Below are 144,179 nucleotides of genomic sequence, written 5' to 3' on the forward strand. Positions count from 1 at the left end.
ACAATAAACACAACACAACAGTTTTGCAACACTGCTCCGGAGTCAGCAGTGGTATCACGCTGCTTGCTACTCTTGGAATTGTTTACTGAATGATTACTTCAGTAATTTCACCATGTCAATTTTTTTGACTGCATCCGTGTCCAATTCGGTAGCCTGCCCTATGACAGAACATTCCAAGTGCAATCAAGGTATTAATATTTTCGTAGTTTTGTGCGGAAAACGCAAGAATACTGTATACTTTAGCATTTTTTGCAGCCCAGTAAACATGTATAATTAGTAATAGAATAAAAGTGAAATGAAAATGAGGAGGAAGGGCGGGATGAAATGAGTGCAAGAAAAGAAGGAGTAGAGGATGTAAACAATGGACACAAAGAAAAGGAAAACGGTAATGGAAAGGTCGGTGAGACAATAGAAACAATGACGGAATAGAAAAAAAAAAGATGGAATGCAAGAAATTGAAGGAAGAGACAAACAGAGCCAAGGAAGACAGTAGGAGGGCAGGGTGTAATAAATAAGGTAGGAAGGAAAAAATAGAGATCTCTATGTACAAAAACAGAACTGTGAGAGAGAGGACACGGAAGTAATGAGGGGGACAACAGATAAGAATGACTACAACGCTCATTAAAGAAGAGAAGAGCTCCATTAACCAGCAAAGTGTCCAACTGTTTGTGCGCACAGACTTTGGTGGCTGTATTTCGTAAGAATAATGACAGCACATAAAGCATCTCTATATCATTACCCCCCCCCCTCCCCCCCACCCCCCCCCACACACACACGCACACACACACTCATCCCAGACTGCAGTGGCTTCTAATTACATATTGATACAGCAAAAAAACTCTCAGAACGCCAATTATAAACAAATAGAACTCAGATATAACAGGAAGATAGAAACAGGGTAGACAGCCTGACATACACCCACACCACAACAAAAATGAAATGATAATGCCTTAAATTTACTGAGCGGAATTGCAACTGAATTATCGATATGGCTTTGCATCTTGATGAGAAACCATAAAGCAGATCATTAATGATTCAAGAGCAAAGATGCTTAGCCATACTGTACAGTATTGCATATGATGAAGAACTGAACCATTGTAATGAACCAAATGTCTGATTTATTGACTTGTATTAATTGTCAAAATCGTATTTGTGAAGCAAAAACAAGAATCAACCATTTTAAGGTCAAACTTTATGAAATGCGTTTACTTGTACAACCAAATGTTCTCACACAGGTATGCAATTTAATAAAGCACTAACCTTGTACATCCAGAAACTTCTCACATAAATGTCTCCTTCTATGCATGTTACCATTAACTAGATCAGGAGTATATGGCTTGCAGACAGTTCTGAGCTGACATTGTTGAACACGATTAACAAGTAATAAATAATTATGTGATTATAATCCCCCCGTCAGACCGGGTGATCACAGAGCAAATTGTAAAAGCGCCCCCCTCCCCCGTCAGACCGGCTGATCACAGAGCAAATTGCAAAGAGCGCACCCCCAGCCCCCGTCGGACCTGCTGAGCGCAGTGCAGATTACGAAGTTTCATTCCTTTTCAGAAATAAACAACACAACAGACAAAGATAGACTGCCATTATTTATTCACCATCAGACGAATAATTTCCATGGCAACTTCTTCTTGTGATATTGATCATTTCAAGAGTAAGCATGTTGGAAAGAGAGGTATTCTGGTGGCTGATGGCTGACAGAAGCCTCTCCATTCACATACACTTGTGTGTGTGTGTGTGTGTGTCTCTCTCTCTCTCTCTCTCTCTCTCTCTACAAAAACAAGGAGGTATCACCAATGACCCATGTACAATGATATTCTTTCATCTCTCAGCAGGTGATTTATTCTTGTAATATTTCAACAACAAAGGGGAGAGTAAAAACTAACGATTGTAAGGAGTGAAAAGTAGAATAAAATGTATTTCTTAACAAGTTATCAAATATGACAATGTCAAAATTCTAGGGTGAGAATAATTTGTGCGAGAAATGTCGCCTTTATGGTAAATGCAATGAAATGTAACCTGGAGAAGTTAACGCGAAGATACACAATTGACTACGTCCACTTTTCAAAATAAACTGGTAACACATTTTTACCTTGAAAGGGTTGGATGTCTGGGGCTGTGAAATATTAATTACACACTAAAACAAAATCGAGTACATTTACTGTACCATAGAGAATTTCAAAGTCTCATCTTGAAATGTCTTGTCTGATTTTAGAGTGGCTATGAAATTAGCTCCATTTAAAGCACAGGAGGGGCATCTTGCACATCAAAAGGATGTTCTTCCTGCGGCAGCTGAAGAAGTTCAGCCTGCCAAAGACAATGATGGTGCACTTCTACTCTGCCATCATTGAATCCATCCTCACCTCCTCCATCACCGTCTGGTTCGCTGCAGCCACTGCCAAGGACAAGGGCAGGCTGCGTATCCGCACAGCGTATCATACGCTGTGCGGAGAAGGTGATCGGCTGCAATTTGCCGTCCCTGCAGCACCTGCACACCTCTCCGATCCTGAGGTGGGCAGGCAAGATTGTGGCCGACCCCTCCAACCCTGGACACAAACTGTTTGCAACCCTCCCCTCTGGCAGGAGGCTGAGGTCCATCAGGACCAAAACCTCACGTTACAAATCCAGTTTCTTCCCCTCTGCAGTGGGCCTCATTAACAAGGCCGGGTCTGCCACTGACCACATCATTTCCCTAGCAACCTGCACATTTAATCTTATTCAATTTAGTTAATTTATTTAATTTTGTGTGTTTTTCTAATCTATTTGCATAGTTGTTGTCTTGCTGTCTTGTTGTCTTATGTCTTATATCACACCAATAACCCCATTTGGCTTTCTCACACAGTTGATCATACTGTATATGTTACCTAACAAGTCAGAAATACGCTCTGCCACTGTGTTGGCTGAAAGGCTGATGTTGCTAAACTGACCCCTCTTATCCGGAGAGACTATACTTGCAGCTTGTAACATGCACATTTTGATGAATTTGCCGTCTTTGAATGGCTTTCCCGCCTTAGCGATCATCTCACTCACCACGTAGCTAGCTTCGACTGCGCATCACTCTCTTTGCTTGCTTTCGTGAAAAAACCTTGTTGCCTCAGCAGACATGTTTTAAGAGTGGCGACCCGGTCCTTTCACTCATCTCCCTGGTATTTTGCATACTCCTCAGCATGTCTTGTTGAGTAATGACGTTTGATGTTGTATTCCTTGAGCACCACAACTTTCTCTGCGCATATAAGACACCTCGGGGTGCTCCTGTGCTCAACAAAAAATATTCCGTCTTGTGCTTGTCGCCAACCTTTCTCTTCACTGCAGGTTTTGAGAAAGACATGAGTGGGACTGGGGGACAAGAGCCTGAGCTTTGGTAGCCCGTAAGTGATAAAAAATACTATGAAACGCCCAGGGCATCGTCTCGCGCAACGGCTCGGCAAAAAGGGGTGTGTGAGAAAAACGCGCCGGCTGCACCGACACAAAACTTTGATGTCAAGTCGGGGGCCACAAAATATCGTCCCGTGGGCCGCAATTGGCCGTGAGTTTGAGACCCATGCCTTAGAGGTTATGTGTTCACTGGAAAAATCCAGGGTTGGGTTTCTTCCTCTCCCTTACTGCATGGTTGGGCTGGGAGAGTTCTGGGTTCACTGGATTGGAACATCAAGGGCAAATACTTGTGTCTCCTTTCTGCTTTGAGCTGAGTGGCAGAGAACATGCATTTTGGGGTTTCAAGGCTTTATACTGCAAATGACCTCACAGCCAAGGGCCAAATTTTTGGCCAATGTCGCGGCTGCTGAGTCTATGACATCTTCACATCAAGCTGTGAAGAGGGGATTGGTCCACTACAACTCTGAGGATTGTAGTTTTTTTAGCCTGTTTTGTGATTAGGGATTCCATGCCTTATCAGAGTCAGCCATGTGGGGACAGGCTTCAAAAATGTGTTGTAGGCCTCACATATTTACAAGCCTCAAAAATGTGTATGCCCCAATAGAAGTCAGAGTTGCCATGTCAGTCATTGTGACTAACTATGGGGAAATAGTATTTCATTGCCCCTCAAATATCAGACATCAAACCATTTCAAGGCAAAAATGTGTCCAGTACCAGTTTATTTAAAAAAAAAAAAATTTACGCAGACACTTATGTATGTATGTGTATCCGCACACTAACCTCGGCAAGTTACATTTCTTTTTTTCCCCCGCTATTTGTTTTTATTGTAATGTTTTATTTCAATGCATTTGAAATGCATTTATTATTCAAAAGGAAAATCCCAGACAATTCCTCCGCTACTTACTTGGGTGTTGACCAAAGAAGATGAAAAGCTTGGCTTTTAAAGATCCAATAATAATATTTTCCGCATGAACAATGATTTCAACAGATGATTTAGGCAAAATCTTCTCAAAGTGTTTCCACACAGCATATAGAAATTACTTCCTGTGATTCAACTTTCACAAGTTCAAACAGGACTGTTAATTATTATGTTAGACTGACTGTAGCAAACCACATGGGGCATTCTGTCATACAATTCAATGATTTCAAAAAAAGGGAGGTGAGGAAACCAAGAAATGAATCAAAATTGTTGTTTTACAACCAGTGATGACTAAATGCAGTAAAGGATGGTAAGAAAAAAGGGAAATGTAAAATATAACATAGCTGACAAAGCAAGAAATGGAACCAAAAGATCAGAGAGAAGGAAGAGTTCATAAATAACAAAAATAATGAAATGGATGAAAGACGCGTGGAGATGAAAGACAAAAATAAGATTGAGGAAGACATAAAAGCTGTTTAGGTCTTGTGGAGGAGAATCGTGTATGAGTAAAGGGGTGTTAGTCTAATGGAGTAAAAATAAGGGATGAGATGAATGCGATGGAGTAAGACAGGAAGTGAGTCAAGAGCTAAGTCAGCTGGGAGATACTGTAAATCCCTGTAAATAATTCAGTAATTTTATTTTATTACTCATCTCCACCAGCGAGTGATGAACCTGCTACAGCACTCAGTACACTTTTATGCATTCACCGCCCCCATCCCCACCCCACCTTTCCTGTGTCTTGTTATGTGTATGTTTTTAGGTCTGTGTCATATTTTCTGCTGCTTTTTTACTCATCTCACCTTCAACCCCACAAAGGTCCTAGACCTATATCTTGGTGGACTTTGTTACCAACCTTTCTACCTCTGAAGCTAACACTGTGATTCTGGTGATATACACAAAATACATATTTTTCTAAATCCTGATACTTTGTCCCTTTCACAGCTCTCGAGGAGGCAGATGTTCCATTTCTCCACATTTTGAATCCATCTGGTCTCCCGGAGGACATCAGATCAGACTGTGGGCCTTCTTTTGCAAGCTGGGTCTGGATCTGGATCTGTAGACATATGCTGTCAATTTTGTGAAAGGAAGATCAACTAAGACATGGCTCAGTGAAAGTAAGAAATCAGAGCAAAAACAAAGATCCAAACATAACACAAATACAAAGGGCCCTATTCAGGGTGGTGACTTAAGCACTCTCACTTTTGCACCCACTTAAGTAAAAATCTCTTTTACACCAGGGGTGCCCACACTTTTTATAAAAGATCCAATAATAATATTTTGGATGGATTCAAATAATAATATTTTTCAGCTTGGGAGCTACTTTTAAAATGACCGCGATTTTCGTTTCGCAGCCCTGTGTGCCGCCGAGTGTGCTGCAGCCCCCGCAAGTGCATTATGCAACTTAAGTAATGGCAACCTAGCCTGTTCAAAGCTGACATTTAAAAGCTGATAATGTTTCATCACAAATACATTTCACGTTATTTCGGCAATTTCTTTTGATAAAATATGGCAGTTAAGTTTTGGTATTTAATCCCTATTACGCATATGCACCCTAGATACACTAACAGTCCAAACATTAATTGTTCAAATACAAACACAAAAGGTCCAAACACCAACACAAGGGAGTCAAAAGGAGCCAATAAATGAATGTGGTGCAGAGAGACTGTTCAGAATTATTTGAGGCCCGCAGGTATTTTCATATCCAAAAAAAGATCGATATTTGTTTCCGTTCTCATGCTGATTGTACCATGTGACTCCAGATAAATAACCATAATTACAAAACGCCCCAAGATTGACTCTCAATAAAATTCTTTTTTCTTTGGCAGATTTGGATATTGCTCCTTCGGGGTTCTCAAATGACTTTGTGGTAAAGTGTGTGTGTGTGTGTTCAATAATGTGTTGAGGGCATTAACATTTCAATAAACTATGGGCATAGGATGAGTGTGAGGGAAACCTTATGAGTGTATAGATCCCTGCAGTGTGTGTGTGTGTGTGTGTGTGTGTGTGTGTGTGTGTGTGTGTGTGTGTGTGTGTGTGTATGTGCATGTGCGTGCGTGTGTGCGCGTGTGCATCTGTGTAGCCACAGGCTGCCATGCTGTGAACAACAGGCCACAGTAATTGAATCTTCATCTGGGCCCCACAGTCTACCATTAAAGAGTGCTCACACACAAACACACAAAAGTGAAGAGCAGAGAAGGATGTTAAGTGCTTAGAGGTGAGTTGTGTCTTTCATCATTAAGAGCTGGTAGTTCACTGAATGTGGAAGAAATATAACACAACATGACGAAGACAGTGAAGTTGTGATGCCTGTCTTAATATAAATAGCTAATAAAATATGTGGAATAAGAAGGAGGTAAATGTGTGAAATAAAAGCACATGAATTGTGGCTCTGTTTAAACACACACAGCAGTCAGTTAATCAGTCAGTAATTCCCTAAGTATCTAAAATAAAAACATAATCAATACACCTTAAAACATCATCCACACAGCGTGGTGGCCATGTTTACAACATCAGTAGTTTTGTTTGATCAGGCAGTGTAGTCAGGATTGTGCTGCTGGTTCATTATTCTAATACTTCCCGATCTGTAAGCAAGACAATTGCTGTTTCGTTCATGGAAGTGTCCACCTCATCCCACCCACCACCAGACCAATGTATCTTTCCCATATTCAAATTCTGAACCTTTATGATATAAGCACATTATACAGCCAGAGAATGTCAATGTTTACGCCTGCCCTCGACCTCGTCTCTCGCCACCAGCCCTCGGACAAGGAATGGACCCAGCGGATTTGTTTCTCCTCCCAGCCGTCCTCACCTCTACCTGGTCGCCCCAGCCGGTCCCCACTTTATGACTGCAGTCCATCGGCGAAGGATGTGTAGCTAACCCGGAGCCGTTCTGGGGTGATGTCAGGATAATTGGGAGGGATTGGGAGAGGTCGCTGGCAGCCCAGTTTTGGGTAGGTTGGCCGGGAGCTGCCTCCTGAATGTCCAGCAGTGGAGCCGTCTCCTGGATATCTGGCAGGGGAACAAGCGCATGTCGGGAGTTTTACTCGCTAGCCTGGGGCTTCTCTTGGGACAATGAGGCGCTTCTGATGATATTTGTTAATGACTTGATGAGCGTAAACAAAGAGAATAGGCGTTCTGGGCTTGAGTGTGAACCCCAAACTCATGGGTCTGGGGGCATGGGCCGGAGAGGTGATCAGTACAGTCACGGGATGGAGAGAGAAAATCAGCTAATGTGCCCCATCCTCTTACCATACTCGCACTATCACTGACCAAGAGTGGACAGTCTATCTAAGCCCTGAACTAAACCTGGGTTGGCTCATCACTCTCTCTGCAAACTGGAGAATGTATTCGTTCAGCAATATGGGAAAATTGAAGATGTTGGAGGTAGAGAGGGGGAACCAAGCACTCCTAGTTTGTTGGAAGAGGTGTGTGTGTGGAACAAAATGGCAACAGTTTGAAACAATATGATGACAACAACAACAGTTTTTAGTCTTTGAAATAATTTGATGACATCACTTCATTCAACATTATAGTCTCTCCACATAGGGAAATTATTTTGAAATCCTGCGATGTGTCAGATCCCATCAGGTCAAAAGAGGATGCCACACTGTGAATTCTAAATATGGCATATCTCGTGGGCCCTGGCATCATGCATGTGGGTGACTGAATGTACCGCAGCGTCTCGGCATGAGATGGAGACGAGTCTTGCCCAATCTTTGGTGTCCACTCAATGCTTGGATGAGCAGGATCCTCTGTGTCCTCTCCCATTTCAGAGGTTGGGTCAGAGGCATTCACAGTAGTGGAGGACTCCATCGAGTATTCTGTGTCAGACTCCCCCTCGAAGCTTGTGTCTTCCGATGAGTCCTGCGGCTCGATGGCAGATAAAGCCATGATCATTCCTCAAGCCTCTTCTTCACTGAAATGTCTCTTCACATCACACACGCACACGCACACACACACACACACACCCACACACACACTCTCAATCTATTTATCTGTTTCTCTCAAACATATTAATTTCGAATTTGTTCATATTTCATGTTCTGTTGTGTTCTCTTTTGTTGATGTTTACCAAAGTTGTTGCAGTTTGCACAATATATGTTCATATTAATGAATCAGATGTTGACACACACATACACACACACACACACACACACACACACACACACACACACACACACACACACGCACACACACACGTACACACACACACACACACACACACAAAAAACTCTTGGGGTCCCCTGGTAGTCACAGGGCTCCATAATATAACTGCCAAAAATACATGAATTTCTTGCATCAGCCTACAATGGGAAAATGGTTGAATCTGTTGGAATACACTAAAAATGTCAAATATCACCCCTTTTCTTCATAATGAAATGCTGACATTAGAGAATGCATGATTTTATAAAGTAATGGCAGAGCAATTAGAAAATGTGGTTTCAATGGAAGTTAATGGGGCATTTTAGGCCACGAAGGTGTCCAGAGGGAGTATCTGACACTACCAAAAAAAAACTAATGCAATCAAATCAATTTTGTTACTAATCTTTGACACATCCAAGACTCTAATCACCACCAAAGCCCCACCCCCTCACTATTTATTTCATGGAAATTAATGACCCTTTTGTGTTTTTTTTGTCATAAATGATGAAATCCTTGAAGTAGTTCAACAGGCATTTAAAGGGTTAAAATTCTGAAAATTATTGAATGTTTGGTAGTTTTGAGCAACTAAAAAGTTGTAAAAGAGATTTATGAGCAAAAGTGGAAAAAAATATTGATGTATGATGATTTTATAGCCGTTTTTATGTGCATGGCTATTACTGCCATGAAGGTGTCCAGAGAGTATAAAAGACAAAAACGAAGAAAAACACAATGGATTTCAAAAATGTAACTTAAAAGAAGAGCTCTTGCAAAAATTCATGCCAAAAGCTGTAACACAGCAAAGGTTATCCCCAAATCAAAAAGCAAAAATGCCCGAGGACCACAAGGGTTAAAATGCAGCATATATCATATCAGCCTAAATCTCCACACAGCGCTGAAGAGTAAAGAATGTCAGCTGCTAATTGAACTACTATTGATTTGCTGAGTTAGTCCATGTTCAATTTCACTGTGTGGAATGATCACTTGTGCTGTGTTGTCTTGCTTCTCCCTGCTGTTTTTCTTACAAGCAACGCTGGGAAATCTCTCGCCATAGGATCCATAGACTAATCTTATGTCCAGAATCAGGGTCAGTTTTCTTCTTTTTTTTTTTTAGTAAGTTAACAGTAAACATTTTACATGACATTGCACAGACAATTATAGGATATTTTGGAGATCATTTTTTATACAGAAAGAGGGGAAAAAGAGAGAGGGATAGAGAGAAAGAAGGAAGGTTGTTTTATTATTACTATTGTTGTTGTTAAACTTTATACGTAGACCCTGAGGTAAAATTTTTCAGGGTCAGTTTTTAAACAAGTGTGTAGGTTTGTTAATTTTTTATTTGATTTTAAGATTGGTTACATATTTAAACTATTCCAAATAATGGCAATAAACGGAATAGTTTAAACACCTTGTAAACACCATAGAACAGGGGTCTCCAACCTTTTTGTCTCTGAGAGCTACTTTGACAAAATAAAAGTGTCCAAGGGCTACTCATGTTTTACATTATTCGTAACATTTATCCACATGGCTGATTCTCCACCCAAACCAGCTGAATAAACGTCTTTTATGTGAACATTTACCAAATGTTGATATCCAACAGTCAACACTCACATTTGTATCAAAAATGCACTTCAATTCAGCAACATTCAGTGTCAAGCTCACACTAAGAAATTCCCATCATATAAATCTCATAATAAACAAAACAATGTTATTACTTATTTTACCAATACTACACCGTTCGTATTTCACATTTGTCTGTCCACATATCACTGTCACAACTTCCCTTCACATTCCCTGTAATTCGGGGAATTCCCTGTAGTTCCCCTATCATCTCTACTTCACATGCATTCAGTCTGTTCTGATTTACGATCATTTACGATCATTTCGGCAGACGCTTTTATCCAAAGCGACTTACATTACATTACCACCCTTCGCAGAGGGGGAGCAATTGAGGGTTCGGTGCCTTGCTCAGGGGCACCTTGGCAGTGAAGCACATTCTCTGTCTTACAGTTTGGAGTGTCTTCCTGTTTAGGAGAGCATACACTGGATTGAGAGCCTGGGTGGAACCTGTTTTTACAGCTGTCACTCATCTTTTTGCACACTGAAGACCAAGACCATCCTATCATTCTGTCTTGTTTTAAGTTGCAGAAAAAATAAAAACGGCTCTTGGACGGGAGCCGGCTCCCATCGTCCACCTAAAAGACTCCCCACTAGGTCGCAGGTGGTAAATTTCAGTTTGAGGTTGTTTGAGGGTGACAATGCAAGAAGACAATTCAGAGAAAGAGTTTAGAGAACTAAGCAACATTGTTTGTACGTCCGTGGGAACGCTGTAGCGCAATAAAAGTTTTTTTACACCCAAAAGTACACTTGTGAGTGGTGTGACACTTGCATACTGTATATTGTACTGTGTGTGTGTGTTTCTCTGTTTGTCTTAGTGTGAGTATGTCTATATCTGTGTTCATGTTTTGCACAGGTGTGCATGCATGTGTGTGTACATGAGAGTGAGAGACAGTGAAATATGAGTGCGAGGTGTTTTCATTTAGGTGGTAGAGTGATGCAGAATCACAGAGTTCTTTTATTTATCCTAGACATTAATCCTACAAAACAATTCAACTAAGAGCCTCTCCGTCTTCCTCTCAATCTCTTCACACTCATTTTCTTCCTCCTCCTCTTTTCCTCTCTGTATTTCAATTTGCAAGGCCAGCAAAAAAGGCTGAGGGATGACGTTTATGTCCCAAGGTGCTTTCTTCCACTGTCTTATTACCATAAGAAACAGAGGAAAGGTGAAGTAGGCAGCAGTTAATGTCAACAGTAGTGCTGCTTAATTTACATCGTGTCTGTGAAGGGCTGAGCAAACTTATATTATTATATATGTTACATCAAATAATTTAAAATACAGAGGAAAATACTGTTGTTGGTACATGAAACAGAAACAGAAAATAGCATGATACATGTAACTCAGTTCAGCAGTGTTAAGTATATAAACTGTGTAAGTGTATGCAGATAGGTACATTATTCATCCTCTTCAATGAAATTGTGTGTGTGTGTGTGTGTGTGTGTGTGTGTGTGTGTGTGTGTGTGTGTGTTATGTCTGCGTGTGTGGGTTGATACAGTAAATTTACAAATTCACTCACAAACAACACAGACGTTCACCACAAGCAGTGACTCTCAACATTAAGCACCCAGCATTGGTGTCAGGTCCACATTGCAAATGGGGGGGCGGCAGTAGCTCAGTCCATAGGGATTCAGCTTGGGAACCAGAGGGTCGCCGGTTTGAGTCCCGTACAATGGCTGCCCTGCACCCCCTCTGTAATGCATGTGTTTGTGTGTGTGATATGAGGGGGTGCAAGATAAATTTAAATTGCATCCGATTTGCCTTGAATGGCATGCAAAATGACGAGTAATAAAGTAAAACCTAAATCTTAAAAATCAAATGGCAAACTACCCTGTGCCTGTCCTGTACAAAACAAAATATACTATAAGATTTCCTCTTAGCTTTCTACATACCAAAGCCTGAAAATTACAACTACAATCACACAAGTCATGTTTTAAGCACAATTGGGTGTGCCTCTGTGACTGCTCATTTGTTCATAAAACCTTACTTCATGAGAGTATTCATAGGTACTGTTCATCTTTTCATCTCATAACGTTGCGAAAATCTTATGTCATCACTACAGTACAATCATTCCAGCTGTGGGCACTGTGCCAGTGTTGACTTGAGCATCAAATGGTTAATTCTCTAGAATAGTTACAGAAAGGAGCACAAGGTGTCACTCCCTCAACCTGTAAGTCTGTGTGGGAGTTTCCCACCATGTTTTCCATGACTGACACTGTGTCCCAGTGCCCACATGTCACAGGTTTGGTTTGGTTTTGCACTTTGTACCCTTTGCACGACTTATGCACTTTGTACTGTTTGTGCTTTGTACCCCTTATTGTGTGTTGTTACTGTTATCTTGCATGCAGTCTTTCACGTAATTTTTGCACTAGAAGCAATTCTTCATTTCATTCTCCACTGTACTGTAACTGTTACACAGTATTTTCTCTCGCGATAATAAACTTTTTATCTTATCTAATCCCATATATACAGTATATGAAGACCAGCCAACACAATTCGTGTGCGACATCGCTCTGTCTGAACGAGTACTCTAGCCTTAGTTAAAATAATAACATGCTAAGTAGAATCTAAATTGTCACCATTTAACCTAATAGTTAATGTCTTTGTCTTATAGAGTCAGATAAACGAGTGTTGAACTGTAAATCATCTCTTGAAGGCTAGAGTGGAATCAGTCTGTCTTCGCTGTAAAACTAGTCATTGGGCCAGGGACGGCCCTGAAAAGTGGCTTGAGGATGAAGAAAAGACAAAAGCTGTGCAAATATGAAATAATGCTGCAGGTTGGGCGGGTGGCGAGATACAGAAATACAGAGGAGGGAAAGGAAAAAAAGAAAAACTGAAGGTTTCAGCATGAGCAGAGATTGTCTTCATTAATCAACCTCTGTTGACTCAACTTATTGATATTCACTCAAAACACCTATAAAGAAAATTATATGTGCTTTGCAAACAGCAGCACATCTACTATCCGTCCGAGTGTGTCTTTGTGAAAGTCTTTGTAGAGTAATTCAATTTCTATTCACAAACTGCTTGTATTCATGCACACACATTTTGTGTTTAGGTATTGTCCATTTTTTTCTCTGTCTGGGTTTGTCTGTGTGAAAGCATGCGTGCGCATGTGTGTGTGTGTGTGTGTGTGTGTGTGTGTGTGTGTGTGTGTGTGTGTGTGTGTGTGTGTGTGTGTGTGTCTGTGTCGTAATGTGATACTTCTCGGTCGTTTAGCTTGTTGACACTTTGGGGTCAAAGCATGGCAGGGTGAATGGTGTTGGCTGACAGTGTGGAACCTCTTCATTATCCCACCAAAATGTTCTCTTTGCTCCCGGCTCAACCACACTAACCACACACACATCCTACTACCATCAGCCCCCTCCATCATTCTTCTCCTACCTATCAAAATAGATAGAAAATAAGGACCAATAAAACGTTTTTTATAGTAGTTATAGGACGTCCTTTTCTTCATCAAGATCTTCACATCACATACATCGATTTAACCAATTTTTGGTAAAGCAAAACCTCTGCAGTATCTAGTACATGCAGCATAAACGACAAAATAAACAGTGGGTGACCTCCGATATAAATGAAGTGGATAGATGCCTACCACACTTTATAGTTAAACACCCATGGACAATACACAGAGATATCATCATCAGCAGACATGGTGACTTATTAGCGCATGAAAAGAGATATTAGATATAATAAAGTATAAAGGAAGCAAAACCATAGGATGCATAGGCAAACCAACCCTGCACTTGCAGGCTGCCATATTGCAGCCAAGTGACATCAAAGTGAAAGGGAACTACTGCCCAGCTTCTCTTTATGTGTGGGCTCTAGGGATTTGTCATTCTGGGCCTGTGACATCAACATTCCTAATGGGAAATGAAGGTGATATGCATGTAGACTTGATGCATAAGGAGACAAAGAAAGTGACTTGTTGTGTTCTGTACCAAAATGATAATAGTGTAGCCACATTGTCACCGTTGTTACATGGGTCCATGTCTGTAACACATTGCCATATGCAGATTATTTTTATACATACAAGGGAAATAAAAGGAAAGACAGAGAAAAAGGAGAGGACTACAACCATAAAGAGAACCAGGCTGTGTAATGTTCATGTGAATAGAGCATACTTGTGCCAAAACCTCTCAAAAGTTTCCAAAATGTGCATTTTGCTATTTGAACAAAAAGCAACATTTTTCCCCGGGTACTGTCAGGTGCTGATCGAGATCGCTATGTTTTGTTATGTGTTTCTACTCTCCCCTGTTTTCCTCTCCGTTTTCTCCCTACCTGTGTTGTCATTCCTGTCTGGGAGTGGTCACCTGACTCCTGTGTCCGTCATCTCACTCCACACACCTGAAGCTCATCAGCCATCCAGGATTCATCAGCTGCAAGTATTTAAACCCCGGATCATCCCACCAGTCTTCGCCAGATAGTTCTGAATGCTAAATCACTCTGTACGAGACTCCTGGAGGTTCTCTATATGTGCTTGCACCTTCTTTGGATCATCAGTTTTTGTCATTGTGCTGTGTTTCTTCCTGGACTTTTGTAGACTCAATCTCCATGCTTCCACCCACCACGCCGGCTTCTCGTTCTCATCCATAATAACTTTTGTTCCTTATTTCTGATCACAACTTCTGGTGTGGTGTCCGCATCTAGTGATGGCAAAATGAGGCTTCATGAACCAATGAGGCTTTCCAGCCCAAAGGTTCACCAAAAGGTTCATTACCCTCATTGAATCGTTCTCACTAGTGACACCTGCTGTGCAAAGACTAAATTAACCCTGAGCCAGAGTATCCTGGAATGTCTATGTATAAAATAAACTATTTTTGCCACTGTGTCTCAATGAATATAAAAGTGTGTGGCCGAAGTGTTACGATGTTGAACACTCAAAATCAATGTAGACTGACACTGAATGCAAGAGTGCTTATGGAACTGGGAGTGCAAGAGTGCTTATGGAACTGGGAGTGAAGGACAAACTGCAACAGAGCAGTATGGAAAAAGGACAGAAATGATTGATTTTTGTTCAAAAAAATAAGCTTTTTAACTGTGTTGGGTTTTAGGCGATTACGTTTCTTGGACACAATCTCCCCAGCCTTGGAGAATACCCTCTCACATGGCACTGAGGAGGCCGGAGTGCATAAAAATGCCAGTGCCAGCTGATACAAATGGGGATATTGGTGCTTTTGTTTGTTCCAGTAGATGAGCGGATCCTCATGCCTTGCCAGGTTTTCTTCACTCAAGTAACGGTCTACTTCAATTGTTGCGTCAGCTGTTGCACTTGAGCTCTGCCTGCTCTGTCCCACAGTGGTATCCAGCAGATGCCAAAGGTCACCTATGAGTGTACAAGGGAAAAAAAAAATCTATCAATGATTGATATTACAACAAACAATCAATTACAACAATAAACTACATTGAAGAAAGACTTACTATTGTCTGAAGATTGGTCTGATTGTGCAGTCTCTGGTAGCTGAATGGGGGTTGAAGAGGGAGAACTTCTAATAATCTCAGCACAATTCCCTTTCAGCCTGATTATTGCGTCATCCAGTTTTGTGGAGCTCAAGAATCCCAGTTTCTTAAATCTGGGGTCCAGGAGAGTGGGCATGGTCATAATTGTTATTGCCTCTGCTTTCAATGATCGGTCTATGACCCGGCGTACCAGATTGGCACCAAGTTGCCTTGCCATGTTCGCCATTAGGCTGTCCGTCTTGGTCTGGGTAGTGTGACTTAGCATCTTCAGCATCGGTATCACCTTAGATGCACTCACCCATTTCTCCCCGGAAAGCTCTACGGTAGCCTGCTGAAATGGACCGAGAACCTGAATCGCCTCTTTGATGGTGGCATACTCCATAGATGTTGGCGGGGTTATTTCGGTCCTTAGAGAGGCCATAGCTGCTCCAACTGGCTCTCGAAGGTCATACAGGCGCTCCAGCATGCTGTATGTGCTATTCCACCTCGTGTCCACCTCTATTATCATTTTCAGAACAGGTCTCCCCATCTGCCGCTGTACTTGGGTCAACGTTGGGCCAAGCTGGTCCTCTCCATCGATGAAATGACAGGTCACTGCAAGATATGCTTCCATGTTGATGGACGTCCACATGTCTGATAACGCACAACCTACCTCTCACCAACACCAAACGCCAACTCAAAACCCACGAGAAGTGCTGCGAGGCTCGAACCCTCTTTATGCGGTAGTGACACTCAAAATGAACCAATGACGTGTCCCACAGAATCCGAGGCCTCGTTTGTCATCAGTCACGTTGAGTTTTACGGTGACGACACAAGCCTCGAACCGGGGCTTCATCTGGCACGCCCCTTTTTGCTCGACACAAGCCTCGAAGCCTCGCTTCAAATGTCACATCACTATCCGCGTCTGTGGGTCCGCCTCTTCGAACCAAGGATCGCTAGATCCATAACACGAACCCAGAGACAAACTGACTACGCCTAATAAGGTTTGTACCTGTCTTCTGGGTGGGACTGGCCAGTCCAAGAAAGCAGAGTTTTGGTCGGGGCCAGGTCTTACGCCATGTTTATTCTCCATGAGAACTCCATGTAATATACACAGTCGCCCATAAAGTTGGAATGATTTTTTATTCCAACTTAATGGGTGAGTGTATATTACATAAGGTGGACTACAATCGGAGCACTCAGAAGTAGGGACTCCGGTTTGCTGGGTACTCTGCCTCCATATCCAATGCTGGGCGTGACATCCCACACAGGATTGAGGTTTCTCACAGCTGCCATCGCGTTCTGGGAAAAAACATAGACACCAGTCACAAAAAACACAGTCCTAACGTTTAGGCTCAATCTGGTCATCAGGTAATGCACCAGTAACGCTAACTCTGGGAATTGCTCTCCTCGCCTCGGCTGCGTCTTTTGGTCTTCCTCTCCTCCCTGCACGCCATGTTCGTCCAATCGATGAGTTACTCTGGTTCCTTTCAGCACTTTATACTTCCCATGTTCCGCCTCGACAGTCACTTCATAGACATTAATATTCCCATTAAGTACTTGGAAGATTCTTTCTGTGTTGAGAAAACTCATAATACAACCACAATCAAGACATTCAACTCAACACAAATTCACACAATGCATATAAATATATACACCAAATAGTAGTAGTATCTCCAAAAGTAGAATGGGAGGCAGCGCCTTCAGTTATTAGGCTCCTCTCTTGTAGAGCCATCTTCCTGATTCGATCTGGGGGGCAGACACCCTCTCTACGTTGAGTATAGAGGGTGAGAGTGAGCTTTAAACTTTCCTTTTTGATAAAGCTTATAGTTCGGGCCAACCAGGCTTGCCTTGGACAAGCACCCTCTTAAGTCATATTTACACTAGTACCATTGTTGTTGTGTGTCTATCTCTCCCATCTCTATCCTTTTCTATCATTCTCTCTCTCTCTCTCTTAACCCAACTGGTCACCGCCCACCTAGTGCCCAGGTAATGCCTGAGGTTTCTTTCTCTTAAATAGGAGTTTCTCTTTGCCGCTGTTGCCAAGTGCTTGCTCATGGGGGAATGTTGGATTTCTTTAAACGCTCTGTTTGTTAAGTGCCTCGAGATAACGTTTGATGTAATTTTGCACTATATGAATAAAGTTGAATTGAATTGAATTATAGTAAACAATATATTCACTGTTCCCTAAGTAATTATACGTCTACTACAACACTTGTTTCTTTTAGTACATGCCTGTACCCTGTGTTCTCAATTTTTTTCATGTAGTGTCTAATGAATGCTCGGTAGTGTATGTAAATTTACTGGCTGTGTGTGTGATCTGAAAGCAGAGTCTGTTTTTAAGAACAAATGATTTGAGGTAACTGTTTGATTTTGCCAGTCAGGGATTTTGTGAGTGTAGCAGTGAAGATATATGTTCTGAGAAAATGTATGAAGGTTACAAGAAATGTGTGTTGTAATACTTAACACCTCAATCCTGAGGTCAAGTCAGAGGTGAGATGAGGTAAACAATCAAACATTTTAATGACGGAAAGGAAATGTGCTTGTATACCACGAAAATTCCAACTGAAAAAAGACCCTAGCGTCTCCCCTTGTAAAGAGGTGTTTGTGGATTCAGCCAGGCCTCACACAAGAGCAAATGGAGATTACACTGATAAGGACATCTACAGCCTGAAAAACATTACATTGAAAATCAGAGTAGAGTTAGGTTAATGAGGATGGAGAGGTAACAGTTGTTGCTGTCTTTTTTCTTTTTTGGTGATGTCAAGGTAACTTCTTTGAATTTGAATCGGGAAAAAGGATGAAATGAAAACATCCCTTTTACGTGAGCTGATGTGACAAAATTACTTCCTGTTGTTAGTGCAGGAGAGACAGTAGCTGAACAAATGAATCAGACTGGAGGTTGGAGTAGGTTGGTGAAGTTACTCTGGGCTCTCTGACCCCCACCAGTCAAAGAGTTGCTCTTCTACTCCACAGAATCAAACTGTAACGGATATAGATCCAGAAGATGTTCATAATACAGCTGTACAGTGAATTTTCTCCGACAAATTGGAATAAAAATGTGGATTATATATTGACACTGAGTTATCCAAGGATTGCTGGGCCTCCATCTCAAAGTGTAGTTCTTGGAGTGCCCCCTGGTGGTGTAAAGTAGGAACTAATCAAAACAAGGACCTTTTGTTACTATAGCAAATTGTTCTCAAATAAATTGTTGAGTGTGGTACTTGGTTTACTGTTTGCCAAATGCAGGCGCTTGACAGCACTACACATACACAGACATAGACAGTGGCTGCAATGAGTCCAGGAAGTGTTGCATTGGATGTTTTTAGTCCTGGAAATATTTATAATGACAAATGACATAATACAATTAAATCTGATGTCTCTCCCTCTGTGAGGGATGGGTTTGTAGCATAGCCACTTAGGGGCAGATGAATCTGATAGTAATCGGTGCTATCTGATAGTCCCCAGAGAGGGAAGTGGGGGGGGGGAGTCTGTGATAAGGTGCAGGGTAGCCTGTTGTGACGCTGTTACACATACTTACCATCCATCTACACATACACACAAATTACATTGACAAAGTGTGTGTGTGTGTGTGTGTGTGTGTGTGTGTGTGTGTGTGTTTATGTGTGTTTGTGTGTATGTGTGCACGCGCACCTGTGTGTTTGTGAAGAGGGGAGCATGCAAAACTACATTAAGCTAATTACCCTCTTTCTTGGTCCCCTGTGTTTTCTCATTAGAACTTTCTGCCAGAGGGGACCACGGAGAGAGAGAAAGAGAGAGAGAGAGAGAGAGAGAGAGAGAGAGAGATAGAGAGAGAGAGAGAGAGAGAGAGAGAGAGAGAGAGAGAGAGAGAGAGAGAGAGAGAGAGAGAGAGAGAGAGAGAGATCTTCCCCGTCAGAAGGCTTAATGTATCACTGTCAGTTTGGGTTTAAAATGCAACCTGGGGAAATAATCAGTCTATTTGAAGGCTTGTGAGTACACAGAGTATAATCCCTGATATGAGAAAAACAAAAATATCCAGTCTATTGTTTGGGTTTCACAAAGTATATTACTATAGTAGAATGTATCATTTACTTTCTATTGTTGGTGTTGGATTTCCTTGAAGTATTCTCTGTAGTTAAATACATCATTACATCTCTATTAAATATTACAAGCCTTGCTTATCGCCTAATTTTACATCAGTGAAGAATGACTAAAATAAGTGCATTTCTTTAATAGGATAATTTACACTCCTTAATTTAACATTTTCTAAACAGCAAAAGCATTCTCACAACTATGGCAATGGTTACAATTTAGGGGAAATTGTTTCTAATCTGCATTTGATGCAGGTGTAAAGGATGCAGACAGTGTGGTAAGTCCTACTCTGAATAAATTCAAATAAGTTCAGACTTTGTCAATGGCAGACTAGTCATCACTATTTTAGGGTGAGGACTGTTCTAACAGACTGTACTTAATGCTGGAGTAACATGGTGACATCATCATCACCGCTTCGGCATAGGAGAGGCTATTGTCCCTTTATTTACATGCTACAGATGGCTACTCTTGTTAGGATCTGTGCGTGATCGCGCTCTGTTTTTGTATTGGTTGGTTTTCATGATTGTGTTTGTTCCTGGCTGGGCGCGGCTACCTCATCCCTGTTCCCGCCATCTGATTCCACACAGCTGATCACCATTTCACTGCTCATCAGTGGTGATATTTAGGTTCCAGGTCAGCCCGCCAAGTATTGCCGGAGAGTACTCATTACACTCATTATGCAACACTTTGTATACTTCTTACTACTATTCAGTTTTGTGCATGCTGCGCTGTTTTTGTTTAAGTGAGTGGACCTTTTGTTTTTCCTGTACTCCGGGATTCTGTTGTTGGGATTCACTCACTCTCGCTTTGTCAAGCGTTCCATGTTCAGCGTCTCCAGCTGCAGCGCCTAGCCTCCGTGTTGCCAGCTTCTACCTGGTTTGTGTGTTTGTTTATTAAATTCTGTTATGCCCCTGATTCCATGTTCTGGTGTCTGTGTTTCATATAACTGGGTCCGACATTAAAATAACTGCTCTTTGTACTTACATGCTATAGATGTCTGCTCTGTATACTGTATCTGAAGCAGTGCCACATGAAACTGCCGAATCACAAAACAAACACCCAATCCAATAAAAAAACTGAACGAAAAAAAGGTCTAAATTATAACCATCAAACCATTAAATTTGTGATAAAAATAGCACAGTCATATAAAACAAAAAAAAGATCAAATATTACATGCACAACCCACACAACACAAAACTGTCAGAAAAGTATCACTTTGCATAAAATGCACCTCTGGCATACGGTTATTATAGTTAAGTAAGAGTGAACTAAAACATTTTTAAAGAAGCATTTCATCAATTATAATTAAACTAAACTAAAAGCATATGTTAGACGCAAAATAAACGAAATTCAGTTATAATACAGCTTTCTGCAATGCTCACTTCAGTCTTTGGTATTCAGGGGTCTCAATAATGGCTGCTGAACATGATAACGACTAGTCATTCAGGTAATGTGTCACAGCTAATAAGCCTACTGTGTCTTCCTGTTTCCTGCTTCCTTGCAGTGCAGACGCTTTGCTGCTTGCTCTCCCCTCTGTTTGCTTTTTCTGCTGATATTCTTGCTTTCCTTTCATGAGAAACTACAAGCAGTGACTCCTGGATACTTATAAATCACCAATTTCAACTTCTTATGGGACGTAAACCTCTTTTTAACACAGATGGACTTTGCCTGAACAAGTCAGGAGTAAAATTGTTCACCTCTAACCTATCTTACCTCCTGCGTCACCCATCTGTTCCCTTTGCCAAGGACGAGAGACAGGAGGAACCTAAACAGGACGATAACATAAAACAGCGAAGCAGAAACCCTGAAGGACAGCCACCTCAGCCCCCACCCAACGAGAGCTCTGATTATGGGAGATACCAGAACCAAGAGCTGGAGCCTCCAGAGTGCACAAAAAAGGAGGTGGAACTGCTGTAAATAATCTCTATTGACTTTGACTGTGTAGTTATTGTTGGTGATTTTAACATCCATGTCGACAACCCCCAGGACAGATGGACCAAAGAACTGTGCTGTTGTGACCCCCACTAATGTGTGATCACAGCAGTGTGAATTGTTTTTGTATGCTTGAAGATGTATATTTTCGTGTAGCATGTGTAAGACAACATTTAATTTTTGTTTCATTGTTTGCTTTGTGTAAATTTCTTGCTGAAGCCAGCAGAGGGCGCTTCGCGCTAGTTGAGCAACTGTTTGCGTCACAGCAGTACACACTTTCTGAATTTTTTCATTCTAAATGATTTAACACAATTCCAAGGTTTACATCCTTGATTATTTTCACTGCAAATAATGAAACACACCGGTCTGTTAATTGTCCCTCGAGTCAAAACAAACCATCTAGAAGCAGCTGGAATTAACTGAAGAACTGAGACTTCCAATACTAACGTTTAAATCCAGACTAAAAATGTTCACGTTCACCCGTGCTTTCTGCTTAACTACAAACCTTGCACTTTGACTTTTGCTAAGCTGTAAACATTGCACTTTGATAAAATACATTGTGATTTAATTCTTTGATTCTCTAATTTAAATGATAATTTCTTGTTATTCATATATTTTTAATTGTACTGTTGTTTTATGCTTTATTTTGTGTGGAAATGATTTTTAACATGTTTTTTATGTGCATCACATTGAGTCTCCCTCTTCTATGAAATGTGAAATCATTCCTTCCATTTTTCTTGATTGATATGTATAGCCTTTACTACATACATTTTATACACTTTGCCACAAAGGGACATCAGTGCAGTGTGACGAAGCTGAATGATGATGATTTTAATATTTACTATCATTTTGTGTCCGTGTGTTTGGGGGGAATGCTCATGCCTGTGTGTGCCTGTATGAGTGTGTGACTGTCACTTTTATTTCTGAGGGGATGAGCTATGCGTATGACCTATAACCTATGGCAATGCCTGAGAGATAATAATATTCTTTTCTTTCTCTCTGGTAGGTGTCATTGGGCAGAAATGGTGAGATCCTAAGTCAAACGCTGGGGGAAGTGTAGAGGTTCATTGGCGGGGCAGCACTTTAGTTGATTGGTTATGGTACCATGGGATGGGGAAGCACTAAAGCATGACATCATACTGTCCTGGAAGAAGGTTAGAGGAATCGTAGACTGAGCTGAAGTTCAAAGGGTCATTTGAAGTCAGTAACTAAGTTAAAATTAATGATAACGTTTTCAGAGTGTACATAACACATCTTGTTGAGGAGATGTACAGTATATGGCATAATCTAAGGCTCTTACATGTCTGAATAAATTGTTTATAATTGCATTTTCAAGATCTGTTTCTTGGAGTAAGCATTCAATATCTTCTGCTTTCAATATATGACATTTAAAAAAACAACTACTTTTTTTTATTGCCTTAATCCCAATTTAATCAAAGTTTAATGAGCTGATATGCACACACGCATGCATATAAAATATGAAATAGCTCTAAAAGCAAACATGTAGTTCAATCATGCATTCAGCAAAGAACAATGATTGATATTTTTTTAGCATTACTGGAGTCACACCCAGGAAAAAAATAAGCCAATCTAAGCCCCATAATGATGTGACTCCTCACATGTGCTGACATCTGGACATCTTTGGACGAGTCTCAAAAGCTGGAAAGGGAAGATGCATCTAGACAAAATTTTCTTTCTAAAGTAGAAAGGGATTTGTTTTGGTTGCCTGTGAATTTGATACATGAACTTAAGTATGTAGTCAAAATCATCCCAGCGTACTAAATATCCCTCAGAAGAGTAGAGGCATCAAATGAACAATCAAAGGATACACCATGTGTCACACCAGCTTCCTCGGGATCTTGTGGTCATACAGGGGCCAGAAAGGATGAATGCAATCTATTTCAGTTTACCAGTCCACGTGAAGTCCACCAAGGGAGACAAGATACTACAAAAATCCTTTTTGAAGCATTGCAGTTCAGCTACCTTCTGTTCAGAGTATCTCATACTCAAGTTAAATAATACTGGAAGAAGAACCAACTTCCTGTTGTGCAATATGGGATAGAATGGGTTGTTTCAACTAATGCCTTGAAAGGTTTGGAGGTGTCTGGTCTCAACAGTAACATCTTTTACAGTCTCACAGAAGTACTAACACAAAGGAAAATGCCTGTGACCACCAACAACATTGTCAAACAGGAAGAGCTGGCAAAGATCCCTTGCATCAAGGCCGATGTTGACTTGTTGATTGATCCCAATGCCCCCAAGGTACAGCTGTGGAAACGGCCCTTACTCTGTAAAAACTGTAAAAACTGAAGGAGATAACAGTAGTCCTAACACAGGGCTCCCTGTTGCTACTGTCAGTACGATCTCTGTATGTAACCTGGAAGAACTGCTGATCAACCAATACAATCATGACTTCAATGAAATGAATACAGTAGTAAGGCATTGCATCACAAGATAATTTCTTGGAAGCTGAAGTTGACATCATTTTGTCATAGTCAACAACAAAGATTCAAGGGAGAATTTGCTGCACTATCAGCTGGAAAATCTGTAGCAAGGGCCAGTATCATCTACAAACTTGCTTGGAGGATGGAGTCCTGAGAGTTGGAGACTGAGTAAGGCAGCCATGCCGGAAGAAAGATAGCATCCACTTATTCTGTCACCAACAACTGGGTCACAGTGGAAGAAATCCTACACTGTCAAAACTGTGCAAGTTTTGGATCACAGATGCCAATTCAGCTGTTGGAAAAATTACATCATAGTGTTGCTTGTGCAGGCAATAGTGGAAAGCTACTGTAGGTGAACAAAAAGAAGAGCATGTAAATCGTTGTGTTCAATGGATGGATCTGACGTGCTACAAATAAATATCTGTGACACAAAGGTGACGCATCACTAATGCAAGTACAGCAGTCCCTCAGAGACTTGTGGGTTTCTTGTTTAACAAAGTCACATTATTTATCTTTAACCAAAAATGTACTCATGAGGTGTCGTAGTGTCTCAAGGCGCTAGTGTGAAGGAATCTTCATGGCCTAACTGCTGTGTCCACTTAATAAAGACAATAGCCAACATTGGCTATCTTTCTGACAATAGCTTCAAAGCTATAACTGTGTTGCTGTGTTTACTCAAATTCCCTGCACACTTTACGTAATGACCTTACGTCAGTTCAGTTAACAGGTTGTTGCTACATGTTTTTGAGCTGTTCTGTTGACTACTTGATAAAGGCTAAAAAGGCTGGCTTTTTATTATGAAAAAATAAAATAAAAATAGTATGTGTCTATATATAGATATGAAGGACAATCCACTATGGAATTAATAATTATGAAAATATTTCCTTTGACTGAAGAGTATGCTCAACTTTGGAGAGAATCTCACACAGATGTAGCAGAAATAAAGCAATACTTCCGTATTTGCACTAGTTGTCACTCTGTCACATTGACTCTTTTGCACTCTGCTTTAAAGAAATGTACACTGACAAATCATCCCTAATAATCTGGTTGAGAGAGGGCTCAGTTAGAAATCTCTGTGGCAAGATTTCTGGCCATCAGGCAGTTTGAGAACTCAGAGAACTATTTTATTCTTTCCCAGGGAGATCACACACAAATTATCACACATTATGAATGCAGCACAATATATATTAAAAAGATAATAAGAATACCTGCTCTAAAATTATCCGTTTACATGTTTTACATGATGTAAAACATGACACATTCCAATTCACACAGTCATACAGTAAGACACAGCAAGTAACACACTCATCAACAATTGCTGTGCGCATGTATATATAAGATAACATCTTTATTCATATTCTTTTTACAATATTAAAAAAAGACAAGTCAGCATCTTATTAAAATCTCTCACAGAGACGCAATCCAGCAAAACATGGGGAGGCCCACATTGATACAAAAATACATTTAATGAATGGCATGAAATAAAAACAAATACACATTCACAGAAAGTCATATTCTGCATGGACAACACAAGGCAACACAAACACAGATGTATGTACAATGCAATACACACTGTTAAGAAGATTATTATAGGACAACAGTAGTCAGTTATATCACCTGTATCATTCCACATAATCCATGAAGAGCATACAACACTAAAAATACTGTTACATTTTTATTGACATCTTTTTTTTAAACATCTCCCCACCTTATTATCCCAAGTCATTTTAACAGGAATTGCAATCTACACATGGAACACAGACAGTGACAGACCCCCACAAAAAATACATTAGTTAAAGGTAATAGCATAAGATCACAATGCAGGGAGCCTCAAGATAACAAGAACACATGTATAATGATGCAAAGTCCCATCAGATGTCAGTGTCTGGATAATGTATCAACAATTGAGATTATATTTTAAAGCAAGGGGCCAATGAGTGCAGAATATTCACCCATTTATTTCTGATACAATGCATAGTGCAGCTAACTCAGTGTTTTCAATTGTGTAAATCAGAAAACAGGTGAATGAAATGTTTAGTCACTAGAATAACACATGGAGATACTAATTGATATTGATATATTGATATTTTTACACATTTTCTCATAACGCATAACTGTTGGTGAAACAAATTAAAAACTTTGGCTCTCAGTTTGAGAGCTGATTGTAATAGCTGCTCAGGCTAAGCACTGACCCAACTATTTCATATAACACATTCACATTTTAACATGCTGCATTCAGCAAGACAACTTCTTACCAAAACAAACCTTTCCCTGCTCTGTAGCTTGTATCTTTGTACCATTTTAAATGGCCGGACACATGTTTTTTTTACTGCTGCCAACACTGCAGTTGCTCACAAACATGAACATCTCTTCCCAATGAAACAATATAATCTATTTCACACTTATTATAAGGAGGCAATACTTTGAAATTCAAAATGTACAATATTTACAGAAATATAACAGCACTGATAGTCATAATACACACAGATTAAAATACATCTAGTTCACATTGACATCACTGTCTGCAGTGGTTTTTATTGTTTATGAGGATCCAGCCCCTTTCATTTTAAAGTGAATCTTACAAATTTAAATTTTGGGGGGAACATTATGTCCAAACTACGCCACTGATGTTGTTTTTGTAAGTTGGAGCATTTTTGACGATATTTTCAAATCATATATATTAGACTTTGCAAAATCGCAGGAGAACACACAGAAACAATAAACAGCAACTACATGCAGATTACTACATGAAGATTTCCAGGAATGTTTATCCTGTATGAAATGTGCTTAATGTGGTTATTAATGAGTTTAGATTTGAAATAAGCGGCCAGACTGTCCACGGTCCACAATACTGTTCACAATTCAACCCTTGCACCTTTGTGTTGTGTGCATGATCTGTATAAGACAATGATGGACGTCATCTGTAACTGAGAAGTTCCTAATTAACCCCATCCATTTTACCAAAGTGGGACCACACTGCTTAAGAAAAGTCAGACAAATGAAACACATCAGGATGACTGTTTCATGTCAATCACAGCAAAAATGTTTTGACTCAGATCCCTGCTGAGCTGCTTCAGTAGCTCCAACGTGTCCTATCTGAATAGAGTTCTTATACACAAAGCTGCCTGAGAATAGACAAACTGATGAAAGATGACATTCACTTCAAGAGTCGAAATCAAGTGAAACTTGAGCTCTGCCACTTCAACCGCAGTCTTTGCCTTAAAACATGACTTCTTCACAGCTTCCGTAATCACTCTCAACCATGCTAGAGCCGTCATAGTGGTTGCGTGCAGTGGTTTGGCTTTGAGTCTGTGAGGGTTTAGGAGGTGGCGGTGAGGCTGATCTGGTCTGCTCAGCATAGGATGGCATAGCCACGCTCATCCGCATGTTAAGTCTCTTGTAGCCGCCCGAGACATTGTCAAGACTGCGTGTGTGCTGGGTGGGGTAGTAGCTGATGGCTGTGTACTCGTTGGGGCACTGCGGGGTGGGAAGAGGAAGGCCATCAGGTCCCAGGAAGTCGTCAAGGTTCTGATTGCTGTAGCATGGTGGCAGGGGAGCACGGCGGTCAGCGAGACGATCCAGCGGGAAAGGGAATCCACCAAATCGAGAGTTTCTCCTCGAGTCCAGAGTGGTGGAGGTGGAGTAGGTGTCGTCCACAATGTCAAACTGTGGAAATTCTTGAACTGTTGTTCGGCCATAATAGTCTGGGTCTGCTGGGTAGACTGAAAAGAGATGCGATAGAGAAAAACATTTTCAATACAGGCATGGTCCAGGATTTGCACAAGGTTTATACTACAACACATGCTACAGAAACTGCATCAAGACAGCTGGGCTTGTTTAGTCTTGAAGCTTTTGTTCTGCTCTGAATCAATGGTAGGTAGTAATCTGGCAATTTCCTAGCAGTGAGAACACAAATAAGCAAGTCCTCCAGAGAAGGGCTGTTTACCTACACCTAAAAGAAAAATAACAGTTGTGGGATGTGTACATTTTTGACCAAAATGGCTGATGATTTGAAATAGGAAATAAAGCAGCCATCTATATCAATGCGGAAAAACATGGTAGTGAGAGACCGGTGGTCAAAAAAAGAGACAATAAGAGAGAGAGACAGAGAGAAGAAAAATGGAAGCAATATACTTTGTACATATAAACGTAGGATTTAATGAATGCAGAGAGAAAGAGAGATGGGTAGACAGCATGACAGATGAAGAGATGAAATAATGAGAAGAAAATACAAAGAGAAGTAGACTTGCACAGCAAGTATGAAAGGGGTTGACGCACCCCAATGCAATCTGCAAACCATGTCATATTGGCATGTGGTCAGTTGGAAGTGAAAGGTGTTTTAGATAAAAAGGAGAATATTTTCTTGCATGTTCTTACTTACTTCTCTTGCTGATTTACAAAACTTATTGCTATATCATTGACAGTTCTAAATCAAATTTCAGATTCTGTACTAATGAAAATCTAATGATCTATTTTTGCGTGTGTGTGTGACAGGATTGACATGTACCAGTATGTTTCAGTCTATATAAGCAGCTTATCCTTGCACCTAAATTTGTGTTATCTACTCTAACTCTGCCTGAATTAAGCTTTCAGTAGAATACTTGCACTAAAAAAAATGTGATAGCAAATCACTCAGTCACAATCAATCAATCTCAAATCCACAAATCCTGACAGCTTTAACCTTCTGGAGTCCACAATCCGTTGGTGGGTTTGAAATATATTTCACTATTTGTCATAGCCAAGAGCTGAAAAATAGCAATTATTGACAGATTTTCAATTTCTTGTGGTCCTTAAACTAATCATGTGCGCTGAACGCTAAAAATAACCAAATCTATGCTTAAAATAGTGATATCTCATCAAAATGCCTTTATTCAAGATAGTTAGCATGACTTGTACTTGAGGGGCCTGGTCCTTGTGATTGGTAGGCTTGACTATGACAAGAGGAGTGCGTCATTAATTTTACAACAAGTGACGCAGCAGTTCAAAGCCTGGGTCAGAAGAACTTGATTATGTACAGTATATCCTAATCGTGGCCTTTCTATTGACTAATTGCACCGTTTCAAATCGCTTGAAAAACGATTAATTGTTCAGCACTAGTCTGCACAGAGCTGCATTAAAATATTACATGAAAATTCTTAATTCTAAATCTCTCACACAAACAATAAGAGCCAGAAGACAAAGAATATTGTTTTTACAGAAGAAAGCACGACAGCAAGCATGACCAACAGAGAGACACTTAGATGAAAGAGAGACAGTAGGAGTTAAGGAAAGTCTTACAACAACTGCCAAAAGTGAATAGAACAAAATACTGAAAAAAAGAGAAACCGATGTTAAGAAAAAAGAAAAGGAATGAAAGTAGAGCAATAAAAGAAAATACAGAATAAGAGAGACAGACAGAGATGAGAGAAAAACAATGAGAGAGGAAGCAATCAGAATAGGAAACTGACAATGCTGTGACAAATAAAACAGTCAATATAACATAAGACATGCAAGAGGTTTGACAGGACCATATACTGTACATGCACACTTTAAAGCCCATACATACACACCTTCATAGTCCATGTCCCACTGGTTCTTCCTGATGGAGTCATTGTCGGAGCTGGACGGAGGCCTGACAGGGAGATTGGGGGCAACACTGCATACAACAGGCCCCTGTGTCTTTTGAGGGGAAAGCCTGCATCCTGAGGAGATGATCTGGCTGCTAGGGCGCAGTGACCGGAATGGTGTGTGGTCCAGATCATTAGTGGGTCTGACCAAAGAGCTCATTTCAATGGGATTCCTGTCCAGGGTGTCGGCCTTCATGCTCTTGGCCAGACTGGGCGGGAAGTATCTGTGGGTGTTGATGAAGTTATCTTGATGTGAGCTCAAAGGAAAGTTTGAAATACATTCTGCCTTTTATTTCATGTACTTATATGCAACTTTGAGCTATAAGGAGTACATCCAGTACTGGGTTTTGGTCAAACTTTTTCAAAATAGTTCAAAATATATATGATCTCGCTTAAAAATATATATACATATATTGAAGGTTAAGTTGACTTTGACGTTCCCTGAAATAAAGAGATGACTAGACTGTTCACTGACTAAAGGCAATTTTATGTGCTGACACATTTGAGATGTCTTCATCGAATGTGAACTGATGATACAAATGCGTGTTTTTTGTTTAAATTAAAATTTTTACATCTGTGTTTTTGCTAAATCAAGACTACTGAGCAATCTTTAATGTGAATGTTGGTCTCCTGAGGAAAAGAAAATGTATTGTATGGGATGCTGACTGCCAGAATTTTTGGAATAAATATAACAGAAAAGTAAACACACACACACACACACACACACACACACAATCTTACCCATTCGAGTCCTGGACACAGACAGGTTTGTTTTTTTTCTTCTGAATGTAAAGTTTCCTGGCGCAAACGAACATGGCGACTAAGATGAGTAAGCCAAGCACGCTGGCACAGATCTCCATGATTTCCACATAGGTAATCACTGTAGATACCTATGATACACAAAGATGAAAGTGAAAAAAACACATTAATGTACAGTTTTCTATCAGTGTAAATACTGACAAGGATTTGCATTTTCATTTTCCTTTGTTATGACTGACCAGAGAAAGAGGGTCGCAATGGATGGCGCCATCAGCAAATGTACAGTCTAAGCCTCCAGAACACGGATTGGGCGAACAACCGTCAATCAGATTGTGGCACCTATTAGAAGGAAAATACAGTGGGCTCAGCTCATGCTTGCTGCTTTTATCTGGATGAGTGTGGATGAATCTTGCTTTACATTGAAACAATTGTTTATACACCAGAAGCCTTACACATAAGACCATTCCTCCATGTGAGATTTGAACTGTCGACACCAATGTGTGTCTGACCAGTTGACCGCTAACCAGTGCTGGCCCATTAGCCTCATAATGGTGGCAGGTGAATCCACATGTAATGTTGACATTCTGAAGCTCAGGACTTCAGGATGTGGTTCTCTTCCTGGATGCATTTCTATTAACATTGTCCTGACATTAACTACAGTATTTTTGTGAAAAATAATATTATTAATTTGATACCAATGCAATGTCACCATATGATGAAAATATTGTATGGCCTGGCCCTAGACTGAATACACAAGCTGATTAAATTGGCACTATAATTACAGCAACTTGCATTGAGCTTTAGTTTGTCCTATACCCATATCACACAACTATCACAGGGCAGACACCCTCTCTACGTTCAAGAGTAGGCTTAAAACTTTCCTTTTTGATAAAGCTATAGTTAGTAGTTAGCGGGCCAGGCTTGCCTTGGACCAGCCCCTAGTTATGCTGCTATAGGCCTAGACTGCTGGGGACTTCCCATGATGCACTTAGCTCCTCTCTCCTCCTCCCCTCTCTATCTGTTCATATCCATGTCATTGCATTACCACTTCATTCCACTAACTCTACTTCTTTCCAGGAGTCTTCAGTGGTCTTTCTCGCTCAACCCAACCGGTCAAGGCAGATGGCCGGCCACTTGGAGCTCGCTTCTGCCTGAGGTTTCTTCCTGTTAAAACTATGACTATGAATACGGTCCACTTCCTCTTTGTTTCATGGAAGATCATCGTTCATTTATTAGATAACTACTAACTTTTGAGCTGTCACTGTCTGCGTTTCAGTCACAGCATTTGCAGCAAGCCACATCTCCAACTCAGATAACTTTATGAATAAGAGCAAGCATTGTGTGTGTGTGTATGTGTATGTGTGTGTGTGTGTGTGTGTGTGTGTGTGTGTGTCTGTGTGTGTGTGTGTGTGCGCGTATGTGTGTTTACCGTGCTCCAGTGTCCTCCTGCGAGCAGTTGCATATATATCCTTGAGCCTTGGGCAAACACACACCACCGTCGGTGCATGGCAGGGAGGCACATGGATTGTCTGTCAGCTCGCAGTGTGGGCCGTGGAAATGTCCTGTGCATCTGCAGCGTGACTCTGCAGAGCACAAAAATGATTCTTTTACTATTATAAGTAAAAAATTAGATCAGAAACAAGAGTGATCAAAGTCACAATGCAATGGGTTTCTTCTGCATTCTTCTGCATTATTATTAAGAATAATTACCCTCAAAAACAACTAACAGTAATAGCTTATTGTCTGGTTGTTCTTTCATCTTCCTGCAGATAACTGCCAGTGCTTCAATAGTAGAAAAGTTTTGGAATATTAGAAAAATGCAAGGTACATGGATTATGTACCTTGAATTGAGATGGTTCGATCAACCTGGAGGTGCAAAATAGCGGTGGATCAAGCGAATTCCAACATTCCAAACGTAGCGCTTGCTGCGGTCAAAAAACCTTTTGGCTGCATGCCTTGCAACTTGTCTAATTAGCGACGCAATTAGACTGCCTTAATTAGCTTTACTAGGTCAGGTGCTGCAGTCACCTGTCAAAGTGGGTCGTGGCCAACGCAATTTCGCACCTCCACATTGCTTTACAGTACACAAAGCAAATCCAAATAACAACAAAATATTATTCAATTAAATTATGATAAATGCAAAACCCTGATTCATTTTATCCTAATATTTCATAACTGTAAATAATAACAATAAGCATAACCCATTCTGGCACCAACACCTCCCTTCATCCACTTACAGAGGCTCATCCACAGAATGCCCTGTGTTAAAGAGTAACAACTACCTGTGTGGCTTCTCTACCATACAAGTTTGAGTGATTTGTGTGATTTGGCCCTTTTAGTTCATTTTAGTGCACTAACCTGCCCTGGGATCCTCCATGCAGACTCCTCCATTCTGACAGGGGTTTTTGTCACATGGTCCTGCCCTGCTGCAGCACTGATACTCCCCAAACACAGTCCTGCTCCCAGACCCTGTCCAATCTGCCATGTCACCCACTCTGATTGGCTGCCCACTGAATTCCAGGTCCTCCAAGCAGCCAATAAATTTACGTGAGTGTCTTTGAGCCTCCAGGGTGGAATCCGTAAGTAAAGAAGCAAAGAGCAAAGCACTATGGGAGCGCATCATCCTGCAGGGCTCCGTCAGGATAGTAGAGGCCGGGTGATGCTGGTCCAGGGTCAGCCTAATTGTGGTGGAGTTGACCTCAAGGAGAGCATGGTGCCAGCGGCCATCTGACACAGAGTCAGATCTCACCAGCAAGGAGCCAGGTGGGGCGCTGCCGCAGCTGTACATGAAATGCAACTCACCATTGGACAGCTGAGGAGGGAAAATGAAGGTCAATCTGAGAGAATAATTAATTGTCACACTTTCCTTGCGTTAGTCAGTATTGCTGCATATATCTTCATCTAAATTTCTTGCATCCAAATCCACCCTTATGGAACATTGGAAAAATGTTCCAAGTATGATTGAAAAGTGCCGATGAGAGTAGAACCTTTATTGGAGGCCCTTAAGGCATTTCTATTCCATGTGAGGCCTTCTTTTAAACAAGAATTGTTAAAGGTACTATATGGCACGTTGGTTGGGAATAAGTTAAATACATACACTAAGTATGTGAAGGATGCTTTGTGTTCTTGTTGGGTTACTTTTGTACTTTTCAAATGTATGGACTGAATTTAAAAACAAAATGTCTTTCATAGGATGTGATGATTTGATTGTTCTGTCTCAGCTGGCCATATTGTTTTAGCTGGTATTGTAGCATCAATTTTCAAACAGGAACACAGACCTCTATTAATGTTAGCATTGAATGTGAATGGGATGGGAGTTTATTTCAGAAAGATAAATGGACAGTACGCTTGAGCAGGGTATTTGTGAGAGGGAATCAGCAGTGCACACTGTTGTATTTGAACTCTTTCAAGTCAAACATACAAATCTTTCTCTTCATTTCCATGAATAAATGACATACCTGTAGGGTTCCCCAGTCAGTACTGTTGGTGGCCATTATGAGGCCTTCTTCCTGGAAAGTCTTGAACCTCAGTGACAGTTGGAAAACCTGACTGTCCTCGTCCATCCAATGAAAGTACTTCAGGTAGCCTTTGCTGTCAAACCTCAATGCTGATTCTAAAAACAACAGTGAGGGTCAATAAAGGGTCTTCTATATCTGACATACATTATATTGTAAAACCTAGATAATGATATGAGAATTTCTGTATAACAATTTACAAATGAAAAGGTCAGTGAAATGTGACATGAAGAGATTTTATATGCTAACTTCTCCTATCTTCAAGATTTAAAATAAATAACAAATGCAAGGTAGTTCATGAATTGTGCTTGTGTCTCTGTTTTGAAACCAGGCTGGATTGGTGGAGAAGGAAATGAGAATTTAACAACAAAATAACCAAAAAGCTACCAAAGAGAAGACCAATGGTCACCACTTGAGAAATATTGTATATTTGAGACCAAAGGAACCTTTCACACAATCGGGGTATTCGCAGCATTTGGTGTTGATTAGCCAAAACCCGGTTTTGGTACCAGAACTGTAGTCATCATCATAGAATCATTTAGCTCCAGTTATAGGGTAGTTACTCTCTGATGGCTAGGTGGTTCTCTCCACACAGGAGACCTCTGATTCTGATCAGCTGTCCGCATATGTCAAGAAAGGGATATATTGAGGTGATGAGGCAGCTTGAGTGGCATATTGGCAACGATGAAGATTACATCAGCATTTGTGACATTCATGAAACTTTCCTTATAATCTATGGAAAATAAATGTATCAAAGCTTGAGGAGACCTGCATTGGGAGTATGTTAATACCACCACAGTATGAAACCCGGCAGCATCACCGACTTCGGATGCCGTGACATTTAAAGCGGAATATGCAATGAAAAATATGAATTTTGATATCATAGGACAAACTACAAACTTTTTCTATAGTTTCAGCCATGATATACCATTGATATACCTCTTCTGACTTCCGCTTTTAAGATACATCAGTATTTTTGTGCAAGTTATTCCTCAATGAATCTCAAACAACAGTCTCTTAAGTTACTCAAGACCAAATAGGTAGACTATAGAAAACAAGGTGGCGATAGCATGTTTAGAAGACATTCCAGAAGGAAAGACAAGATAATAAAGCGTAATATGCTTCAGGGCGCCAACCTGGCTATATTCAACCCTCACATCAGTAATCCTCTCAGGAATGCCCCCACAAATCAGTGAAAATTATCTGATTAAGGAAGAGACAGCAGAGCAGTGCCTCCAGGTTGTAATCAAAGCTAACAAGTGGCCTGTTTCACAAGACACATTTTGACATGGGCATTAACTCTTTTAATTTGCTTGGTTGTAGCTTGACTATGCTGTATTGTGTCTAGAAGCAAAGACACAAGATTGACTGATAATTTCTTCATTTGTAATTAGCTGGTATAAATGCCAAGGATGGTAAATTACATGCCTTGGTCCTCCACCCTAACAATGAAGCACACTCTCAACTTCACAACATGATGTTAAGCTTGCTGGAAAAGGGTTTCTTCCTGGTTCACACACTCACATCAACATCCTCAAATGCATTCATGCATTTTGCCTCAACTAACACACACATAAACTTACCATTACAGGGGCAGACACTCTCCCAGATATGTTGTGGGGTGATATATCCTGCTCTGGCTGTGGTGAAATGGCTGAGTCTCTCCCCTGTTAGTCGGACTGCATTCCTGCAGCCTCGCGGTGGACATCCAGAACCCAAACACCCATTATGGCTCACCCTGAGGATGCTCAAGCCAAGAGAGTCCTCAATGTCTGATAGAATCCCTTGAATAAAAAGTCAAAGTAAAAAGAAAATCTTTTAGACTTATCTTACATTGCACATTTCCTTTATATCATGCAGACCTAATATTACGGTCTGGAGTCTGCTATCCTTGGTTGGACACTGGAAGACAGATGAATGAATGACTAAATATTTGTCTTAATGTATCACCTGCAAGTCTGCTGATTGGGAGCGACTGGACAAGCCCACTATGAGGCTTCCAGATGAGTAAAGCCTCCAGGACCTGGGCACTGGGTAGCTGCTGCAGGCTGGCCAGGTGAAGCTCTTGCCTGGGTAAACCCAGGGCAAGTCCCAGGTTGCGCTGAAGGCCTCTCCAATGATCGCCAAGAAACTCCTCTGGTGACATCCCAACCAGCTGCAATGTCAGGCCTGAGTCCAGTGCCCTTTGGTTAGCCTCCCACATGTGAACTTTGACCCCAGTCCAGATGCTAAATTTCCCATCTGTCACACTGATGTTGAGCGAGTAGGACCCTGCCACCAGGTTTTCGTCTGCCCAGATCTTTCCATCAGCTAGGTCAACAGAAAAGAACCCACCTGCAGGGCTTTCAGAAATTAGCCTGTAGGTCAGGATGTCCTGGACATCCTGGTCAGTTGCGTGCAGCTTGCCAATAACTCGGTTGGCAAATAGTCCACCATTAGTCGTGATGAAGACCTCTAAAGGCACTACAGATGGAGGATACTTGCTCTGCTCAGTGACGTTGATATTGACAACACAGATGGATGAGAGGGGAGGGTGGCCACTGTCTGTCACCTGATGTACAGAAATAACAGTTAGAACAGAACACAAACTGGATCATTTATGGTTAATACTAATATCAAATGATTTGGCGAGTCACAATTCACATCCATTACTATTGCTATAGTCAAGCTTGGGTCAGGCCTGAAGTTCCTAACCTACTTGGAACCTGTAACCCAAGCGCTATCTGACTCCTGCCTAACCTGACGTGTTTACATTTCTTGTTGCATTTTTTACAGCTATTTCTTCTCCATGTGTTCACTTTGGGTCATTTGTCCAAACTGGTAGATCAGTACAATAGTGAAAAGTGTCACCTGTATCTTGAGCTGATGATAAGGTTTGACTCTCTTCCTCAGTGGAGAAGAGAGTGACAGCAGGCCGCCCTGGTCAACGTGGAAACGGCGGTCCTCATTGCCACTCACAATGTGGAAGGAAAATGGGGGGCCATTTTTGGGTGTGTCTTTGTCTATCACCACAAGCTGCAGGATGCTACTACCCACTGATTCACCCTCCTGCAAGACAAAATGGTTTTCATCCATCAACGTACTTATTTGTCTCGAGGACACGATGAAACTGATCAAATACAAAACTCCTCTATTGTTGTTGAAGTGATTCAGTTACAACTGTGGGGAAACATTGCCATAGGGGAAAAGATGTAGAGATAAAAAAGCAGGAAGCCTTGTAGAAAAAACAATGAAGCGTATGTACAGTAGAAATAGGGACACAACAGAGTTGTGAAGACAGGAAAGGGAGGAAGGAGAAAGGAGCACAACAGAACAATGAGGAATTTAGAGAAAGGATTAAGGAAGCAAACTAGCAAACCAGAACAGAACAATTTTTCAAGCATGTGCCTTAAAAAACATGACCTAGAACATTCTGTTAGAACTCATTGTGCACAGCTGTGACTTTAGTGCAGGAACTTCTTTCTCTTCAATCAGTTCTCTGCAATAATCTCTAATTATCTGTTACATCTGTCTACACCATAATTCCAAAGGTCTACTTTTACCTTTTTTGAAAATGTGAATGCAGGACCTTTACTTATAATGGAGTATTGTTCTGCTGTGGTGCTGAAGTGTCCTCCACCCCTACATAGCCGCCATGTTGTAGTCGGTGAGTTTCTCATACCTGCAACAGCAGACTGTGGGTGACCTGGGAGAAGACAGGTGGGTTGTCGTTGGTGTCGGTGACGGTGATGGCGACAAGGATAGCTGATGAGAGTGGAGAATCGCCTTCATCTGCAGCCTGTACTGTCAGAGAGTAATGAGGGACCTGTACAGGATGCAGAAAGGGTGGCTGAATAACTTAATACTGAACAGAATAACCTCTCATTTGGTTGTTTTTAAAAATGTTATCATTGTAGCTTTAGTGATTGAGAAACACCGGTCACGGATTCAGATTAAAATAATTAAAAGCTATCCTTAACCCTGTTTTATAATTCCTTGAACACACACAAATACACTGACCTCCTCCCGATCCAATGCAGTGCGGACAGTGATGTCTCCATTACGAGGGTGGATAGAAAACTGCTGCAGAGAGTCTCCACTCACTATGGTGTAACGCAGGAAACTGTTAACCAGACTGTCCTGATCAGTGGCTGTTACCTAAAAGAAAGAAAGAAAGAAAGAAAGAAAGAAAGAAAGAAAGAAAGAAAGAAAGAAAGAAAGAAAGAAAGAAAAATTAAAGAAGAAACAAGGGCAGAGGGGAGGTAATGCTATTACTTTGTTCTTTCTGCAGCTAGCCTGACACATGATGCCTGGTGTGTTGTCAAGAATGTGTGTGCACATGCAGTATGATTGACTGATACTGTAAGGAGAGTAGATTTTAGAAATGTATATTTTAATTCTGATCAGTAGGCTACTTAGTTGCTTAAAATTCATCATCTTCATCTCAATGCATGGGATTGTTGATAATGTATCGACATGCAGCTTGTTTTCAAGTCAGAGAGAGTCACGCACACCCGTGTGAACATGCGTGTGTGTATGTGTGTGACTGATCTCTACCTGCATCACCAGGCTTCCAGGCGTCAGATCCTCTGATATCTCTGTGGTGTAGTCACTTCGTCCAAACACTGGTGCATTATCATTCACATCCGTCACGTTGATGATTACCATGGTTATGTCACTGGGGGATGACTTGCCACGGCTTCCTTCCACAGATAGGTAGTACTCTCGGCAAAGTTCAAAGTCCAGTGGCGTGGTGAGTATCAAAAGGCCTGAAAACCACACGGTAAGAAAACAGAATGTAGGTCATATATTCCCACACAGTAAAGGGAAAAAGTGCCACTGAAGGGAAAATAGAAGCACGCTAGAATAGATCACACAAACACCTGAACAATAATGCATTTTACACAAATCCACATGCATTTAAGTTTAGCAAGAATTTAAGTTTAGAAACAAAAAAGCTGTTGGAGAAATTGTTAACACAACGTTTATCAATGATCCAGCACTGTGTGGCTGAAACTGTTGGACGGAATCCTACAGAAATAAGCATCTAACATACCCTGAAAACTAGAGCACCCCCAACTTTCAACAAGTTACAAGTAAATTAATTGCATAGTTCACACGGAGATCATTTTCAAGATGATCAAGAGGATTTTATTTATCCATTTGCATTCTTTAAAGTTCTTCTGGCTGACCTGGATCCTGCTTTTCCATCAATGATCTGCTGTCCACTTGTACCTAGATTTGCTACAAACACTATGCACACATTTTTACTATACATTTTCCCTCCAAAGCAGATCCACTACTGGACCTACAAGAGGAGAAGTGTTTAACCTGTACAAAAATGTAAATTGGGCTCCTCAAATTGTCAGACAGGTCTTTAATACCACTTAATTGCCAAAACTAATCCTGAGATGCTCAACAGTCCTGCCCAGACTATTTTAGACTATACTTTTGATTTTGTTTTCGTTTTGCAGGCATATCACAAGACACAATTAAAGCTGTATCAAATGACTTTCATAAGTGAAACAACCTCTGAAATTAGTTTTTAGACACATCCTTGTATTTCAACCAGGGATTATCTGTGGTTTAGATTAGATAGAAGCTCTCAGTCAAATCTACAGCTCCAGCACACACACAAAAAGCCTCTCGCACAACACAAAGGGGTTTTATGGAGGTGCTTTTTCAGTTTCAGGGCATGTGTGTTCATATGCTCATGTGCAGCCCTGTTGGTCTTTGTTGTAGGATGAAGCAATACGGCAAATTTAAAGTTTCTAAATGAAGGTGCTGTTGAAATTTTGTGAATAAGGAGTGTTATTGCTTTCTCAAATATAAGCAGTGACAAATACCAGGCTGGTAGATACATTGAATATCCATTAAGTCTGAACTCTGAATACAGAATACACAAAAGACACAGAAAGGCAAATCACTGATAAAAAGCTACAGTATTCTAACCTGTTCTTGGTTCCAAATAAAAACGTCTGTCTTCATTGCCGGAGACAATTCTATAGGTGATGAGCTCCGGCCCTTCACTGTATCTGGTGAGGGAGGTGAGACTCAGCACTTCCGACCCCACCGGCAAGGATTCTGAGAGCTGGGAAGTATACTCTGAGCTCAGGAAGACGGGCTGGTAGTCGTCCAGTGAAACCACATTCACTGTCACTGTAGCCACTGAGTAGAGTTGATGGGGCAGGCCACGATCTGTAGCCTTGACCTTGAGCTCAAATTTGGGTGGGGTGTCAGGGGTCAGGGGTTGTTCAAGTCGCAAGATCCCTGAAAACTCATCCAGGGAGAAGAAACTTCTATCTATCCCTCTAGCCAAGAGGGAGTACTTCACCTCAGCGTTGATGCCTGGGGAGATGGAGATGAAAAACCCTTGATTAACCACAGAATTTTACTTTTGACAAAACTGTATAATATGACATATCATATAGACTCTATATGATGTGTTTGTGACTTGTCATGATTTGCCTTGTGATTGGTTAAAGTTGCTTATTCACCTGCCACTTCCTGTCTGAGAGGTGATTGCACTTGTGACTAAACTGTGAAATCAATGGTAATTATACATACATACTGTATAGTTTGGTGTAATTTGAATGGTCTCAGTTCCACAATGCCAACCATTAACCAAGAGGTAGGTATGGAAACACTGTCTTGCCATCTCTTCCTGACATTAAACTTTGTCATTTGAAGACACAAATCCCTGCGGGACAATAATTACATTTCTCATGGGTCAGATGTTCATTAGATGCCTCTGGCTTTTCTGATTGGTCAAATTTGATGTAGGTATTTAAGGAGGAGCTGCAAAAAGTGTCCTTAATGCATGACCCACACACACACACACACACACGTATCTGTGTTTGTGTATATCAGCGACTCTTGCAGAATCCCTGTAGCCAGACACTTACCAGGTATGTTGTTCTGTTTTTTATTCTGTTCGATGTCTAATGTAAAGTTGATTTGCTTACTAAATTCATTGTTAATTCTTTAAATATGTTTTGTTTCAGTTTTATTTAACACTACCAGAGGGGTTACACATTTATCTATCATACATTCTCTGGTGCACACTAGACTGACCTCTGAGACGGCAGTTACATGGTATTTTCAAGCACTGAACTAAACGTAAACTGTTCTGGGATCTATCTATGGAGCTCATGCTACAATACTGCTGATATGACACCAAGTATGCCTTGTTTGAATGAGTAATTCAACCTGAGTCTGAGACAGTGGCCTGATCAATACTTAAGCTACAAGCTAGCTACAAAACACTGAGCATAACAGTCCAATTATTAATCATTAATGATTATGTGTGTGTCATACAAACATCTGTCATTATACCCAACAATTCAAGTAGTGGATGAATCAAACCACACGCTGATGATTTCGGATTAAAAAAAAGTTTAAACTTTGTCCAGATGGTGGCAGTAGAGGAAAGCTACAATCCATTTTTTTTACACACATATACTGGTAAAAGCACGCACACACACAGGTGAAACCGACATGGATCACTACGTGTGATCATACTTGTTTGAATGCGATTGATCTGATTGTCGCGTGTGTGCTTGATAATACTTGTATATGTGTACATGCATACTCGTTTGATATCAAAAGTATGTGAGAGAACAATTCAAAATGTGAGGAAGTGCTTTTAACCAATGTGAATGTTCGTCAGCGAGCGTGTCTGGTCTATTTTTTTGGCGAGCCGAGAAAGAAAGTGTCAGACACAGTCAGACACAGGAGCAGCATAGAGTCAAAATATGTCAATTGTATATTATTGAAGCTAAAGCCCAAACTACACAACACTGGTGACAAACACTCCTTTTCTATACTGTGGCCATTCATTCAGCGTTTACATGGAGAAATCACAATACTATCACTATCACCAAAGCCGCCCAGTGACACAATTAGCTTTCAGACACACAGATATAAGCTCATACACAGACTATTTGTACAATGACATCTCATTCACACAGGTACATGCTCTCACCTACACAGATATTACCACCTCACATTCAGACAAGTATAACCGTATACATATACAGGTGTAACCATGCACATGCACCACTATCACCTCGCATTCACACAAGTAGGATTGCACATGGTGATACGTGTGTGTTCTCATTTGTGTGTGAGAGATGTGTATATAGGTCTGTTTGTGTGGTTTCACTAGTGCATTTCTGACTTGCTCGTTCATAGAATTCATACATGTGACAACACAATGTCAAGTGGTAAACCTGTTTAAATTTCTGTCCAATCAAACTCACAATCATCCCACCCCCTTCTGTCACGAAATGATTACAAGCCAATCCGTTTGCCAACAAATGACGCTGCTGTCAAGTTTGTTTACGTCGGTGGCACCGTGAGGCGATGTAAACCGGCTAGTAAGCGCACGCCTGATTTGACAATGACCACGGAAAATAACCCCACCAAAAGGAACAAAATATAGTATTTTCATGAGGAATGAAGGTGTGTGTGCGTCTCATTTGCAGTGCGAGCGCGTCTGTTGAGCACACAGCAACTTTTCACAGGACTTTCCGGCTGCTAGCAGGCTACGAATAGAGACGAGAAAGGAGCTCCATAAGAGTGAATTTACAAGGATTACACTCCAGCAGACACCACACACTCTGTCTCATCTCACTAACATCAGGAAAGACTGAATGCATGTGATTTACAGATAATATGGGAACTACAGGGAATTCTTAGAGTTACAGGGAATGTGAAGGGAAATTGTGACAGTGATATGTGGACAGACATAATGGTGAAATATGAAAGGTATAGTATTAGTAAAATAGTAAAATCAGTAATAACATTGTTTTGTTTTCTGTGAGATTGAAATGATGTGAATTTATTAGTGTGAGCTTGATACACTGAAAATGTTTACAGAAAAAAACTCTGAATTTAAGAGCTTTTTGATACAAATTGTCAGTGTTGAGTGTTGGATATCAACATTTTGTAAATGTTCACATAAAAGACGCTTATTCAGCTGTTTTCTCTCGTGGACAATTTACTTTTGTCAAATTAACTCTCAGAGGAAAAAAGGTTGGAGACCCCTGCACTAGTGCGTGTGTTAATGTAACATTTAGTCCTAAACAGCGCTTCATAAAATTGGTCCATCTGTACATTTATCCATGTGAAACACAGTTTGACTCACTGCAGTGTAAAAAATGCTCATCAAAATGGCCACCTCTTGTTTCTGATGTCTATTGGTTCTTCTCTCTTGATTAGTTTTCAGTTTTGGCACATTAACTTCAGAAAAAAAGAAAATGAGGTAGGTAAGGTAATTTGTGAGAAAGAAGAGGACAGGCTGCTGCACATTTTAAGGAGTGGCATTCTGTACCTGTTTCCCTATCACACGGTGGTGTGTGTGTGAATTTGTGTGTGTATATGTCTATATGTGTGTTTATGGAGTTTTACATTGACGTTTCCTTTCTGTCTGCTGATGTTATTCTAGTGTGTATGTGAGTAAATTAGTATATCTGTGTGTTCATGTGTATGTGTGTACCTTTTAAGTGAGACATCAACCATCCGACACACACCTACATTGTAAGTTTTGAAACACAAACTGGTTTCAGTGGAGGAACTTGTTTCTTTTTTCATCTGACTTTACTGTTCCAACACCTTGACCAACCATTTATCAAAGGCAACAAATGATTCAAAAACGACAACACCAACTTCGCTTCTGCCTGAATAGCTAAAACAAGGAGCAGAACTTTAAGAAAGGTCTGGTCAAATACAACGCTATGAATACAGACAGATGACAAATGTCTGTGTGTATGGGTGAGATATAATACAGTGAAAAACAAGGTTAAGACCTTTCATAGTTGTAAGTAACTCAAACTATACTTTCGACCTGAAAACAACCAATATATTATATATGCTCCTGAAACACACAATAAGCACATTGAAATTGACATAAATACACTTTGGTTGGGTAAAAAACATATACAGTTCATGTGTGATTGAAAATTGATTACTTTGTAATCAAAGTGAGAAACACTCACGTGGATTGTATTTTCTCAACTGGTGGACTCTCACACTCAGCAAAGTGTCATAAATTTGGCAAATAGAAGGGATACTGTTGATTCCACAAAAGTATGTGATTTTTCACATACCACTCTCCCAGACAAGATAGATCGATTAAGATTAAGATAGTTTATTCTTGTCATGTTGCATGCAATTCACGGCAATCACATGCAATTGATATTATACATATCACAAACACCAACACATGCACTACAGGGGGGGTGCCTTGCTCAGGGGCACCTTGGCAGTGCCCTGGAGGCAAACTGGCCTCCCAAGCTGAATCCCTATGGACTGAGCTACTGCCGCCCTCTGCCCCCTAACAACAGCAGGAAGTGTCCTGACTAGGGTGCATGTGTGAAATTAAAAAATGTAACTTTGTATATACACTAAAGCAAATTAAATCCCTGCAGTGCGGGGATTCAATAAGGAATCACACATACATTGGGAATGACAAGGCAGAAGAGTATCGAGTGGGTGTTCATGTAGTCAAAACTCTGCTGTGACAGGCTCAGTCATTAGCCTTTCATTATGTCTAAGATCAGTTATACAACACACCGCATGCAGACACACACAACACCAATGCCGATAGGATCATTGTGCATGTTATGACCTGACCTCTCTGGATTGCATTTGATTCATGTGAATTGTTGAGACGGCGTTCATCTGATCTACAGTGGACTGCAACAGCAGTTAAAGCTTAACATTTTCTTTTGTGATTATAAAGCCAAATGTCTTCCTAATTTACCCAGTGTCCAAATTAATATTTGCCTTGATGCAATGTTCACTCACACTTGAAACTAGCTTCATTTGTATCCTGCACACACATTTACAGTTTTGAGGCATTCGCATTTCTATTCAAATTCATCTTTTGTAATTGAAACTACTTACTTAGTTTAACAATCACCAAATTAACCAAATTTCCTAAAAAAAATCTATTCTCATAGTACCACCAAGACTGAAACTAACAAATGGTTTGATTTGATAAACCACGAAAACTATGAAATGATTCGCAAATTGATGGTCAGTTAATTTTGTTGGACAACTACTTGTTATTAAAGCACCAATCTCAACCATCTTAATAATAGCGAGGATTGGTGTGGGCTTTTTAGCATTAATAATCATTGTGATTTTCAGCAACAACGGTAGTCACAGTGTCTTACCTGTGTCGGGGTCTTTGGCGTAGAGGACAGCAATGGGAGTGCGGACGGTTGTGTTATCAAACACAGTGACCTCATAGTGGCTGGAGGAGAAGTGAGGCGGGTTGTCATTCATGTCCTGGACTATCAGCAAGATGTCTGTGTGGCAGGAATGTCCACCACCATCGGTTGCTTTGGCTACAAGGTTATATTCGATCTCCCTCTCCCGGTCCAACGTGCCCAGAGGGAACAGCTCGCCTGGGAAAGAATAACAGATGTATAAAGCCACAGCTACATTCGACCACTAGCTAATTGTAATATTTCATGTCATGGTGCAATAAAACCTATTTATTGTAAAATGAACAATTTTACACTATAGGGTTAAGACAATAACAGCATCTTTCAGATCATGTGATACAAAATACATTTTCTACAATCAAGAATCGTTCAAATTCCCAATTTTTCTAAACCTTTTCCATCTTATTTCTACCAATCATTTACAAAAATGATTTCCTCAAAAATATTCTAAAACTGTGAATATTCTTGAAAATTTACAACAATTACTACCCTCAAACCAAATGTTCAAAAAAACCTATTTAGTATGTAAATTCAGTGTTGTGGGCATCTTCAATATGGATCAATATGCATAACTGTAAAATATATCCAAACTGTTTTACAGGTGAATCAGTGTCATCTTAGCTACACATTGGTGGTAGCCACATGTTTCTAGCCATATTTGTTAATAGGCAATGGCCTAAATATGACTCTTATCCGAACAGTTTGTATACATTAAGATTTCTGTTGTTAGCGAAAAGTCTATTAACTCTTCCTTGGCCTAAGTTTCACCAGTCTGTAAAATTTCTTTGAACTCTTTTAGAGATGAGTGAGAAAAACACATTGGTCAAAGCAAAAGATTTCTGGTGGAAGTAATAGCTCTGTCAGCACAGACAGGAGCTCTCAGGTGCAGACACCATCATACCTGTCCTCGGGTCAAGACGGAACTTGTCTGCATTAGGACCATGGAGGGTGTAGGAGATCTGGCCGTTAGCCCCAACATCTGGATCTGAAGCTGTAACTTTCAAGACAAACATGCTGGAGGGCGAGTTCTCCATCACAACCTCTGTGTACACCAGCTAGAACGACAGGATAATAACAATAGTCAAGGATCCATTTACAGTGTACTTTCCTCAGCTAGAGGGAGGTAAACATGAAAGAGACAGTCAATTACAAAGAGGCAACCAGCTGAAATTTCTCACAAGTTTACTGCCTTCTCTCTTTGGAAAACATCCTGAGCTTCCTGCATCAGTACAGCAGAGAGATGAACTGTATGTAATGCTCACAAATCTGAGGGACTTTCCTCAAGTATTTTTTGAGACTATTTTTGAGACTATTCCTATATTGCACTTTTTACTATACTACATTTATCTGATGATTGCATTTTGTAGTTAAAAAGTTAGACATTAATTGCCACAAATATCTTCTTCCTCCTTTTCATCTGTCATTCTTACCTTTATCCTTTCTTCATAAATTTTGTATTTCTGTCCTGGCTTATTTACTTTCTTTCCTTATTTTTTTCCTTCTTTTCTTTCCTTCTTTTCTTTCCTTCTTCCTTCCATTTCCTAATTTCTCTCCTCCCGAACGTGAAAGCATGACAATCCACACAAACCAGAGATGCAAGGCTTCTTAAAAGATCGCAAATATGATCGTTCTTTCTATTCTGGTTCAATTTTTCAATTCTTTTTTTCTTCTATACCTCCTACTTGACAGTGGACCTAAAACTTCGACAATGCCCCAAACTTGACTCTTCTTCATTATAACTTTTTACATACAAATGCAGAACATTTCCTTTGTTGTTTGATTTGATCCAGTATTGTTACTTAAGGATTGGAGGCTTTCTTCCAAATACATAAAAAAAGTTGATCACTATCCCCATGGGGAGGAAAAAATACCTGTCTATCTCTATCGTTCTATAATCTGTAACAAAAATATAGAACACAGGGTGTATTACATTATCTTTACACACCTGTTCACACAGTGGACTGTTATCGTTCATGTCCAGCACGTCGACTTCCACAGTAGTTGGAGCCTCAAACCTTCCATCTGTAGCTATGACCTTAAGTGTGTATCTGTCTTTGGTTTCTCGGTCAAGCGTTTCCTTCAGGATCAGACCCCACTCGCCCTCGTCTTTCTGAATTATTGCAAACTGGCCAAGCGGGTCTCCATCTGCAGGGGTGAAGGATAGGTGAATAAAACTGGGTGTCTAAAATAGATTTTCAATAGAAATATCAAATAGTAGACTTTGACTACACATGTCAACATACCTGTGATGTAACATGTCACAAGACGGTGTTCCAGTGAAATGTCAGCATCTGTGGTTGTCATGGAGATGATGATATCACCGAGCAGGCTGTTTTCCACCACCGAGCCACGGTAGACCTCCTCAGAGAAAAGTGGTGGGTTGTCATTCTCATCTGTCACCGTCACTTCCACTAGGACGGTGGATGACAGCTTTACGTCACTTCCGTGGTCAATGGCAACCACGTTGAACCTGTAAACTCGGGTCACCTCGCAGTCTGTCGCCCTAATGGTGGTAATCCAGCCGCTCTCACCATCAATGGAGAAAACTTTGCTGATGTCATTCACAATCCCATCAAGTAGAGGCTCCAAGCTGTAGGTCACAAGACCATTGTTTTCTGTGTCTTGGTCACTTGCAGTCACCTGGAAGTCACAATATGAAAATAATAATTAATAAAACTACAAAATCAATTTAAGTCATCCAATTTAATCCCCCCTGCTAATTACTCCCAATCTCAAATGCATTATCAACATGAACAAAAGAAACATAAAAGTTTCCCCTGTATCTCACCTGAATAACAGTGGTTCCAGCTGGCATGTTCTCAAACAGGAACGCCCTGTATGGGTTTGCATCAAACACTGGCTGGTTATCATTCACGTCCTGGACCTGGATGCTGACTGACACCAGTGACGCAATATCTGTCCCATTGTGGTTCCCTTGAGCTATCACGTCTATCTGGTACCACTTTGTCTTTTCATGGTCCATGGTCTTCTGCAGCTGCAAAGTTCCACTTTCTTTGTCCAAGCTGAAAACTTTGTGTTTATTACTTTCAACTGTGTTACCGTTGACCAGGCTGTATATGAGAGGTGTGTCAGATTCGGCCCTCACTGTGCCGATTTCTGTCCCTACGGGAATGTCCTCGGCTGCTGAGAAAGTGTAGAGAGGCTCTGAGAACTTTGGAAGAGGAACGTCAGCGGGGAGTACTTTGACCTGAACAGGAACTGTAGAGTTATAGAAGGGAAGGCCACCATCCCGAGCCTTCACTTTAAAGTTGAATATCTTGTTCTCCATGCCAATGAGACTCTCTTTCACACTCACTACACCTGTGAAAGGGTTGATCTCTATAATGTCTTCTGTCACCTGCTCAGCTTCATCTACAGTGTAGGTGACATCAGCATTTTTGCCATCATCAGCATCATAAGCCATGATCTGAATGACAGGGGATCCTTTATTTACAGTTGACTGGATTGAAACCTGATACTCTGATGCTTTGAACTGTGGCACATTGTCATTCTCGTCTGTGAGAATAATCCTGACGGTGCAAAATGCAACCTTTCCTCCTCCATCTTTAGCCATCACTTTAATTGCAATGACTCTCTGTGATGGGTTTTCTCTGTCCAGTGATTGTGTTGTAATAATCTGCCCTTCACTGTCAATGTTAAAGTTCTCATCAGCAAGTTTGTTGATGATTGTGTAGTCAACACTGCCATATGGACCATCATCAGGATCTATGGCAGCTAATCGGATCACACGAGTCCCAGGCTCTGCATTTTCAGCCAGCTCTGCTTCATAGATGTTCTGTTTGAAATATGGGCTGTGTCTGTTGCTGTGTATCATGTCAATATTGACCGGTGCTGTTTTCTGAAAGACACCATCAGATACTGCCACTGTCAGATTATAGTAAGGATCCAGATTCCTCTTACAGACATTGGAAAAAGAGATGATTCCTGAGGATTCATTGATGTTGAAGTACCGACCCTCATTCCCTGACAGTATTTTGTACTTCAAGGTGTTCAGATCCTGGGTGTCGGGATCAGAGGCTTGGATTTTGATGATTACGTGGCCACACCTTGCCATTTCATCCAGTGTGGCTTCGTACTGGGATTTGACAAAGTTTGGTGGGTTATCATTGACATCAGTTATATTTACAAAGATATGGGCTTCACCCATGAGAGGGACACTACCACCATCAGTGGCTTTGACTTTTAAATTAAAGTGCTTTGTGTCTTCATGATCCAACACCTGTGTTGTGACAATCAGCCCGCTTTGAGGGTCTATCTCAAAGAAATTTGTCTCATTCCCTACTGTTTTCAACATCTGGAAGGTCAAATCTTTATTTGTGCCAGAGTCTCTATCATAGGCAGACAACTGTATGACAGAGCTGCCAATGGGGAGTCCCTCATCTATGTTCACACTGTAACTTAGCTTTGAGAAAACTGGTGCATTATCATTCACATCCTCAACTTCAATTTCAATTGAGGCCTCAGAGAATGCTCCGGTCACTGAGTCAGTCGCGCGAACTGTCAACACATGCATGGACTCGGTCTCATAGTCAAGAGGGTTGGTGACAGTCAGCACACCTGTTTTAAAATCAATATGAAAGTGTTTGGTGGCATTTTCCTCCTCAAGATTGTATATGAGCCGATAGCCGTCTGGATTCCTGGCCTGGACATGTAAGATGGTGGTGAATGGAGGGACATTTTCAGGGACTTTCAGCGGATAGAGAAGAGTCTGGAAAACTGGGTTGGTTCGATTCCTGACTAGAATACTGAGATGCGCCACAGTGGCATGGCTGGGCTCGCCATCATCAATAGCCAAGACAGTCAGTACATATTTATTCATGGCCTCAAAGTCAAGAGGCCTTTGGAGAGATACATCACCTACATCAGGATCTATTCGGAAAAGATCATAGTCCTCCTCAAGTGAGTACATGACAGCTCCATTTTCTCCCAGATCTCTATCAATAGCTGTCACTTGATACAAAACATCTCCTGGTTCTGAGTCCTCGGATATCAACATTGAAAAGGGCAAGTTTAGAAATTGCGGAGCATTGTCATTGACATCATCTATATAAACTTTGATCTGGGTTGTAGCTGTCCGAGGTGGTATTCTTATATCTCGTACCTCCACCACAACATTATACACATCTTGCTCTTCTCGGTCAAAAGGGACACCTGTGGTTTCAAGTACACCTGATGTCTGGGATATTGCAAACCGACCCATTGGGTTAACCACAGCATATAGTAGAGGCTCATTTAAATGACAACCTGTGGCTTTTACCGCTGCCAAGGTTTTAACTGTCACACGGTTTTCCTTTACACTTGCTGAGTGTACTTTTTCCTCAAATCCAAGATCACTTGCAGTTAAGTTTGTTACATTTAGCTTGACGAGAGCTGAGTCTTTGTAAAGGCCATCAGATGCTTTGACAAAAAGTTGATAAAATGGCCGATACTCAGTCAAATTGGTCACGGTAATGAGTCCACTATTGGGGTGAATTGAAAAGGCATCGTTAAGATTCCCCTCAGTGATGCTGTATGAAACTGATGAGTCGGCATCATGAGCTACAACATGCACAACTTCTGTGCCTGGAAGAGCTGGGAAGAAAATGGATGGCTCATACAGTGGCACAGTGAATTGAGGTGGGCAGTCATTCAAATCCAGGATGTGAATGGTGACTTTAGCAGGCTCGGCTGCATACAGTGATGGCTCCCCCGAGTCCTTCACCTGCACAGTGAAGTGATACTCCGCCTTGGTTTCAAAGTCAACCGGTGAAATTAGTGAGAGTGTGCCCATACTTGAGTCTATCTTAAAGACTTTCAGGGCATCTGGTTCCAGGATACGATACACCAACAGAGAGTTTGCATCTCTGTCTGCGTCTGAGGCCTGGATGACCAGGGGAATATTCCTTTCTCCCATCACCATACTGTTTATGTGAGCTGACTCACTTACGTGCCCCAGGTACTGACACTGCTGAAAAACAGGGGGATTGTCATTCTGATCAATCACATAGATGACGACAACAGTTTTGGATGAGGCTCCAGCTGTGGTGGAGGCACTAACTTTGAGTTTGTATGAGGTGCAGATCTCAAAATCAAGGCGTGCTTTGGTTGAAATTAGACCAGTGTAGGGATTGATCTGAAATGTCCTGTTTTGGTTGCCATTTTCTATCTCATAATGCACTGCAGCAGGACTTGAAGCTGAGATGGTGACAACTGGTGTTCCTATAGCGCTTGATTCACTGATCTCTATCACATATTCATCAGATTGGAAGGCGGGTGGGGTTCGGTCAGAGATTCGGATGTGAACATGGATGGAGCAGAGGTCACTGCGCTGGGGGAAGCCCTGATCGATGGCCTTCACTGTCAAGTGGAACTGATCCTGAGGCTGAAGGTCCAAAGGTTTGGACACAATGATGGACCCCAGCTCTGGATCAATAGAGAAAATGTCGTCGATATTCCCTGTAGAGAAAACAAAAATTGTTTTTGAAATGCATATTTATTTCAAGTAAACACAAAGATGGCAATTTCAGTAAGATCTTTATCTTAAGTCTTTAAGGCTGACAGAAATTACTTGGTGGTTAGGATGTTATGAAATTTGTTCCACCACATCAGCTGGGGTCATATTATCATATTTCTTGATCACAGAGATGGAACTCATATGTCAAATATGACAAACCAACAAACAAATAAAATTAACGACCAGTTTTGTCTATTGTTTAAAGTGTTCTTTTTTTAAACGGGTGAAAACCTCTGCTGGTACAGTGAGATGGGTTTAACCAAGAGGACTGAAATACAAGATGACTGAAATACAGAAAGTGATTTACAATTGGAACCCTTGAACCACCTTAGTCGTTTTACTCTCCCTGCTCTTAGTTCATATCTGTGTGACTGCATGAAGGTGAAGCAAAGCTACAAAGACAACGCATTTAAAAATACATTTGTGTTAATCACCAGAGTGCAGAGAGTAGCTGATGTCTGCATTGCTGCCTGTGTCCTTGTCCAGGGCCTTGACCCGGATCACTTCTGAGCCTGAAGCTGCCATGTTGGAAATGCTGACCTCATATCGAGGACTGAGAAAACTTGGAGAGTGGTCATTGCAGTCTTCCACAAAAACCAGAACCTTTACAAAGTTCCTTTTCACTGGGATCTCCTGGTCACGTACCTGAAGGGGAGCAGTGAAATCCTCAAGCATGTAAAAATGTCTATGGTATCAAGTTGTATTTGTCTTATTACTGCATTCTGCAAATGTTAGTCAGTGTTTCCAAAAATAAACTGGTAAGTGTCCAGAAATAAGTGTCAGTATTTTGAAACACTGCACCAGGATGAAGAAAATATCACTATAATGTAGAACGCTCTTGGGAAAATAGGACTTTTAGGACAAAATTATAGAGAAAGCTTATAATTCATAAGAAAAAACCACACCACGCTAATAGAATGCTGATTTCAAGTAATTCATTAAGCTTCTCTTATGTTACTTAGCTTACAGGTGTCACATTACCAAACTGTTGCTGATTAGGTGCACCAGATAAAAGCCAATGAAAAGCTGACAAATTTTTTGCTACAATTATGCCTACTTTCACAGTTTTACAAACGCTGCTTTCTTGAGCTGACGCATATGTAGGAGCTCACACTTTACAGTGTTTCCTTTAGTTTCAAAGCTACCGTAAATCGACATGTCAAATTGGCAAATGAAAACCTAAATGATCTCCTTCAAAACATATAAACAACAGGGACATATTATTTTCCACAAAAATGTGTCCTATTTTGTCCTATCTGGTCCATATTCTGCAAATTGCAGAGATCTGTTACATTGTGCTGGTACATCCACAAGATTATATTCAACAGTATATTTACCATGACAATGAGCGTATGGACAGAGATCTTCTCGTAATCCAGCTCTTCTGTCATCACAAGAATGCCACTCTTGGGATCCAGATGGAAGAACTTTGTGCTCTCTGGGTGGAGGCTGCTGTGGATGGAGTACACCAGCTTACTGTTGGTGTCAGCATCCTGGGCACTGAGCTGTAGGATGTCCTTCCATGGAGAAGTATCCTCTGGAACCCAAACCTGAATAGAATGGTGGTCATTAAAAAAACTGACAGTGCTATTGACAGTGATATTTTAGAAGACTGATAAGTTTTTACCAAAGCTGCTTTCAGGTAAGCCTTATGCCCTCCTCAGGCATTTTTGGCCATTTTTGCCCTGTTTTTTGATTTGGTGATAATTTGGCTATATTACAGCTTTTGGCATGAATTTTTGAAGGAACTCTTATTTTGAGTAAAGATTTTTAAATCCATCGTCTTTGGATGATTGAAGTTGATATGTAACAAGGAAGAAACAAGACATATTGGCAATTTTACAATTTATTCATTTAACAAACAGTCAGGAGCCTCAGTAGCGTGTGGAAGAACCACACACAGCCACAACAGCCTGGCTCCTCCTCCTAATGCTGTTCACCAGCCTGGTCACACACTGCTGATATCTAGATGAGTTTCTGCACCCAGTGGCAATCCCACATCTCCACAGTCTGGGACCGAACTCCATCCTCCAAGATGACAATGCTCTCCCCCACAGAGCGGGTTTATCAGAGACTGGTTGAGTAGTGGAATGCCATCCCACAGCAGTGTGTGACCAGGCTGGTGACCAGCATGAGGAGGAGGTGCCAGGCTGTTGTGACTGCGTATGGTTCTTCCACACGCTACTGAGGCTCCTGACTTTTTGTCACTGTTTGTTAAATGAATAAATTGTAAAATTGCCAATATGTCTTGTTTCTTCCTTGTTACCGATCGACTTCAATCATCCAATCCACCAAACAACACCAAACAAGAGTCAATAGCAACAGCAGAATAAGCTGTTTGGCATCGGCGGAGAAGATTTGGCAAATTTTTCATGAGCGCAGCCAACATACTCAGCTGTGCTGCTCATACCACAAATGCATGTTCCTTACAAATGGGGAACCATTTAAAAGGGGACTAAACAGGCTTTCCAATGGTATAAAATGTATTGCCAAGAAGCATTGTTACAACAGAGAAATAATCTACCAAACACAGATTTCCGAACTTTTTGTTCGATGTTTATTTTATTTATGCATTTTGCACCCTCTGGACACCTTTGTGGCAGAAAAAGCCACGCACATAAAAACTGCTATAAAATCATCAAACATCAATATTCTTTTCTACTTTTTTTTCATAAATCTCTTAACAACTTAGTTGCTCAAAACTACCAAAGATTCAATAATATTTCAGGATTTTAACCCTTTAAATGCCTGTACTCTACTTGAAGGCACAAAGGGGTCATTATTTTCCATAAAATAAATAGTAGGGGGATGGGGCTATGGTGGTGATAAGGGGCTTGGATGTGTCAAAGATTAGTAACAAAATTGATTTCATTACATTAGTATATTTAAGGTAGTGTCAGATACTCCCTCTGGACACCTTTGTGGCAAAAAATGCCCCATTGACATCTAAACAGATGAATAGATTGAGAGAGGGAGTGTGAGTGTGTGTGTGTGTGTGTGTGTGTGTGTGTGTGTGTGTGTGTGTTCAGTTTAGCTTATTTGACCAGTAGGTCCAGCTGCGTGTGACCTGGTGCTCTCTACACATGCACTTGTTACACTTGGTGCAGGTGGTTAAATACCTATTTTTTAGGCCTGTGCACAACCAGCACACACTTCTCCTTCTGGTCGAGCTGGTGACAGCAGTGAATGTTTGGTAGTTTTGAGCAGCTGAGAAGTTGTTTAAGAGATACATTTTTTTTAAAAAGTAGAAAAAAATATTGATGTATGATGATTTTATAGCAGTTTTTATGTGCATGGCTTTTTCTGCCACGAAGGTGTCCAATGTTAGTAAATTTGAGGAGGGCATAAGGGTTGACTTCTCGGCTCTGTAAGTGGTTCAACTCAACAAACTCCGCCAATGTTACCTTTGATTGTGGCTTCAGACAAATTAAGTACCCAACCCACTTTCACCTCATGGCTAGAACCTGTTTGGTCTGGTCTAATATGATGACATGATGCAGCTGTGGCGGATGAATGAATCTTGATCCCTCCAGCATCATTAGCACAAGTGACTTAAGTTTGAAGAGATTATGATGAAAAAGAACTGCATCACCGCTTACTTAAAGTTTCTTAAGCAACCCTCAGCCCATAGCACTCTTTAAGACCATGTTTTTTGCATTTCAAAACCTGGTTGTGTGTCTATGACATACCCTAAATTATCTGTAAAGAATGCTCCCCCAGGAATGATTGCTGTTGCAACGCACCTTAGTTTAACTAAGTATTCTGTCTGTATTCAAACGTGAAATGTTGCTATGTAGAGCACAGAGAATCTACCAAACCTCTCTTTTAGTCTCACCTTGTACAGCGTCTTCAGGAATACAGGACGGTGTTCATTCATGTCCAGCACGCGGATGTATGCCTGCAGTTGACAGGTACATGTGATTAAGGAATACGATTGCTCATATTGAATATGGATGGCAACACTATACTACATAATATAGATTGGTCTGGATGATTTAATATAGAGAAAAATTAACCAGAGGCAAAGTCATCGAATACATCTGATTCTAACAGATTCATGTGTCTAACCTGTGTGGTGGCACTATGGTGACAATCTGTGACTTGCACTGTCAGGTTGTAATTGGAGTGTCGTGCTGCATCCAGCCGGCGGGCAATGGAGATGGTTCCTGTGTTTCTCTGGATGACAAAGTCCTTTTCCTCATCACCACCTGGGACAGACGGAAGAGGGATGAAAATAGAGGGAGAGAGGGTGAGAGAGAAAGAGAGCTTTCTTTTACTAGGTGTCATGCTGCTGTATGCACAGGAAACACTGCAAGTCAGATTCCGCAACTGTGGATGATTAACAGCAAGTAAACTCAACTCAAACTCAATACAATTAATCCACAAATTATGAGGTACTGTAAAATGCAAGCTTTGAAATCAATATAAAATGGTCCTGGAATTCACAGTGATAACATTATTGAACTGAAACAGAATCAGACATATAAACACAGAAACAAAGAGTTGAATGACAGCTGCACGTATTGGAAGATGTATTTCTTCCAGCTGGTTCTAGTCTGCTACAGGGGCTGAACTGCATTCTTTTCCAGGATTACTGAGCAGCTCAACCTATAACACATGTTGTCACCCTGGGGGAGTCTTATGCGTTGGATTTTATGTTGTTTTGCTGTCTCTCTCTCTCTGTTCTTCACTGTGTGTGTTCAGGTGTGTGGGTGACACAGGTGGAGCCCGGTGATTGGCTAGTGGCAGCTGACAATCATGGCTTGGACTGGACAGCCTGGTAACTGCAGGCAATATAAGCTCCAGCTATCAACAATCTGCCTTCTCTGTCTTCTCCCATTCTTCAGAGACATGTCTGCTACACCTCTGACTGATCTTTAGGGAAATGTTCTGTTAATGCTTGTATCTGAGAAATGCCAGATGGTAGGGAGGCAGTAGCTCAGTGGGTAGAGCTTCCGCTTGGGAACTGGAGGGTCGCCGGTTCAAGTCCCTGCCAAGGTGCCCCTGATCAAGGCACCGAACCCTCAATTGCTCCCCCCTCTGCGTAGGGTGGTAATGTAATGTAAGTCGCTTTGGATAAAAGCGTCAGCCAAATGCTCGTAATGTAATGTAATGGTAGCGCCATGTAGGAGAAGTCCTTTTTGTTGTCACAGTTTTCACCTGTTTTGTGAGGGTGTTCAGGTTATATGCAAATGTTATTACTTTTCACCTTTGCTTTATTAGGTAAGCTTAGGGCCATTTGGCTCACGTTTATTTGTTGTTTTGGGCACTGCTTCCTCTGAAGCCAATAAAATGCTACTGTTTGTTTGAAGTCACCACTGCTGGCTGTTTCTTTGGGGTGTGAAGAGCGGGGGTGCACCACATCATGTTGGGTCTGACTAACTCCTAAACCAGACACACACAAAGCTAATTTGACCACTGACATGGGTCATTACGAAGAACATCCAGTAAACTGAACTAGATGCTCCTTTACTTTTATGATGGTTGAATAGTACAAAGACCAGGACTAGTTCTGAAATATTCTTCTCACTAAATCAGTGGTTCCTAAACTTTTTCTTTCGAGGTAGATCAGAAGTTTCCTGATTTAATGAGAATTGATGTGAATTTGCAGCATTGAGTTCTTCATTTGCACATGTTCATGGATTCCATGCCACCATGGGGTTTCCAATCATTAGTGTTTATGTTTTCTTGTTATCACACATAATGAAATGACCAGATATCTATTCTATTATTACTGACATCGAGGCTGAACATAGCTGAGGACAAACCACCTCCCAAGCCTATAGGAGATGTGTGCAATGTGGCTTTAGATTAGATGAAAATTGTCACAATAAAAGAAGAGATAGACCACAGACCATACTCTGTATGGGACAAACCTCATTTTCGAGCAGAGAGACACAGCCTTACCCTCACCATGATCACATCTCCCTGAGCTGTGAACCCTCACATCACTCCTGCTACTCCTTACTACAATCCAAACCTTGTCCCATCTTTTATATATAACCTGTTGTTTTTACTTTTTGACAGCAAAGGACGTTATCTAACTGTCAGAGAGCATCAATACAAATCTGGGCTCTGCTGCAGGAGAGGGGGAGTTAAAATAGGGCAATAAATAATTTACTTCACCATATCTGCCTGGGAGAGGAGTCCAGTGACACAATGGCATTTCACTGAGATCCGAATCAGTTATAAATCATAGACTTGACTAGGCAACAATGGAATAGAATATGACTGCTACTAAGGAAGATGTCCCTCCTGTGGTTTTCTGGCAGGTGATATGAGGACGACTGTGGGAGTCCTGAGGCTCTGGTGTCAGCAAGGTCCCTTAATCTTTTGGCAAAATACACACTTTTAGGCCTTTAGCTACAAAATCAAAGAATAAATTATTTATGTGCTATAGATATTTAGAATTTGGATTCATAATGTCATATGAGCTGCTTGTTCAACATGCTATCACCCCTGCTCACAAACAAAACTGCAGCAGAATTAACGGAAACCAGAATTCATACAGAAAAAACATTGTTTTGATATTTTCAAAAGCAAAACCTTATGGTACCCTCAGTGTCTTTGCAACATCAATCAATATGTAAATTTGTATAATGTAATTCTGTAGTTTCTAATCAATATTCAATTCAATAGTAGACACGTTCTGTATAAATATCTATATATAAATGTATGTGTGTGTGTGCGTATATTTTTTCTCCTCACCTACAATATTGAACCATCTTAGGCGCTGCGTCTCTGTCATTATGATGCCCACCATATGAGTGACAGGCTCAGTTTCCATGACAGCAAAGGTGACGTGCGGCTCGTCGAATGTGATAGGCTCTGAGGAAGGCGGCTGACAGGCAACCCACTCCATGTGCAGCCTAGCAGTGGAGGACTTTGAGGGCTGGCCCTGGTCTGATGCTTTGATCTAAAAATGAGCATAGAAGTTAAAAACATTAAGTTAACTTTTTTCGCTTTATTAAGTAAAAACATGTTTTTTACTTAATCTTTGACAGGTGACTGAGAGAGGGAGAGGTGATGAAAGTACCAGCAGTAAAAGTAGAGTCAGAACTGAAACAGCAAGGTCAAATTGGAAATGCTGGACAGAAAAATGCAGACCGGAAGCAAGGAAGGAAGGAAGGAAGGAAGGAAGGAAGGAATCCGACACTCATCTAGAAATGTATTAGAGTAAAGGTAAATGTGAAAAGTGTGGCTTTTCTATTTACTTTTTCAGTCACATTTAATAATGACATGTATCCACATGATCTTTAAGGAATCACATCACACACAGCTGGTCAACATGAGGAAAAACAGGTCAGTATGTGTACTGACAGATGAGATATTTTTGATGTTTTGAAAGAATTTTTCTCCTGGCGATTAACCTGCTGACCTCTACAATGCAGAGTGATAAGACTATTCACTGAACTTCAGGTGTTTGTAAAGAGCTTTTCAGGTGTAATCAAGCTCGTTTAGCAGAGCCACTGGCCCGTGGTAAGCCTATAAAGCTGGGGTGGGGAACCTTTTTCCTATCGCGGGCCATTTTGATGTTGCCATCAGCCCGCAGGGGCCATACTCGGCTTCCAAATTTGCGGAGCGATCTTCCGACAAAACTTTTGTTGACGGGGGCGGGGATTTGTGCGCGCTTCGAAATTTGCAATGCGATCTCCCGGTCGCGGGCCGGATCACAGGCCGGCCGGGTCGAATTGGGCGGGCCGAATTGTGGCCAGGCGGGCCGGATCGCCGGTTCCCCACCCCTGCTTTAGAGGTCTCCACACCTTGTATAGAGCCACATGAAAGAAGCAAAGCTCTTTGGAAAAAGTGTTTTCCTCAAACGAAAACTCATTTTACCCTCACTGATGGACTGAGATGATTCTTCAGAGACACTAAAGTATGTTGAAGCTGGCGGCAGAGATCCATGATTTTAGAACCACTTTTTAAATTGTATAGTCAGAGTTACAAATTAGAGGCCAGCAAGGCGAAAGAGTCGGCTGAGGAACCCCTGAGTCTGACCAATAAGGCAATGTTTGGCCTCCCAAGATCCACACTATTCCTGAACCATCAGAAGGATCCTATCATAGGAACCGAAATGGTTCCCTAAAACTACAGTTCTGGCCCCAAAATGAATCCTGAGTGTTCACTGCAAAACAAAGGAAAGTTCATGTGTTCCTGAAAAGGTTCAGCAGATTAATAACTGTGAGCACCTACCGTGAGGATACTGTAGTTGCCAGGCCAAAAGTCACCATGCGACGTCACAATACCAGTGGTCGGCTCAATCTCAAACCTCTCATCTCGGCTGTCTTGGAGACTGTAGGTCAACTCTGCATTGGAGCCCTCATCACCATCACCTGCAACTATCCTGCAGACTTCCTGTTTGCCTGAGTGACGCCACTGTTTAGGGAGTTTGACCTGGAAAGGTTTTTCTGTGAATTCTGGTATGTTGTCGTTGTCATCCAGGACTCGAATAACAACGGTGGCGGTTGAACGAAGTGACGGGGATCCATTATCTGAAACAATGACCTACGGAAAAACAGAGACGAATCATACCTTCCCATTTTGTTTGTAAAGCATGGCATGTGCAGTCAAAGTTTGATATTCAGTATCTATTAAAGATATACGAAACTAAGGGTTATTATGTAAGGATGTGTTGCAATTTTCCTTTTGTCATACTTGTTGTCTGTTTTTTATTGAATTAGCCTTTGATAAAGCAGTGTGTATTGTAAATCAAAATTACAATAGAACATTTGATTAGAATAGATTAGAATATAATAGATTAAATTAGAATATATAAAATAAAATAAAATAAAATAAAATAAAATAAAATATATAATAAGTAAAGAAACATTTTCTGTGACTTGTCACATGTCAAAAGTTTTTCCGCGATTTTATGGGACAAAATTGGTTGCCCTGTTGGATAAAGAATGTGTCTTTTACAATTCAAACAAAAAAGTAAAAGGGTAAATTGAATATTTTCTCACAAGGGTAAAAACAGTTTAATTTGTTGACCATATGAAACTGATGTATTTTAGGATATTTTAGGTTTTTCCTTCTGGCTTCATGTCAAGTAATGATGAGACTGAGTCTGAGTCTCACCTCGATACTGTGCTCCGGTTTATCCTCCCGATCCAACACAGACACCGTGCTGATAACACCTACAAACACACACACATACACACACGCACACACAAGCCAAAAGTCTGTTAGTGTATGAGCTGCGATCTTAGTCAGTGAGAGTGATAATTACCCCTGAAGAAACACACATTACTACTGTTGTTGTAGGTGTGTGTGAGTTTGTGTGTGTGAAAGAGAACTGATCACACCTAAGTAAACACACATGTTTATAAATGTTATTACTGCTGCTGTAGCTGTTGCTGCAGCTGGTGTGTGTGTCTGTGTGTGTTTATTAGTCTTGCTCTCACGGATTCACTACACACACATTTCTCTTTCGTTTCCTCTATTAAATATATTTGTATTCTGTATACTTTACAGTGTTTTTTTGTGTGACAAAGATAAAGTGTTGGGAAGTGTCTGTGGAAGAAATTAGGAATTTCCTGAAGTTCTAAGAGCTCCACTGTGTTTCATCAGGGAGCACTGCAACTGATTTAATGAAGGTTTAATCCAGCTCAATTATTTAATTTGTCTGTATGGGTTATGAGATGCATGCCAAAAAAAAACAGCTACCAGCAGAAGGGCAACCAAACATTTCACGTGTACTTACCCAAACAATTTGACAAATAGATCCTACTATTGTGGTTTTGTTGTGTAACGATGAAAGCCATGAGAAGTGCTGGTTGAACCGTCTCTTTCAGCAGATCAGCTGAGAGATATATCAGTATTCCCTCACTACGGATCATACACATCCTCAGGCCACTACACAACTGCATGCAGTGTGTCGACCTCCATTTTGTTAAGAATGGACTAATTTACTTATGTGTTTCCAGAGAGCAGTAAATGAACAAAGAGACAGACTCTCCCTCGACCTTCTTTTCGCATTTAGGAATCCCACAATACCAACAACTAAGACACACTACAAGACAGAAAACTATTCTCCTTTGAGATTTTTGTCTGCAACTAGTCCCACACTAGTGTGGGGTCCACAGGTCAGCTGTTTTTCAGCTCCATGCTGTTTTAGTGACAGCAGCCGCATCCTAGTCTTCCTTGAGAGCTTTAGGCTGGATCGGAAATTTTCCTGATGTTGTGGCTCTCTAAAGCCATTTGAGACATTGTATGTGATATTGGGCTATAAAAATAAACTTGACTTGACTTGAATTGCAACTAGAAGCCTCAGATCATAGCTAACTCACAGCATATTCACCTCACTGACACTTTTCTCGTGTAAGCATTTTTGAGGCACCAACTTAGACTTGACTAGTCACAGACACCGTGAGAAATTTCTAACTTGTTTGAACTCTAGCCGACCTTTCATCTCTGTGTCCTGCTTTGCGATGAGGGGTCTAGAGACCGCATTTGTGTCCTGAAATACATGTGAACCTAAGTAGGAGTGACAATCGCCTGAGTAACAATAAGAACTCTAATTCTTCTTTTCCACTGGAATAAACTTTTGCGGACCTATGCTCCAGAAGGCAATAGCTTGTGTAATTGATATGGGCCACTTAGGAAGATGTAGAGAGGCGGAGTTCTAGGGGTACCTGGCTGTCTTGAGCACACCAGTGTTATCTTGCACCAGTAAACCACACATAGAATATGATATTTAATGTAACAAGTTATGGATTTCAGCATTATGTTTTGTCAAATGTAAAATCTACTGAAAAAAGGACACTGGGGGAGGTGTGGGGCTCATACTCTGTAAATGAGGGTCATAAATGGAGCATAAGACCCTGCTGAGAGTCGTTCAGTCTTTTTTACAACAGTGCAAACACTGCTGGGAGGACACCGTTAGGACAGGTGGAGCATATTAGAGAGTGTGTTTTTGTCAAAAACCCAGACATGGGAAACCGGGGTAAAGCTTTGTCTCTCTCTCTCTTGTCGCCTGTTTGCACTCAGCCATGCTAGACTGCTGTCAGACCCAAAAGAAGATAACAGAGCTGTCTGGCATGTCTTGTCATGTTCTTCCCACCTTTCCTGTCAACATCACATTTCTAATGTTAATGCTAAAAGGACACAGCATAATATTTCTAAATAACAAGTCAGACATATTACAGGAAGCACGGGAGAAGAAGACTTAGCTTAGCTGTGAGTGAGAAAGAGCAACAGAGCAACAGAGCAACCGACAGCTGGATAATTATCTACAGAAGATCACACTGCTTGTACTGAAAGAGTGTTGGTTCAAGTAAGCTGCCACTGCAGACTTTGTGGGCACACTCTTTATTGATGGATTTGACCTAAACTGGACTACAATTCTGAAAGTAAAAAAAGGCAAAGGAGGAAGAAGAAAGAAAGAAAGAAAGAAAGAAAGAAAGAAAGAAAGGAGGCAAAGGGGTGGGCAAAAAAAAAGAAACAGAACAATTCAAGGGAAAATGGACAAGGAATGAAGCAAACAAGGAAATAAAGGACAGAGGGAAATAAGGAAACAAAGAGGAAGGAAGGAAATAAGGAAAGGTGATATGATAGAGTGGAGGAGAAGAAAGAGCTAGTGAACTGATTTTTTATGACAGAAACAAAGCTAAACTAGTATTTACTGATCAAAGCTAATTATATAAACCCATTTAATGAGGGAACTAAGTTTACAGAGATCAAATGCTGATTGAATGATGAATGTAGAAACTGGATCTGAACGTGATCCACCTTGTCTGATTATTTCAAAACCAACATACTATTATCAATGTACAAAGGGAACGATGTGGAAATGCATCATGCCCCAACAGGATGAAATGACTCATGGCCCTGTAGGAATCTGACTCAGCTTTCAGTCATGGGAGCACACTGGATGTCTTCAGTTTCATGATCTTGTTGCCGTTAAGTAATTTCTGTAAATTCACTTTCCAGCGAGTTTGTTCTTCCTTTGCCACATATAAAGCTACACTGTAACAGATGTCTTTCCTTGACAGGAGGTCAGGTCCTGCCTCTTGAAAGTCCTGCTCACCATGTCTGTTAGAGTGAATGAGTATTAAATACAGCTGCTCTTCTGTGGACCAAAAACAAAAACCTCTCCATTTTCCTCAGCACAATGTCTGTGTGTTGTGCAACATAGTTTGATTAACATAGCCTTTAGTCTCTCTAATCTCTCTGTATACTGGCTTTAGGGTGTGGACAAACACCAGAGCTACCTGGAGATTATCAGAGGACAGGGCTTGCAGTGGCTTGCACAGTCAAAGCTAATGTTGCACTAATTTGCCTGAACATCAAAGTCTGCACCAGGTGACTACACTCGAGTGCAACTGTCAAAGACGAAGACACACATGCTGTACTTTAAGTGGGTGAAAGCATTTGTTCCCGGTTGGGTGAAATGTTAGTTTTCTCTCAACAACTGCACATCATTTCATAACTTGGTTGAATGCATTTGAGAAGGACTTCTGAAGGAGGTTATTAGTACAAAGTTTAATTTTCAGCTTTGTGCTCTCTGCATTCCCTGCTCTGCTCAGACTTGCAGCATCACATCTGGAGAGTGCATGTTTCAGACACACCTCCGCTTGTGGGAAATAATGCTCTCGCTGTTGTTTGTGGTTTTACTTCCCTGGATCAAAATGTAAATTTACCTTAAGAATTTGGAGTAATGTGTAAGGATGTGTCAGACCAATTTCACACAAAAGAAAACAGAGAAGTCCTCACGTCTTACAGTACTGTATATGCTCCACGCGAGATTGGATCCAAATATGGATGGATAATCTATCAATTTCCAATTTGGTCCACAAACACAAATATGACACTACACACGCTCATACAATTACACAGCACATCCGCTCTTCTCTATGGCAGATTGTAAAGACCTTTCAATTACCTGACTCAGGGCTGTGCTGAATTAAAGGTCTGCACAGTCAGAGGATCTAAGGTTACATTTACAGAGACCTTGATGCCCAACTGTGACCCTACATAAAATGCCACAATGGACCCAAGTGACACAATAAGGATTATACAAACTGTAGTGTGTGTGTGGTTGGTACTGCTGCCTCACAGTCCCATGGTTAATTATTAGGATAAACTGGCATAGGGAATGGGGGAATGAATGTTCAGTATAATGTATGGTTTAGTTAAGGGTCAGATGGCAGAAGTTAAAAAAAAAGGTATTTCTCATTTTGGAATGACTCTTACATGAAATATATGTAGAGATTTCTAATGAATTTTTTTTGTTGGGCAGAAAATGTGTCTCTCATGTATATGTTTTAATTTGCTTGCAATGCTGGCTGTTGTTACACATGCAAGTAAGAATATGCTTCTTGTTCAGTACCTGTCTTTGGATCAACATCGAAGTAACCTCGCTGAGAATCCAGCATCTGGAAAGAAAGCTTCCCTTTGGAGGATGTATCCACGTCTGTGGCAGACACTTGGAGAACATATGTGTCCTTGGCCACATTTTCCTGGACGGAGGCAAAGTAGACAGGCTTGGAAAGTTCTGGGGCATTGTCATTGATGTCCAGGACATCCAGGAAGACATGCGTCCAAGAAATCAGAGGTTCAGTTCCCAGATCAGTGACATAGACAGACAGCCAGTAGTGGGGGAGTGTCTCACGATCCAATGTCTCCGATGTACGAATCGCACCTGAGGGAAATAAAGGTTAGTCACACTAGCACTGTTAGACACTGACATTTACCAGTTTCAACATGTTCCTCTGGAGTTATTCACCCATACATGAATTATTTTCTATTTAATAAAACTAACCACTCTTAAGAAAATATCATTCTAGTTCAGTTTTATCTTGTGGCTTGACCCAAAGGTGCCTTGAGAATTTATTATCTTGCAAGACAGATGACATTTTTGTTGTCAAAACCCCAAACCCAAGAGGATGGATATCAACTTGTCCACATAAAGTTTCCTTTAAAAGCCTGAGGGACAGTTTGAAAACCAGCAACACAGAGAAAGAGATACATTTCATTTTTCTCTCTCCCATTCTGACAGAGAACTCTATTTGTCCTGATTTTATCATTGACGAAAGTGCAGCAGTAGGTCAATGGAATGCATTATGATCTGCTCAGGTCACAGGGTGTCTCTGTAACGGATATGTTGAAAGGTAGACAAACAATCCAAGAGGAAATATCATGTAGAGACCATGCACGTGTCTCATAAGGTAAAAGCTAAAACAAAAACATGTCTCCAGTGACAGCCCAGGCTAGTAATCTTATTCAGCTGGCATACAAACTGAAAAATTTTGTGATACATGTTTGGACGATAATTGTTATCAGAGACATGGAATTTCTATTGAAATCATTAGAGTCATTCAGACTAAATTTAGCTTAATATGGGCTATAACTTCAGGGAAGTGAGGGAAAAGTACAGCCTGAGTGATACTGGATATTTGGGGCCAATATTATATTAGAATTATTAGGATCTGATTGTGTTATAATCTTTTAAACAAACATTTAAAAAAAAACATTTCTGGACAAGGATCCTTCAAATATGGTTTTTAAGCATATATTAAAGAATAAAACATAGTCAAAGATCCTACAACCACATAGCATAAAGTGTCTGAGTAATGTTTCGAAAATTATTACAAAGTCACAGTAATGATCGGAACCCGAGTGTTTCTTTTTACCTGATTCCTCATCGATGATGAAGACTCCAAGACCAGTCCCTTCGTGGATTTGGTACCGAACCACTCCATCTCTACCAAGATCCTTGTCTGAAGCTGTGAGCGTTACAACTAACGTTCCCACTGCTGCGTCTTCCATCACATCTGCTTCATACACAAACTCAGAGAACACTGGCCGGTGAAGGTTCTCATTGACATCCAGAACCTCAATTTCTACAAAGCAGGAGGAAGAGAGGGAACGCGGCAGACCATGGTCAACAGCTCGAACTGTAAGGTTGTAGAAGTGCCGCCTTTCAAAGTCCAGCTCCCTCTCAAGCAACAATGCACCTGTGTAGGAGTCGAGGTGAAAGATCCCATTCTCTGTGTTCTTCAAGTTGTAGGAAATTAGACCCCCACTGCCAAGATCTAAGTCAACACTCTCCAACCAGACCAAAAGGGTCCCCACAGGAACATCCTCAGGAACTTTTATTTTGTATACCTTTGGTACAAATTTGGGAGGATTATCGTTTGTGTCTTGCAAAACCACAACAAGTTCGGTGGTGGAAAACAGCTGAGGACTGACTTTGGCCTGGTCTCTGGCTTCGATCTGTAGGTCATGTCTGGGTGTGAGTTCTCTATCCAAACGATCCGTCACCCTCACCTCACCAGTCAGTTCATCGATTTTGAAAAAGTCTGTAGATGTCAACAGGGAGTATTCTATTATAGGGAGTGTTACTTCATCAGCGTCCAGATCTACTGTGTGGGCTCTAAATATGATGGAGTCCACCTCTGTGTTTTCAGGGATACGTACCACATATCTTAGCTGATCAAAAATAGGGGGATTGTCATTGACGTCCATGACATTTACTGCAATGAATTTCCAAGATGACTTCTGTGGCATTCCTAAATCATAAACAGTAATGTTCAAAATGTAGAATTCCTTACTTTCTCTGTCTAATGGGCAAACTAAACAAAGTTCACCAGAAAAAAGGTCAATGGAGAAACAGCCGTCCTCATTTCCACTTGATATGATGAACAACAACTTACTGTTGAAGCCACTGTCATTGTCAGTTGCATTGAACTGAATAATGGTGGAGGTCAGTGGGTAGTCCTCGGCAAGGTCAATAGAACCAGGGATGCTTAAATTGAATTTAGGAGAATGCCGGTTAGTGATGTGAATATCAGAGAACGACTCTTCCTCCTGGTTAGTTAAAATGGGTTTGATTGACTCTATGAGCTTATCAGTCAGCTGTCTAAAAATACCTGTTTCTTGGCAGTTGATCGTGGCAGCATTGCCTTGGTCAGTGACAGTTATTGTAACAACTGATGGCTGAGACTGATATTTGCCATCTGTGGCTATGATTCTCAAGGTGAATGAATCTGCTTGCAATGGAATTGGTTGATTGAGGGTGATGGATCCTGTCACTGAGTCAATAGCAAAGACTTGGAGCTCATTACCTGACTCAATAACATATTTCAGCTGCTGCAGCTCATCCAAATCAATGGCTGACAGCTCTGCAACTGCATGTCCCACAGCTAAATCTTGTGGTATTGTGGCATTGCAGCCCACTCTCTCAAACAGAGGGATGTTATCATTGACATTGTTCATGGTTATAGTTACAGGGCATTCACTGACTTGACTAAAGGGGCTGCCACTGTCAGAGGCCCAAACTCTGAGATGGTACCGACGTTTCATTAGTTCATAGTCCAAATGTTCAGAGGTTGAAATGACACCTGTGAATGGGTGTATAGTGAACGGTAATGGCCCTGAGTTGGCAATAGCATAAGTCACAAAGCCATTTTTACCTTTATCTTTGTCTATGGCTGCTACTTTCAAAACATTGCTGCCGACAGGGGCATTTTCATCCAACGTCGCCTGATAGGAGGTCTGGCTAAATTGTGGGCTGTTGTCATTTTCATCTCTCATCTCAACCACAATGTGAGTCTCAGTTTCACCTTTGTTGGCTGTTACATCAAACTCATATCGATCTTTTGTCTCGTAGTCAAATTTCTCTGTGGTTATGATAATCCCTGTTTTAGGGTTTATCTTGAATTTAGTACTGTCTGGATTATTTATTATGCTAAAAGTAACATTAATGGGGACTGTGTTGACAGACACCTTGACCACATGAGTTTTAGGTGGAGAAAACTCACTCAGTATTACAATATAAGTGTCTTCCAAAAATGCCAGAGCCCTGTAATTAAAGGCTGGAAGATGGATTTGTGTAACTGGAGAGAGTAAGCTTGGGGATCCCCTGTCTTTTGCTTGAAGGGACAAATTCAGTCCATATGGGGTTTGAGGCCAAGTCACCCTCTTTGTTGATATCACTTGGAAGTTATTGCTGTGCACGCCGAAGGGGATGATCTCAAAACTCTTGTGAGGATCCCCTCCGACAATATTAAGGGATTCCACTAGCTCTACTCCTGACTCCACATGAACACTGATTGTTATTTTTCCATCTGTAGAAACTAAGGGTTTATTAAACGTGATAACTGGTGTGACTGAGGACGTCTTTTGTACATTTACTGTGACCCTTGCAATATTGCCAAATTTATGAACACCGGATATTTTCTTTTTCCTGTCCTCAGCTAAAACTGTGAGGTCATATCTGTCTGCCCGGGTTTGACTGAGCCTCTTCACAAGGCTGACCGTGCCTGTGAAAGGATCAACAACAAAAGGATGGTTTCTGCTAGTGAAAGAGTAATAAAATTCGGCATTGCTCCCAATGTCAGCATCAGTAGCACTCACTCTGATGACACTTGATTTAAGTGGAGTGTCCTCAGGGATGGCCACGTTGTATGAGGCTGGATAGAAAAGAGGCTTCAGGTCATTGGTATCAAGCACCTGAACAGACACCTTAGTCTTTGCCTTTAATTCAGAAACGCTTTCAGTTGCTTCAACAGTAAGAGTGTAAGTGTCTCTGACCTCCCTGTTGAGGAGCGCTGAATTACTACTGCGTGTTTTGATCCTGAGGAAACAGAAATCCCCAATTTTGACTTCCTCTACTTGAAAAAGCTCATCATCATCGCCAGACACCACAGTATACTTGAATTCCCAGAACACCTCCGTCAATTCAATGCCCATCTTGACCGGAGTCTCAATATACGTCCGGGGGGCAGAGTTCTCATTGATGGTAGCATTGTAGAGGTGGTGTGTGAATCTTAGCGGAGAGAAGTTCTTTCCTTTAGCCGTGCTGGCTAAGCTCACAAGGATTGCTGCTAATACAATGAGAGTTGTCCCTGAAGCTGGCATCTTTAGTACCCCCAAAAGGAATCTCCACCTGTGGAAAACAAAATAAGAGACAATTAGAAAAACTGAGAAGTATAATGTTACATAATGCAACTCAGTAATAGGATAAGTGTTGGATCGTTATTACAACAACAAACTTCTACTACTTCAACTACAATGACACAACAGCACCGTGGAAGCCTGAGGTAAGGCATCTGACTCTTGCCCCAACTTGTCTTGACCAAACTAAAGCAAAGTGAACAACGCATTGTTTCAGGACCAGCAAGTTGCCTTCAAGCCTTCTCAGACAGGTGGCAACCTTTCCAGATAATTATTCCTCTGCTGCTCTTTGTGAATGGTTGCAACATGCAGTCATCGAAATTATTTTTTCGAAGGCATCATCATCGGTGATTCAGTATCATACTAGTGGAAGTGGGTCTTTCAATTCTGCTCCCTACACATGCTTACACCTGTCTGCAACGATGAAGTTATTGACATAGATTAACAGGATCTCAAATAGAAATGAAAGAATTCTTGGGTCACCTTTTGAAGGAAATACACAACTGTTCATACTGAGCAACTACAGGGTAGCAAAGACTCAAAAAGTAAAATATATTTTATTTTATGTTATCTTGAGGGCAGTATAAAACTCCAGCAACAGGTAGTTTTCATAAGCATCATACAGTTTCACTCTTTGCCTAATTTAGTAAACTGCCTAAAAAAGTTTTGGTTCTGTGTTAAAAAGGAAGATGTAAGCTAAGCAAACTTGATTGTTCACCCTTGCTTAATAGGCCAACAGGCATACCTCTATTATCTGTTTGATGGTTGTATGCATATGGAAAGACATCAGCCCACAGAGCAAGCTCTTCTGATGCACAGCCACAACTTGCCAGCTTGAGCTTTAAAACAGCCTGTCAGAACTGCCAGAAGACATAACTGGAGAGCAGAATGCCACCTTGCTGTCAGCCCATCCACAGCCAAAAAATGGTTCACATTGAATTTTCTGCAGGGCAGAAACACTACTCCTCAGGATCAACCATGAAATGAGCTTTGAAAAGAGTATGGCAGTGGTCTCCAACCTTTTTGCCTCTGAGAGCTACTTTGACAAAATAAAAGTGTCAAAGAGCTACCCATGTTTTACATTATTGGTAACATTTAACCACATTGCTGATTCTCCACCCAAACCAGCTGAAAAAGTGCCTTTTGTGTGAACATTTACAAAATGTCGATATCCAACACTCAACACTCACATTTTGTAACAAAATGCCGTTCAATTCAGCAACATAAGCACGTTTTTTCTGTATACATTTTCAGTGTCAAGCTCACACTAATGAATTCACATGATATTAATCTCTTCGAAAACAAAACAATGTTGTCGTTTTGTATATTATTAGTTACTTATTTTACTATTTTATCAATACTATACCTATCATATTTCACATTTGTCTGTCCACATATCACTTTTACAATTTCCCTTCACATTCCCTGTAATTCTGGGAATTCCCTGTAGTTACCATATCATCTGTACTTCACAATGCATTCAGTCTGTTCTGATATTAGTGAGACGACAGAGAGTGTGGTACTATTTTCATGAGGAATTAAAATAGTTTTGGAATGTTCTTGCAGTGACGCAAGTTCTCTGTCTTTTGGAATGTTTTTTTCCTCTGAATGTATTTTGGGAGTGTTTCCCTGTTTGGAAGAACATACACTGGATTGAGAGCCTGGGCGGCGCTTCTGCATCCCAACAGTTGTAGAAGCACTGACAGTAGCAGGCACGCTAGCCTACCTTTTTTTCTTCCATCTGAACTGTTGGATGCACAGTTCTCATGTCTGTGAAGTTTTTTTGTGGACCCTGCTCGACGTGACGACACAACATCAGTTCAAACGTTCAGTCTTCACCGTGTTCATGGTACGGACAAGACCATCCTATCATTCTGTCTTGTAATTATGTTGCAGAAGAGTCTTATGTCTTTCAGCCGGTTCGTTCGCTAACAACACATGACGCCCTGCTAGCTGCCGGAAAGTCGTGTGAAAAGTTCCTCTGGACTTTGGTGAAGTGGCGCTCCACAGACGCGTTCGCACCGCAAATGAGACACGCACACACTTGTCATTCACATTCATACATTTTTTGAGTTCCTCATGATAATAGTATCTTTGTTGCTTTTTATCTGGGCTATTTTCGGGGCAGTCACCATAAAAATGCGGCGTGCGCTTATATATAAACATATTCTTTTAACCTTTCGTGAGCAACTCAGAAACGGGTGGCGAGCTACTGGTAGCTTGTGAGCGACCTGTTGGAGACCAGTGGTGTATGGGATATGTACTGTGCATAAATCATATTATCATGTATATGGTTTTGTGAAAACAGCTCTCCCTGGTTACAGTTTATACTGTACAGTCAGGTCAGATAGGATTAGCGCTCCAGATTTCAGTGGAGGGTGACAGGTATGTGTGGTTTTATCTCTATCTCTTGGTGTCATGTTATCAGATTACTAAGGTCAGGATCATTGTTTGGGTTTGGCAAAAAGATTAAAAAAATGGTTTCCAATTTTCTGCAGTGTTATTTTTGAGCTCACCCATCTGCAAGACATCATTAAAATAAGGGCAGTTCTCAGGAAGCAGTTGAGAGCTTCTGTCGCAATTCTCCATGTTCATGTAAGGAATCCAGGAAATATTGATTAATTCAGGCAGTGTTGTTGGGAGGAATAGTCTGAAAATCCTTCCTCATTGTGCAAGTTTGATGAGCAGTTAAAGGAAACATTTGATTCAGAGGTTCCATTAAGAGAACACTGTTCATTAATATCTAGGATTGAATACTTAAAAGCATAAACTGCAAATGATTAAAGAATGCATTCAATAAAAGCAGATGATTATTTTACAATTAATCTTGAATACAAGAAATTCCAAAGAGATCACTACTGAATAACTGTTTCTCTTCACTGTAGTTTGTGTGTCTGAGAACATTATGTTTACGTCTGATGTTATCATAACTTAATGATGATTTATTGCAAACTTGCATGTTATATAATATATAATTTTCACATAAACATTACTGCTCAGGTTTAGTTAGGAACAAATAATGTGAAGACTTGGCAGCATTGCAACACAATTACTCTTTACATGCACAACACAATTAGTCTAAGCTTACATTACTCATTTGGCAGATGCTTTTATCCAAGAAGTTATACAACACAAGCAAAGATCTATATTCTATTCTATTCTGTCAAAACAGAACAACAAGCATATGTGCAATGAAGCAATGAAGGTGAAAATAAAATTGCTCCACATCCTTTTTTTACTTGACAGTCCAGCTCACCTTTCCCGAAAGCCTATACATTTTTGGAATATTTCATGGGCTGGCTTGATGGATGAGAGAGGGGAGAGTTGAGTCAAATATGCTTAAGTGGTTGACATGTAAACAGATTTATAAATGGACGGATGAACACATGAAAACACCTTGATACAATCTAACCTGTTTTACACAAGCTACTGCCGTTAGCTGAGCTACTGTATGTGCTGTAAATTAAAGGGTACACAATCATCTCCAACCAGCAATAGGGGTGCTATTGCAACTTTTAAAAATATAATAACATACAATAATAAAAATAGTGTACAAGTTAAGAATTACAATCCATGATTTGTATTGCAAATAAATCACAAATAAGATTCAGGGGAATCCAGGAGGGATCGCTTATTAGCAAGAGTTTATTTTCCTGTTTGACTGTCCTCTGTCTGCTGGCTATCAGGTTTGGGTAGGTGTTCCATGGAATGTGGGTGTGAAGACCTTTACTCAAGAACAAATTATTTGAAAACCTGTATTTTTGTTGTACTGAAACTTGAAACTTCACAAATATAGACGTGTACAGACAGAGATGTCCAATACAAATCCAATACAAAACATGATGCAGTACAACTCTGTACCATACATCAAACCATACATCAATGAACACACACACACGCACGCACGCACGCACGCACGCACACACACACACACACACACACACACACACACACACACACACACACACACACACACACACACACACACACACACACAGGGGTGCCTCCCAGTTCAGCCTGCTCCCACATGTTCAGCTCCAGCTTCCTGGATCACATTTCACCATCACCCACATTGTTCCCAGCAGAGACGCTGAGCAGAATGTGCAGCCTCTGGTGTTTATCATCTTCATTCAGTACCTCACTCAGACCAAAACCAAAGTCTCAGCAGTAAACGGTCAAAATCCAGATACTCCTCACACCTAACACCTTTTGCCCAAGTGCCCATCACATCAGATATCTCCTCATAAGGAAGCTAGACGTTAGATAGCTTGTTAGCATGCTCACTAGCAAGCTAGCTCCATGATCTTAAATCAACAGAGTTATAACAAAATGCAGATATTATGTTCAGCAGAAAACATGCCCTATCATCTAGCATTACCAGAGGACCTCCTGTAATACGTCATATATTGCCTATATAGTGTCTGTACTTTAGTTTGACCATTTGTTACATTGTATCATTTTTACGTGGTTGGTTGAAGAAGACAATGGCTAAATCTGATGTGTCCCGGTAGAAGTGTGAGCAAGAAAAATCCAAGGATAAATCTTTTGATTTCATCAAACATCCGGACTTCTGTTTCCTCCCGATGCTGCCGGTTTGCTCACGCTGTCCAAACACATGCAGGTTAGCTGACCCAAAATGTCTTTAGTGCCTGAATGTGTCCAGCTCCCCATAATCCTGCACTGGATATCAGGGGCTGTGCAGAACCGAAATATGTATGTATGTTACTATCCATGTTTCATCCATGGGAGGCAGTGGCTCAGTGGGTAGAGCTTCCGCTTGGGAACCTGAGGGTTGCCGGTTCGCGCCCCTGCCGAGGTGCCCCTGAGCAAGGCACCGAACCCTCAATTGCTCCCCCCTCTGCGAAGGTTGGTAAATGTAATGTAAGTCGCTTTGGATAAAAGCGTCAGCCAAATTATCGTAATGTAATGTAATCCATTTTACCATCCAATTGAACCTTTTCCAATGGATCTCAGTAAGACAAATCTGACAACTTAAAGTTGAAATATGACAAACCTAGTGACCAAGAAGCGTGTATTAAAAAAGTCAAAAGGGTGCTTCTTTGCAGGTAGTTACAGTAAGTGGCCTGTACTATAGTTGACAATGAATAACAATACCATCCTGAAATGTATCAAAACATGAACAATGCTACACGTAGCTGTGATGATATGTGACGTTGGACACATGTACTCCCCACTGGTCCACATTATATTTTAGATATTTGAAAACAGATTTAGCATTTTATACTGAAGGATATTGCATTTTTTTGCATTTGACTGGCTATGTAAAAATTCTCAAAAAGAACCCCCACAAAATTCTTCTTTTTTGAATAAATGTTTGCTGACATTCAGTAAACCATAGAAAAAGAGGTTGGCTTGTGTTGCTCTTTGAGATTGAGACATTTCTAGCAATTTTTCAACCACATTGCTTTCACATTCAACTACTTAATGGACTTAAATGTTTCCTCTTCCATCATTGCTTAATTCATGGCAGGCACTAGGAACCCTGGTTCAGCGGATGTTCATGTGTTTAAAGAACAGAAACTGAACTGGATGCTGTTTCACATTTGGGCCAGGCCAGTCAGTGATGTTTGATCATCCTGGGTTATTTCTGGAATCTTATTTTCGGTTGAATTTGGCGTTTGTTTGCAAACCAAAAAACTAAAATGTAGAGATATTTTAACTGAGGTAACAGGTTTAAAAATGGAATCAACTGTCATTAAACGGAAACCTTGTTCTTTGGTTTTCGTGGGATCATTTTGAAATCTCCAAATCCTCTGTAAAGAAATTACCCATATATTATATTTCAGTTATGTGCCAGCTATTCTCACTTCTCTCCTTTCTCTTTGAGAACCAAGTTGTAATCACTTCACAAAAACCAGGAAACAGTTTTCAAAGGATGAATACAGTGAAAGCAGGAGCTCGAAAGAGAATAATGCCATATGTGTTTTAGGGGTAAAGGAGCACCATTCAAAATCCTTTAAATCCCTCATAAAACCACCTCTGCTGTCAGGATTTCAACAGTTTACCCTTAAAAAACCTTTATGAAAGCATCCAGAGGTAATTACCTTTATGCCTGGGCCTGGTAGGACCTGCTGTGTGAAGTTGGCTCATTCAGATTAAACCACATTCAGTGTTCTCCTTTTATAAAATGCCTCAGGGTTTACAAAGCAGCTATACGACTTCATGATCGCACACGTTGGTGTTGAAATAGTTTTTTCACAGGAAACGGATGACTATATAACTCACTTGGAGCTCCAGTGCATGGTTAGATTGCATATTTGCTTTGGACTGAACGGCTGGACAGTGATTCTGACATTTCTAAATGATATGGGAACAGACAGTGTCGGACACATGTCCTCACCTACCACAAAATCTCTGCCCTTTGTAAACCTCTTGCATCAGAGAGGCGATTGCTGCAGTCAAGGACCAAAATCTCGTTGTGTGCATGCACCCAATGTTTGTTTGTTTTCATAATCTGACATCAAGTTAACACAATGTACATGATCTGTACTGCACTACAGATCATGTACGTTGTGTTAAAAACGTTACAAAGGGCAGAGATTGGGTGGTAGGTGAGGAAATGTTTCCGACACTACATATCATCATGGCTACGTGTAGCATTGTTTATGTTGTGGTACATTTCAGGGCCGTATAGTTATTCATTGCCAACTACAGTACAGGCCATTATAACCACCTGCAAGCACACTTTTGACTTTTTTTAAATTTCCTGCTTTTCTGGTCACTTTTGGAAAAAATTGTAAATCGATAATTTAAAAAGAAAATTAAATTACAGCCACATTTTTACAACACCCTTTCTGTGACTGAAAAGGCTTTGATACCTTTGGATTAAATCCAGTGAATGGCAGGTGCACGGACCTAAAACTGTAACTAATGATTCATCTGTCTATGTTGGACTCATCGATTAGTCACAGTTTCTAATATAATGGCATAGGACACACTATACAGATTGCCCTGTACAAGGAAATCTTCACATTTGAGAAGCACTCGTATATTTTAAACAAATCCCTCATTCCCAAATATATTTCAATACTTTCTCCTTAAATAACAATGTGAGTGCACTAATTACAGACTTAGTATAATCTTAATGTACCACAATCACCATTACAGTCAAAAATAACATGTTCTTACTCAACACTCCCGCACTAACATCAAACTTGAGTTTAACATGATGTATTATTAGCATGTACCTCATGATTTCTAAAGCCTATAGGTATGAGTAAACATATAATCCCCTGTAATCATTTTTAGCTGGAGGGTTTCTGTAATGACAGCAGGTACTTGTATATCCCACTGTCTTCCAGTATGTGAGCTCTCAATGTCATATTTTTTCCATATAGGACCCCGCTGAGTATAAAGGTGATATGCTCTCAGACAGGCCTCTAGAAGACAGTGTTTGTGCATTTCCATTCTTTGTTCCTAGGAGTGACTGTTCATATAAACCTCAGGATATCAAAATATCAACACAGTGGACATTGAAACTACAGCATTTTAGCGTATAGTAAATGCTAGCTTCACCATCTTACATCCACTGATTTCTACTCCAATGTTCAGCAACTCTGAAAATTCTTAACTAATAGTGAAAACTGTATATTTTAAAAAGTAAAAACAAACATAATGACTATCAATTATTCATCATTTCCCTCTGTCCTGTTCTGCCCAGACCTGCAGTTGGGGCGGAGTGGAGGGCCCTTTTAACTTAAACCCCCCAACTCAGCCACACAGGGTCACTCATGCCTCACTGCAAATACCATAATTATGGGGAGTGGTCAGAAATACCTTAGCAGCCTTGTGTCAGTCATTCAAGGAGTCTGAGGGCAGTACCTTCATTTGGGGTGCGTAGCCCCCAAGGATCTGCAAACCACTACTACAAAAATGTAAGTTCAGTGGGGGTCTCGCCCTACCAAACCTCCAATCCTATTACTGTGCAATTCATATTAATAAATTCAGCTGCTGGGTTAACTCTCCTGAGCTAGCCTGGTGCAGGCTGGAAGCCCAATCATGCTCCTACTCCTCCTCCTCCGCTGCCCTAATACACTCCTCTCTCCCAACAAAAACCCTGTTGTTCTTAATACTAGTACCAATTTAGAAACACTTTAAAATTGCAATCGCATCCCCTAGGTCCAGTCCGCAACAACCACCTGTTCCCTCCCTCATTCTTGGACTGTTTCTTGTCAGCATGGCACCACAAAGGCATACAATGTTTCGTTGACCTGTACTCGTACGGCAGTTTTAACAGCTTTGCCTCCAGCAATTTCCAAAACTTCCCTTACCTCCCCCTCAACTCATGGGAAGACCTGCTTGTTCCAGACATCACTAAAAGGGACCATCTGTGAGATCTATTGCCACATTCTGGACCTCGGGAACCTATCTAATTCCAAAACATGGGCCGCCTGGGAGGCTGAGCTTGAACTCAATCTAGACATAGACTGGTGGGACGAATTCATATGAAATCTACATACTGTCTCATCCTGTGCTCGTCTCGCTCTCATCCTGTTTAAGGTCGGGCACATGGTCTATTCTTCCAAATCTAGATTGGCCGATATGTACACAGAAGTAGAAGAAAAATGTAGTAGATGTTCGAATCCTCACTGTAACCTAAGCCACAGGTTGTTTCTCTGCTCCAGGCTCAACAACTAGTCTGGTTACTTCAACACATTGTCTATCATATTGGGAAAGCAGGTTCAACCATCCCCTAATATTGCCATCTTCGGTACCCCATCTGACTCCCGCCAATTTAACACCTCACAAAAGGAAATGAACATGTTCACCTCTCTGCTTGCTAGACGCCGCCTGCTCCTGCATTGGAAATCCCTTACCTTACCTGAACACTGAATAGTTTAGGCCAGGACAAGGTTATGTGAATGTGGGGTTGTGTGACTGAGGGGTTGGGTCAGGTCTTTGGGTGGGGTTTCTTCTCTCTTTTTTCCTCTTCTCTTCTTTTCTCCACCCCAGCCTATGATGCGATCTGTAGTTGCCTACATTGCTGTTTGCCATTATCCTGTAAAAACTGTATTTACCCTATGATATCATTGCATCAACATCACTGATGCCATCCTGGACCCACATTTCTGTGCCATGTTCTCACAACCTCCAGCGCCCGTGGTTTTCTGCTGTTTCATGTTCAATCTACTTGTACCTATTTTACCTCTGGGTCTTCGAAAAAAGTTCAACAACAACAATAATAATATAACAAACTTCTTTCCTTCTCTGTATCTCCCCCCCCCCCCTCTCTGTATAAAAAATTATCTCCAAAATGTCCTATAAGTGTATGCGCACTGTCATGTCAAATGTTTGCTTCAATAAAAAGAAAATATACCACAAGGAGTCTGATGGCCGGGTTTGAGTCTGGCTGAAGGATCAGAGGGCATGGATAGGTAGACACATGTTTCTCAGTGGGGGGCTGCATACATAGTTGTATGTACAGTATGTGTATGTAGGCTGTAGCTCAGTCCATAGGGATTCAGCTTGGGAACCAGAGGGTCGCCGGTTCGAATCCTGTAATTAAGTGGACTGGTAGCTGGTGAGTTGCCAGTTTGCCTCCAGGGCACTGCCGAGGTGCCCCTGAAGCAAGGCACTGAACCCCCAACTGCTCCACAGACGCCAAAGAATGGCTCCCCTGCACCCCCTCTGTAATGTTTGTATGTGTGATATGTAGGGGGTGCAAGACAAATTTCAATTGTGTGTAATTGCTGTGAATTGCATGCAAAATAACTAGAATAAAGTATCCTAATCTTAATATTAATGACCTGAAAACCATAATTTGAGTATTAACAACAATTATCTATATTAATCTGACTGAGGGCTCTGACAGTGTTTTTGAGGGGATTTGGAGCATTCTAGAGATATTTGGCATTCATTTACCAGGTCTGTAGGCCTTTGAATGGACAGTTCATGTAGTCGGGAAAATTGAGTGAATGAAAGCAGTGTGTCACTAGGGACTGTTGCTGACCAAATGGTAGCTTGAGCTTAAGTACATTATGGTAAACACTCACCTCACCCTTCTGCAACTAGTCAATTACCAATCACATGCAGTTATATCTCTCTGAAACCAGAGTGCATCCATCCATCCATCCATCCATCATCTATCACTGCTTATTGACTAGTGCAGGGGTGGGGAACCTCCAGCCCGTGGGCCGTATATGGTCGTACACAACAATTTTGGCTCTTTTGATGAGGCATAAAAATAATTATACTGTGATTATAATCTCCCTGTCAGACCGGCAGATCCCAGCGCAAAATTTTGAAGCGCACCCATCCGTCAACAACAGTTGTGTGTTCAATCGCTGCGCTAATTAAAAATTTTGATTTCATTTTTTAAAAGGGCCAGGAATTAAAATGAAAATGAAAAAAAACTCAAATTATTGATCAAATCCCAATAACACATTCAGAGGGCTTACAGGTCCACATATCAACTTTCCTCTCCACAGCCCAAAGCTCGCTACAAAGACAAGGAAAAAAAACATGGCAAAAAGGACGAAACCTTGGAAGAGGCAATTGCAAATGGAGATTCCCTCTCCACCCAGAGGGGAGAAATAAAGCAATTAGAGAGAAAGAGAGATAACATATACAATATAAATCATGAGTTTCAGCTCATGCTCTGTTTTGCTGTCATGGCATTATGATTCATTTTAGGTCTAAGTTTTTGGAACACCACTGCTGCAAAAATAAGATTAATCAATTCCATTCCACATGGCAGAAATCAACAATAGTATAAACCAATAGAACTTGAGTAACTTGTCAAACGTTCAGCTGCATGCATTCACATGTTGCACTGCTCCTCACCTTTCCCCTTGCAAATGCTGCAATCTACAACTGTCACTGATCAAAGCTTCACCAAACTCTGTCATACTACACCTTTGATGCCTTTTAAAGTGATGCAGATACACTTTAAATTTAAGATTAATCAGAAATTGATAAAGCAAAAATAACTCCACAACTTAAATTAGACAAAAGTGTGATCATGTGCAAACAATTGTCTATTTCATTTCAATTTATCAATGTTGGCACCAGCAACACCTGATCTTTGTTGTTTACAACACTTATCCCATAGTGGGATGCGTGTTCACATTATTTACTATTTACTCCTCCTACTACTTCTACTACTGCGAGTTGATTTGGATGAAATTAACATTATTATTATGATATTATATTGCAAGAAAAAGTTTAGCTCACAGGTAATAGAAATTGAACACTAAACAGAGGTATGATTTAGCCCAGTAAACTGCAGCGTGCTGTGCATTGAAGCAGCATGTGTGCTGAAGCGGCTGTCAGCGATGGAATGACCGAGGAAAGCCTACCTGAGATCCAGATAGGTGACTGACAGGAATCTCTCTCTCTGCTACGCTCACACTTAAGGAAGTTTAGAAATCCTTTGACAGGATGTTGACAATTGTTGTAGTCCCATGGTGGTTTGCAGTTGATTCCATGAAAAGATATATAGCAGTACAGCACATACACACTGAGTTGCAGGAGTGTGTTTACTGTCCCTGACCTAACTTCAGCCCCTCCACAAGGCTCTGAACCGGTGTGCTGCTGATACACCTCAAACACTCCCTCAGGAGTCCCATCTCCACCCACTTCTCACACTGTCCCTCCTCTCCACAGGCATAGAGAGGAGGGAAGGACAGACACACACACGCACACACGCGCGCACACGCACACACACACGCACACACACACACACACACACACACACACACACTCACACTCACACTCACACTCATGCACACACACATTCTCACACATGCACACTTCTTCTATGTGCCCTGATTGCAGGCTGTGCTCAGCTCACCCTCCCCCTTGTCTTGCCTGTGGGCTCAGGCCTTTGGGCCTTGGCCAAGACAATGCTTCTCGTTTGTGTTTGTGTGTGTGTGCGTGTGTGTGCGTGTGTGTGCGTGTGTGTGCGTGCGTGTGCGTGCATGTGTGTGTCTGTGATGTCTTTTGCAACATGCCAACTGAAAAAACATTTTTGGTGCTTCTGTACTAACAGTGTGATCTGGCAGTGAGAATTTAAATCTTCACTCTGCAATGCAAATACATTTATTTAAGCTTATATTTACTGATCCAGATATTTTATTTGCATTAAGGTTACAGACAGATAAAACCAACAACTTAAACTACTAACAAAAACTTAAACTCAAAACAGTGAGTTATTTATTTTTGCATTCATGTTTTTCCCGTGCTGGTGAAGCAGCCGTTATGGCAGCTCTCCACGGTATTGTGAGCTGAGTATGGGCTGATTGGGCTCAAGTTATGGAAGTCATCAAACTCATGCAGTCAAAGCTTTATCCAACAATCATTATATTGTCACTTATATAATAGTGAGATAAAATACACATTATATATGGGGAACAAAAGCTCTTCTAAACCAGGATGTTTTACTCTGCAGTTCAGCAGGGGTCTCTTTTTTTTTTACCATCAACATTTAACAAGGATGTGTGTGTGATTGGCTTTCTCGTTTTGTTTGCTTCTGAGGAGGTTCCTCCAAATGCGTCCGTTTTGGCTACAGACGTCTGGACTACCTACCTTGTTGATTTGAGAATCAATGACCTCTATGGGCATTTAGAAGCAATTACAGCCAACATACGCATTACATCCCAGTACATACAACACAAATAATGTGATATGATGGAAACCTAGAAGGAAAACCAGTTTCCAATTTTAGAATCAAGATTGTTTTTGCAGTAGTTTGGCAGACACCACACTTCTCTGCTGTAAATTAACTGACGAAAATGTGTCATGTCAGTGTACAACAGTACCATAACTGTTACTTGTGTTTAATTTTAATAAACATTGGGATCTGGGCTAATTTGGGCACCAACAGGGACAATCAACTGGTGAATTTTGTCATCAAACATTAAAACAAGATTACAATCACAATCATTCAAAACAAGGTTTCCTGAGCCTCCAAAGTTATTATCAGAAGATCGTCTCTTCTCTTCATTATTATGCAAAAATGTCATACCTTCTACAGAGGCGTGGTTCAGCCTTTAATTCCACATTTGAACTGTTGGAGATAATGAATCAATTTTAAAGCCGAGAGTGCTTTACTGACAATCCCCCAGGAATCAGTGCCATTCATCTCAGTCTAAGAGAATAGTAATTAGCTGTTAGCTCAGCAACATGCATTGTAGTGTTGTTGTGTAAACACCAATGCACACTCTCACTGTTTCCAGCTCTACCTACCTATCGCTCTGTGCCAACAATGTGGTCAGGAGAGGGAGAATGATGTGTGGTGGTACTGGTGGGAAACAATCAAACATCATTTACAGCCTTCATTAACATACACATACGAGTACATGTATACTATATAAAAATTATACTGCAATTAAAGCAATGAATAGATTTTGCAAGTCATGATGTATGCACTATAATGTGAATGTGTGTAATGTGTGAAATACTCTGGATTACAGACCTTGAGATGTGATTGTAAAAGGATTCATTCAGGCATGTTCACTTCCACCGCATGAATTTACTCAGTGGACTCTCTTCATACTGCAATTACGCAACAGTGGAATCATATTGATACAATCTGAACTTGATCCTTGTTGTGATTATGGCGTTGACAAATGAAGTAAAACTGAAGCTAAAATGAAAATAAAAGTATAAAGAAAGTAAACTGGAAGCATAATAACAATTCTGGTAAAACCCTGTAAACCAGGGCTGCCCAATAGGTTGATCGCGATCGACCGGTCGACATTGCGTGTTACACAGAGCAGATTGGGACAATTTTGTCAGAGTTTGACAAAAGCTTTCAAGACTTTGCTTTACTCGAGCCAGTGGCTACATTTATGTGCTACCATTTATGTGTTTTTCAACTAGTGTGCCTTGAGAGATCGTCAGGTGTGCCGTGGGAAATGATCCAACTTCACTTAATTAGTCCACGAGCTGATCCGGGCGATCCGGGCCGGCCAGACTGGCAGATCGAGCGAGACAGACCGGCAGATCACAAATTTCGAAGCGCCCCGCCTCAACAAATGTTCAATCACAGCGCAAATTTTCGAAGTTATATTTACACTGGTACTATTGTTTGATGGAAATTACGAATTTCTTCAGAGTTGTAATTCAATTTCTGATAACTTGTTTTCCTTTCACAGTTTCATACTAGCTAAACAGAGGGGATGTTGTGATATTTGTTGGTGATGTACAGTATTTAGTAGGTGACATGCATGCTTGAAGTGATAAGTGTATCTGTCTGTAAGTTACACCAGGGCAACAAAAAGTAAAGTTTTACCTTTTCACTCCTTAATTACTTGTCTTCGAATACACTACTTACTTCACAATTAAAATTTGGACCCAACCCAAATTGGACCCATTGAAAACCACAAGCTGTACAAGATTAATCTTCACAAAAAGAATCACTTCATGTAAAATAGACCTGTGCATAATTAGACCTGATCCTAAATACTGTTGACCTGAGCAGTAAAGATAATAGTTGATACATTTGATAATCCAATGCTCAAAACCTCTTAGGGTTCAGCATGATGACCTGAGAATACATCACAGTCATCACAGAAATTATTTTACACGATACACTGCTGATCATGTTAAAAGGATAACAAAATCATAGGTGCTTAATTTATTAAATGAAATTTCTAGTCACAATTATTTCAGTTCCTTCATAAAGCTACACTGACATTATTGAGTGTACTGTTGTAGCATTAGAGACATGGTGTTTTAAGTGGTGGGCAAGGTGAAAGCCTCTTGCCTTCTAGCAAATGCTAAACGCGGGAACATGAATGTAGTTGATGCAAATGGAGGAGTGATAATGAAGGTTGTGCGGAGGAGGGAGACGGGGGGAAAGAGGAGGTCGGCTCTAGAAATAAACACTAACAGAAGGTGGGCATGGAGCCACCAGCAGCAGGTGAACCTGAGTGAGGAACAGGAGAGCCCGGAGGAAATGAAGCTAAAATCCACCTTTTGTGACTCAATGCCAGTGCCTCACGCTGATCAGGCCATATTGATGAATATTTACATTGACACTGGGGTCATTTACCCATGATTCCATCCTGACTGACTGGGATGTGACATTCACACTCCAGGGGAGGAAGAAGTACTTAATTCTTTTACTCAGATCTATAATCTTCATTATTCTTCTGAGTTATGTATTTAATTATTAGTGATTTAATATGATCATTTTATGTCTTTGGTCATTGTTTAATGTGCTAAAGACATTTGTACAAGTGTATTTATCATTGAATTGGAATTTTATTGTATTATGAAAAATAAAATAAAATAAAATAAGGATTTATGTATTTGTTTATCCATTTATTGCTGCACTGATCTAAATTTCCATTCTTGAATGCGGGTGTGGGCAGGAAGTAAGATATGTGTGTGGGTTGCACACAAACATATGCAATGTGCATTTTATTAGATCACAGATTGTTATTTATAGAGCCCCTAACGGAGTTTGGAAAATATTTATATATATAGTAAATATATTAATAATAAAATGTATACATTTTACACTAAATGAATGGAATAAGTGCTTGTTACTTGTGTTGTGTAGCTCGATCTGTAACCTCAATATACAATTGACATAAAGACTCCCTGTACTCTACTTCCAGGATCAACTTTGTGTCGTCTATCTTCAACCGTTTCTGACTGTTGTGGTTTGTTGTCTCTGCCTTTCAATGCAGTTCCTGTGTCTGACTTCCTGCATTCACGCACGGTGCGTGAAGAAGAAAGACCAGACGCAGAAAACAGTGCTTATCGGGAGCCGTTGTGCTGTGGTGTGTCAATTGTGAACAGTCGCATTGGTTAACATGGGTGCATTAAATCAAAACGACCAAGTGCATCATGGCGCTTTGAGGCTATCATTTTGGCGGTGCGACGCTTAATGGTGATACCGGGTCCGGTGTGGCCCCAGGGTTATACTCAGGGTAAACAACAACTCTAATAGCTAGACTGTGACACCAAATATGAGCAAAGATTAGACCAGAAAATTATTGTAACAGATTTACAGAAATCATGACAAAGGAAGACAGTTCTGTCTCTATAAACTAAGTATTTAAGATTGATTTACTAATTTCCTTCACAGTGGAAAATCTCCTATTCACCTGAAATGCTATTCCTGTACAACTGGCCCCATGCTGACATGCCAAGGTTAATGATCCATCTCAGGGGGCTTGGACCCCTTTCAACCATTGATTGAACCATTGATAGAAGAGATGCAATATTTTATTGTCTCTAGATTGGCATGTGACATATTGAGAGAAATTTACCTCACATTAGGAATATAACATAACACAATATAATATAACATAGTTAAACAATGCTTTCTGTGAACGGGATTGCATGAGATTGATCAATTACATGCAGCTCTCCATATCACAGCACAAAAAATGCATTTCTGAATGACCTGAATGACAAATGGCTCATAAATACAATCGGAGGCTTGTCAGGTCACAGTCAGGTAAGTTAGAGGTACCCATCATGCACTCTGCAGAATACAGGGTCAACCCTGAGTTCAAGTGATCAGCTGTGTCTTGCTCACGTTCCGCCCTGTCACCTCCAGATCGACAGACAGTGAAAGAAAAACTGTCACCACATGCTGAGAGATGGTCAGCAGTTAAAAACAGGCAAAGGCCTCAGCTGACCTTTTGTCCTAAATGTGTGTCTGTCAACAAGTTCACATCTTTGCTGTTATCGTGAAAACAAAATCTAAGAATTTTGGGCCATGAACAGGCAATATTGAGGAAATAATTTGAAGTGTTTAAGAAGAATAACTTAGAAAAAGGCGAGAAAGGACAGACGGGAGGATAGAAGGACACATTAACTGAGAGATGAAAAGGAAGGGCAGAAATCAAAAGGGAAACGGGAAGGAAAAAGAAGCAATGAAAGAAATAAGGTGAAAATTAGGATGACAGGAATGAAGGAGAAACTATAGAAGACAGGAAGGAAAGATGAACGGAAGGAAAGAAATTTAAATATGGGGCAAAAGGAAAAGGAAAGAAAGGAAAAATATCTTTTTATGATTTTCTGATAACTTATATTCAACAACTGAGTCAAAAATAAATAAAATACAGATTAGTGGAATCTTTTGTTTGTTTGTTGAATTTGTTTCATATTCACAGCACATTTTTCTGAATTGTTTTAAATATCACACATTTTTTAGAAAGAAGCAACAAATCACTCGTAAAAAATAAGACAAATTCAATGTAAAACCCCAAAACAACCTTAGGCTAAAAGGGTTAACAATCTGTGTCCTGTGGCACAGATTATCAGGTAGATAAAGATCACAGGAATTTGAGGCTGAATTCCTCCAAACTGCGGCATGTCACAATATTCAACATTTTGCACTTTACTTTGTTTGAGTTATTATTTGCAAGTGGACTTATCTAAATGCTGATGCAACCATAAGAACTGAGATAAGACTCAAATGACTCACATAAACAATGATAAATATTTAGAGTTTAGACACCAGCATGTGTTTCATTAGGCACTAGAAAAAACTCTGAACAGACTTGGGTTCACTTATGTGGTTACAATCAAGATCGGCGCATACATTGATTCATTACAATTTCAATGTGATGATGGTGTTAACATTTTTGAAAAATCAGTTTCTTAATCAGAGTAAAATCTTTTGTGATTTAAGCACTGTCATAAAAACCTACATAAGTGCAGCTTTGATTTCCAGGCTGCAGGTCTGATAACATCACACGGGACTCTGGAATTTTTCAGGAGTTTCAGTTTCTCTCCCCTTGTGAAATGTTCCTCTATGACTCTCAACTAACACACAAAGCAGATTAGTTTGAAATACATTGTTGAAGTATCTCGGCATCAATATGACACCTACATTTTCAGGCCTTTAGCCCGTAAACTTTACTGCGCTCATCACGACACTGAAGTCAGAAGAACTCAGATAGAGCAACCTGACGCTCTCCTGAACTGGGAAAATCAAGGTCATCAAAATTATTGTTTTGCTGAGATTTCTCTACCTGTTTTGATCTCTTCCCTTTTTTCTACCTAAACATTCCGTTGACTCTTTGGACAAAATGATCAGCGCTACTGGATTAATTCCCCAGATCTAGTCTGGTGCAGCGTGCTTCTCTCCCCTCCTGTATGTAAAAAGAATGATCCACATATGGTCCTGTGTTACACACATGGACCCATCTAACAGAACCATGACAATGTGGCTTCACTATTATCACTCTGGTACAGAACACAATTATTCATCACCAATAACGTTATTATCCACGACCTATACAATCCGACTGTATAAGTCACTAGCTCGAGTCACTGTTTCTTTGTCTCCTTATGCATCTTGTCCACATGTGTATCACATTTCAAAGGTCTCATCAATATTTCTTACCTTTTTCTTTCTCTTTTTTCTCCACCTCTCTGTGTATAAAAAACAAAGTGTCCCATAACTGCAGGCTCATTGCCATGTCAAATGCTTTCTTCAAAAAACATTAGAGCTCAAGATTTTTTTCCAAGATTCTGAACTTAAACTTGAGCTGAACTCTGCTCATGGGGACAAACTGAAAATCATATAAACGCTTAACACTTTCCTATCTCATGCAATCATTCGTCATCACATTGACATTCAACCCATTCCACAGAATGCCACCAGTGTGATTTATTTCTTTCTCTCAACTTATTACTCTTGCTCTTCATTTTTTCCAGAATACCTTAACCCAGAAAGGTTGTGGCTTTCAGCATTGACTGTCACCCCCTTTTATTCATCCACTTTTTATCCTGAACCTCTTCATCCTTTCTCTTTCACACTCACACACAAACACACACACACACACACACACACACACACACACAAACACACACACACACACACACACACACACACTCACACTCACACTCATGCACACACACATTCTCACACATGCACACACATGTTGTTAAGTTGTAAAGTTAGATTGTATATGTATATATTTATATATATATACACTGTTACTCGTAAAGTTGGTGTAGTGGCAAAGCCTTGATGTTTTTCTGTGTCCTATTGACACAACTTTTGATAGTTCTAACCACTTCTGCAGAGTTTCGGTGTCTTGCGTATCTGATGGTAAAGTAAAGCGTATCTGCAGTTGATGATATTTATTGTCACAAATGAAAAGGCCCAAATTACATGAACACGGTTTGTTCTATACAGTTAACGCTGTTCCAGTTGCTATTGTCACATTCAGCATCCCGGCCACTTGCGGATATGGATACGTCAGTGATGGTGTGCGCATCACTGGAACCCCTTCCATCTGGTCTCGGCTTGGCACACCTATATGCTCATGCCCCCATAACCTATAGATGGCGTAAACACTCAAAAAGACATCAAAATGTTCCACTTCAAACGCCAATCACTAGAAAGGAAATATCTCACGGCTGTACATAAACTCAAACTGAAATATAAATCAAAATATCCATTTGGCTCCTACAGTTGGAATAAAACATTATTCCAACTTAATAGGAGACCGTGTAGTTGTTTCAAAATCAGTTTGGATCATGTTCACATCACAAACGAAGCTCTCCTCTGTTCATTTGTGCCTGGACTGAGACCACTTCCTCAAAATAGCCTGATGCAGCTTTGGTCTGGACTCAACGCAATTGTACCACATGAAACCAGACTAAACCACAGAGGCCTTGTAGGTATATTCACTTTCATCAAATATTGCTATCAAAATGAAATAAAAATTAAATGAAAATAAAAATGATAACTTTCATAAATTAAAGTCCTCGGGAAACCACCCCTTACTTAAAAGGGAAAAAAGGATAGCAGATAATTGAGCCTCAAAGATTCACCATAAATCTTAATTATCAATTCAAATTAACTAATTAATTAATTAATTAATTAAATGGGAATAATCTAAAGGTTAGTTTTGCACTCGAAATCAATCTGGAAGGGTGAGACTTGGCGTGAGCAGAGGATGAATCATACAACATTCAAAGCAAACAAATCAGACACTGTTATAATATGAAAACATTTATTTACTCACAATAATAACTAAAAGTCATCACCATAAATATAATAAACCAGAAAGACATAAACAATAACAGAAAGTTCAGATAATAACGGATTCATCACAAGGGAAGTAAAGCTTGAGTGTGTGTGCGTGCATATGTGTGTGTGTGAGAGATGATGGCCAAGTTGTTGACACACCGACTAGTAGGACCTGGATGAGGAATCCAGTTAAGAAACAGGGCTATACAAAATGGCGGGTAAACACATGTGTGTGGGCGGAGTTTCAGGGTTCAAGGTTCACTACTAAGATGGCGGATTCACTCCTAGCTTAGCCTGTGTATGTGGGCGTGTGCCTGTGCATGTGTGCGTGAGGGTGAACTGGGTGTCCCACCCCTCAGAGAAGGAGAGGATGGAATGGAGTCAGTTCTGATGAAGGTTATTTTGGCGGCAGGCTGGTAGGTTTAAAAGAGTCTTGCAATACACAAAAACCTTTGGCATCGCTCAATATCACTGTACCACGAACAAAGGAGTGAGAGAGAAAAAGGAGGGAACAAGAGGAACGTCGCGCATGCAATCGTTGTTGATAAACACCTGAAAAAGGTGTTCACTGAGACAAGGCCTTTGTCTTTGTCCAGAGAGAGATAGGGGGGGCCTCCAGTCGTCTTCTGACTAGCAACGGGAGAGAGTTCTGGGTTCACTGGATTGGAACATCCAGGACAAATTCTTAGGTCTCCTTTCTGCTTTGAGTGGAGCTGGAGAGACTGACATCTGAATTTTTCAGGGCTTTTATATTGCAAATGACCTCACAGTCAAGGGTTAACCTTTTGGCCAATGTCGCAGCAGCTGAGTCTATGGCATCTTCACATCAAGGTGCGAAGAGGGGGTTGGTCCACTACAACTATGGGGATTGTAGTGTTCTGGTCTCGTGAAAAAAAGGACCACACGGCCTACTACATGGTTTTCAGGGTTGGAATGACACCATAGGCCCCAACAGCGTGAAAACACAAACAGCACAGTTTCCCTGCTAGGTGGCATTAATAAATACTGTGAAATATAAAACATGTCGGTGCTGGTCAAAATTATCAAAGCATTAATCATTCTGAAAAAGTTCCTCAATGTAAGCAGCTGAGTGAGGTTTTACTACCTGGCAGCAAGTACGGCACATTTCTTGGTAGACGCTTCACTGATCTGGCTGATACAAGTCGACTGGAGCTGTTCTATCTTGAAGGTTAGACAGATGATCTTCAGACTTGAAGTTCAGTGAGGGAAGATCAGTAGAATTCAGTTTCACTTGTAGGGTGTTGGGGGTTGTTGGGGCTGTGAAACACAGATATAAGGGAGTGCCACTAGAAAGCGTGTTAGATCACATCAGAGTGTTCCATTTCAGTAAACTGACTGATCATGAGAGGGCTAATGTTGAATCCATTGGTTACTAACGTGTGTGTGAGACAGTTTAGCCAGAAGACACCTAGATGTCTTCTAGGAGGTATAGAGGGGGTGACTGCTAAATGCCTCAGCTGACACCTGGATCTGCAGCTATTTGTAGATCAATCACATAGAGACAGACAACAGAGTGGAGAGGAGAGACACAGAGACAGAGATGTAACTTTGCCACTATAAACGTTTTTCCTACTATCCAAATAAAAGCTCTGACACAATTTCCGGTTCAATGAAAAATGGTGAAATTGTTTCACAAGTGAGTAGTCAGAGGTTTAAAAGTTATTTTCTGCTAATTGTGATCAGAGAGTGATGATTGGAAACTAAATAAACAAACAAAAGAGAGTGTAGAACCGAGGCGAATCAGTTTTAGGACAATCCTGTAATATGATGATGATTATTATCATTATCCAGGCAAAATCAATACAGTTCCAGCATGTTGTGCTTGGCCCCTTAAAAATGCGGAAGTTGAGATTTAGCACGTTCCTTTGATCTTCTCTCATGTCAGGTGAACATGAGAGAAGATCAAGGGAATGTGCTAAATCTCATAACTTAACAGGTTTGAACAAACCCCTACCGCCTGAAAGAGTGTGATGTCGAAATACTTTCCATCGATATTGTCTCTAAGCTGCAGGGATCAGAACCAACTTGTCGGCATCTAAGCTTTTCTCCACACAGCATCAACAGAGAACAACTAATTTTCACTGACAAAAAACTAATGATCCATCCTTAGAAATGGGTATGATTACCGAACGCTTGATGCATTCCATATTTATGTGAAAATACACCCTAAAACAATATTTAAATTTCACTGGGAGGCATAAAGGTCAAGGTTATCCCCCCTATCATGTTGTGGTATAGTTGAACACATTTCCCTTTAAGCTGAAAAACATTTAACCTAATGAAACAAAAATTTACTTATTGATCCAAAACATGTAAAGGGTATATTGCAAAAATACTATACCAACATGAACATTGGTCATTTTAGACCTCACCTTTGTACCTCTCTTTCCTTGATCTCATTTGTATTGATTGCTTGTAGCTTGACACGGACAGCAAAGGCAAAGGCTCAGATGGTTTGTACTATATCATCTTGGCTGTGCTGCCATATTTGACAGCTTACATCTCTAAGACTAAACAGATGGTGATAGACTACGGGAGAGAAAGGACTCGGCCAACTCCTGTAGCCATACGGAGCACTCAGATTGAGACGGTCCACACTTAGAAATACCTGGGAGCTCAGTTGGACAAGAAGCTTGAGTGAGCCTTTTGCAGACCCCTGTTGTGGACTCTGTACCAGTGCCAGGTTTTTTGCTGTGGTGTGCTGGTTGGGGTCCGCTTAGTGCACCAAAATAACAAGTTAATAAAGAAGCCTTGGTGTCTTGTTAGGGACTGAGCTGTGCTCCATCGAGGGGGTAGCTGAGTAGAGGTGGTAAATCCACCCTTCAGATTCTGATGATATTTCAACTGAAAAATTGAGCGTTCATAAGCCCGAGCAAACAGCTAGCACCCACACGGAAAATGTCACTGAAACCAAATCAAATCAAAAATATAATGTAACAAAAGTCTGACCTCCCTCGTGCTGTGAAAAGTTGTACAGTTGTAATTCTAGTGGAGGATTTGTTTCCTTGGGATCACAGCATTGTTAGGCAGCGGTGTTTTCTAGGGCTCAAACACAAGTAAGCATCAGCAATCACAGAGACAATAGCACCTTCACTGGGTATTAAGCATTATACACATCTGCTATGTACAGGTACCAAATGTATATAGAACCAATGGACAGAGAAGAATTATGGATATTCATAGCTTAAGTGGACACAAGGAAGACAACTGTACTAGACGTTGTTGTTGTTGTTGTTGTTGTTGTTGACACGTTTGAATGTTGGCAATACAGATATCATAAAAAAATAAAAAGAAGAAAGAGCAAAAAGTGCATTCAGTGAGCATTTGGGGAATGTGTGTAAAAGCTTTTACAGGTAATATTGCGGCCCATCTGTCAAATTTAAAAATCATTGTGGCCCCTGAGCCAAATGATTTTCCCATCCCCGCCTTAGAGGGTAGATTAGTGGTAATTTTTCGAATGCTCTTTATAACAGGAGAGGCAAGAGAAAAGGGGAGATATATGTGAGCGCTGCAGGAAGAACAGTATGATGTCTTGAAGTGATCAGTCCTTCGCTTAAAATAGAACTTTAGAGGAAAAAGAAAATGACGATACGACACACATCAATAGCTCGCACCAAACAGCTCACAGTCACCTGAAGAGGACTGAAAGCGTGCTAAATGTCACTCTCATAAAAAGCTTTGCGTAGAAGAATTCCTTCCTCTTCTCTGACTCTGTGTGTGTGACTGTGCGTGTGTGTGTGTTTGTGTGTGGTCAGGAGGGTCGGTCACGCTTCACCAACATTGCATCATCCTCCGACCAGCTGATGCCTGGTTAGCGCTCAGTAGCATGCTGTGTGTGGTTGTGTGTGTTTCAGTGAAAAAAGAAAGGAGCCGTGGTAATGTGATTTTATTGTTTAAAAAGACATTATGGGGGAGAATGCTATGCAATGGTAAAACTAACTTCGTGCAAATACTTGAAATGTCGCCAAGAAAAAGAGACATGTTGTCTCTCCTGTTCAGAGTTAATTACTCCAGGTTCTGTTATAGTCAGAGTAGTGCTGTTAAATAATACAAATACTAAAGCTCAGTATGGTTATATGCATGTTCAAGCTTTGATTACACTCTGATTAAGACAATAAAAACATTTGTAACCTTCATGTAAATACCATAATAATACTGAAACATATATGATGTGTTATATAGAGGCCCAGCCTCTGAGGTGTTCGTTGACATCGTGGTTCCACTCAGAGCTTCAGGCTCAGGAACTCGTGGAGCATCCAATGGAAACTGTAACGTACCTTTACGTGAATCTGCTTTTGGACAAACTGCTTTTTCTGTTCGGGGGATCAACATGTGGAATTCCCTCCCTACTGAACTAAAACTGGATCCAGACTGGGATCATTTTAAATTGAAACTGAAACAGTTGGTTGTCAAGCTCTGAGTTCTTTGTTTTAGAAACAGACTTATTGTTAAGTTCGTGTTTTAGTGTCTGTCCCCTCTAGGGACGGCATTGCAAATTAGCTCAGGCTATAAATGCTGTGTGGCGTGGTTTATGTTACATACCTGTCCCTATTCAAATAAACGAAAACATATATACTGAAAATGTAACCTTAATCACAGAACAATCAAATCAATAGTGTAGTGTACATACAGTTTTGTTTCATCTTACTCCTATTCATACAATGCTCATTTTCATCCTTACAAAATTAAATAGTGTTGAATTTCATCCTTTCTAAACATGTTTCATAATTTTTGTGATATGTGACATAAATGATTCATTCATTCATTGATCAGGTGCTTTGACAAGATTGTCAATTTCAAGACTGTTTGGTGGATGACCTGGCATTCAAGTGTGTAAGAGTGTCACTACCAATGTTTATTAAAACATTTATTTAAGCGTAAATAGGTGTCAATGTATGTACAGTCTGTATTGCCACTGAAGGTCTACACATTTGAAAGTGTGAGTGTTTGTGTGTTTGTGTGTGGCTTTTGGTATGCTCATATTTCAAGGGGGCAGATGGTGCTGAAGCAGGAGGTACAAGCCAGCCTCAAACTCTAGTATATATGTGTGTGTGTATGTGTGCATATGAGCACAGCGGGTCCCAGGAAACATGAGCAAATTCCCAGCAGATCTGCTGTTTCAGAGACACCAATACCCAGAGCCGTCTCTCTCTCTCTCTCTCTCTGTCTCTCATTTGTTCATTATTACTACTACATTATTTTTATTACACTTGCAAAAATGAAAGTGTGCCCTCCACTGCCTCTACAGACTACATTTTTTTTCTGTGCTTTTTTCTGTCTTTTCCTTTTCCTCTAGATTTTGATTCCTTCTGTCTCTCCCCCGTTGCTCTTCCTCATCCTCTTCCTCCTCGACCACCACAAACTGACTAAAGACTGTGAATGACAGGAACAATGTCCTGCTGAATCACCAGTTAACATGTTACAAGACAATGTCCTGGCACTTGCAGGGGAGTTGACCTAGTGGATAAGTACTACTACTTGAGCTGTCGAAAACTCAGTCAACCCAGACTGCAGTGATCACCTGTATCATTCTATCTGACTTGGCTCCTTGTTGCAAGTTGTATTAAACTGTATTATTCTCAACCCAAGTGTTCCGAAGTCTCTGCGCCTGAACAAAGAATTCTCTTAACAACATGCGAACGGTGGTTTTTAATACGGACCGCAAGAGGCTTTTATCAGGGCCCCCAAATGCCTACTGTTAAAATATGATAAGTAATAGTTTAGAGAGAGTTTTGGACAGGAGCTAATCAGTAGAGCTGCTAATCAGAGAGACACACATGACATGACTAGTTGCAGAGTTGACTCCAAAAAACAGAGATGAATGGACACAAAAGTATGCATGTCATAAAAATTACACAAGGAGTGGCATTAGCTCAGTCCATAGGGATTCAGCTTGGGAACCGGAGGGTCACTGGTTTAAGTCCCGTATGGACCAAGAAAGTGAACTGGCAGCTGGAGAGTTGCCAGTTTGCCTCCAGGGCACTGCTGAGGTGCCCTTGAGCAAGGCACCTCACACTGCTCCACGGGCGCCGTGTAATGGCTGCCCTGCACCCCCTCTGTAATGCTTGTGTGTGTGTGATATGAGGGGGTGCAAGCTAAATTTCAATTGCATGCGATTTGCTGTGAATTGCATGCAAAATGACGATTAACAAAGTATCTTAAAAAAATCTTAAATCTTTAAATACACACAGTAGTCTGTGGTAAGGACACAAAAATTGAACAAACTCCAAACCCAGTACAAATGCTAGACAAAATCCTCTCACGGCTCCACAATATTGTTATTGTTATTGTTTGGACTTATCAGATGTTTCAGGGCAGATTTTGGTTGTCATGGGTTACATGATGTTGGTGGGGAACTTGAAGTTGCTGCTCTAGATAGTTGTGGGTAAAGTAGATCTTTATTTTTTTTTAGCTCTGAGCTGTAAGTAGTTTGGCACTGTGTTGTGGAATATTCTGACAGTCTAAAGGATTCAGAGGCCTTCTGAAAAAATACAGAATACTTAGCATGAAAGCAAATGATGAGGCATAAACAGTAAATAAGATTACAAAACACACAAAGTAGACTTTGTAAACCACTGTATCACACAAAGAACATTCAGCAACATTCTCTCCAGCACAATATTTGACAGGGGGATTCTGAAGCCAAAGTGGACGGGTGAGTTGTGTGTTTGTGGTAAGTTAATCTGAGGTAATGTGTATGTCTGTGTTCTGGAGTAGCAGAAGGCTGTAACAAGGAGGCGATAACACCTAAATGTGCCTCTTTGTCTGAAAGCAGGAGGATCAAGGAGGATTCACGTCAAAAAAGGCCTCTGCCAGCTGAAGGCCACAGTGGCCATGACCTGTAATAACCAGACACACACGCACGCACGCACGCACGCACAGACACATAACAACTCTTTCTCCTTAAATAAAGAGGAGGAACACACACACACACACACACAAATACACACACACACACACACACACGCACACTCACGCACACACACACACAGACTTTCCCATCCACATGCAAATCAAATGCACAAAAACACCTGGGACAAATAAAACATGTACCCACATGCCCATACATAAATATTAAAGAAGGAGGAGTCTTGTATATTTGCACAGGTGAAAACACGTGTTCTCTTAGCCTGTAACCTTTCACCTACTGCAGCCAAAAGAGTGATAGTGTTTCCGTGTTGAGGCCTAGGGACAGAGAAGTACCTGTCCAAACTTGCCTGTCTATGTCTTTCTTTCCTCCCTCATTTTCTCTCTCTCTCCTGTAGAGAGTAAGACACTGTCCTGCTATTAGTATTAATATCATTAGCCATATTTACACATGTACTATCGTTACTGTTGCTGTGCTCCTCTGTGTCACTCTCTCTTCCTTTTCTCATTCTCATTCTCGCTCTCTCTCGCTCTCTCTCGCTCTCTCTCTCTCTCTCTCTCTCTCTCTCTCTCTCTGGTTTTAACCCACTGGAGTCTAAAAAATTTATTTATTTTGGGTGGGGGAATAAAGTTGCAATGTTTTAACATTTCCCCCAAGCCTGTAAACACACAAATGCAAGAGCAACATTCTGTTTGTTCTTAGTTATTGACAGGGCAAGCGTCAATATCCGTGGTTTGATGAAGTCACTTTAATTGTAGGTTGACATTCAAGCCACCACATCAAAACAACCTTAACACTATTTACTAATTACCCTGCATGGACATGCAAAAATCCACAAACACCCAAGGAACCAATACACACTAGCAACCACACACTAATCCAGGGGTGGGTAAACTTTTTGGCTCAGGGGCCACAATGATTTTTAAATTTGACAGACGGGCCGGGCCGGTGTGAACTAACATAAATTACCTGTAAAAGCTATGATGTACATTTCCAAAATGCTCAGCGAATGCACTTTTTGCCCTTTCTTCCATTTTTTTAAAACTTCATTTCTGTATTGCCAACATGCAACTGGTTCAACATGCTGTTATTATTAGAGAAGAATATGGACACTTTGTTAATGTCAACAGAATGCAAAGTTTATTCCCTTTTTATACACCTGGGAGCCCCTCCCTGTCTCTCCCTGGCCAACAATTACGTGTGCAACCTCCCCCCATGCACGCTAGTAAAGGGAATTACAGCTCTAGTGAGCCAGGGGCTCAGCTCACCAAGGAGAGTCGGCTCTTTCGGCTCCCAAACAGCTTTTTATTTTACCATATGCCTTTAATAATTCAGCCAAATTTAGTGCTGATTTGACCTATGATTATATTAGTATTAGTACATGTGCACATATATCACATTATTCAATGTAATTATACTGAACCTTATTTTTTCCAGAATACCTTAATTATTATTATTACTTATTTTTTTTTATCATATTTGATTGTGTAAGCATTGACACTTACACAGCAAACCATAGCCACTTGTGCCACTCTTAGCATCACGGCCAAGTTCTGAAATGTGTCTATCACTAAACTCAAAACAGTCCAGAAGACAGGACACCATTTTATAATTTTCTATAAAGTAGGGGTGGGCGATACTCTAGACTAAGTTTCGATCCGATACCAACTAAATACAGGGCCACTATTGCCAATACCGATACCTTTTAACTTAACTGAGCAAAGTGAGTGCGAGAATCTTTTAAGATAAGATAAGATAAGTTGAAAGTTTAATATCCCGAGGGAAATTACTGTTAATTGTGGTAAGTTAATTACTTTTGCAATCATTTCAGCCAGAAGACCATCCTATGCGTTCTGCCATGAATCAAGTTGCAGAAAATAATAAAACCGGCACTCGGACGGGAGCCAGCTTCCATCGCTTACCTAAAAGAGCTGGTTCGTTCGCAAACGACACATAACTAATGCGTGCGTGTGTAAGTGTGCGTCCGGGATGCTACAGTACAATTAGTATCAATTAATGGCAAGAAGGCTCTCACATTGTTGTACATTTCGTGCACAAATTGTTTTAGCAGCCCCATATTTTTTCCTGTTAAATTTGGCGATCCGTCCATATTTGTACCAACATTCCGCAGGGCGCATCAAAAGGCACAACGGGCCGCATGTGGTCTGCGGGCCGTAGTTTGCCTACCCCTCCACTAATCCTTAAACAAACAAGCACCAATACCTGACAGCCGTCACATATGACCAAGGCAGGAAGTGAAGTATCTGAAAATAGAGAAGGTGAGAATAAAACAGGAAATGACAAATGAATGAATTACACAATGAAACTTTCATCAACGGGTTACTAACATTTTTACTATCTATCATCTAGAAGTAATTTGTTGAGACACATTTGTACCCACTGTATGTGGTCCTGTAGTATCAGGAAGAGTAAATGTTTTGATATACCTGTAGTTTCTAGTGTTCCTCTGATTCAACACATTCCAGAGTCTCTTGAGGTTGGTGATTTTCCTCTTTAGAGTCCTCTCAGAGGTGATAGATTTTCAAGAGGTGAGAAACATAGTCAAGGGAAGGAGTTTGTTACTGATAAATGGATGGGGAGAAAATAAATCTTCACACACACGCACACACACACACACACACACACACAGTCAGTTGGGATTGTGACCTAGATGATCATCTGTGTCTTAGTTTAAACATATAGCATGAAAAATTTACTGTTTTGTACTGTTGTTGCTCAAGTTGAAGGGTATCCTGACAGTGATACACTCCCCTTGCATATTGTTGCCGTGCCTTGGATTGACTTACAATTATTATCAATACTGAAAAAAAGCTGCTCCTGTGTGTTCATTTAAGCCCTTAAATGCTTCATGTTATCATCTATTTTGTATTTACCTAACAATTGATAGATGACATAATGTTATATTATGCAGTATGTGCCTATTCATTAGAACAAGCATCTCATGTCAGGTGTCTATGTGCGTCATATGGAATCCTGTCTGACTGGTCCACCCCCTTTCCATTACAATGGTTGTGAGTTCCAGAACTATGATGATTCTTTTTTCCATGAGGTGCACCGGTGTGTATAAAAGTGCATAGACTTTAATCATGGGCGTGGCTTTTGTGCTGTGCACAGCTCAATACGGAAGACAAACACTTGTTAGGAGTTAGGAATTGCTTGAGAACTTACCCTGAACAAAAACAGGACCCAAAGGTAAGAAATTGACAGCATAACTGGCAAATATGGAATAAAATGAATAGATACTACACTAATCCATTATTTTAGTAATATTTGTTCATGTAGTCGTCAGCTGTAATGAAAACAGAATGCATAGTGACAGTCCTTCCAGGGAGCTGCTGATTCTGCTGCTGTTAAGATACATTAGAACATAACAGAACATGTATGTCATACCCTGACCTGTCATGAGTCTGTTTATTATGTATGACAATAATTGTGCTTGTGTTTTGGTATATTTTCTAGAGTTGTGTAAAAATTCAAATATTTTAATGACCCATTGTATTCAATGTGTGACACTGTCCAGGAAACACATGACAGCCTAGTTTAATGACTTTCTCCTACTTGTCATATCGTCAAAAAAAATCGATTACCCCAGTGGATGTTACAATGTACGGCTGAAATACTGTCAGAAGGGTTCTGATGTCAACTAACAGCACTGTTTGTGCTTTCCATTTACCTTCTCACTCCAGGATTGTTTGTGAGACCTGAAGTCACTTGTCAAGTCAAGGCACATAATCATGTGGCCGCAACAAGGTGGGATAACAGACATGAAAATGTACAACTATGAGATTTCATGAGCAGTAGATTAGGATTCTGCCTGTTGGAAAAATGACTATTCTGAATACTGTTCACATATACTGTATGTGTGTGTGTGTATCAGGTCCTCCTCCTCCAATGGGCCCATCAAACCCTGCCTACCCCCCTGCCTATATCCCTGCATATCCTGCTGTGCCTCATCCAGGACACTTTCCCCAGAGCCCCTATACAGCGTGTCCACCAGGCCAGTATCCTGCTGCTGTTAACCCTGCCATGTACCCAACAGCACCTCCGGGGATTCTACCTTACAGATCTCCTCTGGGACCTCCTCCTTACTCGACAGCTCCAGGTGGATATCCAGCATTCCCTCCTGGAGGTGTTCACCCAGGCCCATACCCACACTTTTCAAAAGGGCATCACTATATGGGCCACCATATGGGTCATCATGGAGGCTTTCACCACATGGGTCATCATGGAGGCTTTCACCATAAGGGTCATCATGGAGGCTTTCACCACAAGGGCCATCATGGAGGACTTCATCCTGTATCTGGAATGGTAGTTGGAAGCTTGGCAGCAATGGGAATAGGGATGGTTGGCCATAAAGCCCAAAAAAAGATGAAGAAAAAGATAAAGAAGGCACACAAGCATGCAAACAAGCATTGGCAGGTGAGATTTAAGGTTAAGCAGGCTGAAACACTGAAACACTTTGAGTGTGCGACAGTCAATGCATTTACAGTTTGTACATGGACTCGATATTCAAGAAGTATTTATCCTTATTGCATTTAATTAAAAGTAAAAACACAATCAAGCCATACATACAGTTCTGCCCAGTGAGGAAGTGCAGAGGTGGCACACTCGAATTAAGATGTTTACATAAATGCATGTACAAAATAAATATGCATGCGTCCACTTTTGAGAATTTTGATCACATTAAAGTTGGAATGATTTTATCCAATGGGCAACAGTGTGTTTATATATATATATATATATATATATATATATATATATATGCTTTGATATATATATGTTAATGGAGGTGATATATATATGCTGTTGCAAATAAGGTTGGGACAATTGTTTATTCCAACTCAATGGGCGACCATGAATAATGAAAGTTAGATGACAATAATAATGTGTTTATTTGACTCATGGTCCAGTCTGCTTTGAATACTGGAAGTTATTTATGACTTTGCCAATTTTTTGCAATTGACAAAGTGTCCAATTTCCATTATATTCCTAGTATGTGGTCATGTACTCAAGAGTCAGCACTTTTATTGCACAAACAAATTATTTTCATTTGAATGAAATTAAGCTGTATTTGAGTTCAAATCGAATTTGAAATATATTACAAAAACTAATTTCTCCACATTTTTCTCCACAGTCGTCCAGTAGCAGCAGTGACTCAGACTGAGTCACCGGTCCAAGATACACTTTGACTCTCAATGGCATGTTGCCTTGTGGAAGGGCTACCAGACCACCAATACTAATCACACACAGTAATTGATATTTTTAACTAAATTTCTGTTGTATTTTGGCGCGGTTTCCCCCTTTCCCCCCATTTTTTCTTTTCTTTGTTTCCCTTTTTATCCTCCCTCTCTTGTTTGGCTGCAGCCTGTTAGGTCCATGATACGTTATGTGACGATGGATTGATGTCCTCCTGAAAAAACTGCATCTATGACATCATCATACTAACAGCATTGACGTCATCTGGAACTCCAGGGTCATATTGTCATGTTATGTCATCATAGCTGGCTCTACTTTGTCAAGGGTCCTTTTTGTTTTCACCTATTTCAAGTGCATCACATATCGTTGTTCTAATTAATTTTTTTTCTTTTCCCCCCTCTCTGTGTATACAAACAATCTACAAAATGTTTCATAACTTCATCCTCATTGTCATGTCAAATGCTTTCTTCAGTGAAAATATTCAGCAAAGAAAATCTGCTATATATTTTTATATATGGGTTGTTTATGACGCAAGAAATTAATGCATAAGCTATTTAAAAAATGTTCTTTCTGTTTAAATTTATCTTTCTGGAGTCTTTGTTTCTGGACTACAGTCAACGTGTTTGAAAAGGGACTGTAGTGCAGTGGAATCTACTTTACCTCTTTAAAACTTGTCTGTGAATTTGCGACAAAATACTTATTATATACTTATTATATATTGCTTTTTTGTCAATGTCCTGAATGATGATTAGTATCTATATAATGAGACAGAGTAGAGCAGAAGTAGTAGTTTTTTTTGCCTGTTATTCTCTCTTTTGATGTTAACTATAAGCATTATAAAGTTATACAGGACATATGCATTAACATTTCTCCCTGTTTGAGAAGTAAACAAAGAAGAAAAAATACTTATTAAGTACAGATCTTTTATGTCTTAAGTATTTCATGTTCTACAGATTATTGCACCAAAAACAAATTAGAGCGCAGTGAAATCAAGCTTTAATCAAATCCCACCAAAACAAATTGCTGCCATACTTTCACATTGCACACAACAAAGGGAACAGCAGATGGTGGAAGGAAACATGTCGAGTGGTGTCCAAGAAATCAGCGGTGTGGCAGCACTTTGCACTGGCAGACCATAAGAAAAAAGCCTGTGTGAGACAGAGCTGTACAGTAGAAAAAATAATCTCATATACGCAAGTACTCAACTACTAATATAATTTTTGAACATGTGATATTTTGTATAGTGTAATGGAATTCGGTGTTTAGAAATACATTTTTTTGTTGTGAGTTAATGGAGGTGAGGGTTGCACATTGCAAATTTCAATTCAATTCAACTTCATTTATATAGCGCCAATAGAGAGACACACAGAGAAGGCCGGCAACAATAACGATAGTACAAGTGTAAATATGACTAATGACATTAATACTAATAGCAGGATAGGGTCTTCATCTCACAGGGCAGGCTTCCACAAGAACCTGTGAGACGAGAGAGCACAAAAAACTCCGGGGAAGAAGTAGAGTTAGTGGAAAGCAGCGGTAATGCAATGACATGGATATGCACAGATAGAGAGGAGAGGAGGAGAGAGGAGCTCAGTGCATCATGGGAAGTCCCACAGCAGTCTAAGCCTATAGCAGCATAACTAGGAGCTGGTCCAAGGCAAGCCTGGCCAGCCCTAACTATAAGCTTTATCAAAGAGGTGAGTTTTAAGCCTAATCTTGAACGTCGAGAGGGTGTCTGCCCCCTGGATTGAATCTGGGAGATGGTTCCACAAGAAAGGAGCCTGATAACTGAAGGCTCTGCCTCCCGTTCTGCTTTTGGAGATACTAGGAACCACAAGTAAACCTATATTTTGGGAGTGCAGCTGATAGGGGGGTACTATGGTACTATGAGCTCTTTAAGGTTGGATGGAGCATGACCAGAAAGAGCTTTAAAAGTGAGCAGGAGGAGATTTGAAATTCTATTCTAGCTAAAATGGGAGAAATATGGTCCCTTTTCATAGTTTTGGTCAGGACACATACAGCTGCATTCTGGACCAACTGCAGAGTCAGAGTCAGACAGTAAATACTTGAAAACAGTACTATAATTTTTAATTCTTATTTACAAAAAAATCCCTGAACTTTGAATGTAGGTAAAACATAAATATGTTGTAAAACTGTGCGACAGCAAAATGTTTTTGTAAACTTTACTGATATTCAATGCCAGGGGGGAGTTCAGAAGAACCGTCTGTATCTATCTGTGGGAAAGAAAATCTCACAGTGTGCACTCACAAGATATTATAGGTGAAGATGATAACGACCCACATGAGAGTCCACACTGGAACTCAGTGTTCCTGCCAAGGACGGCAAGATCCTGAACGGTATGCTCGGTGATGTGTGGCAGAGATGTGAGGGTTGATACCTGTGTGTATGTGTAAAATACACAGAGGTCGGTGCCTTTCAAAAAGTGAACCTCTGTGTCTCACAACATGGAACGTGCCCATCAACACATGAGAGCAGCAGGGGAAGAATCTGCAGGCCTTCAGCCTTTTTGTTTGCCATGAACTATACCTATTCATGATAGCTGCCACCCATATCCTGTACGTCTCAAGGATTGGTTTTGAATGTCCTCAATAATTAATACTGCATATTCACAAGATACAATACCTCCAAAAATGGGGAGTCAGTTGTAGACAAATGGTTGAGTCTCCACCTGCGTGACCCTGAACAGAATAAACAAGTATAGAGAACGGATGGAGGATGTTTTTACTATCTTTATGTACCATCTCTGGAATCTTTTGTTCCAGTGGGAAGGAGGAGGTGTGAGAGGATGGCGCTGAGGCTTTGATGATGGAAGACTTTGATGATGGAAGCAGGATTCATCGTAGCACTGTACCTCTGCTAGATAACCCAACAAAATACAAGAACGCTCTTCATTAATCGTACTAAGTAGAACACTGTTACTATTCAATAAAAGTAATCACCAACTTGGGAAACAATATTGCTCAAACCATCAGCATATCACAGTGAGACAATGCGAAGCCAATAACAATGTCTCACCTCTAACACTATTTCTTCCACCTTAGTAGCATCAGATGAAATGCTGAGCTGTAGTGTTTTAAGTTGCCAACCATGGATCATTTATATTTTGACCCTCACATTGCCCGCTAGCCCACCGCCTGAGAACTTTCTCTTTATCCAGTTAGATCAACTCTGACTTCATACCAACACAAAATCAAGCAGATTTACTACCACTTTGGAAAATAATTATATTATGGTTTTCTTCTACAAAGCTGGAAAATAAACCATTGTCTTTATAATTTCAATCTAAAAATATGTATGCAAATATGTATATAGCATTTCTTTCTATAATTATAGAATTATTGTCTATTATTGACTGTCATGTGATCATTTCTGGGAAAAAGTTAAGTAAATATATAAAATGTACAAAACAGTGCAGAACCTGCATGGAGCTTTGAAGAACCCATAGATTTTTTTGTTTGAGCAACACACATCCAACCAGAAATAGAATAGGCAAAAAACATGCACTCCATAAACAGGCTCATGCTATTCTGTGGAATTATAACAAAAAACAAAGGCGATGACAACTATGGAGCTCAGCATGTCACAGCGGAATTGAGGACAGATAAGATGGTCGAATCCTGCCTTAATAATGGAGTGAGTGTCCCTCCCACTCACTGTCCTTGTGCTGCAGTCAGTGAACAAAAGTTGACAACATTTCTTTGTAGGTATTGCAGTGAGGATTTACACAATCTCAACTTTGAATGAACACAGGATAGAAGTTGCACGTGTATTTGTATACACGCACGCACGCACGCACGCACGCACACACGCACACACACACACACACACACACACACACACACACACACACACACACACACACACACACACACAGTGCTGTCAGGCCGCTACAACAACTCTACATCACCACCTTGTGGCATAAAAATTCACTACAGCTGAGCGTTCTCACTATAAACTGGTAGCACAAACTATGAGACACAATGATTGTCTTTGTGTATGTTATATTTGTGCGTATTATATTTGCCTGAACAGAATACTTAATATTCAAGTTTACTCTGGGTTTAAGTGTTCATTAGTAAGATCAACCACTAGACAGCAGACATTAATGCTGCGATTGTTTTTTTCGTATTTATAATATTAGTAATCAGATCAACATTAAGTATTACACATGTGTATCATACCATATATATTAATAATGAATCAATAAATAATCAAAACGTAGGAGGGGGCGGTGCAGTGGTTAGCACTCGTGCCTCACAGCGAGGTCGTGGGTTCACCTTTCTGTGTGGAGTTTGCGTGGGTTCTCTCCTCTTCCTCTCGCAGTCCAAGTGCAGGTCAAGTGGTGATTTTAAATTGTCTGTAGGTGTGAATGTGAGAGTATGGTTGTTTGTCTCTGTACCGTGCCCTTGCCCATTGACAGCTCCAATTGGCTGCAGCAAAAACCCTGTGGCCCAATAAGGATAAGCGATTACAGACAATGGATAGATGTACTGTATGTTGTTGTGGGACAGAAATAACAGTGCATGTCTGTAGACAAGGTGCCATGCTGGTGTCAGAGCCGGTGTCCCGGCACATTCCCACAGGTTTTGGAGTCACATACCAAGATGCAGTTCAATTGAATTAAACTTTATTTATATAGTGCCAAATCACAAGTTTATCTCAAGGCACTTTACCTACAGAGCATTTAAAGAAGCATTTACCTATGAGCAAGGGGAAGAAACCTCAGGCAGAACTGGGCTGCAGGTGGGCGGCCATCTGCCTTGACCGATTGGCAGAATGCTGAGAATGCAGAGAAGCTTGTGTATTTTAGTAAGTGTATTCTCCTCCCCCTCCCTTCACAACCCGGACATCCCTTGCCTTTTTTAGTTCAATTTCTTTTAGACTCCAGTGGTTTGAAAGATGGTGCTCCCAAACAAACCAAAGGGACACTTGAGGCGTCTTCCCCACCTCTGGCCTGACACCACCTACACTACGTGGACAGCTTTGTCAGGACCATCAGCTGGTCCAGGCTCTGTGTTGCCAGTGACAACATGTCGAAGGTATGCAGTGTAGATTTGAGAAGAATGAAGGTAACAAAGTAACAATTAACCATCAACTCTTCACGTTGATCATTTTATTTTGATAGTTAATTGAAGAAAAAAAATGCAAAATAAAAGCGTTTTGGAAACAAACATCACGTGTCAAAGTTTACCAACACCCCCACAGCTTAATCATCAACAACTGCCAGCATTTACTAATCACAGACCTGCAGCATGTCGTTCATGTCCATTCTGTTTAGTTTACTGTAGAATTTCAGAGTAACGTTACTTTGTAGCCTTTTTATCTTTGATTGTGCTTGATAACAAAACAAAACAAAACATATCCCTGATCCAGGTCTTCTAGGTGTCGTGGCCTTATTCTGGTGGATTAAAATGTGGAAGCGCTCTTAAATTAGACAAACCCGTGTAACATCATGTGAGATTGCGCTGCATTTGTTGAAAATATCTGCGGCCACTTCTCAGTTTTGCATATCATGCCTGGTATTCAAGTAGCTTTTCGGATTTTAGCAGAGCAGCTCTCACCCTAACCCAACAATACAAAAGTACAAAAGTTTAAAACAAAGTAAAAGTAATTGAGTTTAACAGAAACGCTAAAGCAAGTCAATCAGAACCCTTTGATCCAGATTTGAGCCTGCGGGATGATTTATGTGATCTGGGAAAATATCTTTTAAGAGCAGAAAACACTGATCAGGACCGATTTAACAGTGAGTGAGAACAGATAAATAGGTACTGTCTCTTTAAGGCTCCTTTCCAAGAAAAGCCTGCTCTGTTTTGAGGTCTGACCTAACCAAACACTCACCAGCCTCATTCTAATGGTTGTGGTTCAGCAAGTCCGAGGCAGGCACAATTATAAGCGTTATTTCTTACATGTTGATGTCAATATCAAAAAAGAAACCTTCACGACACTTTGGGTTTTTGCTTTTACAAGAAAAAACACATGTTGTTAACATGTGTGGCCTCCTCCCTTCTTCTAAATAAATAATCTGCTTAAACAGATGGAAGAGGAAAATCAAAGTCACTGTGCCGTACTCAAGTTCACCGTTTTGTGGCTGAAGCAAAAAAGAGCAGCAAGTGGGTCTGAACACAATTTTCTTCGTAATTGAATCAACAGCAAGTCTCCTCAAACAGCAATGAACACAAAAACATGACAAACACCATCAGGGACCACTTGCAAGTAGTTGTGTGCCAAGACTTTACCTTCTTATGTCATAATTGACTCTCAATGCAGTGCTTCAACAATATTAACATTTGTACAATCCTTTGAAGAGAAATTCACATTGATGTGTTCAATCTGTCATGTTAACAGTTTTCGTTTCATGATGATACGCTCAGAATAAAAGGTTTTAGAGTCATTCTGCCTTTCCTCAGTAAAACCTCTTGTTCCTCTCCTGTCTTTTCTGGAAAACCACAGCTCCTACCACAGCACACACAACGATTCCCAGAAGGGCACACAGCAGGAGCAGAAACACCTTCCAGCCTGTGAGGGGCGTCCCACGGAAGTTTCCAGTGGGATCATCAATGTTGTCTGTTGAACGGGAAAAAACTTCATGAATCCAGAACACGGCTCATCAACTCAAGAGTCTGTTTAGGTCCATCCAGCGTTTGGGTTTACCTTTAGGGGGCTTGAGGAGGCTCACACTGGGCTCAATCTTAGTCCAGTCCAGGTTCTCTTCCTCTGCCGTGTGATCAACCATCAGCTGGTACAGCTTCATGGAGATGACGTCATGGTTATCTGAAACAGAAAGCTATATATCTGAGGACTATGGTATGGTACTATGGTTCAAATGAAACTAAAAGGCACAGATAACCTCAGAAGAAGTGCAATCTTAAGGGCAAAAGAGACTTGCATTTAAATCTTCACTAGTTCAATGGTGTTGATAATAGATGTCAGGTAAACACTGTAGCAATCATCAATTTGAAATCATAAGCAGTTAAACAGGCAGGCAATAATGCAGCGATCCTTACCAGGCTACTCAAGAGTCAGGTAAAATCCTTTTTAATCATAACATTTTGTCATGGATAAAATAATGTTTACTTATTTAACAACACGTAATAAAACTGGAATGGAATAAATGCGGGAAATACAGACCAACCTATTTTAGTGATAACTTGAGAACAAACAAGATGCACACATTAAAATGACAGAAATATAAAATGTAGCCAGTTATAGTTTCATGATGGCATATTGTGACTGGAATACTTCATAGCTTCAACCTACCAGAGAGATCTCCTGTAGCAGCTGAAGCACCGAAAAAGTAGCCGGTTGGAAGCCGGACGCCTCCAATGTCGATGCACTCCTTCCACTCGTTCCTGTCATCCACATCGATCATCACCTGCACGACAGAAACAATGGGCATTATTCATGATTTCAAGTTTCATTTAAGTTTCATTTACGCAAGTGTTGCATCCAGCTTATTCAATAGTTTTAACAAAACAAAAAGCCTGGAAAAGTAAGTGGTAGTAAATAGAAACAGATGGAGGAATTTTTAGCAATCAATAGGTTAATTGACAACAGGTCAGTGTCATGATTAGGTCTATAAAGAGCATCTTAGACAGGCAGCGTCTCTAAAAAGTAAAGATTATTAAGACTATTTCATATTCATTTTTTATCTATGATTTTACTGTTTCCCCAGAAATGTAGTTTTTTATGGAATACGAGTCCAGAGTAATCAAAACTATTTTTTTCCCAGAAACTCCAGTCGGTAAGTTTAAGTACTTGCATTTTTTCCCTTTTGAGTATATGAATATTTGGCCCCCAACACACTTTTACTACACCTTCACTTCATAACCAATGATAAGCCAGTCTGACGTTTTCAGTTTGTCCAACAAGTAGAAGCATTATAACAATAAATCTATCCTGGTACTTAAGCACCAAATTAAAATATTTTTTCTGTTTTTGTGTACAAAGTATCCCAACCTACAATGGACCTAGAAGTATGGAGAATTGAAAAATATTGCAACTAAGCCTTGTTTAACATACAGTATATGTTACAGTCACATAGCCTGGCTGTGGAGTGTCGAGTGAAGGAGACTGAGGACATTCATTCTCTTTTCCTCATTCTCGTATGTGTGGAGAGTTACTGGGATTATCAAACACTCTAATCATTGTAGATTGATAGACCTTGTTTGGAAAAGACAGCAAAAACTCATATCCTCAGCAGGACATGCAGCTCTGAGGACATGAATGCTTAGAGGACAATTTCACCGCTCAGCCGGACCTGGACATATACAGTAACAACACTCCATTTTCCCTCTATTTTTCTCTCCCTGTGTTCCCCTCAATGCTTGAGGATGTCAAGCTGCTCTGAACTGTTCAAGATGAACCTTCCAAACTTTCCAGCAGAAATTGGGAAGAACTTACCGTGAGTCTCCCTTTGGAGTAGCGAATCGCAAGGTACGTGTCGTGCTCTCTGTTTCGGATCTCCGCTGAGCAGCCGCCCAGCTCGGATGAGCGGCCGTCTTTACCATGGTCATAATTCAAAGTGCCGTTGTTGACCATGGCTGAAATGTAGGGGAAGGAACGCTGAAGACAGAAAGAATGCAGAAATGATTTAACAAAAGACAGCATATGTATACACCTTAATAAAGATAAAGGGAAATGAATGCATTCAATAATATTTGCGTAAAACCAAATGAAATGCAGTGGAAGAAGCCAAGAGGATGTGTTTGGTCACATCACAAAGCTTCCATTCACACTGCAGGCACTCACTCAACTCTGAATAGATTACTTCATACATTTTGGGTGACTTCATATCCAACACATACGCGTGTACGTCTGCCTCTGTAAAGACACATTCCACATTTGGGATGGAGCATACATCTTCAGTCACTGACTAAACTGAGTTCCTCCCTCTCCAAAATGATTTTTAACCACTATTGCGTTTAGATGTTTAGATAAAAGATTAAGCAAGGCACCAATCAGTATTTCCACTTCAACTATGCTTTGAGGCAACTTAGCTTTAGTCTCAACATCTCGGGGCAACTAGCTTGACAATTAAAAGTTCACAATCAATATTCTTAAAAGATTCTACACTTTGGAATATTTTCACCATTTTCCAAAACATTACCAAACCTGGAGAGCATTTTTTTTTTTTTTAATTCCAAGACTTGCAGGATTTTCATGCCCATAGAAATTGTGGTTGATTTATTGATTCAAAATGCTGCATGATGTATGAATTGTAATGAATTCTGGGAAAAATTAAATTTACTGTGATTGGGATCTGACGTTTCTTGCTGTTTACATGAATTGAAAAACAGCAACTCTCATATGAATAATACAGAAAGACTTGGAACACTTTCTGCTGCAGTGTGGATGTAGCTGAAGTTACAAGCCATCATGCTAAATAACGAGGAATTTAGGTGGTTGACACTGATATAACAATACAACAAAAGCAATATGACGACGATGTCTGACAACATGCTGAATATACATTATGAAGATGAAACAAAATCCATGAGGATAACATGCAGAGAGTTAAAACCCAAGCAACCACTCACATCAGTAGCATCATCGTTAGAGTAAGTATCTATAAAAATGGCCAGCCCGTGGAAGAGAGCATTGTTGGAAAAGACTGGTCCTGCAAAGAAACAAGTCAGTCATTCTTCCCCACCAACACACTGCACACTTACATCCATTCCATGGAGGTCATTGCGGAAGGTATCCAAAAAAATAGCCAGGCCAAGAAACTGATCTTGGTTTCCAAACACAGGGCCTAGGATGGAGGCAGAAATGAGGTGAGACATGAGCAGACAACACCAGAGACACTTTCCTGTGGTCAGCAGTGATGAGTGACAGGTTGGGTATCAACATCTGCTTCTCAATTAGAAACAGTCAAGGGGCACTACTGAGTGTTTGAGTCTTCTTCTGAATTCCACCAAACTTTTTATTTATCTTTGCTTTATTACCACGGATACCCAAAGGAGTTTTATTGAGGAAAAAAAGCCCCCAGATCAGAGCAGAAAAGGTCTGGAACCTCCTAACACCTGGTTAAGATTCTCAAAAATTTGAGTCAAAAGAGTCAAAGATTATCAAGTCCGGACCCAACACTGGATTTTCTGTCTCCGGACATCACCTTCACTCAAACTGGTCCCTCCTAGGATCAGTAGCTTTTCTAAATGTACACCCATTTTTATTTTCTACAGATCATTACCGGTTAAAGCTCCATTGGTGGCTAATTTCCTAATTGGTCAACTCTACCTGGGATGTACTTGTACACGTTTTGTCAACACAAGACTTTTTGGTTTACTACAATTTTTTCAAGAAATGCTTCATTTCCCAACAATGTTACACTATTAAAATGTTTCTAAGCTGTCGGGGTGTCAGCCGAGGTGTGTCCATTTTACAATATTGAGACCACCCTTAGCTTTGGCCTTCTTTTAAAAAGAGTTTCAACCACAGTTCTGCTAACATCTGCTGTGCTCAAACTGAGTAGTTAACCACACAATATATAATTATGATATAAACAATTATATTATTAAATGATTGAACCTGGCATGCAAAATATCACAACATAACATAAGTTCCTTAACATTAAGTTAGTAGGGGTGTATCAAAATGTCCAACAAAAAGAAACATTCAAACCCGATCCACAACCTAACTGAAAAGTACGACACCGGCAGTGATTATGGCTACTGTGCCTTCATCCCCGCCTCGGGGTCCTAACCTCGCAGGCGCCAGAACCGCATATTTATCGAAAGGAGTACATTGAAGCAGGAACTACTGGCCCTCGAGTTGACCCTTGTTCGAGGCTGATGGAGAATTTCTGTCCTAGTGGATGATTTGTCCTCAACCAAAGCTGAGCTACAAGCAAGGAAAATACAACATGATAACAATAAAGTTGCCAATGACCCCTCATAAGCCACACTCAAGGGACCGTGGGGGAATTAGAGGATATGCTCTCAGCCCACTAAAGATGATTCAAGACCCAATGTGTTCTGCTGAGGTTTCTAAATTAGAAAGTAAATGCAAAAAAAAGTCACAACAACATCAGAATAGTGGGGATCCAGGAGGAAACAATAATATCACATACAATATCTCAAAGGCCTTTGCAGGCCCAAAGGCTTTTATTTTGTTTACATTTTCTTCTTCTTCGTGTGTATGACAACATATTACTTATCCTCATTATTTTTTCTCTTCTTTTCTGTTTAAAAAAATAATAATCGAGACACCGCACCAATTCCACTGTGAAGTTTGTTGACGACACAGTGGGGGTGGGGCGGATCTCCAACAACAACAAGAAGGATTACCTGGACAAGGTGAACAATCTCTCGCCAACCACCTCTCCCTACACTTCAACAAGACCAAGGAGATTGTGTTGGATACCAGGAGGCAGCGGGGAAGCTGTACCCCTCTTAAGATCACCGAGACCCCAGTGGAGAGGGTGAGGATTATCAAGTACCACTGCGTCTACTTCACAGAGGACCTCACCTGGACCACACACATAAACTCCATAGTTAACAAAGTCAGACAACACCTTAACCGTCCTAGGTGACAGGAAATTCAGGATATCACCAACCATCCTGAAATCCTTGGGAAGCATCCTGACAGGAAGCATCACTGCATAGTTTGGAAACTGCACTGTACAGGACCAAAAAGCCATAGTATACACCAGAAGATGCACAACCAGGGCTCTCAACATCAGGAAAGACCCCATACACACACCCAAGAAAAAATGATCAGGCTGCTGAGATCAGGGAAGCGCCTCTGCAACCACAAGACAGACTGAGTCTCTCTCTCCATATGCATATGAACACAGCGGGTCCCAGGAAACATGAGCAAATTCCCAGCTCTCTCTCTCTCTGATTAGATTCAACTTTATTGTCATTGAGCAAAGTATGAACACTTTACAAACACTCACAGGCTCATGAGCCTCTTTTTCCTCTGTACTATGTAGAAACTGTATATTGTCCTGCATAGAAAATTGTAAATAGTAAAGAGCATGCACCTTGACACTTTAATGTTGTACAAAGCACAGATGGAGAACTACCAAAAAAAAGCATTTCACTGTTGTTATACGTGTGTATGGCTGCATATAATATTTATTTTGTGGTGGACCAGTTTTTTTCCGCGTGTCCTGGATTTTGAACAGGAGTGCGGTCAAAATTGTAATTCACGACTCTTGGGAGCAGGAAGTCACTCGTGTGTGGGTCACAGGATCAAAGAGGCAATTTGTGAAATTGCACAAGAAAAACATAAAATTTATTTGCCAAATTTGTTTTATCTTATCACAGCTTATTATGTACTAAGTTGAAGATAGCAAAAGTTATGTCTTTCAGCGCATGGGGAAGCAGATTATATAGTATGAATTGGGGTCGACTTTGTGCCTTTCCAGGACAAAGGCTGTGTGATTTCCTCTATCTTTCTGCATAACAAAGGCTAACAATCATGCATGATCACTGCAAACACTGCCACAGTACAATGCATCTAATATATGTAATACACAATAATATTCTACATATGAATATTCTTTTTAAGCTACAAAAAATGTGTAGAGGACCGGTGACCGTGTTCATAAAAACAATGCATCGCTCTGACTCACTGTGTCAGTCTATTGCAGCAAAATAATAATTTCTTATCTCTGCTATTTTTCATATACTTGTGCAAATATATTTATAATTATTATTAGCATTTAATTTATTATTAATTATCATTTGATTTTGTATTTTTACAACATTTTGTTGCTAAGGCAGGGCAGAAGTCATAAGATGTGGGTGAGAGCAGCAGGAAATTGGCAGATGACAGACAAACTTCCTGTATCAGGTTTGAAAAATCCATCACACACACACAGGACATCTGCTCTTGGTTGTATTGCAGGTTAATTTCATTTCAATTTTGTGATCTAATTGAATCAGAACGCCACATTTGACACATTAAAAGAGAGTTGGAGCTGGTAAACAACAGTATGTCGTTCTGTTCCAGACAGCTGGCAATCTATTTGGTCCACAGCACGGACTGAGAGAAGCTCCCTTATTCACGCATCAGTCCAATTTGTAGCTCTGCTTGAAATAAAACCCAACAACAACAACAACTACATATTTTCTGCCAAAGCGATACGCCCCGTCACTGATTCAAATACGTCATCAGCTGAGTCTTGTGATTGGTTTGCTTGTACTATATGAAAGCATTTTTGGTCTAAGGGGCATCCTACGGGACTGTTCTATTGCTCATTCACACCTCCATTGTTACTTGGTCTTGAGCTGGGACACAGCTGGGTCAGTATCCCAGCATATCAGTGATGTGCCTCTTCAAACATGAGACCATGCTGGAACCATTCCAGCATTATGCTGCCATATACTGCATATGTGAATGGGGCTCAAGGTTTAAAATGTAATTTCGCTCCAATATGCATGACATCAACATTGGGAAGGTTCATCTCTTCATATGATACAACTTATATCTAAAGGAAATTTGCAATATTTTATCAGGTTAAATATTTTTGGTATCATAAACTGGCTGGAAAAGGTTTACTGTTTTTGAACACAAAGTATTTTTACAAGATTTTAAATCAGAATTTGACAAGAAGCAGGATCATTGCTCTAATTAAAATGACACCCAACCCGACAGCAGTGCATTCTGTGATGTTCAACAGGATGACTTAAAGCTGATGAAGTGAATATGAGTGATCGTCACACTTAGCATCATGCAGCAGCTCTCTGGCCTTTCATTGAGATGTGACCAAAAGAGTTAATCCCAAGAAATCCAAGACGCTCGCACTAAAAGCTTCTGAGTGACACGGAGCAATGACCTCTATTACACAGGGTTCACACCTGTGCTCCATTATTTTCTTTTTCAGGCTGCTTTGATTAGTAACAAATGTTACTTGCAGCCCTAAAGGAAAGTTTTGAACTGCAAACTTCCCTGGAAGTAAAACATGTTTGCATAGCATATCCATTTCATATACAAATACCTGGAAATTGGATTATTACTACACAAATATCTGAATTTTTACACAATAAAGTTAAACAAAACCAAATAAAAAGATGTCTCCATGTTTCTGCAGAGAATACAGGGACACCATCAGGGCTGAGACGTGCAGTGATTAACAGCAGTACCTGGATGCAGTCTGTCTTTCGTGTACCAGATAGCAATGCCGTCACCATGGAGATTCTTCTTTCCTGACCCGTGAATTTTGAACTGCACGTGCATCTCCCAGTCCTTCAGGTAACAAGGCTGCATGAAGCACAACACGGATTTACCTTTATTTGCAGCTGGCTTAGCTAAGTCAGTGTGGTACAGCATTGTCCTTTACACATTTGAATGATGTTAAACTTGTGTCTATATAGTCCTTCCTCACCACAGTGTTCCAGATAGATCCCTGCTTGCTTCGCTCATCAGGAGTGAGTCTGACATACGAGCTTGTGATCAATGTGCTTCCCCAGAAGTCCCACTGACTGCCGACACCTGCAAAGCAAACACATCAAGCAGGAAATGAATGACTGACATGTTCGGTTGGTGCTGCACTGCGCTCACACCCTCAGCAAAGACTCCTGGGGGGAGGGGCCGAGCATATCCCACAGCAGAAAAGTCACCTGTGTGTCGGTTGCAACACTAAAAACTTAAATTTATCTATTTACATTTAACATTGGAAAACACATGTACAGATATTGAACTGGCAAATCTTTGCATAACAAATTCTGGACATTTAGACAAAGACTACAGGAACAAATTAGCTACTTCGGATCACATGATCATCAAGAATGTTCTAGAAGATCTTTCTTTCCTCCTAAGTGTTTGCAGAATGTTGTTTATATGCTTTTTAAAATGCCATAATTAAAACAATCAAGTTAAATCTTTTAATCTCAATATAAAAGAAGAGGATTTTTTTCAAAGAAACAAACTTAATAAATGTTTATTGTCTATTTTCTATCTTCTTTGCTTACACACTTTCGCCTTCCATTCTACTTTCTCTTTTCTTATGGTCTGACCTACTGTCTATAATGTCTTTCTATACACACACGCATGCACGCACGCACGCACGCATGCACACACACACACACACTGACTGTAGCTATGATCAACTACACATAAAAATTAAAGGAGGCGGAAATGAAACGATAACAGTTTGACAGAGACGATGCCAGCTTTCCTGTGATACAAACGCTCAAACACACAGAGTAAAGTAATAGTTGACGTAGAACACGACAAACAAAAACAGAATCAGACAAACAGCTGCACGAGTTTCTATATGATAAACAAGGACAGGCTGCGGGGACAGATTAGCTGTTAGCTACTAGCCGTCGTACCTTGGTATGGTTTCATTAGTGAATGCTCTCTCTTCAGATGTTCTGCATTTCCGTCCGTTATGTCACAGCAAATAAAATTGAGTTCACAAATGAGAAAGATCAACGTTGACCTCAAAAAGTGCCGCATTGTGTTCAAACGGAGAAAATGAACTCTCTTGATAATTTAGAATCTCCAAAACTCCACAAAGCGAGCCGGTCCCTCCCCCATTGTCATCCGGAAAGAAAAACTTGTGTCTAAAGTTTGTCACAAGTTTCTTCTCGTGCGTCTTAGATGAGATGAGCGTGTGTCTTTGAAATTGATCACAAATAAACAACAAAACCGACTGTACAGTACAGATAATTGTTGACAGATGATTACATTCCTTTATGCTCGAGGAACGGTACATCCATCGGTGTTTCCAGCCCGGACAGCTTTATAGACGGTAGAATAAACAAACCAATCAGAGATGAGCACATCACAAAGGAAGCCAATCGGAGAGCACTTGCAATTCTCCCGCCAGCCACCAGATAGCAGTAGAAAACAAGATTTTAAATTTTAAATTTATTCCGGGATTTGGTGTAAATGTAAGGGGGACACATTTGGCCTAAATTTACGTTAACGGGCTTCTTCTTACAAATATTTTACTTTTCATTCAGCCTTTCAGTTGGATGAATGCCTTTCTTGCCACCCCCCATATGTCCATGTTACATCATTACTTTAGTGTTCCTCTCCTATGCTCACCCTTTCCTGGCCATAGATTAAAAGTAATGTCCTCTTAAACTTTGTTGGGGTTTATTTCTGTCGTTCCTACCTCTTAATTTTTTATTTTTTTTATTTTTAATATTTCTATGCAAAATGAGTATTTTAATAACCAAAAAATGTAGTGAAAAAGACAGGACTACATACACCACAGTGATGTAGATTTTACTGACTCATGCAAACCTTTGTATGGAGATTTTTCATATAATCTACATGTTTGTGTTGATTGAGTGAAATATCAGAAGTGAAATCTGATTCACTGGATACACATCACATGTTTTGCACACAGCAGCAACACTGCCCAATGTGAGCTGTACAGGAATGCAGGCATCTAGGATTTATATGACACACTACAAAACAGAACAGGTAAATACATAGACTGAAAACAGACACACAGGACAAATACACATATAATAAAACAACACCATGTATTGCTAAACACAAAAACCCATCAGGGACTAAAAACAAATCTTTCTGTGTATTTTTGTCAGCAAGCACAGCACATAATGCTGGATGAGACTAAACTCAATTAAGTGGGCCCTCTGGCTTTAGCATTTACTATTTGTGTTGCTCCCTCAGCCTGAATCATGCTGTAAATGTCAACGGCACTCCAGCAGCGGCTCGAAAATGCACTAGGCTGCAGAACAAACATCAAAACAGCTTAAAAAGCCTACTACTCTGATTTTTACTGAACTGAAGCAGATGGGGAGGGCAGACACACAATGTAGGAATGTGTGATTTAACTGCTTTTAGTGTTCCAGCTCAAAAATACAAGCGAAACATATATATATATTAACAAATTGTGTGTCTCCTTAAAGTCTAAACGAACATGATTTATATGATTTCATACCACAGGAATTTGCATTGTCTCCTTATCTCTTCCATTACATCTTTTATGATACATTACATGCACTTAACTGTAATATAGTATTTAATTATCGCTGTTGCACTTCTGGTTAGAGGCTATCTGCATTTCGTTGTTTGTACCTGTGACGTGTCATGACAATAAAGTTAAATCTAATGTAATCTAACCCAACTTTGCCTATAAATAAAGCCACTCCAGTCCAGTCAATCAAATAAAATCCAAGTATGCCTAAGGACATAAAGGATGACCTGCAATTTTGCCCTAAACACCTTGGATGCATATCTAATGAGATTGGTCTCCAGCGCCACCGTGTGTCATCTTTGATCAGGATTATGTATATATACTGCTTGGGTATATATTATTTATCATTAACACGTACAAACTGAAGTAGATCTGATAAACAGGACATTAACTGGCTAAATACAGTTCGTCTAATGCCAATTAAATCTTCCAGTCTCTGTAATAGGATGCAATGATCAATTGTAACAAATGCAGCAGTAACATCTAAGTCCAGCGACGAGTTCTTTGTCTGATGTAAATAAGAGGTCATTTGGGACTTTCAGCAGTGATATCTCTGTGCTATGGTGGGCTCTAAATGCAGACTGTAAAAACCTTGAAAAAAGTATTTCTACATAGTCATGTAGAAATTCGTATAACTGATTGGCAGCTGCTTCCTCATGAGTCTTAGAGAGAACGGGAGGTTGAGATATGGGTCTGTTATTGTGGGAATTCTTTTTTTTAACAAGTGGTTTAATTACAGCTACTGTAATAACAGGACTGTGGTACATGAGTCACTAGAGAGAGATTGATTATATGTAGTATAGAAGTGCTTATTGAGGGCAATTTTATGATACCTAAACCATACAGGCATTAAAAAATTGCGTTGATTCAGGTAAGCATGAAGTTGCGAACAATATGAATTGATGAAGTTTGAGAAAAGTCTTTGCACACATTAGGGACTTTTTAGATCTCTCTTTCTATTTCTATCTCTCTCTAAATACGAAGCCAGGGACACCGGCAGACTTAATAAACTTATTAAGAATGCTGGCTCTGTAATTGGCTGCAAACCAGATACTTCTAAATCTGTGATAGCTCTATCTATCTATCTATCTATCTATCTATCTATCTATCTATCTATCTATCTATCTATCTATCTATCTATCTATCTATCTATCTATCTATCTATCTATCTATCTATCTATCTATCTATTGTGGTGTAATCCTGGTCAAAGAACGTTTGTGTAGCCAATATGCAAATTGTACACAGCATTACCATCCATGCACTAAAATGCTGATTTTGACACAGCAATATATCATTTGCAATGTTATTTTTGTATTTGATTTTCACTTGCTGCCGTCCTTTTCACTCCTCCTAGATTGCAATTCCAGCCCGACGTCCATCTGGATGAGAAGCTGTCTAACGTTGAGACAGCTCAGGAGCCACGGAGCCGGAAAAGAGCTCACCTGTGGTATGTCATAGGCCAGGAAAATGGTCTATTGAAAATGGTCAGTTGAGCAACGGGATATAATATGGAGGGGTTAAAGAACAATAGGGAAATTAGCCGATGTGGCCTATCCTCTCACTACACTTACGCTATTGCCGACAGCAGGAAGTGTTAAACGAGCAGGAAGTGTATACCACAGAAAAGGAGCACGGTACACAATCACTCTACATCAGACAGTCTTTGTCTTGACCTTTGGAATAGCAAGCCCAAATGGAGTCCCGCCTCGGGCAACAAGTGTCCATGGATCACTGCTGCACACTGGATAATCACAGTCCCATGATGCACAACTGCAGCTACTACAAGTACAGCAGAATTCACAAATCTATATATAAATAGAGGTTGGCTTTGGTCAGTACACATGAGGACGTGAGTCTGATGATAGATGAAACTGAAGTAATAGCAGCAGATACTCTCATTTTTCCTACCTCCCACTCAAGTGATGCCTCCAGACTGATGCCAGAGCCCCTGAGAGGCCTGAAGTCGATATTCAGTGCAAGTTTCGATCATACTGCTGAGATGTTTCTGCAGAAATTTTTAGTTTTCCTTTCCTTGTGAACTGTTTATCAGAAAAATAAAACTCCAAGGTGACTAACAGAAGAAAGGAGTTTATACAGTCACATCAAAATAGTCAAACTTTACCAACTGTAATTGTCCCACAAGCAATATTTTAAGATGTCAGCATTTTACTTATGATGCCAAAGAAACATATTACATGAGCCCATGTAACAAATCACAGAGAGACACTTCTCCATTTGGTCTCGATGTGGTGGCATGAGTTACCAAACTCCATTTGATTTGCTGAATCCCCGTCTTTAGAAAATGGTCAAAGACTCATCTCTTTCATGAACACATTCGCACCTAACGTCTACCTATTTAAAAAAAGAAAAAAAAAAATGAAAAACCTCTCCCTCCCTCTAGCTATACCTCCTCCAAGCTCTGCCTCTTGGCAAACTTTCTTGGCACTTACTCTTGTTGTTCTTTCTGGACTAGATCTTTGTTTGTGTTGTTTTCAAATCTCATATGTATCTGCCAAATAACTAAATGGAAATGGAAATATTTACATGCACTCAATGCGAGTATTTGTCCTTACTGTGTTTAATGTAAAACATGTGATTAGACCGAACACATGTCTGTCATCAATAGGACTGTGCTGCTTTCTGAGTATACATGATGTGTTGCATAATCACAGTATGCCCATTGAAGAAATGCAGATGTGAAACACATTGTGTGAACATGCATCATTCTTTTTTGAGTACATGAACAACCAACAAATTACCACAGAATGTAAAAGCTATTTTGAATGTGTATGCATAGTAAACATAAATTAGAAGTTAGTCCTATTAGTCCTATCTTAGTTTTCTCAGTACAAATTATTATATTTAATGCACACCTCCATATGTATATGACTTCAGTGGCAAGAATGCTCTGCAAGCCCACCTCCAGCAAAAAATATACCTTCTGTTAAATCTGGACACCCTTACACTTAGCTTGTTGCAGCCACTCTGCACCCATTTATGTTCCATCAGTTTGTCAACTCAGTCTATATTGGTCTCAAGCGTACAGTGTATGTTGACAATGTGAATAGGAGATGTCTCCTCAGGCCAAATCAATAATCTGACCTATCAGTGATAAATATTGATTGGGACCCAGTGGGTGCATGTCCAATCAGGAACAGGATGGTATCTGGTTAATAGAGTCATGGGGCTGATATTAGCTTTGCCTTGCCTACATACAGTGTGTCCATCAGTCTAGCTATCTGTCCATTAGTTGTCTATGTAGCTTTCTACCCATTGATCCATCAATACATGCATGATGAGATCTGTTCAATAAAGGCAGAAGACCAGCCACCTCCACAGCTGCTCTGCAAACCCTAATAAACTCATACTGTACATTGTGTACAGTATGAGTATGAGAATAAGTGACCAATACCCAAAAAGCTTTCCTTTAAACCTTCCATATGTGGTTTGCATGAAGCCAAGTAAGTCTCAGAGGAGATTAGCAATAGTATTTGAAATTAACTTTGAAATTAATTTTGCTATTACTGCCAAATGTGTAAACTGCAAATAAGGTTTCAAACATGTGAAGGTGAAACATGACAGCTCCTCCTCACATACGTTACATACATCCCGTTTTAAGTACTTCTGAGACATTTTATATACTACAACTTTGTTCTAATTTCTTCAAATTTGTACTTCTACTTGTACTTTTATATTTTTTTAATGAAGCCAGTAATTTATCCTAAAAATATATGCTAAACCCCTTTTATCAGTGTGGACATCTTTTTTTCAGAGAGACACTTATAAAATGAGACTGCAACGTGCCATTTGATAATTACAACTGATTCAATTCTCATTTGGATGCCTGCTGTTACCTAAAGAAGTGGCACAGCACCCCTGTGTGACACCATGCTGCCATTCAAGTGTATGTAAGGCACTCAAAATGTGTATTCTCCCTATCTGTCTCTATGTAATAGTGGAACTGTTACTGCAAATGTGGTTAATATAATGTATCTTTGTTCTTCAGCTTGTCATTCATAATTAGAATTAATTACCCTACTACATCTTTCAGCTCTTCTCGTTCTGCATTTAGCTAACATGCAGAAACAGTGTTATGTTAACCACAGGCATGTGTGCACACAGCCCAGGTCTCATTGAAACAGCAGATAAATAGATATAATCTTGTTGAGCAAAACTAGATACAGCTGTCAGGCTATGTTTAATCACACCCCACATGATATAAGATTTACCGGTTTCTCCTCTTTTCTCTAATATGTGGACATTTGCAAAACCACACTGCAAAGGAAATAACAACGCCTCAATTACCTCCATTTTATTAGGGGTCCAAGCACAAAGTGTGTTGTATTTGCTTATCTTTTTATCATTATTATTGTTGTTTTTGTTCATCCACCATAATTGACCTAAAACGGATTCTGCAGCCCAAACAGTGCAACCTGCTATTTAGAATTTTTGAGACTGGGTCATGGAGCATGCTATGTGAGAAAATTACACTTGACAACCATGAGGGGGCGTTATAATGGTCAACAGGTGATCTGAACACGTAATGGGCATAGCTAAATACACTCTTAAATACTTTTTTCACAATTCCTTTTTCAAACTTGTCCCTGGATTTTTGACTTAGAGACGTGTAATTGGCATCAAATGATTCTTTGGAATGTCCCCAAAATTACCCTAAATTTTTTTTTATATATGACAACATTATATGCTAACTATGTAGATCCAAACTTCTGTCGTAAAATAAACTCCTTTTAATTATTATTTTTTCTTCTAAATCATTCCTCAAATGATTCTCTGAAGATTAAGGATTTGTTTGGTGTATGAATTGTCCATATTAATATTCAAGGTTTTTTGTATAATTCACAAGACTTGACTACCTCTGTAGTCATGAAGTCTTTTGAGCTCTTGGTGCTGCCCCACCTGAAATCTCTCACCCCCACCCCTCCTGGACCCCCTGCAGTTCGCCTACAGAGCCAACAGGTCTGTAGACGACGCTGTCAACATGGCCCTTCACTTCACCCTCCAGCACCTGGACTCCGCAGGACCCTACGCCAGGATCCTGTTTGTTGACTTCAGCTCTGCCTTTAACACCATCATCCCCTCACTGCTGCAGGACAAGCTCTCCCAGCTCCACGTGCCCGACTCCACCTGCAGGTGGATCACAGACTCTCTGACTGACAGGAAGCAGCACGTGAAGCTGGGGAAACACATATCTGCCTCACGTTCCATCAGCACCGGTTCCCCTCAAGGCTGCGATCTTTCTCCTCTGCTCTTCTCCTTATACACAAACGACTGCACCTCCAGTCATCAGTCAGTCCAACTCCTGAAGTTCGCGGACGACACCACCCTCATTGGACTCATCTCTGATGGGGACGAGTCTGCCTACAGGCAGGAGACTGACCGTCTGGTGAATTGGTGCAGGCGTAACAATCTGGAGCTTAATGCTCTGAAAACAAAGGAGATGGTCGTGGATTTCCGACTGAACGCAGCCCCACCCGCCCCCATCACTCTGTGTGACTCCCCAGTTGACACTGTGGAGTCCTGGGAGCCATCATCTCCGAGGACCTCAAGCGGTAGCTCAACATCAGCTCCCTCACCAAAAAAGCCCAGCAAAGGATGTTCTTCCTGCGGCAGCTGAAGTAGTTCAGCCTGCCAAAGATATCGATGGTACGCTTCTACTTTGCCATCATTGAGTCCATCCTCACCTCCTCCATCACCGTCTGGTACGCTGCAGCCACTGCAAGGACAAGCGTATCATCCGCTGTGCAGAGAAGGTGATCGGCTGCAATCTGCCGTCCCTCCAGGACCTGTAGGCCTCCCGGACCCTGAAGCGGGCAGGCAAGATTCTGGCCGACCCCTCCCACCCTGGACACAAACTGTTTTCAACCCTCCCCTCTGGCAGGAGGCTGAGGTCCATCAGGACCAAAACCTCACGCCACAAATCGAGTTTCTTTCCCTCTGCAGTGGGCCTTATCAACAAGGCCCGGGTCTTCCACTGACTCATAATAAAGCCCTGCACATTCACTTTATTTAACAGTATTCTTAAGTTAATTTATTACAATAAAGCCCTGCACTTTTTTTAACACTTACTCATCAGTATTCATTTAGTTAACTTATTTAATTTAGTGCGTTTTTAATTTAAGTATTCGTCTAGCTGCTGTTCCTATATGTTGTCTTAAATATTATATTATTGGCCTTATATGTTGTTTCTTGTTGTCTTTTCTATATGTTACACGTTCGCACCTAGGACCAGAGCAAATTCTTCTTAAGTGTAAACTTAATTGGCAAATAAAGCAATTCTGATTCTGATTCTGATTCTGAATAATTTTAAATCAGCGTGTTTCATTATTATGACCAATTTCTATTTTTCAAATTGTTGTGTTCCTTAGTAAATTATGTATTATCTGTAATTCTTAACTTGTCAGAGTGTTTGAAACACATTTTTTGTCAAAAAACAACAACAACAACAACACAAAATTACACATTTTAACAAAGTCATACAGTCGGTCATCGTATGTCCCATAGTCCCTGGAGTAGATGGGTAGTCCTATCTTGGTTACTTTTCAATAGCCACTCTCCCAGCAGTGTGTCATTGAACCGGACAGTTTTCCACATCTTACTGTTAGGAAGAAGCCTGTGCGAGACTGTGACTGTGGGTTGACTGTACAGAAGCCTTGCTCGGAGGAAAGTCACTCCGCTTCGCTCGGACGAAACAACTAGCAGACAAAGTGGACAAAGTGGGCTTGTAACCATGGTAGCAGCTCAATGAATTCACAATTGCTTCTTGAAAGTATTCAGACCCCTTCACTTTTTAGCCTCAGTTGGCAGTAGGGCTGTAGGACAATGTCAGCATATTCCTATAGTTTTGTCAGTGTAATCAAATGTAATTCACCAATCTCAATGAAATGATTAAAGCTTATTATTCCATAATAAAGAATATATTGCAGTTCATGCAATTTAAAAATATTTATATTTTGATGGAAGAAAACATTTGACATGACAATGAGCATACAGTTATAGGACATTTTGGGGATTGTTTTTTAATACAGAAAGAGGGTGAAAACTGAGAGAGAGGGCGAGAGGGGAAATAAATGTTGACTGGGACCTATGTAATGTGACACAAAATGTATAAGGAGACGAGGAGAATTGGGCTAATGATCTGCACCTGTTTGGGGCGCCAATTTCAGATGTATGTGTGTGGATTGTATTGTGCATGTCTGATAAAGGTAATTTCTCAATCTTCAGATCATTAAAAGGGGTGTTCCTCTTCTTCTACAGTCAGGTTATTTATAATAGTGTTGTTGGAGATGGGAAAGGGAAACATTGTCATTTCATGCAATGCAGAAAACAATCTTCACTCTAAATGTTACAAATTCCAAATTCTGAACAAGAAACATGTGGACAATAAAAAGGCAAGTTTTCCTTCAAGACTTGAAAGGATAGTTCAGAATTTCAAACATAGACTTGTATTTGCTGCACCAGTGCAATCAATCCTCAGTTTTAACCCCCTTAGCACCCTGTTGTGAGAATACACGCCACCATGTATGAGTATATACAGTATATATCATAAAAAGTGTGCACGACAATGAGACCCTTTATAGCACCCTCTCAATAACAATAACACTAATTCACATTTCATGTCCAAGGGGATCCAAGCTTTCGTGTGGTAGATGAGTGATAATTTCCTGTTCTGCTGAAATTTGAATGATGGCCTTTGATTAATATTGTTTGTTACTGCAGCCGGTTTTCTACACAAATCTCTCAGTTTGTACATTGATATCTCTGTGTCTCCCAAAGCCTGCCACAGAGAAACATTACCACAGCATGATAGTGCCACATTATGCTGATGCAGTATGGATGCCGTTGCCCTGGTGATGAGTGGCTCCTGAATGATTTCAGACATGGTGTTTGGCATTCAGGTTCAATTTCATCGCATCAGACATAAAAATCCTCATTGCTGGTGCTCTCAGTGTTCTTTTTGCATCATTTGGCGAGCTCAGGTCAGGTTTTCATATGCCTTTTATTCATTAGTGGCTTCTGTCTAGACACTCTACCATAAAAAAACAACAATTTAAACTAGAGCTACAAGCAACTTTTAAAGGGGTTCAAACTTTCTGATGGTAATCATTAACCATGGCTTGTTTGCATGGGGCCAGTTGTAAGGGAATTATATTTCAGTGCCATCAGTGTATGTGAAGCGTTTAATAGAAGCCCTACACAAGCACAGCATCATTTGCTCTATTTTAGATATATCATACACATTCGTAAATAAAACACTGGGGATACTGTGTGTCTTGTACTATGTATCTTTGTGCCATCAACCTCCTCCCGGACACCGTCTCCTTCCTGGGCTTCATCATTTCACCAGGAGAAATAAAGTTGGACCCTGGTAAAGTGAGAGCAGTCCTGGAGTGGCCTCCACCCACCAATCGTCAGATGTTGCAGAGGTTCTACTTCTTACAGGAGGTTCAGCCGTAACTTCATCTCTGTAGCGGCTTCCCTACATGCACTCAAGTCAACCAAGGAACCCTTCAGTTGGGGAACTCGGGCCGAGGCAGCCTTCCTAGACCTCAAGACCCGCTTCACCACAGCTTCCATCCTTCGTCTGCCTGACCCTCAGCTTCAGTTTATGGTGGAAGTGGATGCTTCCAAAACCAGGATTGGAGCCATCCTGTCTCAAGTCAGACCTCGACCAGAAACTTCACCCCAGTGCCTTCTTTTCCAGAAGACTCTCCAGCGCAGAGCAGAACTATGATGTCGGTGACCGCGAATTGTTGCCGATCAAGGGGTTGGAGCATCTGTTTCTGGTCTGGACTGACCACAAGAACCTTGAATACCTCAGAGGCTCAATCCCAGGCAGTCCAGATGGAGCCTGTTCTTCGCCCGATTCCATTTTTTGGTGACCTTCAGACCCAGTTCCAAGAATACAAAGGTAGAAGCCCTATCCCGTATGTTTGACCCCGAGGTCATCAGCAAATTCCCCGATCCAGTGCTACCCCAATCACAGGTAATCAGCTCCGTTACTTGGTAGATTGAGGACCAGGTCCTAGGGGCTCTCGTTAGCCCTTTGCTCCCAGGTCATACACTGGTGCCACACGGCAAGTGGGTTTGCCACACCGGAGTGCACCGGACAGCAATAGTGGTCAGGCAGCAATTCTGGTGGCCAGGAAAGTTGAAGAACATCCAGAAATACATTGCCGCATGCCCCGTCTGCGCTTCTTGTAAACATCCCAGGCCCAGCCAACCGGAAAGCTTCAACTCCTGCCTATTCCTTCTCGCCCCTGGTCTGATATATCCTTGGACTGGCCCCATGCCGACATGCCATGGTTTACGACTCATGTCAGGGATCTTGGACCCCATTCAAACTTGCTTGCAAGTCTAGTTTTTATTGAGTTTGGCTTTTACTTGTCATCTTAACAATAATAACAACACTAGAATGTAGCAAGGCAGCGACGGGCTGTGCCTCCTCTCGGGTTGCGCAATCCTTCACAAACTAGCCAAAGCTGGGGGATTCAATCCGGCCCAAAGGATGAATTTTGAAAGTGAAGAAATGCATTAAAGACATGGACTAGAAATTTGGGATCATGTCGTTTTATCCCCCCCCGAGGGGAGGCTTGCTGAAGCTGCAGTACCTCTGCCTCACTGAAAGGGGGCGTGTGTATCTGTGTGTGTGAGCACACGGGCTTGTCGTTAGTAACACCTGAAGAAGAACAATAGCAGAAAGTCAAGTGCACTGCATCAGTCCGTTTATTTTGCCCTGACTGCAAAAATGGAAGACTATATAAATGAGCTAAAACATTTGTCAAAACTGGACTTTCAATCAAAACAGGAAGTGAGAAATAATGGAAGACCGATGCCGGAGCTAAAAGATTTGCTTCAACCTACGGGACAGAAGATAACACAGTCTTTTCAAACGGAGTGGTAGACCAGAAACGACTGGCTGTGTGGATATGCAACGAGTAACCGCCTTTTCTGCTTTCCCTGCCTTTTGTTCTCAACAACGGGTGACAATGTCTAGACTACAACTGGATTTTGTGACTTGAAAAATCTACCAAGACGCCTCAGCAGACATGAAAGTTCAACTACTCACATTCAAAGCCAAATTGCTTTCAAAACTTTAATCAGTTAAACATTAAGCATAAAATAGGTTGTGTCGGAGGAAGAAAGGTGTTCACTTTGAAAAAAAGCAAAGAGAAAGAAAAGTGAATAAAGTCAGAGGCATGCAGAGCGGCACGCTGTGTCTTGTAGCAACAGTATGAAAATCTGAGTCATCAGACATCCCAATCATCATCTCCCCATGTGGAAAAATGGGAAAATTATAAATTCAGCAATTCAACCTCCAGCCTCCATACCACCTACACAGCACAGATGGCATTCAGAGGAAATGCAGCCACCAACATACTTCTATTGCAATCAGGCTTCTGAACAGCCTCATAATGGAAGATGTCAAACCAAGTTCAGCTTCTCCTGCAAAGGAAAAAAAGGCCTCCCAGTGGAAGTTTCCTCTTACCAACACTCAATCAAATGGGAAACTCTGGCCTTTGTCAAGTTTTTATACCTTCCCACCGCACTTACAGAAAATGATCTCTTCTAAGTATGAAAATATTTGTGTAATAGTGGGAGTTTAATGGGTGAAATTGTATACTCTTTAAAAAATAAATATGGTCAGGGTGGGGGGAATGAATCCATGGAATGGAAAATATATTTTTGGTGTAGAAAATAACGAATAACTAGAGTTGCAAGCAACTTTGAAAGGGGCCCAAGCTCTCTGATGTTAATCAGAAACCATGGCATGTCGGCATGGGACCAGTTGTAAGGGCAAGGCATTTCAGGTGAACTTTTCTTGCATGTCACACTGTGAAGGAAATTAGTAAGTCAATCATAAATACTAAAGATAACTGTCTTCAGTAGTCATGTTTTCTAACATGATAAGTCTTTTACAATAATCTTCTGGCCTAATCTTTGTTTATATTTGGTGTCATTGTCAATCACTTGTCAGAGTTGTTGTTTCTACACCCTGAGTGTAAGCCAGGGGTTCACAGTCGCTCACGTCGCAAATTGTGATCAAGGGTGGCCACAAGGATGACCTCAGATCATTTTAAATGTAATACTGATAATGTTCAGTTTGATCTAGTTTACTCGAAAAGGAAATGATTTAAGAAGAATATTTGATGCAAAAGTTATTGCTTTTTCAGAGAATAGTCAATAGACATTTAGTTTATGTCATGATGCAGCATCTGCCGCAAATGGTAAAGCTCAGTGGTGAACAGTTATTTTGATTTGGGCACCCATATTAACAAGGCGCTCCTGATAAGCACAGATCTTTCCTGCATCTGGTCTTTCTTCTACACAGACCCTGAGCATGTATAAGGTGTACTACATCACCAATTACCCATGTACAATTTGAGATTTAAGATTTTAAGATTTTAAGATACTTTATTAATCGTCATTTTGCATGCAATTCACAGCAAATCGCATGCAATTGAAACCCCCTCATATCACACACACACAAACACATGCATCACAGAGGGGGTGCAGGGCAGCCATTATACGGCGCACGTGGAGCAGTGTTAGGTGTTCGGTGCCTTGCTCAAGGGCACCTCGGCAGTGCCCTGGCGGCAAACTGGCAACTCTCCAGCTGTCAGTCCACTTTCTTGGTCCATACGGGACTCGAACCGGCGACCCTCCGGTTCCCAAGCTGAATCCCCTATGGAGTGAGCCACTGCCGCCCCTTGAAATGACAAATATTAATGATATGAATGATATTCTTTTATCTCTCCCCAACAGATTATTATTGTTATTCTCGTAACATTACAACTTGATTTTAAGAAGAGAAAAGTATAATTAATAGTATTTTTCTTAACAAGTAATAAAATTTGACGCCACATCTCAATAGAGAGAATCATTTTTATTTCAACTGCCCTGCAGTTCAAATCGTGCAAATGTGAAATTTAGAGCTGTGGTCAAGCCACTTATATTTAGAGTGCACGAGTACTATTGCCTTTATGGTAACTGTGCCACGGCCCTTCGCACTGTGGCACGCTGGCTGCAGAGAAGCAGCCATCGCTTCTGCCAAACATACCTTAGACTATGACACGTGTGGATCAGCTAGTTACAGCGGAGCTTTGCACGTGGAGGATCTGATAAGCAGATGTGACTCTTGGTTGTGCTGGCTTGTATATTCTCCTCAAGCAGGATGTCAGAAATGTCTGTTCATCTTTTTAATTCATGTGGCCTTTGCCCTAATTCCCAATCAGCCAGGTGTGTTTATTTTACTATTTGATTATAGTACCTTCAGTGTGTTATCTTCTGGTGTTCTCGCAACATGTAAATTACACAACAACAGTACAGTACAATTAACCCTTCTGTGATTCTCATTGCACCTGAAACAAACAGAACCAGTGTGGTATTGGTTCATCAGCGACTCAATAAATATACAGGGATGTGCTTTGGTGAATGATAACATAAGTCCTATGCTCATGGAAGTAATACTATGTGGGGACCTTGTGTGTGTGTGCATGTGTCCACTGTAACTATCAAAATGAATGTCACCTGCATCACCTGCTGTCCAAGGCTGTGATTAAGCAACCTTCTGAAATCAGATGGCAGAGAAAGAGAATGATCCAAAAAAGGAGTCCTGCAAGTTGACCAGCATCCCTCTGGGTGAGAGGCCGTCTATGGCTGATCAATCGTTGAGCAGATGTATAGAAAGAGAAGAGAAGTGGGAAAGGGAGTTAAAAGCATTCAGTAGCCTGTCCTGATTTTGATTATGTAATTGCCACATCTTTAATTTGAGGCAAAACAAAACAAAAGTTTAAAGGGAAGAGAGAGTAAGAAAAAGAAAGGAAAATTATGGCAAGAAATTTGGGGAAGAGAAACACTAATGAGACAAAGATAAATAGAGGTGAGTCAGATCGGCCGATCGCAGTGCAAACTGTCTATTTCTTTCAACAGCCCTTGTTCAACATCGTTCTACCAACTACCACACAGGTGTCCAATTTTTAACGGGTTTGTCGGAGTTTTTTGTTTGAAATTTATTTTTATTGAAGCAGACATTGTACATGACATTGTGCATACAGGTGTAGGATATTTTGGAGATCATTTTTTTATATAGAAAGAGGGGAAAGAGGAGAGAGAAAGATAGAGAGAAGGGAGGAAGGTTGTGTTATCCCTACTATTGTTGTTGAACTTTATATATAGACCCTGAGGTCAAGTAGACTGGAGTTGCAATGGTGTCATAGGGTACATACAGAACAGTTTGTAGGAGTTTTACAGTCTCATAATTTCCTAATCATTTTCACTGGATTGATTGGAAACTATAGATCGACTTGTAGACCACTCAAGTTGACCTATCCAGTCCGAGGTCCTTCATACTTGATGCAGATAATCCAGTCCAAAATGCAGATGACACATAATTACTCACCTAAGGCAGCAGTAATGAAGCAATCTTCCTTTCTTCCCCACAACCATCCTGTGAGCCTCCAACCTCGTAGTTGTCAACATGGCCAAATGTATTTGTGATTCCCAAATTGTCCTATGATTTAGAATTTTCTGCTTGACAGGGCAAATACAGAGTTTAACACAAATGGCACATGGGGGAAAGACACAAATGGTGATCCTTGTTACTCTGTGAGAAGCAATCATGCAATCTATAGCTATTCCCTAAGATCAGTCTCATGCAGTGGACATGGCCTGGACAAGTACGCACCCACATTTAGTCAAGTCAAATCATGTTCATTTATACAGCACATAGAAATTACAAGTTGTGCTAAAGTGCTGTGCAAATTGGGTAAAACATCTCAAAAAGTTAAACAAAGAAAAAGATAAAAAGATAAAGATGAAGTGGAATTAGAAAGAATAGCACTATAAAATGAGCAAAATTGATGGACAAACAGGCTGTAGCTTTCATAATAATCAAATTGATCAATTTTGAAGTTGACGTTGTTATGTTCCTTAAATAGTGATGCATCATTTCTCAACTCTGAACCCCACAGCCTGCTGGTCTGTTTTCTTTCGAAAATTGTCAACATTAAACTATTCATCGTAGCTAGCTTTAAAAAATAGAAATAATCGAATTTTAGAATTTCCAATAGTCCTAGAACTAATCATCTCCTATCAAATTCAAGAAGAAAAACCAAATCTAAGCTTAAGAAAGTTTTTGTAATATAACTGTGGTGATATTCAGAGCAAGGACACAAAATTGCTGGGAACAAATGGGAATTTTGAGTGACAGTACAAGAAACAGGTAATAACGGTCCTTCTTACGTTTTATTTCAGAGACTTCACATTTTGTGGCTTATTTAGTTGAAGGAGAGAATACTGTGAGCTCAATTATACTGAGATACTGGGAGCTCAATTCAGGTACGTTAGAGCAGTGGTTTTCAACCTGTGTGCCGCGGTGGAGATCGTCCAACTTCCCCAAAAAATATTATTTACCTCTGGCCCGCGAGCCGATCCAGCGATGTGTGTGCAATCCCCCCCACCATTCATGTAGATAATGTGCCTTGGCTCAAAGCAGTTGAATAACACTGCGTTAGAGAACACACATTTAGGTGCAAGGCTAGACTGACGCAAACACACTGACATGTTTCCATACTCTATATACGTCACATACACACACATACATCACACATGCAGACAGACACACAAGCGAAAATAGATTGATTAGTTAGATGTTGAACACTTTTTGGAGTGACTATGCTTGTTAAGTTGGTCAATTCTCTGTGTGTGTGTGTGTGTATTAACTACTATGGTGTGAAAATAGAAGCAGTCTTGCACACAAAAAAACTTGTCATCGAAATAAAACATGAAAATGACAACAATATTTGATCTGAATTCTTTATCGGTTATTCCAGATATGCCTGGATCGCGAATATATTGGATCATCTGCTGGAAACTACATCTACGCTGACGAAAATAAAAGGCAGGTTTGAGGACTACAGTATTATTGCTAATGATAGTAATACAAAGCATAATGTATTTATTTTCGTTGATCCTTCAACAACAAAGACAAAGATGAAATGGACACAGAATTTTCCTCTGTGACCTTTTGACCCATAGCAACATGGTAGCAACGTCATAGATCACTGCTAAATGCATTAAAGCTGACAGTAAGCGAGAGAGAGAGAGAGAGAGAGAAAGAGAGAGAGAGAGAGGGGGGAATGAACGGATGTCCTCCTCACAACAGGTCTGAGGAGGAGGGTCGAGCAGCGCAGACCGGGGCTGGCTGTCCTCCTCACGGGGCACAATATCTCCGCTCCTGTGCTCCGCGTCACCGCAACAGCTGAGCTCTCCACCATCTCCGCTTTTACCGCGAGCCCTTGCACGGTATCCGCTTGGTCCTGCGTTTCTCCACATCTCCACGGGTGCATCTGCCTCTTCCTCCTCCTTCGTGTCTGTCCGCGCGTGTCTGCTCTTCTCCAGACGCGCGCCGCCGCATGTCGCGTGTTTTGGCGCTCGGACACTTCATTGTGCACGTGTGTCACCGAAGAGTCTCGATCGCCGCACACAACTGCCCCAGTCACTTGCGCTGTCTGAAGGTGAAGTGAATAGTTTCTCGGACAGATCGGACACAACTGTGTGATTTATGTTCATGGGGGATTTTCTATCATGACATGTTTTCCGGAGCTGGCGTTTCCATAGAGAAATGGTGAGTCAACTCAGCTTTAACCCGCGTTTACCTGCCGACTGCTGTGTCAAACCCCTTGAAATAATGAAAAGTTAATCCTATGTAGTGAAAAAGTCACCTTATGGAAATGGATTGTATTGGGTTACTACAGAATTTTCGTTATACTTTACTTTTATTGCGCTACAATATTTCCACTGTGATACTGTGTTTGTGGAACTGGAGAACTCTGTGGTAGTTACACATATAGAATGTTGCTTAAGGACATTCTGTGTGTGACTCTTTAATAGGTGGTGGGGACAATACATTACTTTGATATAGACTGTAACAGTACCATGTTCCCTCATATCTATATCATGTGCATTACTTTCCTCTTTATGTAAGAATTTCCACCAGGCATGTTGCTTGATATCTGATAGATTGATTTGTACTTGTGGAGTGGAGATCATTTAGGCTTCAATTTTCCATACATGTGAATACAGTATGTATTAGCTGAGAGGAAATCACACAGGCTATTGATCAGAGTGGATTGATTATTAGCTGTCACATTGTCACTGCAAGGACATGAGAGGGGAACTAGTTACTGATCACTAATGGAAAATAACTACAACATTCTGACTTGAACACATTTTTTTTTTTGTTGGTTGGAATCCCTAAAAGGAACAGAATCAGCCCTTTTGCGCCGAGGTGATACATTTATGGTGCTGTTGAGTCCTCACGTTTATTATTAATTTTGTTGTGTGATATTTATGGAGCAGCCAGTGAGTGAATCACTGCTTGTCCAAAGGTGCAGGTACAGTGTGTTGTTGTATAGACTGATAAAATGCTGGTGAGGGTTGGATCACAGTGCGATCATTGGCGGTTCACACGCTGCTCTGCTCACCCACCCACCATCACTCTGAGCTGCAGATAAGAAAACATGAAAGGAGCTGGAGTGCTGCCAGAGACCCAAAATACTACAATGCAATTCAGCCTCTGTGTGAGTTACACATCGGCCCCTTTAACCTGTGGGTCAGGACGCCTCAGTGTCAACTCATGAAAGGTGTCTAACGTCCACATTCCCCCACACAATCAGTCTGGAATAATATTCCTAAATTTACCTTTTTCTGAATTTTGTTTAAATGAGACCCCTTAAAAATGTCTAGAATAAATGAATGCATTTTTCTCTACCCTAATTTTCCTTTTTTTAAACTTTAGTTTTTGGTAGATTTGAAGTTTGTTTTCTCAGAATTTTGTCCGTAAATGCTTTCAGGATATAGTAATTTTGAAGACTCGAGAATGTTTGGTGTTTTTCCCTTTTTCCTAGATCCAGAAAGTCCAAAAGAGGATTTCCTTAATGAGAGTCACATTTGTCAAAGATTAAGACATCACACATTAGTAAAGCTTTTTTTTTTTAACCAGCAAAACGGCTTCTGCTTCGCAGAGATGTATGAAGACCCACATGCTTACATGGTCACCCACAACCACATACACAGGTCAAGGTCAAGAAAACACACAATGGCATCTAGAAAATAAGTTCACTTTTTTATAGGGACAAATAACAAATAACCTGAATGACAAATGAGGACAACCTTCTCTGAACCCTCGCGCACTGATTCTGGGCTAGATACAGCTTTTTATGACTTTGCGTGTGTGTGTGTGTGTGTGTGTGTTTGCGTTCGGAGCTTTTCTTTGAACTGTGCAGGCATGTGTATAGATTTGTGAATGTGTGTATGAGGACTGAGTATGTGTTTGTGTTTACTGAAATAAGTTAAGTGTTTGGAGTGCCCAGATTATATATTACCTTTAAATGGTTCATCAGCTTCTGACTCATAATAGTTTATATCAAACTACAATGATAACAAATTGTGTAATTTTGCAATGTTAAATATTTTGGAGACAATATAATGCATTCCATCTTCCAGCCACTTCAGGAGAATGTTCTACTCTCCATTCTAAGGAGAGAGCATTAAATTAGAAGCAGAAGTATTGTAAACATCCATTAGGCTAAGCAAAGGAAGTACCTAGGTCACATTTGAACAACATGCAAAGGGTCAGATGTACTGATCTTGACACAAATTTACTGTCCAGGAAGCAAATTTCTGCACGTTTTTAATTAAGCTAGGTATTTACTAACCCTGGTTATGTGAATAACGTAGACGTAAATCATAGAGGCAATTACCTTTGCCTCTATGATGAGTAGTTTCCAGCTATTTTAAATCAGCTGTAGCGATCCATATGCATACATTTCCATATTTTCTCTCCTCGCATTTTCTGTTGCTTCGCATCAGCATGCCCTAAAATGCATATCCATTAATCCAAATGCGCACATTTTATAGATGTGGCTTTTCTCTCATTTTACCATGGCAAATCCCCAGTGCACAACTTTTATAAATATGGAAAATGGTATTTGTCACCAATACTGCCTTTAAAAGGCCTGCAAAACTGGTTGCTGTGCGTGTGCAGGGTTTTCATGTGTAAGATAAAAATATACATGAATGAAATGAAGGAGCTGGGGGTCAACATAGGTTACATCTTAAATCAAAGTACTGGCCCGGACAAGTCTGGGAATAGAGCAATAGAGTAAAAGATCTGACAATTCCTCACCTTGGGGGGCCTAGATAATAGATAAGTGACAACAGGTGGGAAAGGGCATTTTAGGGTCATTGCACCACCTTATCACAACGTCAAAATCTGGGAGCAGCCAAATAAATGAAGATGGTCCTTCCTGCCAGACTGTCTGCAGCTTCTCCTTTAGACCTTTTGATTCTGGTGTACCTTGTATTGGGAAGTTCATGTATTGTTTTATGTTTTTAGGAGTAGTGATATTGCTAGATGAATCAGACTTTCAAATACTAAAAATTAGTTAAATAAATTAATGATTGTTAAACTTTAAAATACCCCTGGTTATTCGTAATGTGATTGTTTCGAGTAGTCTCTGGGGTCCCGTATTCCTGCGTCTTCTCTCGGGACAGGGCCAGAGATTTCGGCTAGCTTGACTGGCAGTACGCCCAGAACTGAACTAGGTCCGCGCTTAGCCAGCGGTTAGCAGTTAATCCCTAATTGAGCGGGGTGAACATAGGGGAAAAGGATTAGAATGTATCATGTTTTGGTGGTCTAAGTGTATGGCTTATCAGCTAGCACGGAGAACGCGAACACTCCTGCCTCGGAGCTGATGAAGGTGTCACGCCTCTCAATATAAATTAACCTCGATACTGCTCCTGAACGTGCGGTAAGATGCTTATAACCTGGCCGGTAGCAGTCTTTATGCCAGGGGTGGGGAACCTCCGGTCTGGCCCCGTTTGGTCCGGCCCGTGGGCGGGTCTGGCGATCCTGGCTGCCCGGCCGCAATTCGGCCCAGCTGGCAGATCGCTCCGCACCCCGCCCCCCACTGGTAGATCGCTCTGCGCGTTTGATTTGGAAATAAAGATCTAGAAGTGATATAGAGCTAAAATTGCAGACTTAGAGAACACTGGTAATGCCTCCCTCAAACAGTGCTTTAACAATAATATATTTACGGTGCACACCACACTGTGAGGTGGGCATAATACATTGTAATTATAATCTGTGAAAAATATACAATTTTTGATGCATGTCGCATTGTGGGATTTGGGAAAGGGGAAATTATCAACTTCTGCCTTGTTTTGTAGACAAGTGTAGCGTACATTTCCTGCCATAATTCACAAGCATCATGTGGCAGTGATGGATTCTGCTCTTGTTCAAAACCTTGAGTTCGCATATGCATTTATTTTATCGGCCCCAAAACTTCTTTGAGATCAGTGACCAGGGAATTGAAGTCGAAATGGTGCGACCACAGCCAGTGATGTCAGTTTTAGAGTGTTTAAGTAGAATAGGCAATAAGCTTGATGGCAGTTTAGATGGGACCGGGACAGCCCACACCACACACCAGATATGTCATTACACCAAACACACCAACTTCCAAACATCAGCCATTTCAAAACTGTTTGAACATGATTATTTCACCACGAAAAATGTATTTACTAGCTGGCCAAGCTAACCGCTAACAGCTCCGAGTCATTACACAGCCAGGGCCACTCCATTTTTACGAAACAAAAGTGGGCATTTTAAGCATTCAAAGATTGTAAAAACTAAACTAAACTAAAACTAACTGCAAGCAACTGGAATGCCTGCCACAATTTGGTCAATGTAAGAGCGCTTTAAAGTGCGAACTTTAAAGGAAAAACAGTAACAGTGCACACATTGTCGAGACAAGCACTGGAAAAGCACAATAATGGGACAGAAATAGTTATGATGCAGCAAGAATCTTCCTTATTTAATGCTGCGCTGAAATGAAGAGGGATTTCAAATTAAGTCCAGCATGAGAGCTAACATAAGCGTACACTGGGGGCAAAGAACTCTTGAAAAAGAAACCGGGAGAGCAATGATGTTGCAATAAATCTGGACATAAACAGCAGACAGAATGGAATTGCTAGTGATTGACTGCTAAGTTGACCGTCTCCGTAAGGACACAATCAGAGAGTATTTGGAGAGCCCTCAGTTTATAATAGAACTATGCCTGTGTTGTCTGTAAACTGTAATGTATCTGCTGAACCAGGAAGTGCCCCCACAGGTGGACCACTGTAGAGAAGGGCAGATAATAAGTGGTTTACAGAAAGCGAGATGTTATTAAATTCAAATTAAATAATAGCTGAAATTTTGATGATGCTGAGCAAATCTTCATGGAATGACTTTGAGACAACACAGACAAGACACGGGCGTGAGGGACAAGATAAGGTGTTAGAAGTGAATTCTCCTCAGCACATGGATACATAGAAGCTGTAGCAAATACTGTTAACAGTGCAGAAGAGCACTGTGAAAGGGGAAAACAGACACTTTGAAGAGTGGACACCCTAAAATGAGGAATGTCGGTAGTAATTGCTAGACTGAGGCAATCTGGATTGTGGCACCAGACCTTAAATGTATGCCTGTCGCCATTTGAGAATAGAAGATCTGTAGAGAGCAAAAGTTCGAGGAAAGAAAATAAATTAACACAAGGTTAGAATAAGCACAGGAAAAGCGTGATACCACACATAAGCCAAAACAAAAAGCATGTAGACGATTTCTTTTTATGTACTGCTGGGCTGAAATGAGCAGGTAATTGATTAATTTAAGCAAACAGCGGAGGACCTCTGAACTGTAGATTGGCTGTTTGATGGGCAAAAGACGTCGGAACTCCTGGAAATGGAAGCAGGACTGCAAGTCGGCAGTGACGTTGAAATTGCCTGTGACGTAGACTGAGTGGAATGCTGGTGTATGACTGATGTTGTAAAAGAGGAAAGCCTGCTCACATACTATAGAGCCAGCACAACGCCTTGGACTACAAAATAAGAATTGTACTTCTGTAACATGACAATTTCCCTCAAGGTATCAATATCAGCTGAATGATTGCAGGAATTATGAATTGTGCATGACGGCGCGTGATGACCCCCAAATGTCTGATAAGCAGCTCAGTATGATGGAAGGAATGAGGATTTGGCAGGAAAGGTTTGGATATTCCTACCCCTAAAATAGGCATTGGATTCTTGTCTATGTCGATGCTCTGTGTAGATGCTACATAACTGTTGATGACTCCTGAATGCATGACAGACAGGAAACGTTTTTACCTTGAGCCCTTTCAGACATGGGATGGGGTGAAATTGTGGTGGGTGCTGGCTCTGCAAAACTCTTACCCGTTACCAGAGCTTGTCGAGTGCTGACCAAAGTAAAAGCAGGAATGTCGGTTAAGGAAGTGCCAGAGCTGCAAGGAGGTTGGAGCGGGAGACGCACTGGCTAGAGCTGGTTCTGAGCATCTGGGAAGTCCGATGCAGATGTGCTATCTGCATTAGGCAGATTATGGCATCAGTTATTCTTTGAACACAGGGGAGAGGAAGATGCCAGACTTTGCCTTGTGGTGACATGGCTAAGCTAGTTAACTGGTGGAAGCTGACCTTATTGGAGAAAGTAATTAATGAATATGATGTAATTTACTAGATTAGAGGGATGACTTTGATAGGAGGAACAGGAAAGCGAGTTAGTTGACCTATCACTTTATCATCTGGTTTAATTTTCATATAAATCCTCATCATTTATATTTTAGAACCTTCAAAGTGTTTTGATCACCTAAGGTTAGGCCTGAGTTGTTAAAATGTGTGTTGAGCAAATGTGTTTACAACAATTTATATACTTGTCTGCATACACACACACACACACACACGCATACACACACACACACACACAAACACACACACACACACACACACACGCACACACACACACACACACACACACACTGTTGACACATCTGCATGTATATCACTGATATTAGTTAATATACAGGCTAAATGTTTACCCTGCTGATTGTGAGGTCAGCTAAGGTCAAAGATTACACAGAGATCAACACAAAGCACGTTTAGTCAGTTGAAGTGAAAGTTGAAGTGGCGATGTTACAACACAAACACACACATCACTTTCACTTTCTGTTCCTCTCTCTGTTCCTTCCTCTCTCTCTCTCTCTCTCACTCTCGCTCTTTCTCTCTCTCTCTTTTCTATCTTCTTCTTCTGCAGCAATCCACTGGTGTGGGTCATTGGATTCCCCTGTGTCTGTGTCTCTTAACCTGGGAGTCATCTTTAGATGTAAATCCATGCATTCACATGCAGAGCGACATATTTTACTTGGAACATGAACAGTCAGGATTTACAATCCCATCTTTGTGAAATATATTACTTAACATAATTTGTTTTTTTTATTAATTGCATCAAGGCAGCAGTCTTCTAAAACAGTCCTCAGTCCCACAGGGTAATGTGATTTAAAAAATAATAATGCTATGGAACTGCTATTCCACACCGACACAGTTTTAACAATGCACAATGTTGTGTATATTTGTCAACAAGTAAATGGCAATCAAGAAGAAGGACTGTAGTTCCCGGCCAAACTGAGCAGAAAGAGAGAAGGAACTCCAGATCAGCCAGCATGGACCGTCGGATCCAGCGTTCAACCCCACTTTAACTACTTAATCAAAAGAACCAAAGCCACGGGGAATAGGACTACTGGGAGCTCCAGACCAAATTCAACAATAAAGCCCTGGCATTCTAGACATGCCAAGCAGAACCAGAAAACTGCATCGGTGCTGCCTCCCTACTCCAGCCACACACCTGTAGTGAGAGAGTGAGAGACGCCCCGCTGCTACCTCCTTTTATCGCGTAAGGTCAGGGTCATCACCTGAGCATAGTAAGGCAGAGCGGGGCGGAGAGGAGAAAACGAGGAAGACACAACAATGGTTACAATGGTTACATGCTAAAGAGGACATTTCATACAGGGATTAATGTGTCAATCACAATTTTGATTTCTATAAACTTGACATAATCAACAAAGACTTTTAACTGGACAGAGACAGCACTGACTTCTTATTTGTAAAGGATACTTTCTCCAACCCAAAGATCGAAACTTTTACAATTGTGCAATAGTAATTTACAGTGTGCATGCATTAAATTCTCCTTATAAAGTATATATCCAAAAAGTAATTAAGAAAACATTTTAGAAGCATCTACAATCTGTCAGGTTTAGGATGTGTGTGTAAGATCTATATTCTTCTTGCTGCCATTTCGATTCATCCACACTGCAATACAGAGCAAAGGACTAAATACAAATATCTAAGTGAAACTAATTCTTTCAGATTGTCCAAATGTAGCTGTGGAAAGAATATTTACACGACAAAAAATATTATCAAACCAAAGTATTGGCTGAAAGTAAAGCTTGCATGCCTATGTAGATGTCTATGCAGAAAAATACCCACACACGTATGCGTACACATACGTGTGCACTCACACACACATACACTCAGCTTAAAACCAAACACACATGTTGACACATATGTCACAAATTGGAATGCAGTGTCATTCATGAAGCTCATTTACAGAGCTATTTCTCAGCAGCTCTGTAAATGATCCATAGGTCTCTCTGATCCTCTCCGCTCATTGTGTGCTGGTGAATGGAAGTAATTGGCTTCAGTCATTGACATACTCAGCTGTCATCTTGGCTCCTAAACATTACTTAAGATGAACACGTAGAGGCTCTGATGTATTGTACGTATGCTTGTTTTATCTATATGTGTGTCTGTGTGTGTATTTGTCCGCAACAATTGGCAGCAATGAGTCTGGCCAAGGATGACGTTGATCTATTTGAACCCAATTAATTACATTTATCGTATAATTTTATTTAATTAAAAAAAAAAATATATATATATATAATATATGTTTACCCCTTTAGCAGCTGTGCATTAGAAGTCTGCTCCGGTCCTACATTTTGAAGCTGACCTATGGAAAACTCGGGACCTAATGGAAGCAGCGTCCAAGGACAGTTGGAACTTCAAAATCAACTTAAGCTAATTAGACCTAATCCAAAATGTGGTTGAACAGAGAAAAACAGAGAAAGAACATTAACAATGGCAGAAGCATGATGCTCCACCAATTAACACGCAGTCATTCCTCATGTTGGTACAAGAAATATACACACGAATACTTTGTGTGGCAAATGTATTAATAAATAAACTTATAATGGCTGATAAAGTGAAAACAAAGTAGTGAAGGATTGGACACATGGGACTTTTAGTTGCTGACACACACACTCACACCTGAGTCAGAGGTTAGTCTAAAGCAGTGTGACAGTGGTCTTTTGCATTTTGCTGCATCTTCAGTCTGATTGTGCTGCATCATGCCAATTTCCTGTCTGCAAATGCTTTATTTACATTTTAGCCACTTAACAGATGGTGACAAAGGTCTTCAGGCAGACCCGAAGGAACTATACTTAAGACCCCACCTGGAAGACATCCTGCCAGAACTGGTCCAAAATATGCTTAAGGATATTCAGACCCAATCCAAATTTGCAGCCTTCGGCAGCATGGTGCTCCACCAGTTAATGATCAACAGCAGTTAAAGAAACAACCATGGTAGGTTGTGAGGGGGAGTCACACAGACCGAAAAGATCTTTTCCATGTGATATCGCTGATCATGGTGTCACACTGGTAGGCCCGCACTAGTTCGTCCCCTGTTGTATAATGGAAATTGTGGCTGTCCAAATCAAGACAAATAACCAACTCTCTTGTTCAGCTTGAAAGACACAACCAACACTGGGAAATAACTAAACTATGCATCAGTTATGAGATGATTACCGCACTTTGACTTTGCTGGACTGCGTAATCTTTTGATAGCATCTAACTAGGCTGTTCTCAGTCAACAGGAAATCAATCATAACATCTCACAGACATGATTGCATTCAAATTAGAGACAGCGTTCTGTCCTCATCTCTGACCACCCAACACGACCACTATCCATGCATACTTCACTTCCTCCTCTCTTCAAAGATGGTTTCTCTATTTTCAGGTAGATCACCTCTTTTACTCTTTCAAATCACCTGTCTTCCCTATCCAGGATGTGTAGATTGTTTTCCTCATAAAAGTGTCCCTTGCCCAAAGTCTTTCAAGTCTTGTCCTGAGGACTTGGCTCTCCTGTGTTGAGCCATGTGTTTGTTTAATGGTTGTTTTGGTTTCAGATATACAGGTCTGTGCATTCCTTACTCCATTGGACTGCATACACGAGGTTGTTCGTCTTGGTTTGGGTGTGGGGTCTTAGAGGTGGACCAGTTTCCCTCTCTGTGTCTTGCTGGGATTGGAAAAACCACTGGGATATGTGTTGACACATTAGGTGTTTGTTTGTTATGTTGCAGGATTTGGATCCATTCAAAAATCCACATCTGATTCACGCCACACACTTTCAATGCTCACTTTGAGCAACAAGTCCACCTCCTGAAATTGTTTCAGGGAATAGAACCCCTTCTGTTTTCAGTTTAGTTGAGAAAATATACATTATCGGCTGATGCAGTAAAGAATAAACAAATAGAGACAGCAGCACAAACATCAGACAGTTAGCAGGCATATAACCTGAAATAACTTCATGTTCATGTTTAGCAATTTTATTGTCATTGCTGTAGGTATGTGCATTGATGTAGGTATGCAATAGTGTGTGTGTGTGTGTGTGTTTGCCTGCATGTCGTTAGGCCAGCTGAATATAAAATCGTGGACTGTACTGAATTTATGAGCTGCTCAAGTGACCCATACAATGT

At 40.6% G+C, this 144,179-nt stretch overlaps 2 protein-coding genes and 1 long non-coding RNA gene across 3 annotated transcripts; all 3 read right to left on the bottom strand.

The window, feature by feature from the left end:
* Positions 1-25,951: 25,951 nt before the first annotated feature.
* On the bottom strand, positions 25,952-81,005 carry fat2 (FAT atypical cadherin 2). Its single transcript, XM_076148908.1, has 29 exons — positions 80,774-81,005; positions 66,191-69,447; positions 64,888-65,199; positions 60,636-60,694; positions 59,751-60,062; positions 58,266-58,473; positions 55,626-55,765; positions 55,393-55,455; positions 52,895-53,107; positions 51,992-52,202; positions 47,832-51,499; positions 47,287-47,683; positions 46,989-47,188; positions 45,945-46,098; positions 44,990-45,223; positions 39,762-40,157; positions 38,367-38,578; positions 37,830-37,967; positions 37,492-37,635; positions 36,681-36,878; positions 35,781-36,381; positions 35,414-35,614; positions 33,774-33,928; positions 32,674-33,127; positions 31,745-31,898; positions 30,555-30,654; positions 30,298-30,446; positions 29,500-29,780; positions 25,952-27,672 (listed from the first exon to the last, which is right to left on the bottom strand). Exons 2-29 carry the CDS (start codon positions 69,417-69,419, stop codon positions 27,170-27,172), a joined length of 13,086 nt encoding a protein of 4,361 aa, XP_076005023.1. The 5' UTR covers positions 69,420-69,447; positions 80,774-81,005; the 3' UTR covers positions 25,952-27,169.
* A 20,625-nt stretch (positions 81,006-101,630) lies between these two features.
* LOC142999359 (uncharacterized) lies at positions 101,631-102,845 on the bottom strand. Its single transcript, XR_012963307.1, has 2 exons — positions 101,876-102,845; positions 101,631-101,842 (listed from the first exon to the last, which is right to left on the bottom strand). It is a non-coding gene; the product is annotated as an uncharacterized LOC142999359 (long non-coding RNA).
* A 3,807-nt stretch (positions 102,846-106,652) lies between these two features.
* lman2 (lectin, mannose-binding 2) lies at positions 106,653-117,251 on the bottom strand. Its single transcript, XM_076149029.1, has 8 exons — positions 116,836-117,251; positions 115,887-115,993; positions 115,645-115,762; positions 111,223-111,305; positions 109,955-110,116; positions 108,812-108,926; positions 108,206-108,325; positions 106,653-108,118 (listed from the first exon to the last, which is right to left on the bottom strand). The coding sequence occupies exons 1-8, from the start codon at positions 116,960-116,962 to the stop codon at positions 107,958-107,960; spliced, it is 993 nt and encodes a 330-aa protein (XP_076005144.1). The 5' UTR covers positions 116,963-117,251; the 3' UTR covers positions 106,653-107,957.
* Positions 117,252-144,179: the final 26,928 nt, after the last annotated feature.

Source organism: Genypterus blacodes, unplaced genomic scaffold, assembly GCF_046128005.1.
Source record: "Genypterus blacodes isolate CSIRO-AG114 ecotype Tasmania unplaced genomic scaffold, CSIRO-AGI_Gbla_v1 ptg000044l_1, whole genome shotgun sequence".
NCBI lineage: Eukaryota > Metazoa > Chordata > Actinopteri > Ophidiiformes > Ophidiidae > Genypterus > Genypterus blacodes.

Excerpts from the sequence above, each read along its gene's own strand:
- fat2 (XM_076148908.1), bottom strand. The coding sequence starts at position 69,419 with ATGCCAGCTTCAGGGACAACTCTCATTGTATTAGCAGCAATCCTTGTG. Across the intron at positions 46,099-46,988 it reads ACAGTCCACTGTGTGAACAG|CTGGTGTACACAGAGGTTGT; the intron begins GTGTGTAAAGAT and ends CTGTCGTTCTAG. Across the intron at positions 37,636-37,829 it reads CTGCATTGGATCGGGAGGAG|GTCCCTCATTACTCTCTGAC; the intron begins GTCAGTGTATTT and ends CATCCTGTACAG.
- lman2 (XM_076149029.1), bottom strand. The coding sequence starts at position 116,962 with ATGCGGCACTTTTTGAGGTCAACGTTGATCTTTCTCATTTGTGAACTC. Across the intron at positions 110,117-111,222 it reads ATGACCTCCATGGAATGGAT|CGTTCCTTCCCCTACATTTC; the intron begins GTAAGTGTGCAG and ends TTCTGTCTTCAG. Across the intron at positions 108,119-108,205 it reads CCTCCTCAAGCCCCCTAAAG|ACAACATTGATGATCCCACT; the intron begins GTAAACCCAAAC and ends CCCGTTCAACAG.